The 144,179-nt window shown below is 40.8% G+C and overlaps 1 protein-coding gene across 2 annotated transcripts; it reads right to left on the bottom strand.

Moving 5' to 3' along the window:
• Positions 1-38,646: 38,646 nt before the first annotated feature.
• On the bottom strand, positions 38,647-97,715 carry PPP1R3A (protein phosphatase 1 regulatory subunit 3A). 2 transcript variants are annotated; one of them, XM_073619881.1, is made up of 5 exons: positions 96,873-97,715; positions 64,513-64,565; positions 63,142-63,260; positions 42,276-42,669; positions 38,647-42,185 (listed from the first exon to the last, which is right to left on the bottom strand). In XM_073619881.1, exons 1-5 carry the CDS (start codon positions 97,697-97,699, stop codon positions 40,513-40,515), a joined length of 3,066 nt encoding a protein of 1,021 aa, XP_073475982.1. In that variant the 5' UTR covers positions 97,700-97,715; the 3' UTR covers positions 38,647-40,512. The 2 variants fall into 2 exon arrangements, with proteins under 2 accessions (XP_073475982.1, XP_073475981.1); XM_073619880.1 differs by having other exon boundaries at positions 38,647-42,669.
• Between the last annotated feature and the right edge of the window lie 46,464 nt (positions 97,716-144,179).

Here is a 144,179-nt window from a genome sequence, read left to right as displayed (position 1 = left end):
ACAACATGACAACTAACCCACACTGCTCATTAGAGGGGGATCGTAGGCTTTTTTTTTTGGTCCGTTGGAGCGCGAGAAGAAGAAGAAGACTCCATAGGACAGTTTTATTTTTTGATTTTTTAAATAAAGGACTTGTCCCAAGGCGTGTATTGTGTTTTTTTTACCATTTTCACACATTTTTTGTGAAATGGTAGGGGTACATTTGTTTACTATTTAACAAGGGGGGGCTGGGATCTGGGGGTCCTCTTGTTAAAGGGGGCTTCCAGATTCCAATAAGCCCCTCACCCGCAGACCCCCACAACCACCGGACAAGGGTTGTGGGGATGAGGCCCTTCTCCCTATCAACATGGGGACAAGGTGCTTTGGGGGCTACCCTCCCAATGTTGAGGGCATGTGGCCTGGTATGGTTCAGGAGGGGGGGCGCTCTCTCGTCCCCCCTCTTTTCCTGCAGCCTGCCAGGTTGCATGCTCGGATAAGGGTCTGGTATGGATTTTTGGGGGGACCCCACGCCATTTTTAAAAAAATTTTGGCACGGGGTTCCCCTTAAAATCCATACCAGACCTGAAGGGTCTGGTATGGATTTTGAGGGGGACCCCCACGCCATTTTTTTTTAATTTTGGCACGGGGTTCCTCTTACTATCCATACCAGATCTGAGGGGCCTGGTATTTAATTTGGGGGGACCCCCATGTATTTTTTTTTTTTAATTTTGGTTCATGGTTCCCCTGTGGGGGAATCCCATGCCGTTTTTATCAATGCACTATAGCTGCGAGTACTTTTAAATGACTTTTTTTCCTTTAGAAATGTCATTTTGCTCTCGGACTGCTGTAAACATGGGAAACATGCATCACTTTAGAGGTATACTATAGACACCCCCAGGTACGAAATTTAAAGGAATATTACACTTTTATTGTTTCATACATGTCATGTTTTGATACATGTCCCCTGGGGCAGGACCCAGGTCCCCAAACATGTTTTATGACAATACCATGCATATAAGCCATTAAAATGAGCACTTTTGATTTCTCCCATAGACTTTTAAAGGATTTTCCGCGGCTTTCAAATTTGCCGCGAACATCCCAGATTGTTCGCTATTCTGTGAACAGGCGAACACCCGATGTTCGAGTCACATCGGGACCATCCCTATTCATCGGGACCATCCCTATTACCATCCCTATTCACTTGGTGTTTTTGTTTCTCTAAAGCGGTGCATTTTATTGTTATGTATATGTGGTATCGTTAGGAGCAGGAGAATTTATTTTCAGTTATTTTCAGTTGTTCTTTGGTGGAAAGTTATGGTAGTAGCAAAAAATATAGCAAGAAATATACAGCTAAATTTAAATAAAAATGATTGGGCCAATTTTCCTTTGATAATTAAAAAAATCAGGAGATATCTATTACCATTTACCACCAAATGAAAGCGCAATTTGTCCAGAAAAAAAACCGCAGTATAATCCATCTAGATGCACAAAGTAGTTGTGATGATATGTACAGTTTTACTAACACAGGTCAAAGTTGCAAAAATTGTGCTTAGGCATTAGGATTTGTTTTACCCTTAGGCGTGAAGGGGTTAAGAAGAGATGTATTATGCCAAACAAAAGTCAATATACATTCATTTATTGATGTGGAGAACAAGGTTTGTGCAACGTTCTATATTTTTATTAGAGGTGCCACGAGGGCTATATTTTATATTTTGTGCTTAAAACAAAAGTAATGCCCAATGTCCATTTTTCAGGCAGATCTGAGTGGGCCACCCATTGACTTCTATGGGCAGGCGGATGTTAGCAGAGACGTGCCTGCTGACACCAGACTACCATCCGATCCAACAAGATCCGCTCAAAACAGACGGATGGCAATACGTCGGATGGGATCAAATTGAAAATGGAAAGGTTAAAAACGGATAGGGTAGAGTTGCCACTTCTTCCCTTTAAACCCGAACACATATTAATTACACAGGTCCTGTGGCTAATTGAATGCAGGTAAGGCACTAAGTAAGTTTAATTACCACCTTAATCAGCCACAGAACCAGTGTAATTAATATGTGTTTGGGTTTAAAGGGATGAGGTGGCAACCCCAGGATAGGGTGAACAGCGGAGCCCTGACAGGTCCATCCCTGCTAGGGTTGCCACACCATCCCTTTAATCCAGGACACATATTAATTACAAAGGTTCTGAGGCTGATTTAATGCAGATAAGGCACCAAGTGAGTTTTATTACCACCTTAATCCGTCACAGAACCGGTGTAATTAATGTGTGTCCTGGATTAAAGGGATGATGTGGCAACCCTAATCCCAGTACAGTGAGCAGAGATGGACCTGTCATCTGCCTACTCAGCAGGGATCAACGGAGCGATCCCCTGCTGAGCTAGCGGGGTCCGTCCAACAGATCCGTTCCGTGTGAACCCAGCCTAAAGCCTCATACACACGATCAGGTTTTCGGACAACCGTTTTTTGTTGCTTGCTAGTCTCGTGTCGAAAGTGAAGAGATTACTCACCATACGAAAATTGTCTTACGGCAGAATTCAACTTCAGAAGTGACGTAATGTGTTGAATAGTTTTGTATGTGTTCTTTCGTTTCTGAGCATGTGTAGTCTTGCTTTTACGATTTTTTTCAGACAAAAACCGTACTGGTTAAACGAAAATCAGACGTTGAGTTCACGTACAACAAAAATTTTATAGTCTGCACATCCAGCTTTTGTCTGCCAAAAAAAATCGGAAACGGCTGTCGAAAGCATCGTACTAAGGATCTGAAAATCAGCAGATCGTTCGTCGGATGACATTTTACTTTCAATTTTCGTGCGGGCCTTAATAGTAGGCAGCACCAGGGCAAGGAATTCACAGAGAAAGAGAGAAAGTGCGTGTGTGTGTCTTTTTGCTTCAGCAAAGATCGGGGGCACTTATGGGAATGAAAGCTGTAATGAAAGAGGATTATCTGAAGAGGAGTCACAAGTTTCTATGTATATAGTGTTGATTTGTGCTAAGCTCTGTACATAAAGCAGATTGTGTAACATTTCTAACTAAGTCATCTAATTGCATACCTCCCAACATTTTGAGATGGGAATGAGGGACACCTACTAACAAACGTATGTATTAAACGTAGTAACCAAAAAAGGTTATTTAAATCCACGAGGATTACCACTACTATTCCTTTATATTGGCTTTTAAAATTTACAAATGCAGCAATTTAGAAATTGAATGAAAAGTTTAGCACTGGGAAACACTTTTTGAAGGATAAAAAGTGCATTTTATATATAACTATATAAATCAGCCAAAAATGAGGGACAAATGAGGATGAAAGAGGGACAGAGGGACATTGCTCCAAATCAGGGACAGTCCCTCGAATTCAGGGACAGTTGGGAGCTATGTAATTGTATTTTTCATTCAGTAGTAATCACTTAAAATGGTTGGTAAAAACAGGGGCTGTGACTAATGCCGCGTACACACGGTCGGACTTTTCGTCTACAAAAGTCCAACGGACGCCGACGGACTAAAGCTGGCTGGTAATCCGATCGTGTGTGGGCTTCTCCGGACTTTCAGCAGACTTTTTCAGCCTCAAATCCGACGGACTTTAGATTTGAAACATGCTTCAAATCTTTACGTCGTAACTACGACGGACCCCGAAATCCGCTCGTCTGTGTGCTAGTCCGACGGACAAAAACCCATGCTAGGGCAGCTATTGGCTACTGGCTATGAACTTCCTTATTTTAGTCCGGTGTACGTCATCACGTACGAATCTGTCGGACTTTTGTGTGGTCGTGTGTAGGCAAGTCCGTTCGTTAGAAAGTCTGCTGCAAGTCCGCCGAAAGTCCGCAGGAAGTCTGTCGGACAGGCTGTCGGACTTTTGTAGACGAAAAGTCCGACCGTGTGTACGCGGCATAAGAGAAAGCCTTCATTAGACTCCTGTGTGCAGCCTGTGTGTATAATCAAAAATGTAATAAATGATTAGCTTTAACAAAAAACTTACCTGAGATGACTATATTTGATAAGATTACATTTTTAATTTGATGTGTAAAAGATAAACTAGCAAAAGCAGAATAGCGAAAGTGAAAAGGGTTCAATAATAACACTGAGCATGCTGATTTTGCTCATTATAAAAGAACATGCTGAAAATGATGCAGCACTAGTGCTCTGTTGATAATCAGGGTCTACGTGTATTCTTAAAAATAGCTTGCCTCTTGTGTGGAACAAGAAGCCAAATGTTGATGAGCAGTTCCAGGTGTACAAATGTCTGCCTCATCCAAATGAAAGGTCATGGCAACAGTTGCTAGTATCAGATTCCTGACAGTCTCTGCCATGTGATGTCTGATTGTTTTGGAGTGATATGCTGCTGATCTCATGCTTCCAGTTAGCAATACTGGCAGGACAAATAATGTTTTTCTTATTCCGATTTTATTTTTATTTTTTTAGAATTTATTGCTTCCTAAAGGCTGGTGTATATATAATAATGCAAAATGACAGGCAAGTCAGCTAGCTAAAGATAGGTGAACTTCTGCCACAAGGGTGACGTGTTCCTGCAATTCTATTTGCATAGTTTAAATCCCTTCTTAATTGTATTAAATTTTGTTTTAAAGGGAACCACTCCCCCCCCCCAAAAAAAATAACAAATGTGCAGATCCTCTGCTATGTTGATACTTGTCAATAATGAGGATGCTTCAAGGTCCTAAAAAATAAATGTCCCCTCACTTAAAATGCCAACTCAGTACTTATGAGCATTGGACTCTTCTATACCTTACAGAACAGGAAGCAGAACACTACCATATCTTTATTCTGAGGCTAGAGTCATTAACCACTTGCTTACTGGACACTTAAACCCCCCTACTGCCCAGACCAATTTTCAGCTTTCAGCACTGATGCACTTTGAATGACAATTGCGCGGTCATACAACACTGTACCCAAATTAAATTTTTATCATTTTTTTTCCCCACAAATAGAGCTTTCTTTTGGTGGTATTTTATCACAGCTGGGATTTTATTTCATAGTTTGTTATAAAATTTTGCAAACAGGTAATTTTTCTCCTTCATTGATATGCGCTGATGAGGCGGCACTGATAGGCACAGTTAAGGCGGCACTGATAGGCACAGGTAAGGCGGCACTGATGGGCACAGATAAGATGGCACTGATGGCCACTGATGGGCCCTGATGGGTGGCACTGATGGGTGGCACAAATGGGTGGCACTGATGGGTGGCACGGATGGGTGGCACGGATGGGTGGCACGGATGGGCACTGATAGGTACCACTGATAGGTGGCACTGATGAGTGGCACTGATGGGCACTGGTAGGTGACACTGATGGGCACTGATAGGTGGCACTGATGTGCAGCACTGTTGTTGAGGCACTGATTGCGGGCACTGATAGGTGGCACTGTGGGCACTGATGGGTGGCATTGTGGGCACTGATGGGTGGCACTGGTGAGCACTGGTAGGTGGCACTGCTACCTATTGCTAGGTGGCACTGGCAGGGGGCACAGGTGGGCACTGGTGATCTGGTAGCAGATCTCCGTGATCGGGACTGATGTCCCTCTCACGGCCGCCGGTGATCAGCTTTTTTTTCCTCCTCACACTGTCAGCGCAAGGAGAAAAAATAGCTGATTACCGGCTCTGTTAACATCACATGATCAGCTGTCATTGGGGTTGGGATCGACCACTTACTCCGATCTGTGATCAGGCGAGTCTGATCACAGAGCATGCCGCGCGTGCCCTGCAGGGGGCGTGCAGGCCGCTCATGCAAGGGACAACGTCAATGGACGTAGTCCCAACAAAGCAGGTCCGTGCTGTAGCCGTCATTCGGCTATAGCGCGGAATTCAAGTGGTTAAAAAATCGACTATCAGGCTCAATGCACACTAGCGATTTTTATAAGCTCAAAAAATGCTAGGGAAAAACACTGGATGAAAAATGCTGATAATAGCATTTTTGTGCCAGCTTCTAGTAGCGTTTTAATGGCTTTTAGGAACATTAGCGTTTTTACAGGACATGAGAATAAAAAAAAATAAAATAAAAAAAAGCTGTTAGGAGCATTCTAGTACGGTTTAGAAGCGTTTAGGAGCATTTAGGAGCGTTAAGGAGCATTCAGCATTTATTTTCTGCTTGAAAAACGCTCCAAAGTAATAATAATAACAATAATAGCTTAAAGTAGTGTGCATGGACACATAAGATAACACTATTTAGTTTCTAGGAGCAGAAAAAAAAATGCTCATAATAGCTTCTAGGAGCTTAAAAAAATGCTAGTGTGCATGGAGCCTCAGAGAGGTACTTGGGCATGCAGGATGTAGACATGTGCAGCACAGAAAAATGTGTTTAGTTTCAGATAGATTTGTTATGTTACTAATTTAGTTTTGTTCTGGAATTTGTTTAGTTTAGTTTTGTTTTTGTTAAATTTTGTTTCATTTTCGTTAACATTTGTTTTGTTAATTCATTTTTCTAACAAATTCCAACATTTCAGAAGGATTAGAATTGGTATCGGTCGAAAAACGTTTGACCGATTCAAACTCTGTGTAAAGAATAGCTGGTTGTAAAGCAGCGGGCCGGGAAGCCGGCCACCGCGTTCTTAACAACCATGACTCATCATCTGTCAGCAGGCTTCCCCACTGACAGATGAATGTAAAGAAAAGAATGCAGGCATTGCCCAGTCTATGGGACTGGTGAGGCTGTATCTATGGGACTGGTGAGGCTGTATCTATGGGACTGGTAAGGCTGCATCTATAAGACTGGTGAGGCTGCATTTGTGGGACTGGTGAGGCTGCATTTGTGGGACTGGTAAGGCTGCATTTATGGGACTGGTAAGGCTGCATTTCATTGGCACAGGTCAGGCTGCATTTCATGGGCACTGGTAAATATTTTAGTACATTTGCTTCACAATATTTTTTTTCTTGTTTTCCACCTCTAAAATCTAGGTGCAGCTTATGGACGGAAAAATACGGTAATTGCCTTCAGAAGTTGCCTAATTAGTAAATAGAGTCCACATGTGTGTAATTTAATCTCAGTATAAATACAGCTGTTCTGTGAAGAGGTTTGCTAGAGAACCTTAGTGTACAAACAGCATCATGAAGGCCAAGGAACATACCAGACAGGTCAGGGATAAAGTTGTGGAGAAGTTTATTTTAAAGCAGGGTTAGGGTATAAAAAAATCTAAGCTTTGAACATCTCACAGAGCACTGTTCAATCCATCATTCGAAAATGGAAAGAGTATGGCACAAATGCTAACCTACCAAGACACGGCCCTCCACCTAAAGTGACAGGCCGTGCAAGGAGAGCATTAATCAGAGAAGCAACCAAGAGGCCCATTTTTGGAAGAGCTGCAGATATCCACAGCTCAGGTGAGAGAATCTGTACAGGACAACTATTAGTCGTGCACGCCACAATTCTGGCCTTTTTGGAAGAGTGGCAAGAAAAAAGTCATTGTTGAAAGGAAGCCATAAGACGTCCTATTTGAAGTTTGTGAGAAGCCATGTGGGGGACACAGCAAACATATGGAAGAAGGTGCTCTGATCAGATAAGACCAAAATTTAACTTTTTGGCCTAAATGCAAAACGCTATGTGTGGCAGAAAACTAACACTGCACATAACCCTGAACACACCATCCCCACCATGAAAAATGGTGGTAGTAGCATCATGTTGTGGGAAAACTTTTCTTCAGCATTGACAGGGAAGCTGGTCAGAGTTGATGGGAAGATGGATGGCACCAAATACAGGGCAATCTTAGAAGAAAACCTGTTAGAGACTGCAAAACATTTGAGACTGGGGCGGGGGTTCACCTTCCAGCAGGACAACGACCCTAAACATACAGCCAGAGCTACAATGGAATGGTTTAGATCAAAGCATATTCATGTGTTAGAATGGCCCAGTCAAAGTCCAGACCTAAATCCAATTGAGAATCTGTAGCAAGACTTGAAAATTTGTGTTCACAGATGCTCTCCATCCAATCTGACAGAGCTTGAGCTATTCTGCAAAGAAGAATGGGCAAAAATGTCACTGTCTAGATGTGCAAAGCTGGTAGAGACATCCCCAATAAGACTTGCAGCTGTAATTGCAGTGAAAAGTGGTTCTACAAAGTATTGACTCCGAGGGAGGGACAAATGCACGCGGGAGGGACAAGGGAGTCAGTCAAAGCATAACAGCAGTAAAAACCAAAAAACTGGCCTGGGCAGGAAGTGGGTGAAATTGTTCGGTATTGAAGTGGTTAAACACCGGTGCAGTAGGCATGTGCCTACTATAAACAAAAATCATCACCTCTGTAATATGTTAATAAAATCCATCTTTAATAGAAAATCTTCAAAAGAATATTTCACGGCTATACAAATACACATCATCTTTGAATGAAAGGGGTTATTGAATGATCAGATCAAAATAATCTTCAAAAGCTTGTAATAAATAATCCACATGAGGCACAGCAAATCAGTTTCCATATGTATACACTTTAGCCAGCATGATAAATTCACTGCTCCAAAAACTAGCTGATATATATTCAGCAGAATTCAAAACAGCCCTAATGCATACCTCCCAACTTTTGGATTTGAGAATGTGAGACACATTAGGGAGACAGTCACCCCTGGTGCATGCTTGGCAAGCTGCGGCAAAAGTGGGTTTGGTTAAATTATGCTAAACATTGTCCATGGCTTAATAATTGCCTTTTTATGCTACAAGCCCTCCCTGTACACACTGCCTCCTGCCTGTATACTCTGCCCTCCTCCCTGTACTCCCTTTGGGGGTATGATTTCTGGGGAGAAGTTGCACCCCAACCCCCTTTTTGCTCACAGCTGCACTATCACCCGCTCCCTCCACTAACCTATGCACCTCAACCAGAGGCGTAACTAGAACCTTTAGGGCCCCAGTGCAAGAAACCGTGAAGGGCCCCCCTAACTCCCGGTCGGGGGCCCTTTCTCAGGGGCCTGTGACCCCTCCCCTGAAGCCCGGTGGCGGAGCGTCAGGACTCGGTCGCAAGTGCGACCTTGGTAGTTCTGCCACTGGTGTCAGTATTTATTTTTTTATTATTACTTTTTACCATTTTTTTTTTTTTACAATATTTTTAAAAACATTTTTAGGAGCCCGATTGGGGGGCTTTGGTGAGATATCGGGGGTCTAAACAGACCTCTAATGTTACACCTTTGAGACAGAGAAAGTAGATTGAGGACACAGCCCTCAATCTCCATCTCTGCAGGCTCAGCTGCATAGAATCTTCCCTTTCTTTCACAAACTGAAGCACTGTAAAGTTAGTTTACTATGTCTTAGTTATAAATGAATAGAGTATAGTATATAGTATATAGTATTATAGATCAGTACCTATCACTGACTCTGTCCATTCAGAGAAGGAAGGGGCTGGTAAATTACATATTTACCAGCCCTTTTACTGCTCTCCATTCTGACAAGTAACCTGGCAGTGCTGCAGGGGAAGAGGGGCGGTAGCCAGGAGAGAGCACAGGGGCCCAGTGGGAGCAGAAAGAAGCTGGATAGGAGGAGTGGCAGGGGAGGCGTATAGAGGAATCAATCTGTCAGGATGCTGGGCAGGGGATGGGATCAGTGGCAGATCCTGGGGGGGGGTGGGATCAGTGGCAGATGCTAGGGAGGGGGGATCAGTGGTAGATGCTAGGGGGATGTAGTGGCATATTCTGGGGGGAGGATGCGATCAGTGGCAGACACTAGGGGGGGATCAGTGGTAGATGTTAGGGGGGTATAGTGGCAGATGCTGTGGGGGATGGGATCAGTGGCAGACACTAGGGGGGTCAGTGGTAGATGCTGGGGGGTTTAGTTGCAGATGCTGGGGGGGATAGGATCAGTGGCAGACACTAGGGGGGATCAGTGGCAGACACTAGGGGGGGTCAGTGGTAGATGCTGGGGAGGTATAGTGGCAGATGCTGGGGGGGTGGGATCAGTGGCAGGCACTGGGGGGATCAGTGGTAGATGCTAGGGGGGTATAGTGGCAGATACTGGGGGGTGAGATCAGTGGCAGGCACTAGGGGGGATGAGTGGCAGATACTAGGGGGGTCAGTGGCAGATGCTGGGGGGTATAGTGGCAGATGCTGGGGGGATGGGATCAGTGGCAGATACTAGGGGGGATCAGTAGCAGTGTTGGTGTGTGTGTGGGCGATGGATGTGACTGGTGGTGGGATGGGAGCAGTGCCAGTGCTGTGTGGGGGTGATGGGATCAGTAGCAGTGTTGCTAGGGGTTGGGATCTATGGCAGTCGCTCTCTCACTTTCAGCTTGGGACTCTGTGCTTCATGTTCCGTGTATGCTCTGGCTCCCTCCACGTGTCTCCAGGTCACTATCCGAAGAAAGAATCTCCTCAGACGGCGGATACCTCCTCCAGCTCCTCCCCCTTCACTCCACCTGGTCAACTGACAAGAGTAACCAGCTTCTGCCTCCCGATGGCTATGAAGGTTTGCAGCTGCAAACACAGTGGCTCTGGGTGAGCGGTCCGCTGTGCGGTTACTATGACAGTATACATGAATACACAGTGCATCTGAGAACTCAATGGGCGGAGACGATGAGTGAGCAGTCCGCTCTCCGATCATCGCCTCTGGGTAAATAGCAGAAGATCCTTCAGGCGGTGGGCCCCCCCTTACTGGCAGAATGCCAGGGCCCAGTCACAAGCCCGACTGGTGCGACCCTGGTTGTTCCGCCATTGACCTTAACCCCTCCCTCTCTGCTTACTTCTGTTCCCCAAAACACCCTCTCTACTTGCCTCTGCACCTCCATCTGCTTGCTTTTACACCCAAAATCCCCTTCTCTGCTAAACTCTGTTCCCCAAACCCCTAGTCCTATGCTAAATTCTGTTCCCCAAACCTCCCTTTCTTATAATTTCTGCACGTCTACTCTGTTTACCTCTACACTGACCTATGTACCACAACTCCCCTTTCTGCTCATTTCTGCATGCTACCCCTCTCTTCTCTTCTTTGCACCCCAACGTGTCTCCAGGTCACTATCCGAAGAAAGAATCTCCTCAGACGGCGGATACCTCCTCCAGCTCCTCCCCCTTCACTCCACCTGGTCAACTGACAAGAGTAACCAGCTTCTGCCTCCCGATGGCTATGGAGGTTTGCAGCTGCAAACACAGTGGCTCTGGGTGAGCGGTCCGCTGTGCGGTTACTATGACAGTATACATGAATACACAGTGCATCTGAGAACTCAATGGGCGGAGACGCTGAGTGAGCAGTCCGCTCTCCGATCATCGCCTCTGGGTAAATAGCAGAAGATCCTTCTGGCGGTGGGCCCCCCCTTACTGGCAGAATGCCAGGGCCCAGTCACAAGCCCGACTGGTGCGACCCTGGTTGTTCCGCCATTGACCTTAACCCCTCCCTCTCTGCTTACTTCTGTTCCCCAAACACCCTCTCTACTTGCCTCTGCACCTCCATCTGCTTGCTTTTACACCCAAAATCCCCTTCTCTGCTAAACTCTGTTCCCCAAACCCCTAGTCCTATGCTAAATTCTGTTCCCCAAACCTCCCTTTCTTATAATTTCTGCACGTCTACTCTGTTTACCTCTACACTGACCTATGTACCACAACTCCCCTTTCTGCTCATTTCTGCATGCTACCCCTCTCTTCTCTTCTTTGCACCCCAACCGCCCCTTGCTGACCTGTACATCCCAACTCCCCTCTCTTCTAACCACTGCACCCCAACTCCCCCTCTATGCTAACCTCTGCACCACAACTCATCTCCTTCTCCTAACCCCTGTTTCCCTCTTTGCTCACTGCTGCACCCCACTGTCTCTGCTAAACTCTAGACCCTAATCCTGCCCTGCTCAACATTGCACCTCCCACCCCCTGCTCACCTTTGCACCCCTCTTCTTCTATCCATCTCTGTACCCCAAACTCCCCTCTCTACTCACCTTCACACCCCAAATCCCCTCTTGGCTCACTTTTGCACCCCACTCTCTGTGCTAATCTCTGCATCCCAATCCCTCCTCTGCTTCCCTCATTGCCTTGCTTTCCTCTTTGCTCACCTGAGCCTCACAACAGGACTGTTCTGTGTGTGCAGAATCTATGAGGCTGTGTGTGGTGCTGGCCAAGGTGATCACACTAGCTGCCTGGTGAAGCATTGCTGCGGGGGACAGTGAGTAAGTGTGGAAGACAGAAGGCAGTCTGAACCCAGGGACTTTAGTAGCATATAGGGCACTTGCATGTTTAAGTTTGGAACTTCCCCTGCATCTCCTGCATGGTGCACTGATTCCCTGCCTTTGATTCCCTGCCTTTGATTCCCTGCCGGCTGCCACTGCAGTAGTCGGCATCTCTTTTTTTTCTTTGCTGCCTGCAAATTAAGTTAGGGGGCCAAGAACTTGTTCCTGCTTCTGCTCCAGGAAAGAGCCCGGACCTGCGGGACACTGGGACATGGATGAAGTTCTGGCAAGGTCCCTCAGGATCTGGAACAGTTGAGAAGTATGCTAATGGAACCTTTCTGGTGGTATTTCCTTTAAGAAGTACTATTTCAGGCAAGCATTTGTGCCAGTGTTGGTAACATTACTGATGTTTGGCAAATTCAGGTAGGTATTACTACTGCCACTTTAAGAATCTGTCCTTCTCTCAGGGAAACTGACAGTAATTTTGTCTAACTCTGAACTGGTGTACAGAGGTGGCAGTGCCTTTGCTGAGAAGCTGCATGTATGTGACAGCTTCCCGCACAGTGCTATATCCCAGGCCCCATTCAGCCGCCAGCAGGGAGGTTCCCTGGGTGAAAGCAAAATGTAAACAGTGCATGTCAGTGGGCTAAACAGAGGCTATCCATCTGCCCACTCCCATGCGCTGTCAATCACACATAAAGCTGACCTGGTGAGGAACTAGTCTCTTAGCTCCCCATCAATCTCTGCACACCCCAGTACTAAACTCCTTAGAGATGTACCTGTCAGAGTGAGTGACTGGGGATGGAGAACATTGATGAAGCAGTGCTCAGTTTGGACACTTATTCCTCAATGCAGACATGGGCAGATACATATACCTGTCTGTGACAGGTACATGAATTGGGCACAAGCACCAACACTTTCACCGCCGAGCCCCAGTGCAATTCTTAAGGGTGTCTGCAACACCATATATGAATCCCCCTGACTGTGTTGAGCTAGATAACATGCTATAGATATCCAGGAATTAAAGTTTTTGCTGAAGAACAAATGATCAGCCATGCATAAACTGTGCACAAAGCATAGCAAATTAGTTCCTATGTATGCAAGATTCAGCAAATAAAATGGATACCATTGCTCCAAAACAAAGGCATTCAGACTATGTATCTGAATATAATGCAATAGGCATCTCAAAGTCAAAATTTTGCTGGAAACAGCAATCTATAATGTGTAATTACCTTACCAAACAGCACTATGTTTTGACATAACTGGCCTTTGTCATGTCACAAGGGGAAGAGCAGAGACTGAAGGACTGCCATACACCACACGCAATTAATGCCTGATGTGCTTGATACCAATATGAGTAATGCAGCAAAAATTGTTAGACATACTATATAAATTAAAACATCATCAGCAACATAATAGCACATCCATAGGTATTTTACTGTGGATTAACCCCTTGCTGCTGACAGTACTGTTATGGTGCACTTTGGCACCAATGACAAAGTCAGAGGCAGATGGAATGTCCTAAAGAATGATTTTAGGGACTTAGGCACTAAATTGAGGAAAAGGACCTCCAAGCCACATAAGAAAGTAGTATTGAAATTATAAATTACGTACAAGCGATAGAGGAGGAAAACAATAACTTACGCCTTTCCGTATCTCAACTACAAATACAACAGGAGGACTTGGAGAACAGGGAGAGAAGACAAAACCTATGATTCAGAGGGATACCCGAGACGGTGGGTGATTCTGAGCTCCGAGCCTACCTTCTGAGCCTTTTTAACACCCTGGCTCCCTCGGTGGTGGACATAGATTGGCGCTTGGATAGGGCCCATAGATCTTTGGGCCCAAAACCGCCGGCTGGAGCTAGACCTAGAGATGTTGAAGTACGATTTCATTTTTTTGAAAGTATGGAGGCACTAACTCTGGCGACTCGCAATAAATCCCAAATAATGTACAAGGGCGCTAAACTGCAGATCTTTAGCGATCTCTCTCCCATCACTCTCACTAAACGTAGGAACCTACGTCCCCTTACTTCACACCTGCAACAACATAAGATTCTGTATTACTGGGGATTCCCCTTCCGTTTAGCTGTATCCAAAGAGGGAACCCAATACTCCCTACGTGAATTACAAGAAGCCTAGGCCTTTCTGAAAAATCTGGGTCTCCCCCCTCTCCCGGAAGAGGACATGATCCCTCCTACCACACAAGCCCGTCTACCTCCGACTACACCTACTCGCATCTGGTCCCCTGTTCGGGGTAAATCTAAGAAGCATTTTTCCACTCCTCAACACCTGCGATCTTCTAAACAACCTCCTTGAACATCCCACGGAACATCCTTTTTTGGTTCTATCCTTCACTATTTTTTGCATTTCCGTTTCCTCAAAAATCTTTTGCGACGAAATGATGTTGCTGTTTTGGTTCTCTCAGTTTTTTTAATCTGCCCGCTCCTTTTTCGGGGTAGATCCTTTCTCATCCCATGAGATGCATTCACTAAAGGTTTTGAAACTTTAAGTGTTAAACATGCCTGTTTTATTTGTTAACCTTGCTTTCTCTCTAAGGACTTACAGGTTTTTCTTTTTTCTGCAATGACTTTTATCCTCTTTTGTTCTATCCGCAACCAAATGCATAAGGTGAGCAGCGGACCCATCTCATCTCCTCAGATAGTATCGCCAGATGGGAGTCCGTTCACATCCCTGTCAGGCCCTGGTCTATGCTCAGGGCTTCCTGAGAAATTGCTGTTTCTCAGGTTCACAGAGTTTTGAACTTTTCTTTTCTTTTTTTCTTTTGATTTTTCTTTTTTGTTTTTCTTTTTTCTTTTTCTTAATTGTAACTATTGATGTGTTTCACAGATTGAGACTCCATGGTCTTTCTTACCCCATTTTAAGAGAATTTTGCCTTGGGGTTAATGTTTCAATAGTTAGTGGTGGGAAAATGTTTGCTATTATTACTATCCGTAAAATGCAACATTTATACTTTCTTTTTTCAAGTACCCCCATGTATATAGTGTTGGATGTTTTAATTTTAGCTTGCCTAGATAGACTACAATCATGGCTCTGAAAATGGCGTCCTACAATGTAAAGGGCCTGGGCTCCATTAGTAAGCGCTGGATGGCCCTGAAGGGTTTCAGGGCTTCGGGCGCAGACGTGGTGATGATCCAGGAGACCCAATTTCGGGTAAGCGGATCATTAAAATTTGCCTCCAGGTTTTTCTCCCACTTCCTATCTTGCCTCTGATTCCACGGGCAGGGCAGGAGTGGCAATCTTGATCAGAAAAACATGTCCTATCAAAGTTCGGAGGTCTCATGCGCACCCTCATGGTAGGTTTCTTATCCTAGAATGTGAATACATGTCTACCTCTTTTACGCTGGTTAATTTGTACGCCCCGAACACAGGCCAGATTGACTTCCTCAACAAACTCTTTGAAACTCCCCAATATCACCCACAACCTTTTATGATAGTTGGTGGGGACTTCAATCTGGTCATGTCTCCCACTAGGGACAGACAAACACTTTTTAGTTCTACCCCATCTAAAAGAGTATTGTCCCAAGCTAATGCCTTCCGTAAATGTATCAGGTCATGTAGACTTTTTGACTCATGGAGGATAAAACACCCCCACTTTTTTATCTCGGCCCCACTTATCCCCTATGTAGTCGAATCAGATATTTCCCCCATCACATGGTCGGACCATGCACCCATTATGTTAGATCTTATGTTGTCCCAGACCTACACCAAATCCTGTCATTGGCGTTTTAATGATCACCTCCTGCAGTCTGAAGTATCCCGCTCTACCCTAGCAAATAGCTTGAAAGAGTATTTTTTACTCAACTCTGGATCAGTGTCTCAGGTTTCTACACTGTGGGAGGCACACAAGGCTGTTTTCTGAGGTACATGTATAGCTGAGGGCTCTCGACTGAAGAGCGATAGAAATAGTCTATTACAGTCCCTAATGTCCGCTCTAGTAACTGCTGAGCGGAGGCTCTTGGGTGGTCCCACGGTGCTGAAATTACGTAAAGTTATTCAACTTAGAGAACAAATTAGATCAACAAAACTTGACAAAATGGCTAGGTCCATGCTGTGGATGAAGCAAAAATTTTATGAATTCTCCAATAAACCCCACAGGATGTTAGTTAATAAGTTATGCCCTCGTCCGTTCAATTTCTTGCCTGATTTTCTTTTACAGACAGACGGTTCTAGAACACACTGTCCTCGTGAGATGTCCAAAATTTTTGGCAACTTTTATAATAAACTGTATAATTGCCTGACTCCTGAGAATCACTTTGAATTTACCCAGGGAAATTTTGAGTCCTTCTTTTCCAATATAAAATTACCGAAACTATCTACAACGGATTTGGAGAGTTTAAATACAGCAGTAACAGCTGAAGAACTCTTTGCTATAATTAAAAAACTCAGATTACACAAAGCTCCCGGCCCAGATGGCTTGCCCTACTCATACTACAAATCCTTTAATGACATTCTATCTCCTCACATGCTAGCTTTATATGCTTCCTTTCTCAAGGGTACTCCTCCACATTCACAGTTTTCCCATTCATTTATTTCGGTTATCCCTAAGCCTGGAAAGGATCCCTCTCTCCCAGATAACTACAGACCCATAGCCCTCCTAAACTCAGACTACAAGATATTTACTAAAATTCTCGCCACCCGACTTTCCACGCTCACCCCCAAACTGATACACAGGGATCAGGTGGGTTTCGTTCTTGGTAGGCATGCGGGAGATAACACCCGGCGTACAATAGACCTAATAGACCTCTTGGATAGGACCTCCCGATCAGCATTGATCCTGAGTCTAGACGCACAAAACGCTTTTGACAGGCTAAGTTGGCCCTACATGTTTGCCACCTTAAAGGTTTATGGTTTTGTTGGTCCTTTTTTAAAAGCTTTGGAAGCATTGTATTTAACTGTCTCAGCACAGGTACAAATGTTGTCCTTCCTGTCTCCTGGCTTCCCCATGACGAATGAAACTCGGCAGGGATGTCCCCTTTCGCCACTGCTTTTTATCCTGTGCCTAGAACCCCTAGCCGAGTCTATCCGCGTCCATCCGGATATATGTGGGGTGGTGGTGAGACAGGGGGAATACAAATCATCGTTATTTGCAGACGACATTTTGCTCACTATCACTAATCCGCTGATATCTCTTCCCTCACTACATAAAGTATTGACCTCTTTTAGTGCTATTTCCGGATACAAAGTCAACACCTCTAAAACTGAAGCCCTTCCTTTACACATTCCAACGCCACTACTTTCCCAACTCAAAGAATCTTACCCTTATAAATGGTGTACTACTTCTCTCAAATACTTGGGTGTACTACTTACCCCTTCTTATTCCTCCGTCTATAACACTAACTTCCCTCCTCTGATATTAGATATTAATAAGTCTCTATCGAACTGGACCAAGTATCCCCTGTCTCTTTTAGGCAGAATTAATGTTTTGAAAATGTCTATTCTACCCAGACTGCTTTATTATTTTGAAACTCTCCCAGTAGCTGTTCCTACTTCACAATTAAAAACCCCTCACAGGGCTTTTCTAAAGTTTATATGGAACGGCGGAGCCCACCGTATAGCAGGCTCTGTAATGTTAGCCATTAGATCCAGAGGAGGTTTGGGAGCTCCTGACATCACTAAATATTATTATGCTACACATTTAAGTGCCATCACCTCTTGGACTTCCTTACACGCACCAAACCAATGGTCTGCTATTGAAAAGGGGGTACTTTACCCGTTTCATGTTTGGGATGCCCCCCCTCTTTTAGATCCTATTTACAAACATCAGGGTACTGGCCCAATGACACTAACTTTAACTATTTGGCGTAATTGCCTCAAACGATTTCCCCTTATGTCTCCCTGCTCTCCCCTTGTAAATGTACTATTTAATCCTCTCATTCCGGATAGTATTTCCCTGGGCAGGATTTTTCCATGGGTAAATGTTCATCTCTTTCAGCTTAGGAATCTGGTTCATCCCATAACAAGGAAGCTACATACCTATAACACTTTAAGTGAGAAATTTGATTTCCCACCACAACTTTTGCACTTTTACTTGCAAATTAGACACTTCTTTCATTCTAAATCGCCATCCCTGACTCTAGACAAGCCAACTACTTTTGAATACTTGTGTGCTTAAGGCCCTCATCAATTGCATTTAATTTCCTGTATCTATCGTATCCTCCATGAGTAATTTCTAATCACAGAGACATTGCACCACTACATGCGCAGGTGATCTCAATTAGTGGGCCATCCTGTCACGATACAGATGTGGGATAGGATCTGGTCCCCTACATTTAGATCTTCCAAATGTGTCACTCAGAGGGAGACAACCATTAAGATTCTCATGTTCTGGTATAGAACTCCCGATGTAATTCACAAGTATGACCCCTCAGTTTCGCAGCGTTGTTGGCGATGTGGAACTGATGTAGGTTCACTGTTTCACATCTTTTGGCAGTGCCCCTTGATTCAACCCTTTTGGTATGATTTACATCTTCTTATATAAAAGGTAACTGGGGTGTCCCTTCCGGTGGATCCTTTAAACTATCTACTGGGTTTACCTCCTTCAGAGGTATCTAGAAAGACAAACAAATTGATATCCTATATATTACTAGCCACCAGGAGACTTATCCCATTATTCTGGTTATCCAAAACACCTCCTCCACGGTCTGGATTTCTACGCTTGGTGGCTGAGATACAATGGAGTTTTTGACGGCTTCGGTACACGACTGTGTTCCCCAATTTAATAAAATATGGGAACCATGGGACCTTTCGGAATACGGGACCCCTATGCCATCAGATTTGCCCTAATCCCAATTCAATCCTGTACTGCCTGTGTATATGGTCTGAACTGATCTCAAGGTTCTAGACTCCCTTTAATACTACGCTTATTGTGTACATTATAAGGAATTGATCTACAACACATTTGTGTCTTGTTTTTGTAAACACTTTTTTATCACATATATTTGTTACTATATATTTTGCTTTCCCTTTTTACTATGATTGTTTTATAGTGCACTTATATTGAAAGTGTGATGTTCATTTTGTTACAATTTTGTACTTACTTTTTGAATTCCCAATAAAAATACAATTTAAAAAAAAAGAAAGTAGTATTGGGGGCATTAGGTAGGTTGACTAAAGCACATAAACCCAAGGTAAGTATAGTAACAAGTCCTATTTGCATTCTCAGAAAACACCAATAAGAGGAGATTATGGGACCGGTCTAAACTACGTGGCATGTTCAGCAATGCCAGGAGCCTGGTGTACAAGATGGAAGAACTAGAGATACTGTTGTACGAGGAGAATTTAGATTTTGTGGGAATTTCAGAGACTTGGTTCAACAGCTCTCATGATTGGCTGGCAACCATTCAAGGGCATTCCCTTTATCGCAGGGATAGAGAGGGTAAAAAGGGGGAGGGGTATGCCTATATATCAAGAATAATGTACAAGTGAATGTGAGAGATGACATCACTAAGGGAGCTAGGGAGGAGGTGGAATCCTTATGGGTAGAGTTTCAAAGGGATGAAAAAGGGGAAAATAATGCTGGGAGTATGCTATAGGGCCCCTAACCTGAGGGAGGCGGTGGAGACAGACCTCCTATCACAATTTGGATTAGCAGCAAGGATTCTGCTAATCCAAGTCATCATAATGGGGGATTTTAATTATCCAGACATAGACTAGGCGGAAGGAACCGTGCATTCGTCCAAGGCTCGCCAGTTCCTAAATGTCTTGCAGGACAATTTCATGGGTCAGATGCTAGACACACCAACTAGAAACAAAGCATTACTAGACCTACTGATTACCAACAATACAGACCTGATCACGGATGTGGAAATAAGGGGCAATTTAGGAAACAGCGATCACAGGTCAATTAGCTTCAGTATAAATCACACAGATAGGAAACATAAGGGGAATACAAAGACTGAATTTCAAAAGAGCAAACTTCCCTAAACTACGAACCTTGCTAGAAAATATAAATTGGGATAAAATCTTAGGAACAAAGAACACGGAAGGAGAGATGGGTTTGCTTTAAGAGCATATTAAATAAGGGCATTAGCCAGTGCATTCCATTGGGAAATAAATTTAAAAGAGCAAACAAAAGTCCTGGATGGCTTAACTCCAATGTAAAAATGCATTTAAAAGCAAAGGAGAGGGCCTTCAAAAAAAACAAGGCTGAGGGATCATCATCGGCATTCAAGCTTTACAAAGAATGCAACAAAAAATGTAAGAGTGCAATTAGGGCGGCTAAGATAGAACATGAAAGACACATAGCGGAGGAGAGCAAAAAAAATCCCAAGAAATTCTTTAAGTATATAAACAGTAAAAAAGGGAGGACAGACCATATTGGCCTCATAAAGAATGAGGAAGGAAATCTGGTTACAAAGGATGGGGAGATTGCAAAGGTATTGAATTTATTCTTCTCCTCAGTCTGCACAAGGGAATCGGGGGCTTCAGTAACCAAAACTGCAGTCTTTATCCTCATGACACATCACAGGACACACCATCATGGCTAACAGAGGACAGAATTAGAAATAGACTTGGAAAACTTAACATTAATAAGTCCAGATCACCAGATCACGTGCACCCGAGGGTCCTTAGGGAACTCAGTCAAGTAATTGCCAGACCATTGTTCCTCATTTTTACTGACAGTCTACTTACTGGAATGGTACCAGGTGATTGGAAAAAAGCCAATATAGCACCAATATATAAAAAAGGGCCAAAATACATCCCTGGGAATTACAGACCAGTTAGCCTAACATCAATTGTATGCAAGCTCTTGGAGGGGATGATAAGGGACTATATACAAGATTTTAGTAGTGAAAACTGTATCATTAGCAGTAATTAGCATGGATACATGAAGAATCGTTCTTGCCAAACCAACCTATTAACCTTCTATGAGGAGGTGAGCTGCCATATAGATAAAGGAAGGCCGTAGATGTGGTATATCTGGATTTTGCAAAAGCATTTGACACAGTTCCTCATAAACGTTTGCTGTTCAAATTAAGGTCCATTGGCATGGACCATAGTGTGAGTACATGGATTGAAAACTGGCTACAAGGGCGAGTTCAGAGGGTGGTGATAAATGGGGAGTACTCGGAATGGTCATGGTGGAAAGTGGGGTCCCCCACGGTTCTGTGCTGGGACCAATCCTATTTAATTTTTTCATAAACAACCTGGAGGATGGGGTAAACAGTTCAATCTCTGTATTTGTGGACAATACTAAGCTAAGCAGGGCACTGACTTCTCCACAGGATATGGAAACCTTGCAAGAGGATCTAAACAAATTAATAGGGTGGGCAACTACATGGCAAATGAGGTTTAATGTGGAAAAAATGTAAAATAATGCATTTGGGTGGCAATTTGGGAATCAAGGATGGAAAATGACCTGGGGGTCCTAGTAGATGATAGGCTAGATGCAATGGCATGCAATGCCAAGCTGCTGCTAACAAAGCAAACAAAATATTGGCATGCATTAAAAAGGGGATTAACTCAAGAGGTAAAGTGATAATTCTCCCACTCTACAAGACTCTGTTCCGGCCTCACCTGGAGTATGCTGTCCAGTTCTAGGCACCAGTCCTCAGGAAGGATGTACTGTAAATGGAGCGAGTACAGAGAAGGGCAACAAAGCTAATAAAGGGACTGGAGTTATTATATTAGTTATTAAGAGTGCTGCGAGCTGCGAGCACTAAACTTATTCTCTCTGGAGAAGAGACGCTTAAGAATTTATAAGTACCATACTGGTGACCCCAAAATAGGCATAAAAACTTTTCAGCGGAAGGGAGTTTAATAAAATAAGTGGCCACTCATTAAAATTAGAAGAAAAGAGGTTTAACCGTAAACTGCGTAGAGGGTTCTTTACTGTAAGAATGGCAAGCATGTGAATTTCCCTTCCACAGGCGGTGTTTTCAGTGGGGAGCATTGATAGTTTAAAAAAACTATTATATAAGCACCTGAATGACCACAACATAGAGGGATATACAATGTAATACTGACATATATTCACACACATAGGTTGGACTTGATGGACTTGTGTCTTTTTTCAACCTCACCTACTATTTAACTATGTACATATATATATGCTGCCTCACTGGACTGGGCTTTTTCCTGTGGAGTTGCATATATGCGTATCTTTCATTTCAGATCTTCCCTTCAGATCTACAGTGACTGCACTTCCAAGTGCACTTGTAGTGCAAAGTGGATTTGCCTTTCGTAAATAACCCTAATTATGTTTGCAGAGAGAGAAACAAACAACTGTGTGTGTGTGTGTGTGTGTGTGTAGAAAAAATAAAAATGCCTCGATCAACGTTTGCTCTAGGTCAGTGCCAGGGTTAGTGTTTGGATCAATTAAGGGTCAAAGTTCAGGGTCAGTATATTATGGTCAGGATAAAAAAAAAACAAAAAAAAAATTCTTTAATTAGTGTTTTAGGTAGGATAAAAAACAAAAAACAAAAGCAATGTGTGCACTATTGCTTCTGGTCTGTATTACGGGTAAAATCAACAAATAACATACACATATATGGTTGCACTGCGATCGTCGGGAGCAGGAGAATTCATTTTGGGTTGTTCTTTGGTGGTAGGTTATGGCAGTAACAAGAAATATACAGCTACATTAAAAAAAAAAAAAAAGTTATTTTACTATTTTGGGCCAGTTTTCCTTTAATAATAATAATAATAATAATAATAATAATAATAAAACAAAAAAATCAGGAGACACCTGTTACCATTATCTTATCAAATTAATAAATGCAATACATATAAGTGAAAAAAACAAAATACATAATCAAGTGCTAAAATAACATGATTCCATGTGTGGTAATAATTACTGTCCAGTGAATACTATTAGATTAAAATGTATAGTGAAGTTCAGTCTATTAACTACCCTCCCCAATGGGATATTTCAGTGTTCACTCTATTTCAAATGAAAAAAAGTCCATAAAAAGTGCTATGTTTTCATGAAGAATACTTTTCATCGTTTTCAACCCTTTGTGAATATTGTGTGTTATTCCATATCACCCATGCTCACCCATCAGATGTGCTCTCACCTGATATAATGCGGGATATAAGGTCATACAGCACTATTAGTCCTTAAAGGACTCAGCAGTAGGTATCTTTAAACCCTTGGTCTTCCTCCTTGGCACAGCTGCTTAGATTTCCTTACATCATGAGTCACGGCAGTCATGCAAAAGGAAAAAATGGCAATAGTGCTTATATCATAAAACCAAGTAGCTTAATTTACACTCCATATATTACTCACATTTACAAGGTGCTTGGAGCACACCACACTCTTGCCACATTGGTTTAAAACTTTAAAACCGTGACACCACATCAGCCCAGCCAGGTATACACAAAAGTACTCCTTCAGGATCTGAGTGCCGTGACGTCTGATTGCCCCAGGAGGGGGAGAGGCATATATGTGGACATACAGTGGGGACAGAAAGTATTCAGACCCCCTTACATTTTTCACTCTTTGTTATATTGCAGCCATTTTCTAAAATCATTTAAGTTCATGTTTTTTTCCTCATTAATGTACACACAGCACCCCATATTGACAGAAAAAACACAGAATTGTTGACATTTTTGCAGATTTATTAAAAAAGAAAAACTGAAATATCACATGGTCCTAATTATTCAGACCCTTTGCTCAGTATTTAGTAGAAGCACACTTTTGATCTAATACAGCCATGAGTCTTTTTGGGAAAGATGCAACAAGTTTTTCACACCTGGATTTGGGGATCCTCTGCCATTTCTCCTTGCAGAATCTCTCCAGTTCTGTCAGGTTGGATGGTAAACGTTGGTGGACAGCCATTTTTAGGTCTCTCCAGAGATGCTCAATCGGGTTTAAGTCAAGGCTCTGGCTGGGCCATTCAAGAACAGTCACGGAGTTGTTGTGAAGCCACTCCTTAGTTATTTTAGCTGTGTGCTTAGGGTCATTGTCTTGTTGAAAGGTAAACCTTCAGCCCAGTCTGAGGTCCTGAGCACTCTGGATAAGGTTTTCGTCCAGGATATCCTTGTACTTGGCCACATTCATCTTTCCCTCGATTGCAACCAGTCGTCCTGTCCCTGCAGCTGAAAAACATCTCCACAGCTGCCACCACCATGCTTCACTGTTGGGACTGTATTGGACAGGTGATGAGCAGTGCCTGGTTTTCTCCACACATACCGCTTAGAATTAAGGCCAAAAAGTTCTATCTTGGTCTCATCTGTCAGGGGATGTTATACACAACATCCAATGCAGGTGATCAGATCGCTGGGCTGCACCAAGGAATCAGGAACAAACGAGTAAGTGAATAAAAAAAAGGTATGTTTATTGTTAATGATAAAGACACACGTGAAATCAAGACAGCAAGCCAAAAACAAGTAAATGGTGAAAACACAGCAAACCCCCAAACCCACCTAACTATCTATCTAACTAATATAATACATGAGCAAGGAAACAAACATGAAATAAAAAATAAGGCATGAGCCAAAGCGACAAGGAAACAGAAACCAGGAATAATGAAGCAGACCAAGGAGCAGGGAACAGGAAACAGGGCTCAAGGTCAGGATACACAAACGGGGTTCAGGAACAAACAGGAACAGGCTGGAACAAAAGCAGGTACTGGCAGGGACAAGGGCTTAGCAGAGGAATTCTGAAGCACTGAGGCTAGTTCAGGGCGGGTTTATATAGTCCAGCAAAACCATGACAGGTGTGCTTGATGACAAGTCTGCAGTCCAGGCAGGGAGACCCCCGCTGGTGGCCACTGGAATTACACCCTTTTGGTGCTGAATGTAATAGTGCCACCAGCAGGAGAAACCAGAGATGACACCGTTCCTGATAGTTCCCCATCCTAAAGGAGTGGCCTCCGGACACTCCATTCAGCCCTGGGTACGACAGTCCGGGTGGGTGCAGAAACACCTTAAAATGTTTCTCTACTGAGTCTGTGGACTTCTTCGCACTTCCAAGGCCAGAGTCTTTTAGTTCACTGGGGAACATGCCATCAGAGTCTAAAAATAGGGCACGCACCCCACCACCCGGGTCAGGAAGTTTGGATCCGGAGATGAAAATTAGCGGGGTAACGGGAAAGAAACCATCGGAGGCAGACCACACAGAAGCATTACATTCAGGCCAGGCGACAGACAGGATTGACACAGCGGCAAGATGGCCATCAGTCAGGAACAGTTTTAGCAGGCACCATGTCATCAGGCTGAGCAGAAAGCAGAGGTACATCACGCTGGGCAGTGGCACATCTGCATTGAGCTGGGCAGCAGGGAAAAGCACATTGAGCTGGGCAGCAGGCAAAGGCACCTCGATCTGGGCAGCGGGCTCATCAAGCTGGAGAGCAGGCACTGGTACTTCCGGCTGGAACACTGGCACCTTGGGCTGGAACACTGGCACCGAGACATCAGGCTGGAAGGCAGACACCGAGACATCAGGCTGGAGGGCTGGCACAGAGACATCAGGCTGGAGGGCTGGCACGAGACATCAGGCTGGAGGGCTGGCACCGAGACATCAGGCTGGAGGGCTGGCACAGTTTTAGCAGGCACCATGTCATCAGGCTGAGCAGAAAGCAGAGGTACATCACACTGGGCAGTGGCACATCAGGCAGAACAGCAGGTGCTGGCACAACAAGCTGAACAGCAGGCACCTCGGACTGGATAGCAGGTACTGGAACTTCAAACCGGGCAGCCGGTACTGGAACTTTAGACTGGGCAGCAGGCACTGGCACATCAGGCAAAACAGCAGGTGCTAGCACAACAGGCTGAACAGCAGGTGCCTTGGACTGGATAGCAGGTACTGGAACTTCAAACCGGGCAGCTGGTACTGGAACTTCAGACTGGGCAGCAAGCATAGACACTGGCACATCAAGCAGAACAGCAGGTGCATCGGACTGGATAGTCGGTACTGGAACTTCAGACTGGACAGTGGGCACAGGTGCTGGCACATCAGGCAGAACAGCAGGTACTGGCACAACAGGCAGAACAGCAGGTGCATCAGACTGGATAGCAGGTACTGGAACTTCAAACCGGTCAGCCGGTACTGGAACTTCAGATTGGACAGTGGGCACACGTGCTGGCACATCAGGCAGAACAGCAGGTACATCGGACTGGATAGCAGGTACTGGAACTTCAAACCAGGCAGCTGTTACTGGAACTTCAGACTGGACGGTGGGCACAGGTGCTGGCACATCAGGTAGAACAGCAGGTGCAGTGGACTGAATAGCAGGTACTGGAACTTCAAACCAGGCAGCTGGTACTGGAACTTCAGACTGGACAGTGGGCACATGTGCTGGCACATCAGGCAGAAAAGCAGGTACTGGCACAATAGGCTGAACAGCAGGTACATCGGACTGGATAGCAGGTACTGGAACTTCAAACCGGGCAGCTGGTACTGGAACTTCAGACTGGACAGTGGGCACAGGTGCTGGCACATCAGGCAGAACAGCAGGTACTGGCACAACAGGCTGAACAGCAGGTACATCGGACTGGATAGCAGGTACTGGAACTTCAAACCGAGCAGCTGGTACTGAAACTTCAGACTGGACAGTGGGCACAGGTGCTGGCACATCAGGCAGAACAGCAGGTACTGGCACAATAGGCTGAACAGTAGGTACATCGGACTGGATAGCAGGTACTGGAACTTCAAACTGGTCAGCCGGTACTGGAACTTCAGATTGGACAGTAGGTACAGGTGCTGGCACATCAGGCAGAACAGCAGGTACTGGCACAACAGGCACATCGGACTGGATAGCAGGTACTGGAACTTCAAACCGGACAGCTGGTACTGGAACTTCAGACTGGGAAGCAGGCACAGACACTGGCACATCAGGCAGAACATCGGGTACTGGCACAACAGCAGGCATCAGAACATCAGGATGGGCAGCATACAGGAACACATCAGGCTGGAACAGATCAGCTGGTGGGGAGGCAGGATTGGATACTGGCATGATGGTATGGGTTGGAAAAAACTTCCACTTCTTTTTGGTTTTAGCCACTGGGGATCTATAAGTGGGTACAGGGCTGTAGGTAGTGAATGCAGCTGGTAGAAGCGAAGAGTGAAAGGATGGCAAAACAGAGGGAGTAGGTTTTGAAGGGAGATTTAGTGGAGCTGATGGAGGCAGTTGAGAAGCAGCAGGGGAGTTAAAGGCAGGGTAGGTGCAACAGGAGGAAACAGGGTACTGGTATTTCATTGGTAGAAAGGTATATTCGGAGCTAACAGAAGCTGAATGCAACAGACTTGACCAGGCCTGTATTAATGATTGCACTGAATCAGGTTTGCACTTAGCTTGTCTGACCAGAGACTGCACTGATTCAATGCATTTTGCAAGTACCTGCTGAGAACAAGCTGAATATTGTTAAAAAAAAATGCTGAGTCATCCTCCAACAGCCAAACTAAAGATTCTACCTGAGCTGCACTAAAAGGGGGTGTATAGTCATCACCTCCCTCAGCGACATCAGACAGGGCCAACTCAGTACAGATCTTAATTAATGGTTGCACATCTTCAAACAAAAAACTGCCTTAATCAATAAAAACATGAGCTAGGCGGATGCCTTCTAACAATTGTTCCCTAGTGTATTCAGCCAATGTCTGATAACAAAAGTCTCTGTCATCAGTTGCCAGGAGCGATAAATACAAAATACTTTTAAAATCCATCTTTCAACAATAGCTGGGACTCAGGCCCCAATTCCCAGGTGCAACCGATCTGATTGTATGGCTTCAGAATTCTGTCAGGGGATGTTATACACAACATCCAATGCAGGTGATCAGATCGCTGGGCTGCACCAAGGAATCAGGGACAAACGAGTAAGTGAATAAAAAATGTTAATGATAAAGACACACGTGAAATCAAGACAGCAAGCCAAAAACAAGTAAATGGTGAAAACACAGCAAACCCTCAAACCCACCTAACTATCTATCTAACTAATATAATACACGAGCAAGGAAACAAACATGAAATAAAAAATAAGGCATGAGCCAAAGCGACAAGGAAACAGAAACCAGGAATAATGAAGCAGACCAAGGAGCAGGGAACAGGAAACAGGGCTCAAGGTCAGGATACACAAACGGGGTTCAGGAACAAACAGTAACAGACTGGAACAAGAGCAGGTACTGGCAGGGACAAGGGCTTAGCAGAGGAATTCTGAAGCACTTAGGCTAGTTCAGGGCGGGTTTATATAGTCCAGCAAAACCATGACAGGTGTGCTTGATGACAAGTCTGCACTCCAGGCAGGGAGACCCCCGCTGGTGGCCACTGGAATTACACCCTTTTGGTGCTGAATGTAATAGTGCCACCAGCAGGAGAAACCGGAGATGACACCGTTCCTGACACATCAGACCAGAAAATCTTATTTCTCACTATCTTGGAGTCCTTCAGGGTTTTTTTTTAGCAAACTCCATGGGAGCTTTCATGTGTCTTCCACTGAGGAGAGGCTTCCGTTGGGCCACTCTGCCATAAAGCCCCGACTGGTGGAGGTCTGCAGTGATGGTTGACTTTCTACAACTTTCTCCCATCTCCCGACTGCATCTCTGGAGCTCAGCCACAGTGATCTTTGGGTTCTTCTTTACCTCTCTCACCAAGGCACTTCTCCCCCGATAGCTCAGTTTGGCCGGACGGCCAGCTTTAGGAAGGGTTCTGGTCGGCCCAAATGTCTTCCATTTAAGGTTTATGGATGACACTGTGCTCTTAGGAACCTTAAGTGCAGCAGACATTTTTTTGTAACCTTGGCCAGATCTGTGCCTTGCCATAATTCTGTCTCTGAGCTTTTCAGGCAGTTCTTTTGACCTCATGATTCTCATTTGCTCTGACATGCACTGTGAGCTGTAAGGTCTTATATAGACAGGTGTGTGGCTTTCCTAATCAAGTCCAATCAGTACAATCAAACACAGCTGGACTCAAATGAATGTATAGAACCATCTCAAGGATGATCAGAAGAAATGGACAGCACCTGAGTTAAATATATGAGTGTCACAGCAAAGGATCTGAATACTTAGGACCATGTGATATTTCAGTTTTTCTTTTTTAATAAATCTGCAAAAATGTCAACAATTCTGTGTTTTTCTGTCAATATGGGGTGCTGTGTGTACATTAATGAGGAAAAAAACATGAACTTAAATGATTTTAGAAAATGGCTGCAATATAACAAAGAGTGAAAAATGTAAGGGGGTCTGAATACTTTCTGTCCCCACTGTATATGGAGTATTACAAAAACAATTTTTTAAATTCCATTTAAAACATTTACAAAACATGTTAAAATACTGTCCACTTTTGTTCTTGGAATCTATACATGTTGTGACCTGGTAACTAGACAACCTTGTGACCAATGGCTGAATGTACTTGTCAGCAGAGACTTTGATTCCTGGATGCTTATAGCACTTTATTCAGCTAAGCAGCACATCTATATGCTTGTTTTAGAGCAGTAAAATTCATCATGATGAACGCAGCCTCACCATTGCAATAAATGCAGCCTCACCAGTGTCATGAATGCAGCCTCACCATTGCCATGAATGCAGCCTCACCATTGTCATGAATGCAGCCTCACCAGGGCCATCAGTGCAGCCTGATTGATGCCCATCTGCAGTCTTGGAGGGGACAGGGAGGGGGGCGGAACAAGCACTGACAGATTACATGCAGAAGAATCTCCTATTTACTCGGCAGCCTCTTTAATACAAAGTCCTGCCTTCTATGATAGACAGAACAGTTGTCCAATGGCAGCCCAGGAGACAGAACTTCCTATTAGAGGCTGCCGAGTAAGCAGGTGATTCTCCTCTATCTAATCTGATGGCACTCATCCCGCCCCTCCCTGTCCCCTCCAAGGCACTGATAAATACGGGAATATATATTTTGTGGTCCTCATGGCACTCTGAGATTCGTTGGGGGCCACAAAAGATATATATATCCAAATTATCAGTGGGGCCATTTGAAACTGGAACGCGGGCCGCAATTGGCCCGCAGGTCGGACTTCGGACACCTGACGCCTGACCTAAAGCAATGATATAGGAGAAGTCAAGTCAAGAGATTACCACAGTAGACTCACCTTATTTGTGGGCTCAAACCTCTGTGCTCATCTGTCCTTTACCACATTCCAGTAGTCAGATGCCTTCAGAAAGCATGCAGTTTTCACAAGAATTAGGTATTGACCGAATGCTTTTAGATACCTTCAAAATAAATGCCAAGAGTTCCCCTGGATGTTATCTCTTTTTAAACTCATGGCATAACCTACACCAAAGACAAAAGAACACTCAATGCAACTCCATGAAAAGTTTATTGAAAACCACAAGACAGGAAATACATACAAGAACATTTCCAAGTCATTGAATATCATTTGGATTACAATTTGATCCACCATAAAATGTGAAAAGAGTATGGAACAGCTGTAAACAGGCTGTGCACCAAAATGAGACTAGTTGGGCACCAAAAGGCCATCTCTCTGTGTATCATGCTGTGTTGTTTCTCTGCAACAGGTCCTGGGAAGCTTTTGAGGAGCTTGGATGCGGAAAGAAACTTGAGCATTAAGAAATGGCTTCAAACATTAAGCCAAGACTTCACAGGAATGAGACAGCTGGCCCCCTGATGATGTGAGATGAGAAGATGAAAGATGGTGGCACAGGACCTGGAGTGTTGAGATGGAGTGGTGGCTTACACCAGACAATGATGGATTCACTGGGCATATGTGTATGCTTTTTTGTGAACAACCCAGCAGAGGAATAAATATAAAAGGGAGTGAAGTTTGTATCCAGATGTGAAAATCAAATCTATACAGACTCAAGGCTTTAACCACTTCAGCCCCGGAAGAATTTACCCCCTTCCTGACCAGAGCACTTTTTGCGATACGGCACTACGCCGCTTTAACTGACAATTGCACGGTCATGCGACGTTGCACCCAAACAAAATTGCCATCCTTTTTTTCCAACAAATAGCTTTCTTTTGGTGGTATTTGATCACCTGTGTGTTTTTTATTTTTTGCACCATAAACAAAAAAAGAGGGACAATTTTGAAAAAAGTTTTACATTTTGCTATAATAAATATCTCCAAAAAATATATAAAAAAAAATTTCTTTCTCAGTTTAGGCCAATATTTATTTTTCTACATATTTTTGGTAAAAAAAATCACAATAAGCATATATTGATTGGTTTGCGCAAAAGTTATAGTGTCTATAAAATAGGGGATAGATTTATGCCATTTTTATTATAATTATTTTTTTTTAGTAATGGCAGCGATCTGCGATTTTTATCGTGAATGCGACATTGTGGCGGACACATCGGACACTTTTGACACTATTTTGGGACCAGTGACATTTATACAGAGATCAGTGCTATAAAAATGCACTGATTACTGTGCAAATGAAAAAAAAAATATTGTGTCACTTTTATTCCTATTACAAGGAATGTAAACATCCCTTGTAATAGAAAAAAAAGCTGCTGCCATAATAACGATACTGCTTTTCAAAGTAGCGACATAAAACGATGGAGGGCGGTCTGTAAGTGGTTAATGCACAAAAAGATACATCTGATGTTCAATAAGGATTTATTGGGAACTGTAAAACAGTTATTTAATATTTATGATCTAATTTGAATTGCTCTTCTGAAACAGTTTTTTTTTTATTCTTGTGGCTGGCACAGCACCAATCAGGGGTGTGAAGATACAGACTCACACTGTACAGAGCATACATCAGCAGACTAATAGAAGCCCCTCCCAAGGATCTTTCCCTGTAGATGCCAAAGAACAGGGAAAGATCATGTGACCACCGAACAGCACTGCAGGAATTAGATATTTCGAGAATTAAAAAAATAAAAATAAAATCCAGCAGCATGATCTATATGACTTACGTGAATGAGTTATGGCAATTAACACATCTCTGTTTAATTTCACTTTAATGCAGTCACGTAATTTCATGTTTTTATTGTAATTAATATAAAAACATTTGAAGAGATTTGTTTTCGCTTTGAAATTAAAGATTGTATTTCTGTAGATGGGTGTAAGGCAACTGCGTCTATAAGTACATTTTTTCCTCACTGACTTAATTAAATATGTGTTTGTAAAGCTGCATTCACGCAACTATTTTCACACAATGTCTAGAACACTTAAAGCAGCGAATTTGACATTCAACAAACATTCACTTCAGGTGAATCTTTCTGGTATATGTGTTTAAATAACAGCGACTTATTCAACCACCATGGTGAAAATAATTTTACTGGTTTATAAACATGGCCTTTAATTTGCTCCAGGTAAATCTTCTTTTTTCATAATCTTTCCTATGTGAAAAATTGAAAGCAGAGTATTTTTTGGGTAATACAACCGCATTGAAAATGTCAATCCATTTGTTGGAGAATGTCATATTCCATCAGAAGCTCCTGACACAGGTACTTTGCTTTATGCAATATTCCCTTTAAAATTATATACGTGATATGTGAATACCAAGAAGAAAATTGCTTTGTAAAAGAAAAGTTATAAAAAATTATTCAACTGAATATATTTAAAGTGAACTTCTGGGACAGATATACAGGAGCTGCCATTGCTGACTTGTTTTAAAGGTGCAGGCTTTAAAGCTGTCATCTTGAGTTTGGTTTTACTTTCTAATGAGCCGTTGGGTCTGATTGAGGTTAATGTTACATACAGTACAATGTGGTGAAGTGTGATCATGGGCAAAGTTTACTAAACTGAAGTGAGCTGAAAGGAAAGTGTGTCTACAAGAGATGAGCTTTTGATTTAGCCTTTGGTAACATTTTTGCTAAATACGTTTCCTTTTGACTTGAATGCATTCCACCAAAAAAAGTCTAAAGTGAAATTTCTCATACCTGGTGGGAAGAGCTAAATTGCAATTTCTCTTAGGTGAAGTTTTGAAAAAATGCATTGAAATCAATTGGAGGTGAAATTTTGTAGAAATGTTTAACCTTTTAAAGGGTGAAGAACCTCTATTTTTTTTAAATGGCCTTGCATATGGCTGGATGCTTGAAGTGCACACAGTTTTAATTCATCTAACTTTCCACTTTGACTCAGGATCATTTCACTTGACTTAACCTAATTTCACTGTACTTCATACCTTAGTAAATTAGGCCCAAGCATGCACGGTGAGAGCCTAGAATTTTAGATGTTTCAATTTTTGCAAAGTTTAGATTATCCAGATTTCTGTGGCTGCAGTGACTTGCTAGGTTGGGAAGCCAGGATGATATTTTCAGAGCATGCAGATTTAAGTCAGCCTTAGTAGCTCCCATATTTCTATCATCACAGGTTCACCTTATACTATATCTAAAGCCAAAAGGAACTTTTTTGTTTCAGATAGATTTAGGAATTGTTAAAACTCCTGTATTTTTTAAAAAATGTTTTGCTTTGCTGTCTGTGTCCCAGTGGATACATTTCTCTTCACTTCCACCCTAGGGACACAACAGAAAGTGATGGAAAGTCCCTTCTTAGTTATCTGTCACCAGAGCGGGTGTCCCAGGAGTTACTCTATGATCCTGGTTAGGCATGTGGGAATCTGCCCAGGTTTGATTTGCAGGAGGTTCATCCAATATTGTTGGGAATTTGCAAAACTCAAACTTAGCATTCTATTAAAGTCTATGGTGTGGGGGGGATTAAACCTGTGAGTAGATTCTGGCCACTCCTAGGGCTAATAGGCAAACTACTGGGAACCTGGGTATGGCCATGAGAGTTTGTGCCATAGACAAAAAAGTGAAAAAAAAACATGGAGACAGGGTGCAGATTCAAGCGCGTCTGTGGATATTTTGCTTGCTTGTGTCTGTGTAAAATCGAATTACTGTGTAGCCCTCACCTGCAAAAAACACTTGATTGAGAATCCCATGGATTGTGGATATAGTTTCTTCACAGGTGTGTCAAGTGTCAGGTCTCACAATACAGACACGGGTCATGCTTTAACCAGTGCCATACTGCATGCCTCTTTTTTCAATACAAACTGAAATTGCTGACACAGGAATGTGAATATTTACTTTACTATAAGCTGTGCATGTAGGGCAACAAGTGACACAATAAAACAACTAGATTAATGCACATCTAATGCAGGTGAAACACACAAGGTGTAGGTAGGAATATGTATAATGCCTTTAACTGTTTTATAAACATACTGACATCTTTTATTGACACTTAAAAAAAAATCTGAACAAAAAAACCCCAAAAAAACAGTATTTATGCAATATGGGCAATTTGAGCAACTCACATACTGTCCTGCCTCTGCTTAATTGTGTATCTGAATTTTTATTGTAGAACATAATCCTGCTTTGATTGTGTATGAACAGTGTTGACAATTATAGCTGGATGCATGAACTGCCTCCTGCCTGGTCAGTACACAGATGCAGCCAGGCAGGACAAGAGTTGTTCTAAGTGGAACCACCAGTAAGTCCTCCACTAGCATGATCTGTGACCTAATGATCCACCAAACACAGCAGATTACAGAACAGTGTACTAGGCCAAAGCGATCACATAAAAAGTAGTAAGGTGCTCCTTAGATTTTGAGCCCCTCTATGTTGCTAGGCTGTGAAAAAGTCTCATGCATGTGGTATCGCCATACTTAGGAGGAGTAGCAGAATATGTTTTGGGGTATAATTTTATGTATGCCTATGATGTGTGTTAGAAAAATCATAATTGTTTACATTTTTGTGTAAAAAAAATATTCACTTTCTTTTCTGCATTTTCCAAAAACTTGTGGTAAAAAAATGACATTTTTAAAAGACTCTCTATGCCTTTCAGAAAATACTTAGGAGTGTTTGCTTTCCAAAATAGGGTCATTTTGTGGTTGTTTCCACTGTCCTGGTGCTGCAGGGCCTCCAAAAATGTGATAGGTAGTCAGGAAATTAGATGTGTAATTTATGTGTATTTTATGCTCCTTGAATGCCCAAAGGTGCTCCTTGGATTTAGGGCCCCTCTATGCATCTAGGCTGTCTCACATATTTGGTATCCCCAAACTCAGGAAGTATAGCATAATGTGTTTTTGGTGGTATTATAAATATACCTATGCTGTGTGAGAGAAATAACTTGTTAAAATGCCAACTTTGTAAAAAAAAAACACTTTTTTTTTAATTTCTTGATTTTCCAAAAAATTGTGATTAAAATATCACAACTTCAAAAAACTCACCATGCCTCTTACTAAATACATTGGATTATCTACTTTCCAGAGTAGACAGATTAGATGAGATGGTACATCAGGATTAATCAATTGTTAAACATATATGCTGTATGTGTATACCATAGTTTGTAGACTGTATAACTTTCGCACAGACTAAATAATATACATTAATTTAGGTTACTTTTACCATAGAAATGTAGCAGAATACATTTTGGACTAAATTTATAAAGAATAATTATTTATTTGCAAAATTTTATAACAGAAACTAAAAAAAAATAGTATTTTTAAACATTTCTGTATTTTTCATTTATATAGCAAAAATTAAAAAACCCAGTGGTGATTAAATTCCATCAAAAAAAACCTCAAAAAAATTATAATTTCACTTGGGTACAGTGTTGCATGCCTGAGTAATTGTTATTCAAAGCGTGACAGTACTGAAAACTGAAAAGTGGCCTGGGCAGGAAGGGGGTGAAAGTGTCTGGTCTTGAGGTGGTTAAACTACCACTGCTGGTTTCAGAGGTATTTCTAGAACAGTACGCTTTTATTTTAAGAATAAAGGAGCTACCTAAGTGTCTAAGTTCTGTCTAAGCTCTCTTTCCACTTCAATATGCTCACAAAACTGCCCTGCCAATGGTCATTTTTTTCTGAAGTGTCCCTGAGATGATACACTTGAATTTCACATTTTTCTTTTACAAACCATGCCAGGATATAACTCTGAAATTGTTTAAAAAACTGCATATATGGAGATACAGCAGAGGGTCGCAGTGTACCTGGGATGAGGGTTTGAAGTGTTTTAGGTGGACAGTGTTTTACAATTATTTTTTAAAGGATACAATGAGGTTCTGCAAAAAAACATAATAAAAACATTATATCCCGCAACAATTTAAAAAATCCCCCAAAAATATAGCTAAAGTGTTGACAATCGACTATTGAAGAGCTCGCTATCAATTATGTCATAGTAAAATGTAAAAATAAAGTGAAAAGTGATGGTGCCAAAGAATTGTGAGAAAATTATAAAAAAATGAGTGAAGCTGCCCTTTTAAAAGTGGATAGACCACTCCTAAATATAAATTAAAAAGTATTGTGCTATCTCATATTAAACCTTCATCTTTAAAAATTTGTGGAAACTTCATAAACAACAAACAAGTAAATTATTATTTAAAAATAATTCAGTTGAAATTCCTTCATACAGTGCCTTGAAAAAGTATTCAAGTGCCTTGACATTTTTCACATTTTTTCATGTTGCAACCAAAAATGTAAATGTATTTTATTGGAATTTTATTTGCTAGACCAACACAAAGTGGAACCTAACTGTGAAGTGGAAGGAAAATTATAAATTGTTTTCCAAATGTTTTACAAACAAATATGTGAAAAGTGTGGCGTGCATTTGTATTTCCATGTGGGGGACACGGCAAACATGTGGAAAAAGGTGCTCTAGTCAGATAAGACCAAAATGTAAGTTTTTGGCCTAAAAGCAAAATGCTATGTGTGGAGGAAAACTAACACTGCACATTACTCTGAACACACCATTCCCACCGTGAAACATGGTGGTGGCAGCATCATGTTGTGGGTATGCTTTTCTTCAGCAGGGACAGGGAAGCTGGTCAGAGTTGAAGGGGAGATGGATGGAGCCAAAAACAGGGCAATCTTAGAAGAAAACCTGTTAGAGTCTGCAAAAAACTTGAGACTGGGGTGGAGATTCACCTTACAGCAGGACAACGACCCTAAACATACAGCCAGAGCTACAATGGAATGGTTTAAATCAAAGCATATTCATGTGTTAGAATGGCCCAGTCAAAGTCCAGACCTAAATCCAATTAAGAATCTGTGGAAGACTTGAAAATTGCTGTTCACAGACGCTCTCCATCCAATCTGACAGAGCTTGAGCTATTTTGCAAAGAAGAATGTGCATACATTTCACTCTCTAGATGTGCAAAGCTGGTAGAGACCCCCCCCCCCCTAAAAGACTTGCAGCTGTAATTGCAGGGAAAGTGGTTCTACAAAGTATTGACTCAGGGGGACTGAATAAAAATGCCCCTGACACTTTTCACATATTTATTTGTAAAAAGTTTTGAAAACCATTTATGATTTGTCTTCCATGTCACAATTATGTGCCACTTTGTGTTGGTCTATCACATAAAATCCCAATAAAATACATTTAAGTTTTTGGTTGTAACATGACAAATTGTGCAAAATTTCAAGGGGTATGAATACTTTTTCAAGGCACTGTAAATTTTCACGAAAAGGAAAAAAAGTCCAGTCACCATGAAAAAAAGATACCAAGTAAAAACCTTCAAAAGGTGGTTCACAATGCAAGCTCACCAGAACCTTGAATAAAAAAGTCTTATCAATAGATTGGATTTCTCTCAGTCGGTAGCATGGATGGAAGCGATCCTTATAATTTTAATGAGAATCAAGCAATGTAGCTCAGGAAAAGCATAAGAAAATCATAGCACAAATATGTTTAGTACCAATGAAAACAAGCAGACATATGAAGCAATGCGCACTTACATTAAGATGTGCTATAAGTTAGCACCGACATGTAAACCTTGAGATAGACATGTTCTCTGTTCTATCAGCCGTGGCGTGTGTTTCAAAACAAACGGGTTAGGAACCAACAAATCTGGATATGACCAAATCCATATTTGCTGGTTCCTAACCCGTTTGTTTTGAAACTGATTATTTTTATATAATAATTTACTTGTTTGTTATTTCTTGTTTGTTGTTTACGAATTTGCTACAAATTTTGAAAGATGAAGGTTTAATATGAGATAGCACCATACCTTTTCATTTATATTTATCCACAATTATGTCATAGTTGTTACAGACAGATATTTGTCCCTTAAAATGATTTTTGGGTGTACAGATAGGACACACAAGAGAATGTACTCCAGCATTGTAAGTCGAAGAACTCATGCATAGATTATTAAAGTAGATGTAAACATAATCACAATCATTAAAATCTCATATAAACTATAAATGATTTTTTTTTTAATCACCGGCTTTCATAAAATAACAGCTGTGATATGATAAAAAGTTCCTTATTCTGGCACTTTGAGTTACGTGGCGACAATGCTCTGCCCTTGTCTCCCGGACCCTCCTGCCTGTAAATCACCATGTGACGTAGCCAGCAAGAATTAAGGAATACGCCCTATGAAAAAACACATGCAGCCTGTTATCACTGTAGTGAACCTATTGTAGCGGTGAACCTGAACCACATTCCTAATTCTGGTCGGTGGCAACTGTACTATTTTAGATTTCCCATTGCTTCCTGTCCTAGATAAAATGGACACCAGGACAAATAGAGAGTGCATTTCCCCAGCAGGGACACATACAGTAATTCAAATTTCCACACTCTATCCAAGAGTAAAATAAATATGTTTGGGTAATCACATGATCATGCAATCATGTTTGTATATGAATGTAAAATAAATGAAAGTTCTGTCACAAGGATTTCAGGCAAATTTTATTTTCCCCAAAAAAATTACAGCAATGCATGTTAGTCTTTGCTGCAATATGATTTACCATTTTGTATGTCAAAAAATACCAGAAAGTAAGCCAAACGGCAACAAAAATTGTCAATAACTTCAAACATACCTTGTATTCTACGTCTTCTGATTAAAACGAATAAAGAAAATATTTTGAATAACAAACTGATTCTGATTAGTTAATAATTTTATTATGACACGCATTACAATATTTTTGTACACAAACTTCCTGAACAAATAAGTAACAAGTGTTAAAACATTTAAATGTCACAAAGACTTTGAACATCTTATAGATTGTTAAAATCCTTCAAATTCAACCTGGTTCTTTTTCCATTGAACGACATAGTAATGCAAATGTTGTAACAGTCTAAAATGTAAAACTAGAATATCATTTTGGTGCAATGTAATAAAAAAACAAAAACTGTTAGCTTAGAAATCTATGAGACTTAATTAAAAAAAGTCACTCCCATGGACCCTTGGTTTAAGATTCCAGGTGTGCCCTCTGACCTTTAATACTACCACCATTGGTGAATTACCTTGTTTGTTAAGTTTTATTTATCTCATCTTCTGTAGTGCAATAGTAGTATTTAACTAGTGATAGTCTCTATGAACAGAGACATTGATAGAGCAGAAGCCTGATTCACAGAAAGCACTGAAAGTGGATGGCGTAAGTGTAGCAACAGAGGATCACAGATTGGGTCCCTTGATTTTTGGGATTTGGGAGCAGTTACTGTCACAGTCATGCTTGTTGATGTACCACTGACTAATAATATTGACATTTTAAGTAAGTAGCCATGCCATTTTGAATTAGAAGATTACTTGTTATGCATACAATGTTGTAGAAATCTAGAAGACAATACATTACCTTGATATTATATACTATTAGGCGGAAAAGACAGAAAGCTGATTACTGTTTACAATGTCACAAAACACTTGAAATACAAATAATGCCAACTTTGTACTGAAACATTCATTACAAAACAAATGATTTATTTATTAACATTGGTTCTCATTCCTGCCTTAAAGTAACCCAAAGAAAAAGGTTAAAATGACAGTACATAGGCTTCATAAGATGTGTGTATACTAAACTGGTTGAATAGATATACTAAACTGTTTTAGACAATACAAATAATATTAAAGTGTTACTAAACCCAGAAGTAAAGAATGCTTGTTATACTTGCCGTGGAACCTAAGGAGTTAATCCTCTGCATTGTGTAAAAAGACTGTTTGATACTGTCTTTTCTGCCCCCCCTCGTCTTCTACAATCCCCAACCCGTCTCCTGATAGAACAGAGGCTAGGAGCAAGCTGCACATGCTCAGTTTGGTGTGTATTGCTAGAGAGTTTTTTTTTTCCTTGGAAGAGTTCATGTGAGCAGCACAGTCCAGACAGAGGGCCAGGGGTCCTGCAGCCTTATATGACAGTTATAGCACAATGAAAACTCTTCCTACAAGCTTTAACCAGACACTGATAGATGTCACAAGACTGCTATAACTGCTGATGAGAAGGTATTTAGCCGTTTATATTTACTAAAACGATTATATTTCCATGTTCTGTGTACTGTGGGAAACCGGATATAGTGAATGCAGTGTCCTGGGTTTAGTAACACTTTAATTCAAATTCTTGTGCTCTGGAGAGGACATACAGAAATACAGTTCGTTTACCTTTAAAACAGGAGTGAGACTCCATGTACTAAACAAAGATCTCCTTGAAAACATGAAAATACTTTTGAAACATTTGTATCAGAATTTGACTGATGTGTTCAAACACTCTGCAACTCCTAAAATACCTTTTCATTATGGTCCTTTCTCAAATACTGGTTCATATCTAAAAATTGATAATCTCTTACATTAGGAACCTCTGCCAAGGCCAACTCATTCCTTAGCAATACATACTTGTTGTTAATGTTAGCATTTAGTGCAGCTACTATTACTCCTTTCTTACAATAGTTTTTCCTCTGTCTCCTTCCCAGTACAACCAGTACAGTGAAAAAAGGTAGAGGGCAACACATACCAAGAAATCATAATGATACATCAGACCAGCAAAAACCACAAACATTATAAAACACAAGACCTTGGAACTTGCATGGCTAATATTCAAGTGTTCTGTGGTTTCTGTATCAGTTGTAATTTCTTGGTTAGCATGCATTTCATCAGCAGTAAAAGGATGATAATAATACTGATGTGCCTCCTCTGGTTTCACTTGCTCTTCTGTATCTGTGCACTGACTTTCCCCTTCATCATCAGGCTCACTTATAAGAATAGATGGCCCCATAAAGCTCTGCTCTGAACTATCTTGCTCATCATCCAGATCATCTTCTTCTTTTTCAGTGATTACTTTCAACTGTAGGTCTACATATTCTACAACCTTCTTACCATTAGTTTCCTTAGTGAAGTCTTCCCACAATGTTACCTCTTTTTCCCCCCTCAGTTCTGTAAAGCTCTTGCTTGGCTGAGTAACAGGATTTAGATCTGCACGATATATATCACTTTCATCAAGTGCATCATTTAACCTATTCTCAAAATCGTATTTACCTAGTTCTTTGGGGATATATTCTGTGCTTTCATGAACTAAACCTACTTCAGAAAGTGTTCTCAGATTACTTGTATCTATTCTTTGACCTTCAATATCATCAATCCCTTCTCTGTCACAAGGCACAGGCATTGGTTTACTAGTATGATCTACTTCTTCTCTTTTTACTTTAGGCTTTGCACTACTGTCTGTTACCTGTACTACACCACCACTGTCACACAGATCTATATATGACCTTTTGCTGTCATCTCTACCTTGAGAACATGTTTCACTTTGACCTTTTTCTTCAGTAATCTTTGCAATGATGACCTTGTTTCCCGGTGTCACTTCACTTGGAAATGTTCCCAGAACTTCATTCCACGCATGTAATGTGCCATGGGTCACATTTTCAGCTGTACTGCATGCTATAGTAGGAGGGCACACAGGCAGTGATTCTGATTTTGTTTCTGTACTATCAGAAATTGTTCTGTCTTTTTGATCTGTAACTATTCCTTTATCTTCATATGAGGGATACGTAATATCATATGATTCATCATTATCTGATAAAACCACATTTCTGTTATACATGACATATTTTTTATCAGTTTCCTGATCAGGATGGCTAGAGTTAAGATTCTGTGTTGTAACATAGTATTCTTTGGATATCTTTAAAGGCACACTTTGAAAGCCAAAAAAATCTGTGCCTTCAGGGGTAACATACTTCTTTTCATCTGATAGCTCACTCATGTCATCTGTGGTTTTCAAATCTTTGTGAAAGCCAGTAATGACATTTTTGCTTTGACTTGTTTGTTCACCTATGTCCCCCACCTTGTGTTCTCTAAAGGAGTAAGTATAAGCCGAAGAAGTAAGACTTAAAGCTGACTGGTTTGACTCTACGTGTTCTGTTTCAAGGTCAACACTGCTGGAAGGTTCATATTGACATGACAAATCCTGATAGTCATCCAAATGTGAAAAAGTTGTTGGATATTGTTTTCTTAAAGCTTCAGAGAGGACATCGTTATCTTCTGGTCTGTTTTCCATTTCAGTTTTTATGTTTTCACTATGTTCATACTGCATTTCTTCAGTATTATCTGTTGAAAGATATGTCATGTGAACTGGATTTTCACTATAACTTGGATTTGCATTATGATCTAAAATCTCTGTTACTTCCAGATTCTCACCTTGTAGAAAAGTTGGAGCTTCTGATGATTCCAGGCAAATGTCCCTTGTGGTGTCCTTTATTGGCTCAGCTTGATAAAATGCAGTTTCGTCTATTTTGTATGAATATTCCTGTGATAATGCCTCTGCAGAATGGTGGCTGGTGTTTGGTGTGGCAGGAAAATCCTCAGCTGCCAATGAAGGGGTGGGCTCAGCCACTGGGGAATAGTCCTCTTTGTTTTCATATGATTGGGATTCCTGAGAATAACAGTCTTGTGCTTCAGAATCATCACTGGTATAATATTTAATTTCATCATCTTGTTCCTTCTCTGTTTGTAAATTAAACCTGTCAGAATTCTCAATGCTTTGCTGTTCTTCAGAAGATGTGATTCTAGCTTTCATGAGACGTTGACTTAACTGCAATGAAAACAGTAAAATATTTTAAAACTATGTCATGTTTTTTTAAGATTGTAGCAATTAAGGAGATACAATGTTATATTTTTGTTGTGCATTCAAAAACTGCATTTCCAATAGACAGATGCAATGTTGTTTCTATATTTTCAAGCAGTTAGAGGACATCGTTTTAGGACTAGAAATGCAATGATTATTTCTTCTCAATGCATATCTTTTTGCATATGCAAGTATTCAGTTACCTATGCATAACAAGCATGTTAATTTGTGTCACCCTTCATCATACTTATTAACAACCCGACAATCAAACATTTCAATACATACCAGGCACTTTGATTATTGCCCTTGGAACAAATAAGAAGAGTGCAGCTGCTGAGGGTTGTGCCAATTTCATGAACTTGATAACTGAGGAAATTGAATGCACCTGGCTTATTACTAAGATTATAGCACTATTACAAATGGGTATATATCTAATGCTATGTTTGTGAGTAAGAAAAAGTATGAAGTATGTTACACATGCATGAAAATGACAAAAGCCTTTCAGATGCTTTTATGATTAATGACAGATGTTATACTATTTCCCAGTTTAAGTTAGAAGTGGACCCTTTTTGAAAACTGGACTGGTAAGAACACAGGGAGATTCACATTTCTCATACTGTACATGCGTTCATTCACTGGAACTGGAACTATGGGGTTAATTTACTAAAACTGGAGAATGCAAAATCTGGTGCAGCTCTGCATAGAAACCAATGAGCTTCCAGTTCTTTTTTTGTCAAAGCTTAATCTAACAAACTGAAGTTAGACGCTGATTGGCTATCATGCACAGCTGCACCAGATTTTACACTTTCCAGTTTTAGTAAAACAACCCCAAATGATTTCAGATTTTACCTTTGTAAAGGGCAGCACAGTGGCTAAGTGGTTAGCACTTCCCCTGCAGCACTACCCAACCAGAGCACTACCTGCCTGGAATTTGCATGTTCTCCCTGTGCCTATGAGGGTTTCCTCCCACACTCCAAAGACATGCTGGTAGGTTAGTTGGCTCCTGTCTAAATTGACCCTAGTATGAGTATGTATGAATGTGAGTTAGGGACCTTAGATTGTAAGCTCCTTAAGGGCAGGGGACTGATGTGGATGTACAATGTATATGTAAACTGATGCATTAATTGATGGAGCTATATAGGTACTTGTTATAAAATAAATAGAATGACAGGTCATAACAATATGCTGGGCCCTCATGGGATAGCTCAAAGGGGTCTGCATATCTCTTCTCCCTGTTCTTTATTTACAGGTTGCCATTGGTTGCAGTGGAGAACAGCAACAACAGCCATGGGATTGGTCAGCGGTAGCAAGCGGTGGATTGGACACAATTGGCGGGTGTAAAGCCTGTGTGGAGGGGGCAGATAAAAGGGAGCTGCGGGCCGTTATTCACTGACCGTTTGGACCGGACCGCGACGCCCACCCTCCCTATTGTTCTCAGAATTCATGGGGGAAGAGTCGTCCAGTATTGTCTGAATGTACACCGTGCGGGAAAATGCTTGTTTACATCAACATTTCCCCGTTCTTCCTCTCCGTGAGAGGATCGAGAGTATCTCCGTAGACATCGAGTCTGCAGGACCCGTGATCACACTCACAAAGCTCGCGGTTGGCGCGCGCGCGCCCACAATGTCATGTCTTAAAGGGCAATGTACAGATACGTTAATATGCCTGTACGTGCCCTTCTGCCAATGTATATCGGCGTGAGCCGGTTGGCAAGGGGCTAGAAGTGTTCAATACTTTCTAGTCACTGACCGAGAACAAGTATTAAGTACTCATTTCACTTTGACTTCACTTGCTGCATTTTCATTTGTAGACTTTGGACACTTGGGAAGAGTTATAAAATGAATGCAAAGGTGGAGCAGTTTTTTATAGCAACTAGAATTTTTGTTGCATTCATAGAAATAAAGCTAACTACATTGGGAAGATTTTCCACATTATGCTTAGTTTAGTTTGATAAAGAATTTGTAAATCAATTAGACCCAATCACTTGAACAAACACATTGTGATTTGGGTCCAATATTGTGAATATCTAAAATTACAGTGATTGACTACATTTGCATCTTTTTATTTAGTATTAGTATCAGTACGTTACATACAAAGAAAGGGCATCAGGCATCAGGAGTGAAATTTCTGAACCCTTATACATAGAAGATTTACCTCATGCTAATAACTGTCCATTTGTGTAAGTGTGACTTTCATTATAATTCTGAGAAAATGAAAAACATGGTTATTGGTGTAAGCCAATCACTGCTATGTCAAAGAAAATGCAAATATCCTAGATATGAATATTATCCATCCAGTCAAGCAGAAGTGTTAGTAATGTTGGAACATGTAACCAAAGTCATAATTAGGATTGGGGATCTTTTATTCTGTTCCTCCAGTAGGCACAATATAGTTTATTTGAAATCAGAGTGGAGTTTTCCTTAATGTTACAGAACTTTTCCATACTAGTTTGTTAAGGTGAATTCCCAGGCCAGAAGCGATATGTTGCTACGCACATATAAGTCTCCAAATAGGGTTACAATATAGATATAGTTTTTTTTTTATATATATATATCTTGCAGCAAGTCTCTTTAATTACAGCCAAACGCAGGCCAATTTGGACATGTGCACTGTAAAAATAAATTAACACTAATGAAGTGTGTGCCAAGTGTGAGAAATGCAGGGTTATGTAATTATACTGGGTCACGTGCTCAGGACTTCATCGAATGAATGGAGGAGGTGTGGATAAACATATTAACCCCCCCCCTCCAATCACAGAACATTCTGTGAAAAGAATCAAAGACGGTTTCAATAGATGCCAAGTGAGCGAACTGCTATGCTATGATCAATATACAGTATTCCACCTGGAACTGTGAGTTTCAGAACCAGATATTTAGCACTTACTATACTCTAAAGTAAAAAAATTACAGAACACTGCAACCTACATGTATGGCACACACTTCATTGCAGCTGATTTAGTTTTACAGTGCACAAATACTGTTTTTGACCTTAGTTCAGGTTTAAGTAGGCAGACTTGCTACAAGATATATCAAACTAATTACTATCAATACTGTACCCTTGCTTGAAGATTTATGAGTGCAAGCAACCCAAAGTTGCTTCTTTAGTTTTAAATATAAGAAATAATATGGTGCTGTAAGAAATCTAGAAGATATGTGGGATGTTTACAGTTAAACATTTATTACAAGGTGTACACATGACACTTTGTTTGAAAAGCATGCTTGGCTTTCTAATAAGAAAACCCAGCACTATCTTACCTATGCTTTTTGACATATCATGTTAAGCAATGCTCAAGATGTTGTCATCTTTGTTAACAGAGGAGGAAATGTGTGTCCTACCTGTGACTCTCCTGACTCTTTCAGATCTGTTTAGCATGACAGCTATTGCCTTAGAACTTGCCTAACATCTAAACTTGCTTTAGTTTCATCTGTAGTCTGAAAATGGCAAGTATGAAATGTTTATATGTAATATATTTTAAACACTATAGATCCACTTAAAACTGTGTATATAAAGAATTGGTAAAATTAGCACATGATAACATATTTTAGAAACAGCATAAACAAACATTTTTTTCCCATTATTTTCCACATTACTAAGGCCACATCAAGATTTAATCATTAAATAAGCCTTGATGTTAATTGTACATAGGGAAAACTTAATTAACAATAAATGGTCAAAGTATTGTATAAATAAAAATGAAATTAATCAGGATTCCTGCATTCCAGGATATCTTATTTTTGAAATGATATATCGGTGTGGGATTATTATCACACAGTCTCCACTAAAGCAGTACAGGAAAACATGCAAACCAGTATCTGAGTACACCTCCCAGTAATGTGGTGTTGCTCTAAGCCTTCACCAAAGCCACACTACTTCTCATTTTTATTCATTATCATCTTCAATACATCAGTAGTGTATGGCAGTATTTCCCTACAGCAGCTTTAGTTAAGCATTGTCCTTTTCTCATTCATTTGTGATATAATCAATAATAAGCATTTACTGATTTACAATACTTGTCACTAATTTTATCTCAATTTTTTTTTTTTTTTTAGTGGCTACAGCCTTGGATTGACCCACTGGAGAACTGGATGATCCTCTGGTGGGTTCTCACAACCTTGCTCTGGTAATGAGCACATTGCAGAAAATTGGGCCCCCCAGGTGCAGTATCATCATGACTGGTTGGTTGAGGTGGAATATTGCTGCTCAGAGCTAAAGTCTGACTGTGTATATTTCAGACTGTAAATTGCCAGGGGTTTAATTTAGTAGGATGAATAATGCTGATTGTTGGGAAAGCATATTGATAATGGGGGAATACTGCAGACCTGGGCTGTGTGTATTTGAGACTCTGGCTGGGGCACAGCAATTAAAAAGTATTTTTGTGAGTACGGAATGTGGTATACAGTATGCATGCAATGTATAACACAAGTGCACACAAACTTTATTAAACACAGCCCTTGTAACCATGCCCAATATAGGTAGATCCTTGCAGATCCTTGCAACATGAGGCCGTGTATTATCAGACTGTAATATGAGGTGATGATCGTGGATGAATGGCACAACGATGGTCCTCAGGATATCATCATGGTATCTCTGTGCATTCAAAATGTCATCAATAAAATGCACCTGTGTTCGTTGTCCATAGCATACGCCTGCCCATACCATAACCCCACTGCCACCATGGGGTACTCGATCCACAACGTTGACATCAGCAAACCGCCCACACACACAACACCATACACACTGTCTGCCATCTGCCCTGTACAGTGCAAACCGGAATTCATCTGTGAAGAGAACACCTCTCCAAAGTGCCAGACACCATTGAATGTGAGCATTTTCCTACTCAAGTCGGTTACGACGATGAACTGCAGTTGAGACGGTTTCTGACAGTTTGTGCAGAAATTCTTTGGTTATGCAAACCGATTGTTGCAGCAACTGTCCGGGTGGCTGGTCTCAGAAGATCTTGGAGGTGAACATGCTGGATGTGGAGGTCCTGGGCTTGTGTGATTACACGTGGTCTGCGGTTGTGAGGCCGGTTGGATGTACTGCCAAATTCTTTTAAACGCTTTTGGAGACGGCTTATGGTAGAGAATTAACATTCCATTCAAGGGCAACAGCTCTGGTGGACATTCCTGCAGTCAGCATGTCAATTGCACTCTCCCTCAAAACTTGCGACATCTGTGGCATTGTGCTGTGTGATAAAACTGCACATTTTACAGTGGCCTTTCATTGTGGCCAGCCTAAGGCACACCTGTGCAATAATCATGTTATCTAATCAGTATCTTGATATGTCACACCTGTGAGGTGGATGGATTATCTCGGCAAAGGAGCAGTGCTCACTAACACAGATTTGGACAGATTTTGTGAACAATATTTGAGAGAAATAGGCCTTTTGTGTACATAGAAAAAGTCATAGATCTTTAAGTTCAGCTCAGTTCCGTCAGTAATACCGCTTCCTCCAGTCTGGCCATCAGAGAGATATATTATTATAGCTGCATTGAATACAAGTCTAGCCAAAAATAGCTTGTAGAATCTTGAATGATTTATTCAGCAAAATACAGCCGTTTTATACACTTTTAACACAAGGGGTTAGATAATGAGGTAGGGCTGGCTCATGGATACCTCCCCCTCCCCTCTAGCAACAACTTAGCAGACAATTATATAATTAACATGTTAATTAACACAGCACTTTAGGCAGCCTAGGTGACCAGACAGTCAGTTTCCGCAGGTCAATGTGATCAGCTCTTTCAAGGATCATGTATTGTTCAGAATTAACAACCAAGAATAGTCTTTGGGCAAGTCCAAGAAAACAGTCTCTCAAAAATGTAACAAAAGAAAGATTAATATAGCAATACCAAATTACAGGGTGAATGTGGACAGAAAAAGTCCCTGCAGCCAGTGTCAGAGACAGTGCCCCCCCCCGTCCCATAGTCCGGCAGACCCAACTAGATCGACCACGGGTCAGCTTGGGGCTGTCAGGGAGAGTTTTATTGTTCAGTTTGCCAGGAAAGTCCATCAGCGTTCCCATTCTGCTTTCCTGACCGATACTGGATGGTAAAATTGTAAGGCTGCAGGGCCAATCGTAACAAACGTCCATTATTCTCGGAGAACCGATTAAGTCAGGCTAATGGATTGCGGTCGGAGAGCACCATAAAAGATCGTCTGTAGAGAAAAGGTTGGAATTTCTTGAGAGCCCACACCAGCACCAAACACTCCTTCTCCACGGCTGCATAACCGACTTCCCTTGGTAGCAGCTTCTGACTGATATAGGCCACTGGGTGCTCACTGCCATCAGGTCCTACTTGGCTCAGTACTGCCCCCAGCCCGAATGTAGAGGCATCTGTGTGGACACAAAAACATTTGGTTGGGTCAGGGGCAGCTAGAACAGGAGCTGAAGTTAGTGCATTCTTTAATCATTGGAAGGCAGCTTCACACTCTGGGGACCACAGTACCTGTCAGGGAAGGTGCTTCTTAGTCAGGTCTGTCAGGGGCTTAGCGATAGAACTATATTACGGGACAAAGTTCCTATAGTACCCAGCTGTGCCAAGGAACGCCAGGACCTGGGTTTTAGTACGGGGGGTCAGCCACTTGACAACTGCCTCAATCTTAGCAGGCTCAGATCACTGTTGTCCACTGCCTACTTGATGTCCAAGGTACCGTACCTCTGACATCCCTATGCTGCATTTTTCTGGCTTAATGGTTAGTCCTTCAGCCTTGATGCGGTCTAACACGGCACCCAAGTGAACCAGATGGTCCTCCCAGGTATCACTGTAGATCGCAATGTCATCCAGATATGCACAAGCATAGTCCTGGAGGCCATCGAGGAGTTGGTCTACCATCCTCTGGAAAGTTGCCGGTGCATTCTTCATCCCAAATGGCATTACTTTAGACTGGTATAGGCCAAATGGGGGTAATGAACGCTGATTTCAGAATAGATTCTGCATCCAGAGGAATTTGCCAGTACCCTTTGCATAGGTCGAGGGTTATCAGGAATTTTCCCTGAGCAATGCGATTGAACAGATCATCCACCTTACCATAGGGTAAGGGTCAGTGGTGCACTCATTTAATCTGCGGTAGTCTACGCAGAAGCGAGCTGTGCCATCCCGCTTCGGTACAAGGACCACCGGGGAAGCCCAGGGGCTGCTGGATGGCTTAATGACTCCCAACTCAAGCATCTCCTTAATCTCATGACGCATTCCCTCTCTCACTGTGTATCCGGTAAGCCGCCTGTCTTAGTGGCAGTTGTCCCGGGGTCTCCACTCCGTGCACTGCCATAGTAGTGTACTCAGGGACTGTGGAGAACATTTCCCTTCTCTGACTAAGGATCTGTCTAGCTTGTTCTCTCTGCGTCGTCCCTAGCTAGTCGCCAAGCTTTATCACCTCTATCCCTGCAGTAATTCTATTTAGCTCCGGGAGCACCAGCAGGGGAAAGTTCTCAGAATTTTCCACAGCTGGAGCACATATACCTCTCCTGATCTTTCCCAGTATGCTTTCAACATGTTCACATGAAAGGTCCATCCGACTCTTTCATCCGAACATTTAGCCACTAGGTAGGTTGTGTCACAGAGCTTTGCCACAACCCGGTAAGGTCCCTGCCAAGTGGCCTGTAATTTATCCTGCTTGGTTGGCCTGAGGGCAAGAACCTTCTGCCCAACCTCCAGAGTGCGGTTCCGAGCAGTATGATTGTACCATCGTTTCTGCCGCCTTTGGGCAGCCCGAAGGTTCTCTTGGACAGTGTCCGTGAGCTCCTTCAGTCTGTCCCTAAACTCAAGAACGTATGCTACGATAGAGGACCCTTGGAGATCAATTCCCCCTTCCCAGTGGGCTCTGACTAAATCTAGGGGCCCCCTCACCCGCCTCCCATACAGTAACTCAAACTGGGAGAACCCAGTAGATTCCTTCGGCACCTCCCGATAAGCAAAGAGAAGGTGCGGCAGATATCTCTCCCAATCCCTGTGAGAGGTTGCGAATGTTGTAAGCAGCTGTTTCAGAGTTCTATTGAACCTCTCACACAGTCCGTTGGTCTGGGGGATGATAAGGAGAGCTCTGTAGGGGCTTTATCCCACAGAGCCTCCATAACTGCTGAGTGAGCTCAGCAGGTGAACTGGGTCCCCTGGTCGGAGATGATTTCCCAAGGGAAACCCACCCTGGCAAAGATCTGGAGCAAGGCATCAGCCACAGTTTCTGCGTGGATATTTGCCAGGGGAATGGCCTCTGGGAACCGGGTGGCATAATCCACCACAGTAAGGATATATCTCTTCCCAGAAGGACTAGGTCGGGGCAATGGTCCAACCAGGTCTATGGCAACGCTGCTAAAGGGTTCATCAATGATCGGTAAAGGGTGTAGGGGAGCTTTCAGTGGGCCCCTATGCTTACCCATCCACTGGCATGTGTAACAGGTCCAGCAATACTGTGGGACATCCCCTGTAATCCCTGGCCAAAAAAACAACTGAGTCAGATGGTGTAGGGTCCGGGACATCCCCAGGTGTCTGGCTAAGGGTATGTCATGCCCAATGCACAGCAGGTCATGCTGATATTTCTGTGGTACAACCAGCTGGCGCTTGGGTGGATGGGAGGCTGTCTTTCCCTCAGTAACCCGATAGAGTAATCCCTGGACCCACTCTACCCGCTCTCCCTTCAACCCCCCCGGGTCCAATCCTGCTCTTTCCCTATAGCTAGCTAGGGAAGAGTGGCTGAGTGTTGCCTGTGCAAAGTCTTCGGGAGAAGCCCAAGTCGGGGTAGGAATAGCTGGGGTAGTCTAGGTCAGGGGTGACAGGTCTTACCTGGGTCCCTTTATGGCAGGTGGTAACAGGGCAGGCTTCCGCGGATACATCCAGGGAGAAAGCTGAATTTAAACGTCTCAAATCGTTGCCCAACAAAACCTCTGCAGGTAAGTTCTGCATTATTCCAACTTCCACTTCTTTGGCCCCCGAACCCTGGCAGTGGGGACCCGCATAACATTTCCCCCGGCCACCCGCACAACCACAGACCATCCTGTCTGCTCTGCTGGGATTATCATCCTGGACTGTATCAGGGTAATAGTAGCTCCTGTGTCCCGCAGTCCCTGGGCAGCCCGACCATTAATCCACATGGATTGTCGATGGTGCAAACGATTATCCATAGTGGCAGCTTGCACAGGGTTTGCCTCATGTAGAATTCCAATATTCTCCTCACTTGGGTAAGTCACATCATCTCTCTCCAGACAGTGTGCAGCAGCCTGGGCAGGTCCAAGGGGCCTGTTGTTCTGTGCATCCTGGGAAATATTCTGCGGACAATACCCCCTAACATGCCCTGCTTGGTTGCATCTGTAGCAGAGGTCCCCTTTCCCTCATGAAGATGGTATCTGAGTGGGACCGGAGATCGACGGCTGGTTTGGAGGGGCAACGTTCCGTGGACTGTTGGGGACAGACCGGGCTGGGGTCTTAGGCTCTGGTTGTACAGTCCGCCTTGAATCCACGTATTGGTCAGCTAGGGTGGCAGCTTTATCTACTGTGACTGGCCACCAATCCTTTACCCAGTGTCTAACTTCATGTGGGGTATGATCGTAGAATTGTTCCAGGAGGATTAGCTGGAACGCATCTGCCATGGTAACAGCTTGGCGCTTGGTCATCCAACTCTCCGCTGCTCGGGTCATTTGATGTAAGGCTCTCTCTCCTTTCGGTGGAGGTTGCAAAACCTTGGGCTTCCAAGAGATCCTTCAAGGTGCTGCGCTTTAGTCTGGCATAATGATGTTCCATCTGCTGTTAGGAGCAGGGGGTCCCGGTAGTGGTTTGGGTGTGCCTAGGCAAGAGGAAGCATCCCACAGCTTGACACCAATTGTGACGGATCCTATCCCACACTCCGCTGAGTGCTTCCATCAGTAATACCGCTTCCTCCAGTCTGACCATCAGAGAGATATATTATTATAGCTGCATTGAATACAGGTCTAGCCGAAAATAGCTTGTAGAATCTTGAATAATTTATTGGGCAGTATACAGCCTTTTTAACACAAGGGTTTAGATAATGAGGTAGGGCTGGCTCATGGATACTTCCCCCTCCCCTCTAGCAACAACTTAGCAGACAGTTATATAATTAACATGTTAATTGACACAGCACTTAAGGCAGCCTAGGTGACCAGACAGTCTGTCTCCGCAGGTCAATGTGATCAGCTCTTTCAAGGATCATGTATTGTTCAGAATTAACAACCAAGAATAGTCTTTGGGCAAGTCTAAGAAAACAGTCTCTCAAAAATGTAACAAAAGAATGATTAATATAGATTAATAAAGGAATACCAAATAACAGGGTGAATGTGGACAGAAAAGGTCCCTGCAGCCAGTGTCCGCGACAGGGGCAAACACAAAAGTGTTGCATTTATAATTTTGCTCAGTGTAAACATCTTCTATCAAAAATATTTTCAATTCCTGCTCTGATGCTAATATGGTAATGAACATCCACAAATACCTACTTGCATGGGCAGAAGAGCTCATTCATTTGAATGGGCTGCCATGCCCTGTGACACGCAGAAAAGAAGTTCCTGCACACGAGTACAGCGCAGTTCCCAGTGCAGGTGCGATTTCCAGTGTGGGCGGCATGTCATTAGGATTAATGGCACCCCACCTGTGGGTACCGCATTTCACTGTGTGGGTGGTTGCAGCTGTGGGAATTTGTGAGGGTCCTGCAGTGGCACCACCTGCACAGGTGCAAACCTAGCCCTAATAAAGCACTTTATCTATCCCATGAAAAAAGAACAATCCCTTTTCTTGCCCATAAAAAAAAACAATTTTTTTTTTCAAAATGTGTAGGTCTCTCACCTGGGCTCCTTTGCCCCAGTTGCGTTATACCTTCTAATAAAATTTTTGGGAAAAAATATATATACAGTCATGTGTAGAGGTAAACCCCAATATCACTTCAAACTCATTAAATTATAATCATGTGTTCCACAGGTGCCAATAATTAGAACATCTTCAGGGAATATGTAGGTGGAACTTTTATTTAAATCTCAGATATCTACGGTCTGGTATTTGCTAGTGACATGTGTTGTCATGCCAAGACCAAAAGAGCTCTCTAAGGCCCTCAGAAAGAAGCTTGTGGATGCCTACAAATCTAGAATGGGAATTGAATAGATAAACAAATTTTAAGTCATTCATTTCATTGCAAGGAAAATAATCTGCAAGTGGCATAGATTTTAAACTACTCCCAATTTGTCCAGGTCTGGTTGGCTCAGCAAATGCTACATTTTTACTACATGTGTTGTGAATCGTGAAATATAATTTTCTCTACTATGCATATATATACACAGAGATGGGCATGGCTTGATTTAAAATGTTTTTACTGCTTGTTCAAAATATTTAAATAATTTAGTGTTCATGATCTGGCAGAGGGTTTTGATTTTTTTCTCACTTCCAGTTAGTGTTCATGCATAGTTAATGCATGAACAATACATGGTAAAAACATAAAATGCACATCTAAAACGTATTGCAAATGCCTTCTAACCCCAGCAAATACGTTTTTTCATCTGGATGTGTTCTAGTTGTATGTTCAGATCCAATGGGGAGGCATATGTAAGAACTTAGTAGGGTTAATTTATTAAAGGAGTAGAGTCAGGTAAATTTGCAAAGTGTATGGTAGTAAATAAGGTAAATTTGTGCTCACTGTGAATATCTATAGAATGTATGGGGGGGGGGGGTGAAATTAAGTACATAATTGGGTAACTGGAGTGAACTTAGCTTCATCTTATTTCAATTTTGTCTACGGGGTCGTAAGACGAATTTAGTAAAGGAGTTGAGAATCTTCACTCTATAAATTTGCATCTGCGTTCACCTACACAATACACTTACACAATATCAAATCATTTGCAGATTAAATAAATAAAAGGGAATTTGCTTTTTACACAATTTGATAAGTTATGTGGCTCTACAGTCAGTTTAGTAAAGATTCTCAACTCTATTAGTAAATCAGGGTCAATGTGTGAATTACAGGAATATTTTTTTTTAACTCAAACTGATTTGGCAAGCTGGCAATAGAGAACATTTAATTAAGTTTAATTAACTAAGTTTTTAAGTTTGCATTTCTCTAGCAATGTATAAAAACATAACATTTTTACAGATGATAAAAAAAACTTACTAGTAACTACTTCAATATCACTATACTCCTAAGCCTGCTCCAATGGCAATATATATATTATATATACACTGCTCAAAAAAAATAAAGGAACACTTTGAAAAAACATCATATCTCAATGGGAAAAAATATCATGCTGGATATCTACACTTATATGGACTGGGTAATGTGTTAGGAACGAAAGGATGCCACATCGTTTGATGGAAATGAAAATTATCAACCTACAGAGGGCTGACTTCAAAGACTCCCCGAAAATCAAAGTAAAAAAATGATGTAGCAGGCTAGTCCATTTTGCTGAAATTTCATTGCAGCAACTCAAAATGATACTATGGCCCCCAAGTGCTTGTATGCAATGTCGGGGGATACTCCTAATGAGACAATGGATGGTGTCCTGGGGTATTTCCTTCCATATCGGGACCAGGGTATCACTGAGCTCCTGAACAAAGTGAGATGTAACCTGGCAGCATCAGAAGGACCAAAACATAATGTCCCAGAGGTGTTCAATTGGATTTAGGTCAGGTGAGCATGGGGGCCATTCAATGGTATCAATTCCTTTATCCTCCAGGAACTGGCTGCATACTCTTGCCTTATGAAGCCAGGCATTGTCATGCACCAGGAGGAACCCAGGACCCACGGCACCAGCGTAGGGTCTGACAATGGGTCCAAAGATTTCATCCCAATACCTAATGGCAGTCAGGATGCAATTGTCTAGCCTATAGTGGTCTGTGCATCCCTTCATGGATATGCCTCCCCAGACCATCACTGACGCACCACCAAACCGGTCATGCTGAATGATGTTACAGCATAACGTTCTCCACACTTCTCTAGACCCTTTCATGTCTGTCACATGTGGTCAGGGTGAACCTGCACTCATCTGTGAAAAGCACAGGGCGCAAGTGGTGTTCCTGCCAATTCTGGTGTTCAATGGCAATTGGCAATCGAGTTCCACTGTGCAGGGCAGTGAGCACAGGGCCCAGTAGAGGAAGTCGGGCCCTCAGGCCACACTCATAAAGTTTGTTTCAGAGGTCAGAGGCATTCACATCAGTGGCCTGCTGGAGGTCCTTTTGTAGGGCTCTGGCGGTGCTCATCCTGTTCCTCCTTGCACAAAGGAGCAGATACCAGTCCTGCTGATAGGTTAAGGACCTTCTACGACCATGTCCAGCTCTTCTAGATTAACTACCTGTCTCCTGGAATCTCCTCCATGCTCTTGAGCCTGTGCTGGGAGACACAGCAAACCTTCTGGCAATAGCATGTATTGATGTGCCATCCTGGAGGAGTTGGACTGCTTGTGCAACCTCTATAGGGCCCAGGTATCGACTCATGCTACCAGTAGTGACACTGACTATAGCCAAATGCAAAACTAGTCAAAAACAGTCAGAAAAGAAGAGTAGGAAAAAAATGTCAGTGACCTCCACCTGTAAAACCTATCCTGTTTTGGAGGTTGTCTCATTGTTGCAGATCTAGTGAACCTGTTGTTAATTTCATTACCACAGCGGAAACTGATTAAAAACCCCCTCTGTTACTTAACTGACCAGATCAATATCCCAGGAGTTTAATTTACATATATATAATTTTTTTTATATATAATGTATTTATTTTTTTATTTATTATTATTATACTAATGCTACATAAATTTCTTTTACTTATATTTATTGTGTTTTTACTTTACATTTCAATGAAGATAATTATTTTAAGTAATGACTTGCAGAGTCATTACTGACTGCTGATTTTTGGAGACTTAACTCTTCTAACTTAATTGTTGTTGAATTCTTAAAAAAAGTGACTTTTTATTAAAGTGGATATAAACACAAACACTCAATTATTTCAGAATGGGGTCACTCTGGATCTGACTGGTCGACGATTTAATCTCTTTTCTTGAGGGATAAAATTGTTACTTTTAATGTGGCCACAGTAACTGTAAATTTACATAAATACAAAAATACCAAAAATACATTTTTGACTTTAGGTTTACTTTATTAAAGTTGTATTTGGATAGATTTTTAAACAAAGATTTTTGGTCCCCAGGGGACCAAAAATACATTTTTGACTTTAGGTTTACTTTATTAAAGTCGTATTTGGATAGATTTTTAAACAAAGATTTTAATTTATAAGCTAGGACATAATGAGACCATTTATACACTGTACTTCTTACATAGAAATAGGAGCCATCTTTATATTTATTACAGGATTTTATGATCTAGATATGTGTCATGCATAATATTTCCCCTTGTATCCCTAGCCCCTAGTAGATGTTTCGCTCATTTATGACATTTCTGTGAATGTATTTAGTTTGGACTCATTCCAAAATTCTTCTTTTTGCTCTTTCATCATCTAAATAAATCTGTTTTTCTGGAGCACCTCCAATATATATTTTCCGAACACATACTGTACATCATAAATTTACTGTCTTCACCGATATAGGTCATAATGTGTGCAAATTCACAGTTCCAGTGCATTGATACCTACTCAGGATTAGGTTCCACCTGAGAGCCTTAACATTTTAGTCACTAATAAGTACCATTCCAAAATAAAATGCTGACCAAATTATTTTCTGCCTTTGTAAGCTTGTAATTAGCTGTGGAGTGTGTTCTTAATTTTGCTATATGGAATATGCCAAATTAACTATGCAACAATATGTCAATACACATTCAGATTCAAACACATTGCAAAACAGTATTATATAAAGTGGTTTTCAAGATTTTTTAAGTAATGACAATATTACATAGATTTCATATTCCCAGCAAATGCTCAATAGCATGCAATATAATGGTATCATCCTTCAGTATGTGAAATTGTTAGTGAAAGCTCAGAACTATGTCATGTGTTCAGAAATGATCCCGCAAAACATTGGCTTTCAAGTGGCATTTAAAATATCCATAATTTGACAAGCAGGATTCTTGTTCAAATCCTTGCCACTTCCTCTATGTTTAGGTCTTCATTCCCCCAGCTGTTGCCTGCTATTGTAGAACGTGTTGTGAAATATGCCTATTTTCCCACATGCTGTTTTTAAACACAGATTATGATAGAACTCATGTCATGGCCTTGAGACCCTTCTAACCCAGTGACTGTGCTATTACTTGACAGCTCCTGCATTCTAGGGTAGAATTAAAAGAAATGCTTAATTTTCTTTTTTGTTCTTTATTTCCTTTAAGAGCTTGAAACACAACATTATATATTCAACATAATGCTGGAAGAAGGCCCTTTTTGATATTAGCTGGAGTTTGAAAAAAATATATGCCAACACAGCATGCAGAAAATGAAAAGTCTTCTGAACAATAAGATACAACATACTGGTGTTTCATTCCTAATATATCATTTAAAAGTGTACACGCCTGACCCTACCCCTTAGGAATTTCAAATATATGATTTCTCTAGACAGGCACATGTAAGAGCATCATTAAATGTAAGTACATATAATGTAATGGCAGATATTGTTGTCTGTGTTGTTTCAAGTGGAAACATACTGGATAATGGAAAGTATTTTCTCACAAATAGAACATGTATGGCTATTTTTAACTATTGTAAGGTTGGAGATGTTTAGAAACTCTAATTTAAAATATTTTCAAATTGTTCTCTACAGCAATCCATGTTGGAATTTGTTTCAAACTGCTAAAGTAAATGTATGTGTGTAGCGATTTATTATATTTACACTAACAATATGTTTTAAATAGCTAACAGTAAAAAATTGTCCACATAATTTGGGTTATGTTGTGACTGTGATTACACTTTATACAATATATTGAAACTTTATGCCCCGATATGTACTGTATCTTTACTATTTATACTGTTGTTCTCTAAAGCTTAAAAGAACATTGTTTAGAAATATATTCTGTAGATAAAATATAACCAATTTATGTTTTATTTTTTGAGCAGAAGGAGCATTGAAAATAGTCATCCAGTTCATTTTAATTTTCTGTATGGAAGTAGCTCATTTTGACATGCCAGTGGAAATTCTACAGTCATTTCTGTCTTTTCCTCATATGTCAGAACCATCATTTTCTATCTCAACTTTATGCATATGTAGGAATTTCAGCTTTAGACTTCTCAATATATGTTGACTGTTTTATTTTATGAGTTTATGGAGCAATGGAAATTGTTATTTCCCCAGTTAATGTTAATTTTCGGTATGGAGGTAGTTCATTTTGTCATTCCAATGGAAATTCTACAGTCATTTCTGTCTTTTCCTCATATGTCAGACAGAACCATCATTTCTATCTCAACTTTATGCATATGTAGTGTATATTGATAGCTTCTATCAAATCAATTAAAAAAGGCACAATGTCCCCATACTTCAGTATGCAATTTTTATGTGGAAGCCCACTACAACTTATCCAGCTAGCGTGTTTTCTGGAACTCTCAGCGAACTATAAATAGCAAACTATCACTCAAAGAAAAGTGAGAGTGTTAATGTATCTGCAAATTCTGTTTTAATGACCTTCTGCCAACTAGTACTCAAATGCATTGAGCTTTTCAGGGATGCCAACTGTCAGGATTTAACAGTGAAATGCCTGTGTTTTTTTATATTCATAACTGACATTTGCATGATCTCAGTAATTATATGCAAATCTTACAATTTCTTCTTTTTCTAACATAAGGTTCATGCTACTTGTCAACTGCTCAGCTGTCTTGTGAGCTAATGCCTGTGGGTTTCAACCATGCCGGATGGCTGTATTTCAAGGTCTTATACCGCTCCATTGTTTAAGTCATTAAAGTGTTGGAAATACAAATCTAAGTTACAAATATCTAAAGAATCTACCTTTGGAAAATCAACCAAGATGGTCAAATTGTATTTTATCTGAACCATTTACTATGTTCTGTTAGGTACTGATAACTTTTTTCATAGTGATCTGATAGATGTGTTTGCCATTCATATTAACTGTAATGTTTGCATTCTATAAGTTTTACAGTGTAATTTTATGACAATATTACATTTCACATTTTTTACTGTCCCAAAATAACCACCAGATATTGTGTATGTAGTACAGTTAACAGTCAGTATTCCTAAAGGGGTACAATCTATACAGTACAATATAAAGCAAAACAAACTTTGGACTAACCAAAAAAAAATAGACTTTGTTGTTTGATTTGAAACAAGATACTGTATGATTAAAATAGTAATTATTTATGTCTATTTTTAAATCTTACTTTCATGTTTAGAAGTCCTTCAAAGTGCATTAAATCAAGGGCCAATACCCTTTGGCATATACCGGTAATTATTATTTAAATTTTTTACTTAAACTTAAAAAGTTACAATTTAGCTTGCTAACTTGAAAATATTAACATGATTAATTTTGTGGGGCTTTTCGCTGTAACTCAGTGCCCTTTCTTCAACTCGATCCATATAGGGTCTTGTCCCCCTCCCCTCCATCACAAAACTCCAGAAAACACCCCTATTTACTCAAGCTCAAACCAGTCAGATAACATACAGAATCAAGACATAGCGTGGGCCTCTAATGGACCACACTTACCACTGTAAAAAGCTCCAATTTTACGTACTATTTCTGCAGTTTGTTTTTGTATGGAAATTACTCAATAAGCTACTATGTGAAAAGTTTCATCTCAAAATTATGCAACACATGGCATTATGTATAGTAATCAAGTGGCATCTGCTACAATGAAAATCTTCTCTCTTGTTCCCCATCTCAAGTACTGCCCAGTTCTCTGTAAGTCTGCCTATTTGCACATATTTAAAATGTTTACATTGATTTTATTTGTTCTTCAGATGCCACTGCCAGACATAACAAGAGTTTAAAACAGTCAACTGTTGTCTCAATGCAGCCCTTTGCAATGATTACCTGTTTAATTATTATAGCTTACAAAACTGAAAATAAAATATCTTAATATCCAATGTCCTATGGAAATTTGGAAATAAAGCTTCTCCTTTGCAGGACTGAATGTTTGATTTGGACATTGATTCATTACAGATTGTAATGTGCTTTATATGTGACCCTATCTGCAGTCTAAAAACAATTAGGTAAGTGGCAAAGTGTAAAATAAGAGGTTTACATTTCCATGGCGGAGGGTGGGCAGTGTGTTGAACATTTGCTCTCTTTTATCACTTTTGTGTGTTCTGGATAGTGCATCCCCTGCTAGGTACTGTGGTTCCTCCCATGGCTGCATTGTCACTGCACTGAACATCAGTATTGTAGTGCCCTGGCTCAAAAGTTTTGGATAGCTCTATATAAAAATAAAATTTAGCACACCCCCCACTGGAATGGTAAGTGTTAAAGTTCCTCTTTTACAGGGTACCACTGACTTTATTTTTTAGACTGAAGGGCACTGCAAGTAAATCTGCCCCACTTAATAAAGCCAGTTAATTTTATATTGAAGAAAGGATATTTTGGTCCCACTTGTCAGTATTTCTGGCAGTTAATAATAAACTCATCCAATGGTACATCTTTCACCAAGCATATGTAATGCTGACCCATCTGCACAAAATAGATCAGTCATCCTATAAAAAATGTCTGCAATGTCATCCACCCGAGGCAGACTTCGTGCACTTGGTATGGCTATGCCCTCTAACTTGCAACTTTTGGACTCAGGTGACAACCATATTATCAGCCCTGATTTCCTTGCCCCTACCTTACAAATCTGTTTGGCATTTAGATGAGGAATTTGTAATCCACTATACATGGTTATTTTGGAGGGAGCCTATTAATGACTTGCTAGGCAATCGCTTTAAGGTGGATGTAATCGACCCCTCTACTTTACAGCAATGGATAAACTTGGTTAACTAACTACGTCCTTAAGAAAAAATATATATATTACCAGAAATTGTCAAGAAAAATTCTGTAGAAACTCAGTCTTAACTTGCTGACAATGATACCACTTCACATATTTGCAAGATACTTCAGCATGTAAATGATAAAAGGCGTGTTAATGGTTAGGTTATTGTTCTGCCTTTTATTGTTTTATTGCTGCACAGACACTGTATGTGCATATATTTATGATCCAATATGTACATATGTATTTCTACTGTGCTGTTATTTTGTCTTGAATAAACATATATTAGAAGAATAACTCTTTTTCCCTCACGCCTAGATGCATCTCAGATGCCTTTGCCTTTTAAACTTTTACGAGTTGCGTTTACGGGTTTATTGAAAAGGAATTATCTTTAAGCTTTAAAACCTAGAGATATTGCTTTACCTAATAATTCCAGACATTGGAAGGTGATAAAAAATATGTATTATTTAAATATGTCTCTTCACGTTACAGTATGTAGTAAATCCCATACCAGTTCACAGTGGTACATGGGTGTAAGGGCAAGGATGGAAGAAAGAAGGGGAAGGGATGGAAGAAAGAAGAATACATTGTTCGGTAAGGATCCCACCAAAACATTTTAGGTGACACATTCTTTTCATTTTTTGTATCTTCTTTTTTTTTTCCTCCATATGACTTAGGAACTTTTTAAAGACATTTTTAATATTGATAGCTGTCTCTTATTTCGTAAGACTTGTTATGATTGTCCTTTAAATTCTGCTCCTAGTTGATATTTCCTTTCAGCTCCAAGTTCCTGCCTTGTGACTTACTCCTGCTACCTCTTCATAGATGCACATTTTGTTATGCACAAAAGATATTGTCTTAGATTTACACACAGTATTGTCTCAGATAAAAACTTGAACTAAGTGGATGTATGATTCAGTGTTGGGATACCATTACTGTAGCCCCTTTCTGGCTGCAAATACAGGGGCTCCTAGATCAATTTTCTATGAACCTTGCAGAGAGCAGCAATTTAAGCCATGATTACATTGTGCTGGTTACTCTTTGCTGCATGACTGTAGGAGTAGGAGGACATAACCTGAACTATAATCACCCTGTATATGCTCTGTTATTTAAACCTGTGATAAAAGCTCTTTCTAGTGTGCTTCTTTCAGCTACCAGAATAGGCTAATTTTATTATATGTTAGTTTCCCTTTAACATTTGCAGAGATACAGAAACATAGCAAAATAGAGTGAAAATAAATGGTAATTTAGAGAGATGAACAAAAATATGAACTGAACCAAAAAAAAAAACAACCCACAATTATTCCCAATGTGAATAAAAATATAAAGCGAACAATAGAGTAATTTCCTATTAGGCAGGAAAAATAGCAAGAATATATTTTAAAATTGCGTATTGTAGCCCACACAACAAAACCAATGCTTTGTGAAGATAAAAAAAGAGTGTATAAAATGAAATAACAATTGAATATCTTTCTAAAGAAGAATGGAATGAAATAAAAAGCACAGTATCTTTACCATTTTAAAATCATGTGTATATGAAAGAAAAGTTAATCACTCTAATTTGTTGCAATTAAAACATGAACATTTATATGTCCAATATTATCCCCCTAAAAAAAGACTTACAAACACTTCTAGATCACTATCTTCCTCATTCTTTTCTTCTCTTTTATCTTCCTTTTCCTCATCATGGTTGCCTTCAGTAAATTCATCATGGGGACAAATTATTCTGGGGATATATTGTTCTGAAAAAAATATGCACATTAGTAAGTGTTTAACCACTTAAGGACCAGGCCTCTTTTTTAGATGTGTTGTTTACAAGTTAAAAACAGTTTTTTTTGCTATAAAATTACTTAGAACCCCAAACATTATACATTTTTTTTCCTAACACCCTAGAGAATAAAATGGCGGTCGTTGCAATATTTTCTGTCACACCGTATTTGCGCAGCGGTCTTACAAGCGCACTTTTTTTTGGAAAAAATACACTTTTTTGAATAAAAAAATAAGACAGCAGTAAAGTTAGCCCAATTTTTTTTTATATTGTGAAATATAATGTTATGCCGAGTAAATTGATACCCAACATGTTACACTTCAAAATTGCACTCGCTTGTGGAATGGCGTCAAACTTTTACCCTTAAAAATCTCCATAGGCGACGATTAAAAAAATTCTACAGGTTGCATGTTTTGAGTTACAGAAGAGGTCTAGGGCTAGAATTATTGCTCTCGCTCTACTGATCGCGGCGATACCTCACATGTGTGGTTTGAACACTGTTTTCATATGCGGGTGCTACTCGCGTATGCTTTCGCTTCTGCACAAGAGCTCGGCGGGACGGGGCACGTTTACTTTTTTTTCTTATTTATTTTACCTTTTATTTTTTATTTTTACACTGTTTAAAAAAAAAAAATGTGTCACTTTTATTCCTATTACAAGGAATTTAAACATCCCTTGTAATAGAAAAAAGCATGACAGGACCTCTTAAATATGAGATCTGGGGTCAAAAAGACATCAGATATCATATTTACACTAAAATGCAATAAAAAAAATTGTCATTTAAAAAAAATGGCCCTTTAAGAGCTATGGGCGGAAGTGACGTTTTGTCGTCGCTTCCGCCCTGCAGTGTCATGGAGACGGGTGGGGGCCATCTTCCCCTCTCTCATCTCCATGCACAGCCAGTGAGTGGACCGGATCGCCTCCGCCACTGCCGAAGGCTCCGGTTAAGCGGCAGAGGGCACCAGAGCGCGGTGGGAGGGGGTGGCCCTCTCCCGACATCGATAAAAGTGATCTTGCAGTGAATCCGCCGCAGAGACCACTTTTATCTTGTAGCTGACCGAACACGGGGATACCGGGGTTATGGAAGCTAGCTGCTGCCATAACAACGATATCCGTCCTCAAAGTGAGGACGTATATCGGCTTTCGGCGGTCGGCAAGTGGTTTTAAAGTTAGAAAATACACAATTGTGAACATATAATGGAAGCTTAGAATGATATATACTATACCTGTTAACACAGGCTGTTCTGTTGCAAATTCATCTATATCCTCATCTTCTTTACTAAAATAAAAAGAATTAAAACATCGTAAGTAAAGTAAAATGTAAAGTAAATGTTGGCAACACTATATATATATATATATATATATATATATATATATATATATATATATATATATATTGATAGATAGATAGATAGATAGATAGATAGATAGATAGATAGATAGATAGATAGATAGATAGATAGATAGATAGATAGATAGATAGATATAGATATAGATATAGCTAGAGAGAGAGAGAGAGCACAAATGAATCATGAATCAACTGACCTATTATGCCCCGTACACACGGTCAGACATTGATCGGATATTCCGACAACAAAATCCATGGATTTTTTCCGACGGATGTTGGCTCAAACTTGTCTTGCATACACACGGTCACACAAAGTTGTCGGAAAATCTGATTGCTCTGAACGTGGTGACGTAAAACATGTCAGGACTATAAACGGGGCAGTAGCCAATAGCTTTCGTTCCTTAATTTATTCTGAGCATGCGTGGCACTTTGTGCGTCGGATTTGTGTACACACGATCGGAATTTCCGACAACGGATTTTGTTGTCGGAAAATTTTATAGCAAGCTCTCAAACTTTGTGTGTCGGAAAATCCGATGGGAAATGTGTGATGGAGCCTACACACGGTCGGAATTTCTGACAACTAGGTCCTATCACACATTTTCCATCGGAAAATTCTATCGTGTGTACAGGGCATTAGTGTTTATTTTGATATACAGTAGAACATAATGGATATATATATACACGCAGCCTGGTTACCAGCATATTAGAGCTAAATTGGATATTAGATCTAAACTCACACAAGCTTTAAGACTGTATCCTGGGTATAGAAGGCCTAGGCTTCTACAAGTATTAATCTGTATTGGCACTGCTCATTGCAAATTGCATCTACAGTGCAATAACTTTTTTTTTCTGTGTACCAGATATTATTAGTCTGCTTGGGCCACTTTACACCTAATTTATCAACAAGAACTCTATGAAAGGACAATGCAAATGTTAAAACTCTACAAAATGCATTTGAATTTTTGCTTAGCTAAGTGAATAAGATGAAGCTGAGTTTGCTTTAAATATCCAATCATGTATTAGCTGCTTGTCCAGCTGCCCTCCTATGTTAACAGAAATCCTTAATCAATAAGGTAATGCTAACAGTAGGTGTATAGTGCAGTAATTCATAGCTACTACTAGTCCAAACTAACCAATCAGATTTCAGTTTACTTAATCATATAAGTAAAATATGTAAATAGTTATATCAATAAATATGATTGGATATTCAAAGCTTTGCAAAGTGAACATTCTCTATTCCTTTAGCAGAATAACTCCAATGATTTCAGTAGATTTTCCATGATTTGTCTAGTATTCATATTTAATATTCAGTATAGCCAGTGTTGTATCCAAGGTGTTTAATATCCTCACAAAACTGAAATACATTTTCCACAAATGTTGGGTCTACTTAGAGTACCACAAAAAATAAGACAATGGAGCTATAAATTCTTGTAATACCAGCAATTAAGAACATGAGATACCATCATATGATTGAGCGTCTGAGAGATAAGATCTTACTGGGGTATCAGATTGTAGTCGTCTAACTCGACATTTCAGCCATGTCATGGTAGCGTCTGATACTATTGATCATCTAAAAGTTGCTTTTCAAGTCCCTCAGTCCCTCTAGTGGACATAAATGTGAAATACCCACACAAAATTTGTATTTGAAGTACATATTTTTTAAAATGATAATCAAATGATTACCTGCATTATTGTATGCATAGACTTTACACCTACCTAGTTAGAAAAAAGATACAAGTAAGTCTATCTAGTTCAATCAATTGAACTTTGATGACCTTGAATGGATGTTTTTGGACAGACTGAGAGACAATACAGTGGAATTGATTTACTAAAACTGGGGCACACAGAATCTAGTGCAGCTGTGCATGGTAGCCAATCAGCTTCTAACTCCAGCTTGTTCAATTAGGCTTTGGCAATAATACCTGGAAGGTTGCACCAGATTTTGCACTCTCCAGTTTTAGTAAATAACCCCCAATGCCTATGAGTGATCAGCAAGCACTCTTAACTGAGTCTTTTCAGGTAACAGAAACAATCAGGTAAGGAGAAACAATATGACATGTTGGAATTTTATTTTACATTTTAGATTTTTTTTTTACATGTTTAATTATTTATGCAATGTATTGTACAAATACACATTTACAGTGTGTTTTCTTCCTGTTACCTCTGCTAACTGTGGCAAAGCACTAGGTATGTGTGACTTCAAGGCTCTGATTAGCTACCTTTGTGTTAACAGAGAGAATGTCACATTAATCCAGTCCTGTACTGTGGCTAATAGTGTTAACAGGACAATCTGCTGGGACCTTGAGATATTTTGCTCTGAGAGAGAGATTAGTATTTGCAGATTTAGAGACCTTTTTTTTCAATGGCACTCTTCAGAAAACCAGTAGATCTAAAGTCAATTTTTAACTTTAGGTTTTCTTTAACCACTTGTATAATGGGGCAGCTTTTTCATGATTTGCTCATATATTAAAATCAGCAATTTTGCTAGAAAATACTGTAACCCCCCCTAAAAAGTATATATTTTCTAAAAGCAGAGCCCCTGGAGAATGAAATGGAGGTAGTTACAATTTATTTTTGTTGCATGATATTTGTGCATTTATTGAAACGCATACTTTGAGGAAAAATACACTAAAATGATTGTAGTACAAACATAATATTATACCCAGTTTAAGATAACATATACAAGATGGGGTTTTGTCAAGTAAATACATACCAAACAATTCAAGTTGCAAAAAACAAAAATTCTCCATAGGCAGTGCTTTAAACACCTTTACTGGTCAGCAGTTTAGAGTTACCCATGTGGCACTATAATTGTTTCTCTGATGTTCATGATGATTCCTCACACATATGGCACGATTAATGTTGACATACACGTGCTCTGCATGCTGCGCTTTTTATATGGGGTGTGTGCATGGGGTGATGGGGGTGAGGGGATGCTTTGAATGTTATTAAATTTGTTTTATTTATTTTATACAAATTTTTTTCTTTTTACATTTTTTATGTGACAGCATGGGCAGGTGACAGTTCTTTATTATAGTGACATTGGGGTCTAGGAGTCTCCCCTGCCCTCCAATGAAATATTCCTGCACAGATCGTGCTGGAATAATTGAATCCTCGGCTACATTAGCCAAGGAATAACAGCTGTGAAAGCGACGTAATACATGTTGTTTCTGGGGTCAGAAGTCACAGGAGGGAACAGGGAATGGATGTTCCCTGGGTTCCTCCTGCCTTCTAAACAAAATAAAAAATTATCAAAATTATATATATATATATATATATATATATATATATATATATATATATATATATATATATAAAATAACTATAGCTTTTCTTTAAGTCATTTAAGGCAGAGGTCATTGAAGCATAGATGCCTAGGCTAAATTTGAAAGCATAAGCATGCAAATGTAAAATGACTAGAACTCTATAACTAGAACTCTATAACTAGAACTATTTAATTAATTTGTATACCTAACTAATTTCTATATGTTATATTAGTGTAACCTTTTCTCTAAGTAATTCTACATTTGACTTTCATATTTTCATTTTTGTACTAAATATACAAATTTGTATATTAGCAAAAGAGGAAGTTTTGTAGTTTAGTGAAATCCTTGATCAGCAAATGTTGAGAAAACTACTTGCCATATGGAAGGTGACTACTTTTAGTGAGTCAAGCCCGACTGAGATTTGCATTGAGAGAGAGGAACCATATATAAATATTGCTTTCTGCATGTGTGTAGTGCATATTGTAAATTATACAGTACATAACATTTTTGTTAAAAACATTAACTGAAATGAACATGATTACATATACTGAGTTGATCACATTCACTTGTAAAAAATTAAAGTAATTCTGTTGCTTTTTTTTTTTCCCAATGAAAAATATATATAATGCAAGTAATGAAAACGTACCTGTTCTGCTGCCTGCGTCACCAAACTGCTTTGCGGTGAAGAGGGAAGCTTACTGAAAAATCCTCAGCATCCATAGCACTTGTCGGATGCCTGGTCCCTCAGAAAATGCATTGGGGAGCGCTGGTCCCTGACATTTCTGAAAGTGCTGATTGCAGAAAAATTTCCAGCATGATTTTCTCTTCACTGCAGAGGAGGTGAGTGATGCAGAATGTATTTACTGCTTACTTTACAGGGGGCTCTTTTATTTTTAAAAAGCAACAGTTTTGCTTTAAAAAAAAAAAAAAAAGATACATTTTCTCTTTTAGCATTTTATTTTTTTAACCTTTTTTTCACCCCTTGCAATGGCAGCTACCCTTTAAAAAAATGACAGACTGGCAGCTTTTTATAACCCATGAGATTCCTCCTTCTCATTTTACTATCCACTTTCTATCGTGCCCTTTTTATGACTCCAATGCCAAATTCCTTGCTTGATGCTACCCAAAAAAGTAGTGAATACAAAAATTGAAAATGGAAAAAATATAAACATTAATGGTAAAAAAAAGAAAGAAAAATAGCTAAGGGATTGAAGGAGCGAATTGGAGCTGGAAAGGGGTTAAACAGAAATCTATTTTATTAAATTTTTGTATTTTACTTGTTTCTTTTTAGGTCAAACCTTTGATCTACATTTGAATTAAATAGTATGTACAATGTAACAATACATTGGGGAATATTTACCAAAACTGGTGCACACAGAATCTGCTGCAGCTTTGCATAGCAACCAATCAGCTTCTAGGATTTGTTATCAAAGCTTAATTGAACAAGCTGAAGTTAGAAGCTAATTGGTAACTATGTACAGCTACACCAGATTCTGTATGTATCAGCTTTAGTAAATCTCCCCCATAGTCACATGGGGTTGATTTACTAAAATTGGAAAGTGCAAAATCTGGTGCAGCTGTGTATGGTAGCCCATCAGCTTCTAATTTCTACTTGTGCAAGTAAGCTTTGACAAAAAACTGGAAGCTGATTGGTTTCTCTGCAGAGCTGCACCAAATTTTGCACGCTCCAGTTTTAGTGAATCAGCCCCACTGTATTAAGCCTGGTACACACAGACCAAAAAAATCAGCCTTTCAGCAGGAAATGGGCAACTTTCGGTCCATGTGTACAGCTATTCATCTAACATCAGGCTTCTGTCGAGCAGTTTTGTTGGAAATCCAGTACAAACATTTGATGCTTGTCAATCAAAACCAGTTTTGTTTTGACGTGCTTCGCCCTTCCATGTGCTCCTTGCTGCAAGGGCCAGTTATAGGTGAGGGCAGTTTGTTTGCACTGTTGGAATACTAGTGAAGGTATGTACCGGACACCTTTGCTGCCATTGTGCTATATGCTGGGTGTCCAGTGTGCCTTTAAAGAGGGGTGGGCTCCCTCCAGGTTTACCTGCCCCCCTTTATCTATCCATTATTATGCATGTACTTCTACTATGGAGGCTCTCAAAAATGTATAGAGTTAGGACTGCAGATAATATTGTTGCTTTGTCATGGCCTGTGCAGCTTACGCATGTACTGTTGCAAATGTGTGCAAACGAAACCCCTGTTTTTAACACATACTGTTAGACAGGATAATTCAGTTGTTAGCAGATGGTCGGTAAGTTAAGCTGGGAATTTTTTTTTGTTTTAAAAACCAGCAGTTGATTAGCTCTTGCAGCCAATGGCTGCATGCAATGATTGGTGTATTCTGGTGGGGGGGGGGGGGGGTCCCCATTGTCAAAATACAATGTCTTAGCAAAAAAGATCCCTGCATCAACATTGTCTGTATAGATGTGAGGATCTGTCAGTTTGTGTGTGTACCCAGCTTTACTCAGAGACATATGAAGACTATCCAGTTACCAGTAATACAACCTGGCCAGGAAATTGTCAGATGATACACCTTAAAACATTGTTGCGGTTTTTTAAGCTGCATCTCCTACATTTAAAAACCTTAAGTGGTTAAAATACTGTATATTCCAAAAATACACAGCTATTTTATATATGGTTGAACCTCTCGAATATAAGAAGTGTAACATCATAGACCATTTTATTTTTTTTTAATTGGTTCTAAAGGCAGAATTTTTTTTACCTTCTATGCATTAAGTTAAAAAAAAACCTTCTGCATGCAGCTCTATCCCCCCCCCCCCCCCACCGCCCCAAATACTTATGTGAGCCTGATCTCGATCCAGCAATGTGCTTGAGAGCAGTAGCTCTCTCTCTCCTCATTGGTCCCCATTGCTGTCAATCACAGCCAGTGGGGAGGGAGCAGGGGCAGGGCTGAGCCACACTCTGTGTGTCCTATGAACACACAGAGGTGGCTTGGGAACAAATATGCATGAGTGCACCCCATAGCATGTGGCTTTTTTTTATTTCAACATTTTTTTTTATTGAGTATTTCAGAAATAAACAGAGTACAAAGAAAATAAGGTATTTTGATATACACAATATACATCCGTGGAAGCACTTTTGCGTGGTTACTAATTAATCAACAGAGTGAGACTTAAGTATTAGAAAATCAACGAGTCAAGGAAACCTTGCTTATTGTTATTGTTTTTTGGGCCATATAGACCAACGTTTGTCAAAGAGATTACATAGCATAGAATTGATTGCTATGAGACGTTCGAATGTATAGTTTCTGTGGACTGCTTTCGTAACATAAGATTTATAGACGGTTTATAAATGTGGTGTTTTTCCAGTTACGCAGGATCAGTATGCGTGTCTCCAATAGGATGTGAGTAACGACTGGTCTGAAGTTGGGCGGGAGTTTTTCTACGTTTAAGTGGAGGATTGGTAGCATGTGGCTTTCTGTGGGGGTACTCTAGGGGGAGGAGCCAGGAGTGCCAGTGAGGGACCCGAGAACAGCAGGATTGGGGCTGCTCGGTGCAAAACCATTGCACAGAGCAGGTAAGTATGACATGTTTGTTATTTAAAAAAACTTAAAAAGGTAGAATAAACCAAAAGTTGGACCAAAAGTATAAAATAATATCAGCTTAAACATGCAGCTGTAATTTTAATAGTCATTGTTAATATTTAAAAGCTGCAGCCTTCAATAAAAATACCCGTTGTATTATTTAGTGGGCTCTTAATTTAGGTCATTGATGTAGGTCCTTGTTCAGTCACTTCCTTCTATAGGGGGACAATGCTAAATCCCTGTGTCCCAATTGTGTTCCATCATTATCAATCAGAGAACTGCTTGTATTTAGTGAAAAAAAACCACAACAAACACCACAAAACATTTTATGAATGGGGGAAGTATCGATCAAGCGTCTCCTTGTGGTCAGAGTCCAGAGGGGGAGTCACTTGCACAGAACCCAGAAGATCATGGCTCTGATTTAAAGCATCCCCAGCAGCCCCCAGATATGCATACTTATATTAAGCTTAGCTGACCCATTGTGGGCATGCAAAAAATATAATTCCTGAAGTTCAGCTTTAGATAGCAAAATTAGGAGGATTGCAAATACAACCTTTACATTTTTATTTTCTTTCATCTGAAAGTTATACTCTAGGTTTCAGCCAGTAACAGTTTGTGCTTTATGCTTTCTTCCAAATATGAGGACACTCTGGCACGAAACATAGGTGTGTGCAGCCTATTGCACTATGGTGTGTGCCTGAAAGCTCAAACATACATTCCTTTCTCTGCACCCTCAGCTGCACGGGACAGTGAATGAATGGAAAGCACTGAGCAGTGAGTGAGTGTGTTCACTGTGTTCATTTAGAAAATAAAGGGGCTGGTGAAACATCCCCTGCAGCAGCCGGGGAAGAGGAGGGAAGCCAGCAGCACTGCAGTGGGGGGCTGCAACACGGGGGGAAGTCCGGGCGGTAGGGGAATCGGCATTGCACTGAGTGAATAGGGTGTGCCCAGGCACACCTTGCACACCCTCTCCACATGGCTTTGGCATGGAATCAGATAAAATAATATCAGGATACCTTCAGGAATGCTTGGTTCTTAATGCTTGCTTACAACCACCTGGTGTAGGTTATATAGGATTTCTTAGTGAAAGGAGCAGGTAGCTTCCAAAGGTAGGCAAAGAGACATATAAGTTGATAGGTAAGTATTTTAATGGAGCAAGGGAGGACAGGCCCATGAAGCACCAGTCCTGAAATCTGTATTTAATGTGGCTGATTTCTCCTTTTGATAATACTAGATACATGGCTGTTATGTTGATTCAAAAGCTCTAAATCTAAAATGTTTCCTTTAATTTTGGATAAAGTAGAAATTAGAACCTCAGGATTTATTGCAGTCTGAGCACTGCTGGGAAGAATCACCTTCTCCTTTTGTCCTTGTTAGCGAGGGACATTACCTTTCACGTTTGCTGTTTTGGCATTAGATACATTTTTTTTTACTTTCTGATCCTGAACGTGTACCAGAAGTTCTAACCTCTTTCTGATTTTACTATCTGCAAACTTGTTCCAGGGCATTGGTTTAGAAATAATTGGGAACAGAGATGGCTAAATAGCTAGACTTTTTAAAAATGCGTTAAAAAATTAAAGACCATTTTACCCTTGTTACAGGTTTCCTTTAAACTTGGACGTGGTCCAAAAAGAAAGAGAATGGCTGACATAGCTGCAGACTGCTTATATCAGGCACCACTAGAGATGGTCCAAGTAGATTAAATAGATTAAGATTCAACTCAAATTAATGAATCTCTTGCTTATGGATTGGATTTTGAATATCTTAAACCATTGATGAAAACTGGAAATAAATATTGGACAGTCATTAGTCATGACACAGCAGGGAGATTTGTGGTCAAGCAAATCAGGGCCTAAAATGGCAACATTCATATTTATTCCTGCATTATGCAATTTTCCTAAATATGTGGTCACATGATTTAAATAACATTACAGATATATATTTATATGAACTACTTCAATACCAGGCACTTTCACCCCCTTCCTGCCCAGGCCAATTTTCAGCTTTCATCACTGTCACACTTTGAATGACAACTGCACGGTTATGCAACAGTGTACCCATATAACATTTTTATATTTTTTTTTCACCCAAATAGAGCTTTTGATGATATTTAATCACCACTGTTTTTTTTTTTTTTTTTTGCTAAATTACAATAATATTTTTTGGGGGAAAAAAACAAGTTTTCTTTCTTCATAAATTTCGCCCAAAATTTATTCTGCTACATTTCTTTGGTGAAAATAACCCAAATCAGTGTATATTATTTAGTCTGTAAGAAAGTTATCGATTCCACAAACTATGGTATATATATCTGAAAAGCGATCAAACCTGAGGTACTGATGGCCTATCTCATTTCATGAGGCCCAAAAACGTCAGGACAGGACAAATACCCCCCAAATGACCTTTTTGGAAAGTAGACAGTCTCGGGTATTTAGTAAGAGGCATGACACATTTTTTGAAGTTGTAATTTTTTGAAAAAAAAAAAAAAAAAAAAGTTTCACTTTTTTTTTTTACATACTGTCACCAGTGCAGTACAGCATCATCATATAACTGGTGTGGCAGGGACCTGGTGGGTGACAGTATGTTAAAAAAAAAATAATAATATTAATAATAATACATTTTCAATTTTTGTTAAATATTTTTTTTTTTCTTTTCTTCTTTCTTTTCTTACACTGTACCACTCCGGGGAGTTGATCAGGATTTTTTTTTACATACTATGATTGCTTATAGCAGTGAATTTCATTGCTATAAGTACATCTTTTTATTGAATCACAGTGTGTAGACACTGTGTATTCATGTGATTAGCTGTGATTGGTCTTAGCTAATCACATGGTACGAATGGGCTATGATTGGCCCTGTCTGCACCATGTGATCACTATGACCAATCACAGCTGGCAACACAATTATATACAATGAATGGGATCAAAGGAAGCCATTCAATGTTTACAATTGTAATTTGGTCTGCTGTGATAGGTCACAGTGATCACATGTTACCAGCAGCGGGCAGCTACAGTGATCAGTCATCTGCTGTGTCCAGTGGATACATCAGGTGACAGATCACGCTGGAGCGTGGCTCGGGGTGGCCGCGCGAAGCGCATTCTCGGGAAGACATCATATCCCAGAACAATAGGGTTCCTGCCCTTCGGTGCAGGAAGCGGTTAAAAAATCAAAATATAAATAAAATGGATACAAGCATACTGCTTTCTGCAATATCAGTTTGTTTGCAAGAAACACTTGTATAATGAGGTTCTATGCCTGTCTGAACACTGCCAAAAAAAATAAAAACAAAATTGTATTAATATTGTATTAGGCTTGATTTTAATGACTTGTATATGCATGTTTTTTTAACTACAGAGGTGATGACTAATTTTATTATCAAGATGTTTTGTAGAAACAAAACATAAATGAATGACTACATTATGTTCAACTGTTTCATTTGTTCTAGAAATGGCACAAACAAGGGCATTATAAGGTTAGAACTACAACTGTTAAAATGAAAAACAAAAGCATTTTAACAACAAAGAAATAGTGATTTTTAAATAAAGGAGTCTGTGACACATTTATGTCTATACAGAACAAATGAAATTGTTGTATTCATCAAAAAGGAAGTTATTGAGGCAGAATTATCAGTATATCTGTAATCCTTTTCATCTTAGAGGAATCAGTTTTTAGTGACAAAGAAACTTGTGATGGGTTTCACTGCTTAAAGGGTGTGAAATATATTTTTTGCTTCCTATATTATTGCAGTGTCAGCGATTGTATTTCCTATGTCATGAAAATCTAATTATGCTTAAGATGAAGTAGGAACATCTCTTAGCCTTCATTTAAAAGTAATGATAAAAAAGCAGATGCTTAAAAACATAATGCTTTTATGTCAGTGTGACAATAAATTGTTAAAGAGTCAATTACAATAGAGTGTGATAGCATTAGAAAGGTAAGAAAGCAGGTATCTAGAAATACAGAAGAGAAAACAAAAAAGAAAACATCTTATCAAATCAATATGTTGCTAATTATATACCAGTACATACGGGGTGGCATATCTGTATACACATATTCGGGTATTTACTCCTATATTTGTGTTCTCGTATTCATTGATATCCACATGATATCCTCATGATAGATCCTCCACAGATTCATGTATGCTATGCTTATAAATGTTTTTAATTTTTAGTTTGCTCATGTACTGGTTCATGTTTTTAGAATGATGCTTCTTAAAATTGCATCGTTCATCTGATATCAAATGTCGTTTAAATTTGATTGTGCATGATGGGAACTTCAAACAGGAAATGTGAGTGTGGAATTGGACACACATGAGTTTAATTTTGAAATCTATTCACATGCACCTCATGGTTGCATCATGCTTTGGGGTTTATGGTCGGTACATATCACCAGGGAGCAGCGGCCTTTTTGTAATTACATACCAGCTCACAATTTGAGGGTTTATATAGCTGTTTGCCACCTAAATGCATTATAACCTAAATGCAATATATATATATATATATATATATATATATATATATATATATATATATATATACATATACACACACATTATATATATAAAATTTTACTATATCTTTTCATGTGACAACACTGAAGAAATTACACTTTGCTACAATGTAAAGTAGTAGTAGTATAACGGTGAAAATTTGCTGTCCCCTCAAAATAACTCAACACACAGCCATTAATGTCTAAATCGCTGGCAACTAAAGTGAGTACATCCTTGAAAATGTCCAAATTGGGCCCAATTAGCCATTTTCCCTCCCCGGTGTCATGTGACTCATTAGTGCTACAAGGTCTCAGGTGTGAATGGGGAGCAGGTGTGTTAAATTTGGTGTTATCACTCTCACTCTCTCATACTGGTCACTGGAAGTTCAAAATGGCACCTCATGGCAAAGAACTCTCTGAGGATCTCAAAAAAAGAATTATTGCTCTACATAAAGATGGCCTAGGCTATAAGAAGATTGCCAAGACCTTGAAACTGAGCTGCAGCACAGTGGCCAAGACCATACAGCAGTTTAACTGCACAAGTTCCACTCAGAACAGGCATGACCATGGTCGACCAAAGAAGTTGAGTGCAAATGCTCAGTGTCATATGCAGAGGTTGTCTTTGGGAAATAGACGTATGAGTGCTGCCAGCATTGCTGCAGAGGTTGAAGGGGTGGGGGGTCAGTCTGTCAGTGCTCAGACCATACGTAGCACACTTTGGTCTGCATGGCTGTCATCCCAGAAGGAAGCCTCTTCTAAAAATGAAGAAAGCCCTCAAAAAGTTTGCTGAAGACAAGCAGACTAAGGACATGGATTACTGGAAACATGTCCTATGGTCTGATGAGACCAAGATAAACCTATTTGGTTCAGATGGAGTCAAGCGTGTGTGGTGGCAACCAGGTGAGGAGTACAAAGACAAGTTTGTCTTGCCCACAGTCAAGCATGGTGGTAGGAGTGTCATGGTCTGGGGCTGCATGAGTGCTGCTGGCCCTGGGGAGCTACAGTTCATTGAGGAAGCCATGAATGCCAACATTTACTGTGACATACTGAAGCAGAGTATGATCCCCTCCCTTCAGAGACTGGGCCGCAGGGCACTATTCCAGCATGTTAACAACCCCAAACACACCTCCAAAACGACCACTGACTTGCTAAAGAAGATGAGGGTAAAGGTGATGGACTGGCCAAACATGTGTCCAGACCTAAACCCTATTGAGCATCTGTGGGGCATCCTCAAAAGGAGGGTGGAGGAGCGCAAGGTCTGTAATATCCACCAGCTCAGTGATGTCATGGAGGGGTGGAAGAGGACTCCAGTGGCAACCTGTGAAGCTCTGGTGAACTCCATGCCCAAGAGTGTTAAGGCAGTGTTGGAAAGTAATGGTGGCCACACAAAATATTGACACTTTGGGCCCAATTTGGACATTTTCACTTAGAGGTGTACACATTTTTGTTGCCAGAGGTTTAGACATCAATGGCTGTGTGTTGAGTTATTTTGAGGGACAGTAAATTTACACTGTTATATACACTCACTACTTTACATTGTAGCAAAGTGTCATTTTTTCAGTGTTGTCACATGAAAAGATAGAATAAAATATGTTCAAAAATGTGAGGGGTGTACTCACTTTTGTGAGATACTGTATATACTGTACATGTGTGTTTTTATATACAATCTGCCAAGGGGTGGTTTACAGTTACATCATTTTGCTTGATGTTCAACGTTAGTGAACTGTGCAGCAAACCCCAATGAAGATTATGTGTTTATTATTCAATTGTATACATTTGTAGGGCTAAGATTGCCATTTTGTCCAACAAAAGGCATGGGAATCCTGAAACTGCCATGGCGATCATAAACCAATGCCAAAATGTAAGAATATACTGTATCATATGAGGAGAGCATTTTGATGCAGCTTCAAGGGCTTTGTTACACTAATATAATATATAATATACACTAATCCTTTAATTACATGCTTCAGGGATTCTTTAAAGTTGTAAAATTATGGGGTTGCTTTACTAAAGGCCAGTAGACTGTGCACTTTGCAAGTGCAGGTTGCTCCAAAGCTTAGTAAATGAGGTACAAAGCTTCACTTTACAAAAAAAAAGCATTTTTGCTTGCACATGATTGAATGATGGAAATTTGCAGAGTTTCCCCTCATTTACTAAGCTCTGGAGCAGCTGCACAAAAAAGTGCATAGTCTAATATGCCATTAGTAAATCAACACCAATGTCTCCTTAAAAAAGCTTTTATTTATACTGTTGTGATAAATGGGTTATGTGTGGTACTTTGGTGCACAAAAGTTACCGCACATTATTGTGGCGCTGTGCTGGTAACAAAAGGCAACTCCAAGAGCACATTTGTGTTTCGAGCATCTCAATATAAAATAATAGCCAATGTGCTATAAAAAGAAAGAGGAAACCCAAAATACCACACCTCTGAAACAATTGTACGCTTTTTTAACCTCCTCAAGACTGGACACTTTCTAACCATTCCTGCCCTCCTAATTGTGTGTGTGTGTGTTTATGTCAATATAATTTCCCATATCTCTGTATACTGTTTTCACTAAGATGCCCATCTAAGAGTTTTTTCTAAACTATCAACACTTCCTGCTGACATCACTGCTTGTGGGAGAGAGTTCCACATCCTTAAAAGCTCCCTGAAACTGAAGTTTTTTCTGTATGCTAAAATCACCATTGAGGTATTTGTATATCACTTTCTCCTCTCAAGCATCTCTTCTCCAGGGAGAATAAGTTTAGTGTTTGTAGTCAATTCCTCTGTAGTCCCCTTATGAGCTTTGTTGCCCTTCTTTGGACTCAGTTCACTTCCAGCACATCCTTTCTGAGGACTGGTGACCAGAACTAAATGGCATACTCAACATGTTGACGGACCAGAATTTTGTAGGGTGGTAGAATTATAGTCTTATCTCTTGAGTAAGTCCCCATTTTAATGCATGCTAATATTCTGCTTGCTTTGCTTGCTGCAGCTTGACATTGCCTGCCATTGCTGAGCATGTGATCTACTAGGACCCCCAGATCTTTTTCCATTCTGGAATCCTCCAATGGTTCTTCTCCTAGTGAATAACTTGCATTCATATTTTTGGTCACTAAGTGCATTACTTTACATTTTTCAACATTAAACCTCATTTGCTATGTAGTTGCCCACCCCTTTATTTTCTTGAGGTCCTCCTGTAACGTTTCAATATCCTACTGTGAAGTTATTGCCCTGCTTAGCTTTGTATTATCAGCAAACCAACAGAATTGGTCCCTGGACAGAACCTTGGGGTACTCTGCTCATCACTCCAGTCTATTCTTAGTATACACCACCCTTTGGATGCACCCCTGTAGCTAGTTTTCTATCCAGGTATATAAACTATGGTCTAAGCCAACATACCTCAATTTGTAAATTAAGCATTTATGGGGAACTGTTTCAAATGCTTTTGCTAAATCCAGATATACTAAATCCACAGGCATTCCCTTATTTAAATGGCAGCTCACTTCCTCGTAGAATGTTAGCACAGTAGTCTGGCAAGAACGATCCTTCATAATTCCATGCTAATTACTACTAATGATACTGTTTTCATGTGAAAATTCTTGAATAGTATTTTATTATCCTCTCCAATAGTTTACAAACTGCTGATGTTAGACTGACCGGCCTGTAGTTTCCAGGTATATATCTTTGTCCTTTTTTAAATACTGGCACACATTTGCCTTTTGCAAATCAGCTGGTACCATTCCAGTCCTTAAGCTATCCATAACAATTAGGAATAATGGTCTGGATATTACCTGGCTAAGTTCTTTAGGTCCTTAGGTCCTAGAGATTTGTTAAAGTTACGTTTTTCAAGTCTGTTTCGGGCACTGGCTTCTGCTACAAGGGTACATTCCGTGCTTCCGTACTAACAATACAGTCATGGTTGTCAATTTAAAGATATTTCTCACATGCAGCATTGGCATACTTAGAATTGCACCCATAAACATTTTTCTACTCCTCCAGTATGGCAATACCACATGTGCGAGATTTTTTCACTGTCTGGTCTGGTTTTATATTGGGATTGTATCTTGTGTATCCCAAAAATCAACTGATTGTGTAAAAACCAATGTACTGTAATGGTCTCCTCTATACAAGTAATCAGGAATTCTAGCTAGTGTACCATCACCTGTAGCAGTCTCCATTCTTATAAGCCAAGAAAGCCGAGCATACTGGTACATGGCTGCCCCAGGAATGCTATATTCACTGGCCAGGAAGTACAGGAGACTGAAGAATAAAAGAACAAAGGAGTCCTTGTGGTTCCAGGAGTGCAGTTGTCTACAGGGAATGACTGCCCAGGAACTGGTGTCTCACAGGAGCATAGTCAATCAGATGCACAGATGAGTCGGTTCAGAAATTATTGTTTATATAACCATAATAATGCAAAAAAAAATCCAAATCACCACCCTAGAGTAATGCAGTGTCAACTATGGTAATACTGTCCTGCTCTGATAACAGGATATAAAAATCACACCACTCACGGTGTCCCTGATAACTGCTACACCAGGTATTAGTTAATTTAGCAAAAAACAAAACCCAGTGGTGATTAAATACCACCATATGAAAGCTCTATTTGTATGAAAAAATGATAACAGTTTCAAATGGGTATAGTATTGCATGACCGCGCAATTGTCATTCAAAGTGTGAAAGCTGAAAATTGGTCTGGGCAGGAAGGGGTGAAATTGCCCGGTATTGAAGTGGTTAATAAACACATGCAGGTAAATTGTTGTTTCCACATTGAAGAGGGAAGTTGGGAACTAAAAAAGAGAAGCACTTATCTAATTATCTCTTTTAACCACAGATAGAAATATTTATTAAATTTATTAATATTGTATGAAGGGAAGCATCTATTATGCATCATGGTCTGGTGGCATCATCACTATTCTGTCCAATACAGAGACCACCTCCCCATCTTCCTGATGGAAATGGAGCAAGTGTGGGTGATATCTACAGGAGCTATATCATATAATCAAGTAGCATGAAGCAGACACCTATTTATGAAAGACTGCTTACAAAGTTAATGCATTATTTTTAAATAATTGCAAAAATTCTTTAAGGCCTAAGTTTATGCAAAAATTTATTAAGAAAAAATCAGCACAAGGGATTTTACTTACAGTCGCGAGAATTGTCCCTTGTGCGAAAGTCTGAGGTTTTAGTTGAAATCTTCAATACTCTGATCCCCCCTACTCCTGCAGCTGCAATCTTCGGGTGCCATGGGGGTCAGTTTGACCGCAATATGTCAAATGCACTTATTAAGAGTACCAACTATGCCTGCCCTTTCTGCCCCCCTCCTCCAGTCTTAAAAAATGTACTATAGTTTCCATTAATGAAATGAGATCTATGAATGGAGGAGGAGGCTCTTTCATTCATCCACCCATCCTCCATTCGTAGATTGCGCTTCATTAATGGAAGCTGTAGTACAGTGTCTGTGAATGGAAGAGTGGGATGAAAAGCACTCTTGATAAGTGCATTTGACGGGTTCCTTGGCTCTGTTAACCCAACTACTGGCACCAGAAGGGGTATAGGGGATCATAGGACTTTAGATTTCGACTACAACCTTAGTTAGCAGCACAAGGAACACTTCTCATTGAATGTAAGTAACGTCTCTTGTGCTGGTTTTTTACTTTTTGGTTTAAACTTAGGCTTAATATATTTTCCTTGTCAAAAGAAGTTTATTGAGTATACAATGTTATAAAGATACATAAAGTAAGTTTACAAGGATCTATAAAGTAAGCTTAATATATTTTCAAGCTTGTAACATTAACAAAAGTGCAGTACATGTGTCATATACTAGCATTGCCAACTATTACTTTTATTTAGTTACACACATTATTCACAGTTTCTGTGCTTGGACAAATCCAAGTGAAGAGAACTGAACTGAAATGTAAACTGACGTAAACTGAACTAAATTGAAGATGGGTGTGCAAATCTGTATTTATCAGATTTTTCTTAGCAAATAACGTGACTAAACTGATGTTGCCCATAATACATATCCCAAAAAAATATTAAAAAAGACACATTTATTCATCAGTTTAGACCGATATATATTCTTCTACATATTTTTGGTAAAAAGGAAAAAAAAAAAAAAAAACGCAATAGGCGTATATTGATTGGTTTGCGCAAAAAGTTATCGCATCTACAAACTATGAGATAGATTTAGGGACTTTAATTTTTTAAAATTGTTTTTACTAGTAATGGCGGCGATCTGCGATTTTTAGCGGGACTGCGACATTGCAGCGGACAAATATCACTTTTTGGGGACCAGTGACATTGTTACATTGATCAGTGCTAAAAAAAAAGGCACCGATCAATGTATGAATCACACTGGCAGGGTAAAGGTTAACACTAGGGGGCGATCAAGGGGTTAAGTGTGTTTCCTGGGTGTATTCTAACTGTAGGGAGGATGGGCTCTCTGGGACATGACAGAGATCACTGTTCCCGATGACTGGGAACAGAAGATCTCTGACATGTCCCCTGTCAGAATGGGGATCCGGTTGTATACACTGGCAGATCCCCGTTCTGCCTCTGTACTAGGCGATCGCGGGTCACGGTGGACATCGAGTCCGCCCGACCCACAGGCATGCTCCTGCAGCATGCAGGTACGGAGATTCACGCAGGAGAGCCGACCTGCAGCTGTATAATGACAGCGGCTGGTCAGCAAGTGGTTAATGCATTCTATGCATTAACCTCCCTGGCAGTATGATTATTTCAGATTTTTACGTCTCAAAGCGGTACAATTATTTTGCATAGAAATTTGGCGTTTTATATTGTAGGCTTATAATTCTTAGCAATAACACACTTAAATCTGTCCACCAAGAGTCTAGTAGATATCCCGGGTATGATGAAGTTTGAAACACAAAATCATAACTTATAATATTTTATAAAATTATAATATAATAAATAAATGATAAAAAATAATAATATAATAATAATAATAAAATAAATCTCCCCACGATTCACTATTGCTCAATTCTGCAAGTGTTCTAATTTACTATCGCTGTTTTCTAGCTGGTCTAAAACCACTTTTGACGTAAAGGCACACTTTTTGGTTGCTATGGACAATCTCCAGTTTCCAGGCAGAAAGAACAGTATATATAATATAAAACTGCATGCAGGGCATTGGACAAAGCACTGGGGACAAAAGGGATGTGAAATGATTTGATACAGTAATGTAATCTGTAAGATTACAGTGCACTGTATGTTTTATGAATTTTCACTTTTTTGAATTTGCCACCAGGCTCCATCCCCGTGCGTCATGACACTCGCAGGGAACGGAGCCTGGCACACAGGACATCGGGGCAGAGGACAGAGCCTGCGGGCACAGCGGGGGGACATCGCAGCATCCTGGGGACAAGGTAAGTATACCACCCCAGGATCCTGAGATGTAATCCTGAGTGTGGCTCGGGGTTATTGCTAATGGAGCTGAAATTTAACCCCGAGCCACACTCGGGAAAACCGCTACGATAAAACCCCTCCCCCAATTACTTATCCGGACCCCATCTCTCTCCAGCGATGTCCACGAATGTCTAAGCCGTCTGGGACACTCTTCCTGATTGGCTGAGACAGCAGCGAGACGCAGCTGTCATTCAAAGTCAGTCAGCCAATCAGGGGACAAAGGGAGCTGGGCCTGTCGGGGCTCCATGTCTGAATGGACACATAGAGCTATGACTCGGCTCCAGTACCCCCATAGGATGCTTCTGACTGTAGGGGCACTTGATAGGAGGGAGGGGCCAGGAACAGCAAAGAGGGACCCGAGAAGAGGAGGATCTGGACTGCTCTGTGCAAAACCAACTGCACAGAGGAGGTAAGTATAACATGTTTGTTATTTTAACCGCTTCAGCCCCGGAAGATTTTACCCCCTTCCCTGACAATTGCGCGGTCGTGCGACGTTGCACCCAAACAAAATTGACGTCCTTTTTTCCCAGAAAAAGACCTTTCTTTTGGTGGTATTTGATCACCTCTGCGATTCACTAAAAAAAAGCAAAACTTTTGAAAAAAAACACAATACTTTTTACTTTTTGCTATAATAATTATTCCCCAAAAATATATAAAAAAACTATTTTTTTCCTCAGTTTAGGCCAATATGTATTGTTCTACATATTTTTGGTTAAAAAAAAAAAATCGCAATACGTATATTGATTGGTTTGCGCAAAAGTTATAGCGTCTACAAAATAGGGGATAGTTTTATGGCATTTTTATTATTATTATTTTTTATTAGTAATGGCGGCAATCTGTGATTTTTATCATGACTGCGACATTATGGCGGACACATCGGACACTTTTGACACATTTTTGGGACCATTGTCATTTATACAGCGATCAGTGCTATAAAAATGCACTGATCATTGTGTATATGACACTGGCGGGGAAGGGGTTAACCACTAGGGGGCGATGAAGGGGTTAAATGTGTCCTAGCGAGTGATTCTAACTGTGGGGGGTGGGCTACAACTCACATGACAGTGATCACTGCTCCCGATGACAGGGAGCAGTGATCTCTGGCATGCCACAAGGCAGAACAGGGAAATGCCTTGTTTACATAGGCACCTCCCTGTTCTGCGGTACTTTTGCCCACCGCTGCCATTGTGCCGACGTATATCGGCGTGCAGAGGTCGGCAAGTGGTTAAACAAATCACTTTAATAGGGCTTCACACTGAGGAATTGGAAGAGAAGGGTGTTAAACACTGAGTGGTTGGTAAGCTAGATGAATCTGGCAGCAACATTCACCCAAATTGCCCATACATGGATCGAAATTCGGCCAGTCAGTGCTGAACTAGCCTAATTTCAATTCACATATTAAGACCTTTTCCAGACATAGCTGCTGTTAGAGACACCCCTGTAGGAAAGGTCAGAGAGAAGAGCCAGAAGACAGATTCACTCTGTCCTTGCAGTTTAGGGCTAGGTGTAAGACCTACAACCCCACTTCAAAGAAAGAGATTACAATACAAACCTCAAGCAGCAATTAAATAGATTTACCCTAAAAAAACCTGAAATTAATTATTTGATTTTAGATTTATGGAATAAAAAAGTTTGTGCATTGTCGCAGAAGCTTTAAATTAAGTTAATTTAGTATCAGAAAACAAGTTGGACAGGTAGCTTCAGATTTAAAGGGTAACTCCACTTTTTGTGGGAAACATTTAAAAACAATAACATATACAATCACTACACATGCCATATTGTAACTTAAAGGGGTGGTAAAAGCAGAAGGTTTTTTATCTTAATGCATTCTATGCATTAAGATAAAACCCTTTCTGTGTGCAGCAGCCCCCCTCAGCCCCCCTAATAATTACCTGAGCCCCATCTCTGTCCAGCGATGTCCACAAATGCCTCTCTTACCTGATTGGCTGAAACACAGCAACTGCACCATTGGCTCTCGCTGCTGTCAATCAAACTCAGTTAGCAAATCAGGAGAGAGGGGCGGGGCCGAATGGCAGCTCCATATCTAAATAGATACACAGAGCCGCAGCTCAGCTTGGGTGCCCCATAACAAGCAGCTTGCTGGGGGGCACTCAACAGGAGGGAGGGGCCAGGAGCTCCAGCCAGGGATCCAAGAAGAGGAGGATCTGGGATGCTCTGTTCAAAACCACTGCACAGAGCAGGTAAGCATAACATGTTTGTTATTTTAATAGAAAAAAAAATAGACTTTACAATCACTTTAATTAAAAATTACCTTTCCTTTTCAATCTTCAGCGCTGTAATGTTCTGTAAAATGCAATGCAATATGTCAACCTGGATGCGTTCTGTGCACATATGGTGTATGAAACGCCCACCAGAAAAATACTTAACTGCTTGTATGACTGGCTTATTGATTTTCCAGGAAGTCTGCATTAATATACAAGATAGATTTTAGGCATCCTCTGCAACAAAATTGGCATTTTTCCTCACTAGAACTCTGCAAGTTCAGCAGCTGATTGATAGGTATACAATCATTCCCATTCACATTCATTTTGCACATGAACACAGGCAAACAAACAGCTATTTCTTCAAAATAACATTTGCAGCAAAAAGCAACTCCACTTTTTTTTTTTTTATAGAAAAAGCATTCCCCTCTGGGTGATCAATGTACATTACAAACTTTGCTGCAGATTCCTACCTTGTGATATTCTGAAGAAATAGCTGTTTGCCTGTATCCATGTGCAAAGGGAATGTAAGTTCATACAGTGTTTCATACTGGAAGAAAAGATGTTGGTAAGCATGGGTTTGGAGCAGCATTCATGGTAAATTTTCAAAGATAATATCACCAATAAAAGTGCAAAATCTGTTAAAGGTAAAAAACTGGACTCCTAAAGAGACACCGTCAATTTGCCTATTCAGGGCAAAGTGACAGTGTTTGACTAGAGCCCCACCCCCAATCCATGTTATATCCACCTCCCTAGCAATCCCCTGCCATTCCTTCCTTTATCACCGCAACCTCCAAATTTCAGGGTATTGACTAGTGTTGAAACCTTCAGGGAGTGTTAAAGTGTTGTGACAGTGCTTGGGCCTAACAAATGGCCATTTGGCCCGAGCACTGCTCCCCCAAACCTGAAGGCATGGGGTATTTTGTGATGGCAGCACCAAAGAAAAGAGTGGATGCACTAGAGAGGTAAGTATCCGTGGGTCATGGGGCCGCCTCACACAAGCATTGACATTTTGCCCTGAATGAGCAAGGTGACATTGTCTCTTTAACATTTCTTTAATCAAGGTTCATGCAGATATGGGATAAGCGCACAAACACAATGGGAACAACGATAATGACTTACATGTAATCGAAATTCAAAATATGGCTATATCACCTACACTGTTTTATGGAAAAATGTTCAGATGACACAACCAAACAAGCTACATCTTAAATGACAAAATAAGAATATCCATGGTTATTAATGTTGGAAGTTAGTGATGTCAATCTATCTATCATATTTGCAGAATGTGAAAACTATGCCTCATAAGTAAAAATATACACAAATAACTTAGAGTAGAACTAAAAGCAGAGCTTTTTTTCATTTTGGATAGGGTAAGGGAGGGTTATAACCCCTGTCAGGTTTTTTGCCACCTGTGTCCTATTGGAGAGATTTCACTTCACTTGCTGTCCCAAAGTGAGGGAATTCCTGGTTATTACCAGATCTAGTGTTCCCATTGGAGTATTTCCCCCTCTATTCCTGTTTTGGTGACAACCCAAAATTTGAGATTTTCCTTTTCTTTCACGCTCTATGATAAATCGGGCAAATAAAGAGGGTGAATCCCCCTAACAGGGGCACACACAGCAATAAATAACCGACAGGTGTTTTAATCCATCTCCGCTCCATCCAAAAGTAAAAAAAAAAAAAGGAGTATTTGGCTCACGGCTATACTGTAACAAAATGAGATCCCTAAGGGACAGCCACCAATGTTTTCCTCATAGATAAAAGCAGACAATCTCAATTACATGCAGAAAACAATAGTTTTCTGTGTGTGATGTTCACATCAGAATGCAGTGTTTCTCTGCGTTCCACCATTGTGCAATATTATGCAACATGTTTGCATAATATTGCACCACTTTGGATGGCCCTGCATGTCATAATGGGGAAGTGACAAAAACATGGATGAAGAATTCCAGAATGCTCATAAGAGAGACAATAGGGCACAAGTCAGTAAAATGACTGGATCAGTAGTGCATGGATCTCAGGGAAAGCCTGGGAGGTCATTTTTAAAGTCTGTGTGCTGTTGGGGAGATTTATGATGAGTTTCCGTTCTGTCTGACATACGTTAAACAGACAAGGATAAGGAGAAGTCGTTCCAGCCAGGAGATAGAAATAAACTTGACAGTGCATTTCACACACAAGAAACTGTTTTGCTTGGAGTTGGGCTTTTAAGGAAAGCATCCCTGGGAAGCTTACAAGAACATCAGTGTCTTCAAAAAGTGATTCAACCTACACAATATGCCATGTTGTGAAAGGCTAAAATGGAGAAATTTAAGCAAAAAATGAAAATGTGCTAGATAGATATAAAAAAAAATAAAAGTTGGGTTGATTTACTAAAGACAAATAGACTGTGCACGTTTCATGTACAGTTGCTCCAAAGTTTACTAAATGAGGGAAAGCTCTGCTGACTTCCATCATCCTATCACATGGAAGCAAAAAAATGCTGTTTTTTTCCACTTGCATATGGTTAGGTATGGTTAGGTATTCTTTGTAAAGTCAAGTTTCACCTACCTTACTAAGCTCTGGAACAAGTCTGCTTGCAAAGAGCACAGTCTATTTGCCTTTAGTAAATGATCCCCAATATTTCACTGTGTAAAGGTAATTTTAAGACTTATGTCTCATAAGCAAAAAATATGATGTTGTTTCACAGATCCTCCTATGTTAGGAGACAATTATAAAGCTAAAATAATTATAAAGCTAAAGCTAAAACACGGAGAATCTGGAATAGTTGGTATACCTGTTAAATAGGAACCTTCAACAACTGCAATACTTCTAGAAAAAGGACATTGTTCAAGACATCTCATTGCACCTCAAAGTTTGCATATACAATTTCACCAGCTCTATTAAAAATATATTGTAGGCATTGAAAAAAATATATTTAGGTATCTAATGTCATGCCGAACATATATGTCATCACTTTTTCTGGGGAAATCATGGGTGCAGAAGAGCTAGGTGTTCTTTTAACACCAACTGTTTTATGAATGTTCCTAAGATGGTCATTTTTTTAGAGGATGTCCTGTATGGTTCTTTCAATGAGCAGTTGTATTTTTAGATTTCCTTCTCATTCCTTCCTAGTCAAGTACCCGTGTTATTCTTTTTATTTCAGAAAATTATTATTATTATTTATTTTTTTGGTAATAAATAACTGTTTAAAAATACTAAAAAATATCAAACCATTGCCCCATACCCCAGCTAGAGTATATTGTCAGTGGGCAACATGTTGTCAGCCAACTAGTAACATTATTTAAAGCCCAGTTGAACTTTAAGTGCAAAGTTGTACATTTTGTTTTCTTAGAAAATAGCCAAAGCTGCTGTAGAAAAGTATGTTCCCTGCCAGCATGCTGCAATAAATGACTCTTACTCTATGTATGGAATTAATGTTCTCTCAAAAGAGGTACAACATGCACCTGCTAAGTAAGACCTATGTCTCTGCAATCAGTAAAGCTTATATTCCCCACTAATTGGAGACCTCTAGCTTTGGCTCAGTAAGGGATGAAACAAAAATTTAAATTGAAGCGCCAAACCACTGCAAAAAGGTCCAGATATGACTTTATTCCACTAAAAGTCAGAGGGACAACCCATAAAGCCAAACAAGCCAAACCAGCTGCTGGAAAGACCCATGCTTATAATCACACTGGAAAAAATACCATTAAAGGTCTGTTCACTTCTAAACCATTCACATTGTTTCCTATCAAGCCCTGATGAAGGGACTTCTTTGGACCCACTTTTTGGTTTGCCCCCCTTGACTTTTATTGGAATAAAGTCATATCTGGATCTTTTGGCAGTGGTGTCGCAATTTACATTTTTGTAAATTTCACTACAAATCAGTAAGACTGTGGAGATACTCTGGGGTATAGAGGTCACCTCTCCAGGAACCAGATTAGTTACATCAATAGTTTAAGATAGCAATACCAACAAGATAACCAACAAGACAACCTACAATTTAACCATGTGATCCAGTGCTATTTTTACACTTTCCTTACCTATCAGTAGGTGATGTGTCCCTCTGTGCAGGAGGTTTGAGGGGACAGACTTTTCTGCACAGGCTGTAGTTACTTACATAATTGTAGGACTTTTGTTCACCATTTATTTTCATACACATGGAACATATTTAACAGATTTCATCTGAAAGTTCAGTTGAGTTTAGTTGAGACCACATGCCTATCTTTGATGGGATTATTTATTTATTTGAATGTACAGTTGAGCTGCAAATTTTAGGTATTAAAATCTAGAAGAAAGTAAGCTGTAACATTAAGATTAAACTCCAGCAGAAAAAGGGATTTTTAATCTGCCGTGTAATTGTTTCTTTGTGATAACTACTCACTCTGACATATGTGAACCCCCCCAATGACGAGGGCAGATAAAAAAAAGAAAGAAATAAAACAGTTTGCTTCTTGAGTAAAAAAAAAAAAAATTGATCTCAGAAGAACACCATAAGAAGCTGCACATAAATGTATACTTATGTTGGATAGGGATTTGTTAAAGGGCATTTCAAGTTAAATTGAAATCAATATTTGCTTGTGACCATTTTATAGTAACTCTGGGAATTTGCCCTTTCTAGCTCCAAGTATTTGTCAGGCTTTATTGCCATGTATACATTTCACCTGTAGAGCTATTTTCTGGCATAAAATATTAAGGTGATGATACTGTATAAAGATTCAATGGCAAATCATCATATTTAGTTGAATTTGTAAGGGGTGTGGAACCTTACACAGAGGGGCCCCATGCAAAAATAGAATTAAAATTTAAACTGGTGCTTTGGATTTTTTTCAATGTGATTTATTTAGACACTCTTTCTATTCAGTTCAAAACTGCAAGGATACTTTTAAATCCATCTGCATTAATCTTGGAACAGCTGACATATTCCACAAGTCGTGACAACTGGAAGACTCAGTATATGAAGTGCTTAAAATACAGCTAGTTAACAATGACAACACAGACTTTTATGCTCTAAAATAGTGTTTTTTTTTTAAATATTGCTATTATAATTAATTTTAGCAAACATTATGGATCTGATATAAGTAGTGTCCTGCCTTATGAATGTTTCCTACAGTATGAGAGATGTTTTTTTAATAGAGGCATTCTAAAATTGAAGTGTATCTAAACTGAAAAAAATTAAATTGTAAATAGCTTAACAAATATATATTGCTAATGAATATTGTTTAAATCATTAGATGTGGTGATGGTATTAGTTTTCTTTTTTAGGCTTATCCCTTTATTTTCACATGATTATCCTTCCTGTAATATGACTCTTGCCCTAGGTTGAAAAAACTCACTCACTCCACTATATGCACCTATGGAGGAGTGTCATTGTCACCCTAGGACAGAAAGTGTGTTAGGACACAGAACATCTACCCCTCCATTACATGGGGGATGCTCCTGTAGTCCACAACACACTTCTTGCTAGCATTATATGAGATAAGACTACAGAGTGCACACAGAACAAGATAGCGCTAGATTCCTCAAATGACCAGTAGGTATTTTTTTGCACTTATGAACCAATGAAACAAAATGCTTTCACAGGTAAATTTAACAGACCAAAAGGGGAAAAATAAGGGAAGTTCCCAATTACAATAGAAACTTTAAGATCATGGGATAAGCTACTTAAAAGTATATCATGACAACATAATAGTCCTTTGATGCCTCTCTCAAGTACTAACTATTTCCCGCCAGGGAAAGAGAATAAGCTGTATTTAAAATGGACCCTCTCGGATTGTCTGAGACTAAAAGATGTTCTGAAAGGAAATGCTCTTTTTCATTACTGGAATTGCAAGAAAGATATTGTACAACACCATGGGATGTTTGGAGATATAGACAGCTCCAACATATTGTGGAGTCCCTCCCAAAACCCCCCTGCCCGGTCAGCAGGTTAAGCCCATGGGAAAGACGTGTTGACCAAGGGGAATAAACAGACAGGGGATTTCTAGTATATACAAGATGTTGATAGACCCCCCCAGATTCTGGGTTCATGTGTCTTTTGGAGAGTTGGGAAATGGAATGGAATCAGCTGTTGCCAGAAATACTGAAACGTAAAGTTATCAATTATATACATTCCACTTTAACTGACACAAGGACAAAAGAAATTAATTGTAAACTATTAACTAAGTGGTATTATGTTCCAGCAAAATTGCATAAAATCCTGATATTTCACCTCTGTGCTGGAGGGAATGCGGGGATGTGGGAACCCATGCTCATATATGGTGGCAATGCCCTTTGATCCAGCCATATTGGGAGGAAGTATTATACATAATTAAGAAGATCAGTGGGGCTGAAATTGGGCAAGACCCTTGGCAATGTCTGCTACATTAGATGGGTGACTGAAGGAAAAACTATAGAGCAGTAATTACTCCATTCCTGTCAAATGCAGCGAAGGCATTAATCCCGAAGCAATGGAAATAAAATAAAATACAGATGATAAAGGATTGGTTTAGGGAAGTGGATAAAACTAGGCTAATGGAAGAACAAATATACTTCCAAAATGACTCTGAAATAAGATTCTATAGGACCTGGAAGAGTTGGTTAGAATTCAAACAATCCTTGATTTACTTGAGTTACATGGTTAGTGAGAGCGTTATTTAGAGGCCCTCCCTCTGTTGTTTTGGAGTTTGGTTTTAAGTTGGAATCTAGTGGGGAGCTCTAAGATAAGTTGTTATCCTACCCTGGATCCACCCTCTTAAAATGAAATAAATTAAATTATATTCACACTATTGATACAGTAATTCACGGTTTAGTAAGGCAGATTGGGAATAGAAAATTTGGTAGGGGTATTTGATAATTTGGGAAGGAATACGGGGAAATGGGGGTAGAGGGTTGAGACCCCCCCTTAAATAAAAGGGAAGGGGAAAGATAAAGATTCACTTTACACAATAGAACATTTGGCAGGGGTATTCAAAAACCTGGGAGGGAATAAGGGGAATGATTCACTATACACAATAATACAAAATAAAAATTCTTCTCACATTATGTAATAGGGAGTGAGGATTTTGTATAAGGGATGTGGGGGGGGGGTGAGTTAATGCAAAATGGGCCCTTTTTTAATTTTTACTTTTTCTAACAACTTTGAAATGTTTGAGGATGATATATTCTAGGAGAGATCCATTCTTGTGTTTTTGAATGATTTGTATATATGTTTTTGGAATGATATGTAAGGTTTTATAGTTGTATAATAATTTAATAAAAATAATTGAAACACAAAGTTGTAGTTGCACAAAATGGGGGGTCCTCTCCTCACTGCGTATTAACCTTAGAAAATGCCCAGAATTAATTTTCAAGATTTGCAATTTTCAAGTTATCAATTTTCAGACTTTATCGTATTTTATAAAATACAGTGACAAAATGTGCAGTTTGAAACCAAATTTAAGGGTATACATATGTTTGTGCAAAAGGTTGCACAAACTAAACCCTTTGATGTTGGCTGGTCTAAGTGTGAATTTGAGTGTTAATAGTTTTACTTTTTCTAACAACTTTGAAATGCTTGAGGATGATATATTCTAGGAGAGATCCATTCTTGTGTTTTTGAATGATTTGTATATATGTTTTTGGAATGATATGTAAGGTTTTATATTTGTATAATTTAATAAAAATAATTGAAACACAAAGTTGTAGTTGCACAAAATGGGGGGGGGGGGGGTCCTCTCCTCACTGCGTATTAGCCTTAGAAAATGCCCAGAATTAATTTTCAAGATTTGCAATTTTCAAGTTCTCAATTTTCAGACTTTATCGTATCTCATAAAATACAGTGACAAAATGAGCAGTTTGAAACCAAATTTAAGGGTATACATATGTTTATGCAATAGATTGCACAAACTGAACCCTTTGATGTTGGCTGGTCTAAGTGTGAATTTGAATGTTAATAGTTTTATTGATAACAATTTGATTGAAATTCACTTGAAAATGGGACAGGGCTCCATTTTTGTATGTAAAGATGGCTGAGTAGGATAGTAACTAGTTTGGACTAAGTGCAACAGTTCAGGCCACTGAAAAATCTCAAATGGACTAAATGCACATCTGTGACATCATATGTCATTCTCTGGTGGTATTCTTCGAGTCTCTTTTTTCTGTGAGGTACTGGGAACTTATGGTAGAGGACTGACTAACTTTCCAGTGAAGAATCTGTAGGTGTGATTAATCATATACACATATAGACCTCTTTCTTCAGTGGTCTTTCATAATGGTGAGTTACTGTCCAGTTTGTAGTGGTCATTACAAGGATTGTATATAAATGTAGCTGCTTAGTTCACCTTTATGCACAGAGTTCCACATGAACCTTGCTTAAAAAGACTCTCCGAACCACTGTTACTCACCTAGCTAACACTCCCTCGCAGCCCCTGCCTTTGTTGCAGCCAGCACTAGAATTGCTAGTGTCAACTGGTGTAAAACACAATAGGGGAGTGATGAAGTCACTGCCTTTGTTGAGTGACAGACCTTGGGCCTAGCAATTGGCTGCTATGCTTGAGCAATAATACATAGGAGAATGTCACATGCTCCCCCATACCTGGAAGCACCAGGTCCTGTCATCAGCTATGACAGAGGAAGGAGCAGCAGGGCAACTTGGTATGGTGAGTATCAGTGGGTAGGGTGACCACGTTGCAAAGACACTGCCACTTTGTCCTGAATTGGCAAGGTGACAATTGTACTTGTAGTACAGTTATTCTTTATAGGGACAACTTCATCAAGCCCCAACAAACCTCCCAAATACATACATGTCCTTGCTCTTCTGAGATTTTTCTTGTGAGACCCAACCTATGTCTCCTGACTGGATTCTCCTTTTTTTTCCCAGCATGCATGCAAATTATTCCTATGGAAAGCCATCTATGTTGTGTTCCTACATTAAAAAGCTTTCCACAGGTTTTTTTATTCTCCCCTTTATTTTTTTTTTTGCTTTCTCTCTTTTCTGTACTAACCTCTTTCTATAATATACTGAACAATTTGTTGGATGTGCAGGGATCCAGGCAGGCTAGGATATGTTTGACTTTTGTACACTCGTGCTTACTATGCTCTGAGGTTCTCTGGGCATAGGTTCCTTTCCTGCAACCACTCTCAGAATCCAAGAAGTCTTTCTTTACCCATTGTACCAAGTCCTTTCTCTTTATTTAGATGGACTTTTGACATCTCCACACACGGATTCTGGTTGTTCAATGTGGATTTTGTATGTCATACTGTACACCTCTGTGGATATTTTTATACTTTTGTAAATGTACTTTTGCAGTGAACTGGAATATATGTTAGACTCATGTATGGGGTCAATATTTTTCTTGTTATCTGCTGCCATCCTCTAAATAAAATAAATAAATAAAAAAAGCTTTCCACAGGAATGAATGGAGAATTGTGGTGCACATGAACAGACATGAAAAAGCTCAGCTGGGAGACTTTAAGGGAAGAGACAGTGGATCAACCAACAGATCGAACAGCAATATGGAAAAAGCAGTTTTAAACAGTTATCTGAACAAAGAGAAAGTTCTAGGGCTGCTATCTTATAAGTCACAGAAAAAGAAGCCTGGCTTTTCTGTTCACCTTCTTAGCTTAAAAGTGTTCAGTCACTAATGCAGACAGATAAGGACCTCTGACCTTACTTTGACTTTCCAAATAGGCATATGTGTTCTAGGTCTGTGACATACTTATGCCAGAAGGTCAGCCCAACAGCACGTTTATTAACATTATTAAAAATAGATCATTGTGGGAGCCCCCATATTTTTCTATACTAAAGGTTTACATTCAAGGTCCTTTTTTTCTGCACATCTAGCACTTAGTATAACTAGATGATTGGAAAGTTTTATTGTAATGTTTACAGTTCAATAATTAGTGAAGCATCAGCCATACCATACCACTCTGGCAAATAGCATACAAAAGAGATAAAGTGACACACACATATGCTTGAAAATAACAGTATAATGTTCCGCCCCAGGTGTATTGGGTACATAGAAGAAGGACCACTTATGCTACAACAGTCATCATATTTGTTGATGAATATACATGTCTTATTGGTGATGTATACACCTTTTATATTTTGTATTATTAAAATCTGTCATTTTACATTTACCGGTGTTTTCATTAGTTCCCCTCAAAGTCCCACTAGTACCGGGGGGGTACTTTTCTTTTTTGCCCCAGGTGTATTTGTTTATTTGTTTCAGAAAGTAATGATAACTAATTCCTATTCTGCGTTATCCCACTACTTTTATATAAATGCATTCTCTATCTACTATAATGACAATTACCTATTTTATTAGCATTCTTTACTAGCATTGCTATTTAATCTCTGCTGTATTTATTGAGAGTATGGATGCACTGGCAGTCGTTTTTTTCTTTTTTACTGCCCCTAAACGCTTATGCCTCCAAACTCCTCTGAAAGTTTATGTGTGCATGGACACATAGGGGTTGATTTACTAAAGGCAAAAAGACTGTGCACTTTGGAAAGTGCAGTTGCACACGGCAAGAGCAGTTGCACCAGAGTTTAGTAAATGAGCAGAGGCTCAGCTGACTTTCGTCAACCAATCATGTGCAAGCAAAAATGCTGATTTTTTTATTTTCCTTGCATGTGATTGGGTATTCTTTGCAAAGTGAAGCTGTACCTCATTTACTAAGCTCTGGAGCAACTGCACTTGCAGAGTGCAATTGCACTTTCCAAGGTGCACAGTCTATTGGCCTTTAGTAAATCAACCCCATAGGTGAATACGGAGGAGAGTTCAGAGGCAGGAAACAAAAAAAAACACCAGACGCCCCTAAAAGCAGCTGTAATAACGTCCTATCTGCATGAGCCCTCACACAGTATACAAAAACTTGTTTGTACAAGATTGATATTATTTTATATTTTATGCTAAACTTATCTGTATTGATTTAAACTTTAATGGCCAGAAGAAATTCCGTTATACCTTTTATTTTATATATCTTTTCATTTTTTTTTTTTTTTGACATTGCAGCGATTGAATGTTTTGTAAACATTGCTTAGTCATTTAATCCACTGTTACTGATCAGCAGCTGGAAGACAGTGTTATCTGACCCCAGACTCTTCAAGGTGACCACAGCTAAAACAGACACACTGGTCACAGAAGTGTACATGATCTAGCAAACTTATGTTTATAAAGAATTGCTCATCCAGAGATATATACACATGTGAAGATGTTACGTTGTACATAACAGGATTCCTGGTCAGTGTAGAGCACAAAAAGCACTATATATTTCTATGTGGTCTGGAAGGTTAAAGGGATGTGTTCACTATAATGCCAGTTACATATTTTGTATTACACATAACCCACCTACCTTACTGCTCCTTTAAGACAGCTTTTCTTATTCTTGTCTGTTACATCCTCTGAAGGTTTAACAACTTCCAAAAACTTTTTCTGGCATGTTAGCACATAATTACATCCATCATTGTTATCCCAAAATGTACCAACTGAAGTGTCATAGCAAATACAGAACTCCACCCGTGCACCCTCTTTTTGATAGGGGCTCACTAATGAAATAGTGAAACCAAACTGATCAGTTCTCCCATTAGAAGAATCAGGAATATATTCTGCTAGCAGATCATAAAAGCTGTGCCAGTCATCAAGAGACATTCTTACATAGACCTGTTTCTCATAAGACAAATTAAGCACTCTAATAATCCCCTTCATAGCTGATGTGCCTGGTATAAAATCCACCGATTCTAGTGTCACTTTTTTTGTATTCAGTCTTTCCATTAGGCCACCAATTGGAGGTAATATGAAGCTTGAAGTTAAATAAAATTCCTCAACTTTGATGTTTTCCATTTCAAAATTTGGTGATACAATTGGTACATCCCATGTATCAAACTCTTTGACAGACACTAAATCAAAGCCAAATGCATCTGCAAAAGACACCTTTCTTGTAACTGTAGGTGGTGGTTCCAGGTCTCCATCGTCCGAAGATACAGATGATGCTCGTCTTCTGGGAAGTGGGGATAAGCGAGGCTTAATTGTAGCTTTCACATCATCTTCCTCTGTGCACAAATCAGTTGCACCTGGTAATTCCAATAGTTTATGCTTATCTCCAATATTTTCTTCAAAACTCTCCATCTTGCTCTTAGATGTGTGCAGTAGAAGAGCAGAACAGCTTGTGACAGTTGACATTTGAGACTCTGTGACTTAGTATGAGGATTAACATTACACATGACATTGCAAAGAGGAGTCAGGCCTATTAATACGCGTGGTGGCTTGTAAACTATTTTGGCCTTCTAAAAGGTTTTAATTCTGATACCCTAAGTGTTACATGATTAAAAATCAAAGCATTTTTTAATAAACTTGTTTTATAACAGTTCCCTGTTAGTCTTTTTCAGTGAGATAAATACAGTTATACATTTTATTTATTTTTAATCATATATTAATTGATGGGACTCACAAATATTTACCTATTTAACTATTTTCATTGATAAATCTTTTTATTAAAGAGATAAACAACATTATGGCTTCCCTATTTTATTTTTTATTTTTTATTATTTACTCTGATAAAGTTTGCTTGCAGAACTAGTTAATGCATATTTGCATATTTGGCATTTAACTTACTTTTTCCTAGGGTCTGCATCAATAGCTAAAAATGTGTATGTGTATGTCGTTTCTAGGGTTGTGTTAATGATACTAAAAGCAGGGTCATATTGTAAATAAGCTTTTTTCTTGCTGCAAGGCCAAAACAAAATGCACTACTAAATAGCTACTTACATTACACATTTATTAATATATATATTTTTTTTTCTGTGGAATAATTTTTTCATTTCACATACTTTCTCTTTGACCACTTCAGCCCTGGAAGATTTTACCCCTTCCTGACCAGAGCACTTTTTGCGATTCGGCACTGCGCCGCTTTAACTGACAATTGCATGGTCATGCGCCGTTGCACCCAAACAAAATTGATGTCCTTTTTTTCCCACAAATAGAGCTTTCTTTTGGTGGTATTTGATCACCTCTGCAGTTTTTATTTTTTGTGACAATTTTGAAGAAAAAGCAATATTTTTTACATCTGCTATAATAAATATATAAAAAAAATATTTTTTTCCTCAGTTTAGGCCGATATGTAATCTTCTACATATTTTTGGTAAAAAAAAAAAAAAAATCACAATAAGCATATATTGATTGGTTTGTGCAAAAGTTATCTACAAAATAAGGGATAGTTATATGGTATTTTTATTATTCTTTTTCTTTTACTTGTACTGGCAGCGATCTGCAATTTTTATCGGGACTGCGACATTATGGCAGACACTCTATTCAATATTCCAATCTCACACGTTACTGGTAAAATGGCACATAAATAGTGGGTGCTGCAGCAATTACCAGTTGGGGCCTGGAAGCATCAGACAAACGTACATCTTCGCCAGCACACCATGGATCAGCAAAAAGTTGTCCAAGAAGGTTTTTAATGAAAAGAAGTTACATCACAGAGAGGGTGCAACGTTTCGGGGCCGCGCAGGACCCCTCGTCAGGCATGTGATAGGGTGCATAGTGTCAGACACAATATATATATATACAGTGGTCACCAATCAAAAAAAACATGTGCAGAATGAAAAGAAGTACACTCCCCCTCCCTCTGACATCAGAATGACTTCAGAATCCCGCCATAAAGTATTAAAAACTATTGTTTGTAAAAGTAACATAATTGGTTAAGGGTACTAGCATTTAAAAAATCGTGGAGTGCGGATCACCTCTCTAGTAAAAGCCTAATGGTACCCGATCGGCTGTATAAGTCAAATGCGCCCGCTCGAGGCATAATGTTATTTAGGACCCAGCGACTGCTTGTCAGCTGGAAGCCCTGTGAGCCTATCACGTAGCGCCATGTGTGCCATGCATGCGCCCACCTCCGTGGCAACAGATAGACGGGGAGGACGCCTGACAGCGGGGCCGTCGTCATCACGGAAACCAGTGACGTGTGGCCAGCGCTGTGTCAAGTATCCAAGGAGGGGTGTGCGCGTGTGAGAGAGCAAGGAAATGAAGAGTGATAGAGCGAAGGAGCAAAAGTGCCAAAAATCACATGTACATCACAGCGGGAGCCCAGGGGTTGCATAAGGCAAACCATCTATTGAAAAAGGAAGAGCAACACATGGCGTTTAACATAAAGAACTATAAATAATAAAAAAAAATAGTTCTAATTAATGCGCCCGCTACATGGGTATCACAGATAGGTACCAAACGTGGGAAAAGGACAGAAAAGAATGAAGGCCCATAAAGGGAAAGAAGAACAATGAGTATAAGATATGTCTTATATCCGATGAGGCATCACCTAGATGAGGCGTAAACAATAATCAAAAATATATGTTGTACATCATGACGATAACCAAGCCATAGACGAAAAAAACAAGAATAAAGATGTATGTATCCAGTAGGCCTCACGGCGGAGAAGTAACCGATCATGATCACCACCCCTATGAGGTGGCTTGACATGTTCAATCACTATCCTCCGTCCCCGATACACATGGGACATGGTTGTCACCAATTTATCCGATTGAGAAACTTGCCTAGATACTGATGGCATCCGATGAGGCAGGATCCTCCCAGTTCAACAGAGCCCCTGGCTGCATCTACAGCCATGAAGAGATAGACGCCATCCTGTTTCCTCCTGATGAGAACAATGCGTTTGGAACTGACGCTGCCACAGATATCCACCGCGAAATCAAGCAATTAAAGAAAAGACAAGTTGATCTTGAATTACATGGACAGACGCTCTCTGAATATTATAGGACAAAGAAGATCCCGAGGGGTTTTCGCATCAAAAACCAACTTACCATTGGACGCCACAAACGTGAGTTCTGTGAAAAGTGATGTGAGGTCTCCACGCAAAATTTGCTCAACTATATGCTAATCATGATAGAAGAAGTCAAAGTTCAACTGTGTCAAGTTAACAGAGAACTATCAACACTTAGGCTCGGTTCACACTGGGGCAACACGACTTCAGCGCGACTTTGCACGGCGACTTCGACGCGACTTCGACGCGACTTTAGCAAATTACAAGGCGACTTGAAGTCGCCTGCATGACAGGCGACTTCGCCTGTGGCCAATCAGCTCTCTGGGAGGGAGGGGGGGGAAAGGAAGGGGTTTTCCCTGCAAAGTCGCTTGACTTTACAGAGAGATCCGACTTGGAGGCGACTTCCATTGATTTCTATGGTACAGGTCGTCTACCAAGTCGGATCCAAGTAGTACAGGGAGTACGCTCTGAAGTCGGAGGGACTTCAGTAGTGTCATTTAAGACGCTCCCATTCACTCTCATGTGAATCTCTTTCTGGGGCGACTTGGGGCGACTTGAGGGGCGACAAGTCGGATCCCAAGTCGTCCCAGTGTGAACCGAGCCTTATAGTGCCTATCCAGGATAACGACACACTAGCAGGTGCATTACGCAACATTGACAGTGAGATACTAGCATACTCTGAAAGACAGAAACAGGTCAAACGAGACAAGCTAAGATTTGTCAATCAGGACTACCAGGAAGGCCGAGTTTATCCTTGGGTCACAGGGGCTACACGCCCTAGGAGAAGACTCCGCCCATGCGCAGGAACAACACGGAGACACAGCCGACCTCCAACGTCAGAAAGTGGTCGCCCTACTGAAAATCCCTCGTCTGACAGTGAAGCCGGGACATCAACAGGCGTCACTGCCTCTGGAAGCATAACTCACCAGACCCTTTATCCGGTGGCCAGTGGAAGCGCAGATCCAGGAGGGGCAGCAAGAGATCAGGCTGCCCCACCACTTCGCAGCAGCGGACGGCGGGGATCCAGGTGCGCCTCATTATGAGCCATCACCAATGGTGAGTCCAGTCTTTTATCTAAAGGCCTGTCATTTTGCCCTACCAATAGACTGAATCTGTTTGACTTAGAGATTGAAATGTTTAAATTCGAGCGTACATTAAAAATAAAACAATTTTTTCACACACAACCTGGGACACCCGCTATGACTACACCCGAGAGGACTACACCAGTCCCATTCAGGTTGAGAAGCAAGTTCATACCCCCTGGACAATTTCACTGTATTGAAAACTACACCAGAACAATTAAACATGATGTGTCCCGTAAAGCTTCAAAGAGAACGTATACCAATTTGAGCCCCGAGGATTTTGCTGCACTTAGATCACTCAAAAATGATAAGAACATCTTCATTAAACCCGCCGACAAAGGTGGGGGCATTGTGATTATGGACTATAGCGAGTACAGGGAGGGTATGCTCTTCTTGCTGGCCGACTCTACCAGCGACATGGCACTAAATAGGGATCCATCACAAGGCACCAAGAATATTTTATCTGACCTAATTAATATGGGGCGATCAAACGGTTGGCTGACCGATGAAGTTGACAATTTTCTACACAATGACCATCCTCGCATGCCAGTCATCTATGGATTACCGAAAATCCATAAGGGTACCACACCACTTAAGTTTCGACCCATAGTCTCTGGTACAGGTGCCATCACTCAACCGTTGGCCCAGGTTATTGATTTCTATTTACAGCCCCTCGTAAAGGATCTACCTGCCTATACACGGGACACAAGTGATTTTTTTAGAGAAACTAAGGCCCTTCCAGATACTTCAGAATGACTGGAAATTTGCCACAATGGACATATCATCCTTATACACTTGCATACCAAACTCGGCCGTTGAACATTTTTTTGCCAAACGAGACACTTCCGGGGTACCATATGGGTATATACTTGAATGTCTTCAGTTCATCCTCACTAACAACCATTTTATGTTTGAGGGAAAGACATATACACAAATATGTGGTACAGCCATGGGGAGCTCAGCAGCACCCTTATTTGTTGGTTATCTTGAAGACCAACATATTTACCCATCCCCTTTGTTCCACAAGTGTGTAGTGAAGTGGATGAGGTACATTGATGACATTTTCCTCATTTGGTCAGGTAGTGAGGATGATTTCAGTATGTTTGTTCGCTTTCTGAATAGTATTTTTCCAGGAATAGTGTTCAATCCTGAATTTTCTTGTGATCGTATTTCATTCCTCGACGTGCTCATCACCAATAACCAAGGTACCGTCACTACATCCCTATACACTAAACCCACCGACAGGAACACCTTGCTCCATTTTCAGAGTGCACATCCTGCGCATCTACGCAGAAACCTGCCCATCTAACAATTTGCTAGGGTACTACGCATCTGTTCTGACGAAAATGATAAAAAGAAGCAATTAGAAATTATGTACAACAAATTCTACAGTGGTACTTGACCAAGCTCTTGACAAAGCCCTAAGTAGACATACCAGAACCCCCAACCCCATCACTTGCCCATTGTTTGTACACACGTTCAATCAGGAATCGGGTGCGATTAGACATGCTATTGAACGGAACCGGAATATTTTACAATCTGATAGATCCTTAGGACCTACCACCAGGGCCAGACCCATGATAGCATACAAACGGGGGAGGACGCTGCGTGACCATTTAATACAAGCAGATCCTAGACACAAGTACACCAAAACGGTACCTAAAATATCACAGAAAACAGGTTGCTACAAATGTTATAATTGTAATGTATGTAACTCACTTATTTGTGGTACGCATTTTGCACACCAACGCATGGGTAATCGTTACCCGATACGTGAATATTTCACTTGTAACACTGATTACTGTGTGTACTTGTTGAAATGCCCCTGTACATTAACGTATGTGGGTAAAACTGTCGGCCCGTTCAAAAAACAATTCCAAAAGCACAGAAGTGACAATAGGGTTGCCCTGGCCAAGACCGAGAAGGGTGAACAGGCTGACCCCAACAAACCTGTAACAATGCACTTTGTGACAGCCAAACACCAAACCCATGAACTCCGTGGGATGGTGATTGAACATGTCAAGCCACCTCATAGGGGTGGTGATGGTGATCGGCTACTTCTCCGCCGTGAGGCCTACTGGAAACATATTCTAGGCACAGTACACCCCGGTGGGCTCAATACTAATTTATCTTTCACGTTTCATTGATGACAGATGATAACTTCCTCTTTATTCTTGTTTTTTTTTCATCTATGGCTTTGTTATCGTCATGATGTACAACATATATTTTTAATTCTTGTTTATGCCTCATCTAGGTGATGCCTCATTGGATATAAGACATATCTTATACTCATTATTCTTCTTTCCCTTTATGGGCCTTTATTCTTTTCTGTCCTTTTCCCACGTTTGGTACCTATCTGTGATACCCATGTAGCGGGCGCATTAATTAGAACTATATTTTTTTTATTATTTATAGTTCTTTATGTTTAATGCCATGTGTTGCTCTTCCTTTTTCAATAGATGGTTTGCCTTATGCAACCCCTGGGCTCCCCCTGTGATGTACATGGTGTGTTCTCAAAATTTTTTTGCACTTGAATCCTTATTCCCATGATACCATATTTATTTTTTCAGTTTAGGGTTCCTTATATTCTTTTTTCATTCTTTTTTCCTTTTTTTCTCTTTAATCCTTGTCTGTTTCTTTTTCTTCTTCTTGTTTCCCATTCCTCTCTCCTCCCCCTCTTTCCCTTCTCCCCTTTCCCCCCCGACCATTTCTTTCCCCTACCCCTTCCCCACCTTCTCCCTCCTAGCCTTCCTCCCTTCCTCTTCTTCTCCCCCCCCCCTTTACCTTTCTCTTTTGGTTCACACATACTTTTCCCCTTTGACATTTTTTCACTGATTTTCACCTTTTCCCTTTTCTTTTTTTCCTTCTGCTGCTACATGTGTTTTTTTAACCTCCATTTTTGTTCTCCTCCTTTGCCTCATCTCTATTCTCCCCCTTTCTTTTCCTTCTTCTGTTGTTCCTCCTTTCACATTTTTCCTTTTTCTCTTTTCCCTTTTGCATCACTGTTTTCTCCACCCTCTTTTTTCACTTTTCCTTCGCTCTATCGCTCTTCATTTCCTTGCTCTTTCACACGCGCACACCCCTCCTTGGATACCCGACACGGCACCGGCCACATGTCACTGGTTTCTGTGACGACGGCGGCCCCACTGTCAGGCATCCTTCCCGTCTATCTGTTGCCACGGAGGTGGGCGCATGCGCGGCACACGTGGCGCCAAGTGATAGGCTCAACAGGGCTTCCAGCTGACAAGCAGTCACTGGATCCTAAATAACATTATGCCCCGAGCGGGCGCATTTGGCTTATACAGCCGATCAGGTATCATTAGGCTTTTACTAGAGAGGCTATCTGCTCTCCACGACTTTTAAATGCTAGTACCCTTAACCATTTATGTTACTTTTACACACAATAGTTTTAAATACTTTATGGCGGGATTCTGACGTCATTCTGACATCAGAGGGGGGGGGGAGTGTACTTCTTGCACGGCCCCGAAATGTTGCACCCTCTTTGTGATGTAACTTCTTTTCATTAAAAACATTCTTGGACAACTTTTTGCTGATCCATGGTGTGCTGGCAAAGATGTACATTTGATTATGGCGGACACATCGCACAATTTTGACCTTTGGGACCTTTGGCATTAATACAGCGATCAATGCTATAAAAATGCATTGATATCTGTAAAACTGTCACTGGCAGTGAAGGTGTTAACACTAGGGGGCGATCAAGGGGTTAATGTGTTCCCTATGCGTGTGTTCTAACTAGGGAACTGTGGGAGGGGACTGTGCAGGGGAGATGACAGATCGCTGTTCATACTCTGTATGAACAGACGATCTGTCTGTTCTCCCCTCAGAGAACCGGAAACTGTGTTTACACACACAGATCCTGGTTCTCCGTGTGACAGCGGCGATCGCGGAAGCCCGACGGTGATCGTGACCGCCGGGCACTCGCATTGGTTCGGGGGCACGTGCGCCCCCTAGTGGCCATAGGGTGAAGCGACGTTACATAACGTCGTTTTGCCCAGCCGTGCCATTCTGCAGCAGTACAACTGCGGCGGCTGGTCGGCAAGTGGTTAAAGATATTTCTATAATAATAATAATAATAAAAATAATAATAATAAATGTATGTATTTTTATTTATTACAGGTACTTGTAAAGTGTCGACAATTTACGCAATGCTTTACATACAGTATGTATTTAACAAAATAGTACAAAGGAAAAATAGAAAACTATGTTTGTAAAATAAAACACACACGCACATTGGGGTTGAGTGGATGAGAGAGCTTCATAAATAAGATGGAGCTGTGCTTATTTCAATCATTCAATTATGTGGTAACAAAATCTAATTTACTTTTATTATTTTCTTGATTATTTATTCTTGATGGGTATTCAAAGTGAACACTGGCTCACCCGATTTATTATCATTCAGTTTGTAGTAAATAGTCTTAATCGTGCTGACTTTTTTCTCTTCTATATTTTTGCTTATCAGCACCACAATTTTCCTGGTTCAGGAGCTCACTGTGTCTGTGGAAATCTCATTCATAGCTTAGCAGTGTCCCTTCAGATAACACTGATCTGTAACCTCCAACTGTGCAGCTTTCCCTGGAAATATCACTTTTCTTGTCTGCCTGAATTCTCCTGAAGTTTCTTATGGAAAAATCCTTCCCAATCTCTTTCCTGCTGGAATGAGAAGGTGGATTTGAGGCCACTTTTTGTAGGTGTACCTGTTTAATTGCTTAGTAACAAAAATTGCTAATCAGCCAATCACATGGCAGCAACTCAATGCATTTAGGCATCTAGACATGGTGAAGACGACTTCCTGAAGTTCAAACTGAGCATCAGAATGGGGTAGAAAGTGGATTTAAGCGACTTTGAATGTGGCATGGTTATTGGTGCCAGACGGGCTGGTCTGAGTATTTCAAAAACTGCTGATCTACTGGGATTTTCATGCACAACCATCTCTAGGGTTTCCAGAGAATGGTCCGAATAAGAGAAAATATCCAGTGAGCGGTAGTTGTATGGATGAAAATGCCTTGTTGATGTCAGAGGTCAGAAGAGAATGGGCAGACTGGTTCGAGATGATAGAAAGGCAACAGTAACTCAAATAAACACTTGTTACAACCAAGGTATGCAGAATACAATCTCTGAACACACAACACATCGACCCTAAAGCACATGGGCTACAGTAGCGTAAGACCAAACCGGGTGCCACTCCTGTCAGCTAAGAACAGGAAACTGAAGCTACAATTCGCACAAGCTCACCAAAATTGGACAATAGAAGATTGGAAAATGTTGCTGGTCTGATAATTCTCGATTTCAGCTGCGACATTCAGATAGTAGAGTCAGAATTTAGTGTAAACAACGTTAAAGCATGGATCCATCCTGCCTTATATCAACTGTTCAGGCTGGTGGTGGTGTAATGGTGTTGGAGGTATTTTCTTGAGACACTTTGGGCCCCTTGGTACCAATTGAGCATTGTTTAAATGCCATGGCCTACCTGAGCATTGTTGCTGACCGTGGCCATTCTTTTATGACTACAGTACACTTATCTTCTGATGGCTACCTCCAGCAGGATAATGCACGATGTCACAAAGCTCAAATCATCCTAAATTGGTTTCTAGAACATGACAATGACAATGAGATCACTGTACTCCAATGACCTCCACAGTCACCAGATCTCAATTCAATAGAGCACCTTTGGGATGGAGTGGAACAGGGGATTTGCAACAAATCTACAGCAAATGCATGGTGCTATCATGTCAATATGAACCAAAATCTCTGAGAAATGTTCCCAACACCTTGTTGAATCTATGCCACGAAGAACTAAGGCGGTTCTGAAGGTAAAAGGGTCCAACCTGGTACTAGCAAGGTGTACCTAATAAAGTGCATAATATATATGTGTTATATATGTACACATATACACATATACATACATATATAAAAACATATGGGGGATGTCTAACTCAGTGGTAGATGCGTTTTCAGTGAGTTCACATCCAACAGAAACTTCAGGTTTAAGGGCGTGGTAGCTCACTTATGGAAAGTAAAAAAATTAAAGTTGATACATGCACGGGTTGCCCACACAGGGGTTCTTCTCCTAAAAATTACAACACAAACAAAAATGCCAAGTCACCTGGCTTTCAAGGCTCACTCAGCCTTGGTCGCAGTGCCAAGCTGCGCAGGCCCACTCTTGCCTCTAGGAAGGCCTCTAGGAAGGGGTTCTCCTGACACTTTAACACTCCTCCAAGACTCCCTGTCCACTCTGGTCCCCAGGACTCTCTCTTCCAGTTGTCTCAGCTATGGTCTCCCTGACTCTCTCAGCTGGCACAACTCTTAGTCTACTGACCTGGAACCTCTCCCACATGGAGTGCTCTCTCAAGGATATTACTTGGGTTCTTAAACGGTAACACACCTCCCTCTTGGCTGCAGCAACTGCTCCAACACCAACTCCCCTGAGCTATGCTCAGATCTGCCTTATAATGAGTGTGTGCACTTGGACACCTGGACTGCAAAACTTCTGGAAAGCCCGGACACAAGACTGAAGACTCCATCCCTTCCAATGCTCTTTGAAGTCTAAGTTTCCAGCCCCAATCCAGACTTACAAAATCCAGAGAAAACATAAAGCATAGCTTTCTCTGCTCACAAGTCTTCTGCTGGAACTTCTCAAACTGCCTGTTTGAGAGTCCTGTGACCATTTTACTCTCATTTTCACAGAGACCTCTCTCACTATATATATATATATATATATATATATATATATATATATATATATATATATATATATATATATACTGTAGATAGATAGATAGATAGATAGATAGATAGATAGATAGATAGATAGATAGATAGATAGATAGATAGATAGATAGATAGATAGATAGATAGATAGTTTATGTGTTTCATATATTAACTATAAAGATTATTAATAATTTGTAGATTTATACCCGCTTCTGCTTTGTAGGAATAGAAAGGCCATCCCAATACCTTCCTCAAAATCAAATAAAGAGGGAATGCAAAGATAACGGGTCTGCTTGTTTTAACTGATAATTTCCAATGCTGTACTAAAAAAAAACTACTGGGAAAATCAGCAAGTCTATAATATGAACAGGAAGTAACCTTTTCAGAGATGTTCTCTATGCAAACATTGTAGAAACATACATCATAGTTATCATGGTTACATGGAAGTACATTTTAATACTTGTCAAGTTTTGAAAATTAGAACTGGCTAGAGACTGATATGGAATAGTAATTTTAGTAAGGTTATTAAAGTACACATAGGTTCATACAGCAATTATACGTTTTATACTATTTGATTTTAAGCCAGAATTTGCCTTTAACATGCAAAAACATAATGGTATGGACACCAGTTATATGGATAGGTGAAAGTAAACTTGTTTAAAGTGTATGTAAACCCCAAATCTATTCTTTAGTATATTTGGGTTCATATGAATCTGTTGCAAAGTGTCCTACTTGAACATTCTGCCAGTAACAGTACATGTTACAGGCTCACAATGGTAAGCCACTGCCTTGCAATTGGTAGCAGCCTTGTCAGCCTGGCCTGTGCACCGCTTCAGATGGCCACTGACTGCCTACCAGGTCTACTAGAGGTATGCACAGGCTTGATAGTACTATAAATAGTAGCCAAATGTAGTATAAATCACAAAGGCCTTCATCGGTGAAAATCCCTTGTTCATTCAGAAAAGATATACACAAACTCTTGGATGCTGGAGTTAATGGCTGTACTATTATAATGGCTTCTGGGCCAGGAAGTATTTTATTGTACAGTATTTACCTGTATGCAGTATTAAAATGGCTCGATGGAAAATCACTGAATTCAGAGAAGGCTTCCAAAAACGTCTCCATACTAGAGAGGCAAAGGCTTGCACAGTTCAATCATTACATTCATTAAAATATCAATCATTACATTAATAGAATAAAGCTTTTGGGGAAGGCTATAGGTTTTGCATTTGGAGATTGAGTGCTGCTTTAATCTATACACTACAAGTTTAGACCAAGAGTAGTTTTCTGTTTTATAGCTTTATCAAAATAGTTTTTGGCCAAATAATCAGACAGAGAGTAACTAAATCTTGCGGTTTACTATAGAGGTCTAAAGTTAAAAGCAAAAATGCAAAACAGGTCCAGGAAAGCATACATACACTGCAGAATAGTGAAGGCTGTACAAACATATGAAAGCTGCACAAACATGGACACACCAATTTCTCTTTGACCCAATCAGGGTAACGTGTGGATGCAAAGAATAGTCGTAATGAAGAATCAGCAGAAAGTCTAGCAAAGTTCAAAAATCAGCTACTTGTAATTATCCTTATAAACAGTGGTCTCACAGTGATGTCCAGGGTAGCTTTGGTAAGACAGTCGATCAGATGGAGGGATCCAAAGCCCAAGAACAAAGAGCCAACCCCACTGGAATTGGATTGATACTCTTTTATCAATTGAGGAGTGGCATCCCACAGTAGCTGGGCCTTCTGGAGAGGCTGAATGCTTTCACACTCTACAAACCCCTTGTTTTTAACGTGAACTGTTAGACAGGGTCTATTCAGCTTGTTGCAGGCTGGCTGGTAAGTGGGCTGGGAACTTTTGTTTGTATTTTACATGCTTTTACACTCTGACCTGGCTGCCCACACACTGGTTTTGACAGTGGAGGGCCTCTTACTCGGTTGATGATCATTTGTCTAGCTATTTCTGCCCCATCAGATGTGGCTTCTTTGTGCTGCCAAGGGAGAGATGCTGAGAAAATTATACTCATTGGGTGTGTCCAGGAACCCAGGCAGTTATGGTAAATTGAGCTATTGAGTTATTATTATCTTATATTTACATTCCATTTAATGGATCATCCTTTTATGTGTAGGAAAGCTCAATAATAGTAATGTTTGCTTTCTTCTTGCAGTGTTTCTAAAACCTATATTACAAGAGCTAGGTTTAACAGATTTGTCATCTGATCTTGCTGTGTCTGTACTTCAACTCCTTGTTATATTTGACACATTGGTCAACATCACCTTGCATGAGGAGTGGTAGGTTATAAATAGTGTGCAAAAGGGCAGCTCTGCTAGTAGGGTTACAAAGAGAATCATGCCATTCTAGTAACATTCTTCACACTGTGGTAAATGTTTAAAGATGTAAAAATGTTTGCATGCATATGTGAAGTCACTGTATACCATTTTTTACATAAAATAGATCTATATATCTATCTAACCAAGATTAGACAAATATATATTTATTGAATGATTATCAATAGATAATGAAAGATCAACTAAAATATTACACCATGTCACCATAGAAGAATAATCAAATTACAGATTGTGTACAGAGTTTCTCAGTACAGAGTAACAAACATGTATTGGAAAAAGAAAGTTACAAGATGTATAGGTGGATATTATCCAATTATCCGGGAGAGGGAATGGACATGGATGTACCAAGTCTTTCTGCTTATACAAATAACTACCATTCTGGGTGATAAGGCCTTAAATATGACTACACAAAAGGAAAGGGAATAAAGGTAGAGAAAAACAAGGTGCAAGAATAGGGGGGGATAATAGATGGGATAACCAGAATGGTAGTGAGTCTTGCACAGTGTGAGGGGTGGCAGAAGGAAATCCCCAGGAGATGGCAACTAGTTCTGAAAAGCAGTAGGGATAATATGGACAAAGGAGAAAGTGACTATAGTATTGGACATCAGCTAAGGTCAACCAGGAAGGCTTAGAACTGGGGATATTCCTCTGAATTTCTCATAAATATCAAGTTTTTAGCTACCAATTCCTGCATGTGCATAATGTCATTGAGAGTCTCAAGCCATTCAGGGAACGAGGGCATAATAGAAGTTTTCCAGTGTCTAGGTATCGATTGTCTAACTGCAAAGATGAAGAAACAGAGAAGAGATTTTTTGGCGCAAGGCAACAATTGGGGTAAAAAAAGTTAGGAGTTCCATCAAGAATTGGAATGGGATGGAAAAATATGGTGAACCTTTGAGGAGGAAAGATACCATCTGGTGAATAACTTGTAATTGCGTTCCTTAGTGGCACAAGCCATGTTTATGGGTAGTAACTAAAAAACCGTCCCCACACATCTTCAGGAAATGGAGTGTCCAAGCTCTAGTGTCCATTTAGATACATGATACATTTAGATACATGGCTGGGGAGACCAGAGGATACATTGCTAGATAAGGTACTTTATATATCCTAGGTACTTTATATATATCCTAAAAATGGTGTGGGTTGGGGGCGAAGAAGAGCTAGACAACTGCTTAAATGGATTGAGAGAGCGATGCAAGGCAGATTTTGTTAAAAGGGATCGCTAGAAGCACTGCAGAACATGAACCAAAGGCCCTATCTAATCAAGTTTAATGGGAAATGCGTGAATTATAGGTATTCATGCAGACATGCATACTAATAAAAACATAAAAGAAGTAGTAAATGTGTCTGTGTTTGGTTCACAGGAAATGCGTTCATCCCATAATAAAGTAAAAAATATTCAAACATACATTAAATACAAAACAAAAAAACAAACACAAGAGGGCGCTTCAATCTAGGTGTAGCAATTTAATGTAAAAGGCATAAAAAGTCAATCAAAATGCACTCACTAGATAAAAGTAGATCGAGGCTTGTTATAGACCCATACAGACCTTCATAGCAGAGCTCAGCAGGCATGTAGCTGGTTGAAGCAGAGTTCTTGAAGGAAGTGCAGCTGTCAGGCTTCAAGCTGGAACATAAGTTTCAGCAGCTTCCAGAAGTGGCAAGATAGCTGCGGCTCCAAAACAGCACCTCTCTCGGCTGAGTGAAGACAGGATGTGGCTACATGTTTCAGGACAGAACTATTAAACCATAGGTCATACAGTAAATTCAAACTCTACTGAAGTTAAAAGGGTCCATATCTTTAAAACCAGTTCTGCTTTTTCAATCTATTATGCAAGGGATTGTATGAAAAAGGGAATGGAGGGCTGACCACTACCATGGGAAACATGTACCAATGCAAAAGATAAAAAAAAAAATAACTGTACAATGAGAGGTTCAATATATTAATGTGACTTTGAAGGCAACACCTCAATGAAACACGTTAGCAGCAAAAGACACACACTTTCCTTCTCAAAGACACATAGCAACCATTTTCTGTGAGAGTGCTGCTAAACCACCCATTTCCTCCTTCTTCTCAAGAGTGCATTTTTGTTGGGCCTGCAAATGTACCCTTTACTTCCTACTCTTCCCTACCCAAGGGCACATAGCACCTATGTTTTTATTTGGGCAAGTTCTTTACATTAAAAAACAACTTATATAATCTAAGAGAAAGTTCTTGGTCTCTTTTCTCTGTGTCCTCCTACTTTAGGGGCAATTTTTGGGCCTGCTATTGTGCCTTTTTCCTCTCTAAGGATGCACAGCAGCCATTCTTTGGGCCTACTAATGAGCCGTTTTTCTCCTCCTCCTCATCAAGGGCACAAAGCAGTCACTTGCCTTTGGAGTGCTCCCTATGCACCATTTTCCTTATCATCACCTGCCAAAGCCCAACAAACTGGCTGGATTTTTTTGCTGCTATCCCCAGGGTCAGTATATAGACCTATGCAGTGCTGCTGCTGGAGCAAAAGATAAAATTTCAACAAACCACCACCAAAGTCAGAGGGTCCTGCACACAATATAGTGTTTTTTTTAGTTCACAATAGTATGCACATATTTGCATTTTCTTATATTTATAATGTTTTTCGTATTTTAGTTTTCCTAGTCCTAGGCTTGACACTAGGCTCGTCACTATGCAAAAAAAAGGCTGCCCATCCTTTCACAACACAGGAGGAAAAGCGGGCAGAAGCAAATGGAGGGGGGAAATCTTTTGGCCAATAGGTTGCCTGTGCTTCCCCAAATCTTTTTTATTTTTTGTTACACATATCAAAGAGAAAGTGTGGAGAGGCTCTGGGGAACAGTTTCACCCTGCTAGTGGTGAATGTTGCAAATGGCTGTGAAGTGGCTACATGTTGGAGTGGGTGTCAAAGCACACACACTAGATCTTCACCAGCACACATGGCAAGGAATAATGGACTTTACTGTTAGGTCCATGAGTCTGCACCTCTCAGATGCAGATAGTAGTTGACCAGGAGTAAGAATAGTGCATGATACACATTCAACAGGAAATATAAGAAACAATGACAGGTAAAGAGTTAAGGCAGGTAGCAAAAAAGTATAGTCTTATACAAGCTCAACTCAGTAAACGGAGAACTAAGAATGCAGGAAATATTATGGACTGTAGGCTGGGGCTAGGAAATGAACCTAATGTAATATTTATTATTGAAAGGAGTGAGCGGTCTTTTAAACAAGGGCAGAAACCAGAGCTCTGATAGTTCTGAGAGTCAAACACTGCTCCAGACCAGTCATTGTCCTACCTGTCAATACTTTTTAACTGAACTCAAATGCTTGCACATGATCACATCTCCTGAATTAAAAGCAGGGCAGAGTTTTCTTGCTACCACAGATGTCTATACCTATGAAATAACCTTTCTATGGCTATCACTAAAACCAAATAAAACCTCTGATCCAAAGAGGATTAATGTGGATGCCAGGCAAAAGGTCTTTTATCCAGCTTACTTGAGGCATTTTGCCCAGTCAGCGATTTTCACCCATGCAGGGTGAGGGGTTCTGGGATAGTCCAGTTGGAGAGAAGAGGACTGGTTTTCAGTTCTCTCAGGATTGGTTAATCCTCATTTGGGTCACAGAATTGAGAATCAGAGACTCTTTGGGGGGGAAAGAACCTCTAAACCCTGATTACCAGGTGTTATGGTCCTGAAAGGGTTAAACTACCAGCAAGAGTGTCTTGAGAAGCAGCAGGAAAACAGCTAGCAGGTGCCTGTGAAATGGGATGTGATGCAGAACACACTTAGTGGCAAGAGAGGTATACTGCTTGTAACTGAGACAAGGCTAAGCTGCTGGTGACTTGGCATTTGGGACCCCCGAGGCAGGTGAGGAGGTACAGGTTCTTTTTCTTTGCTGAGCAAAGAAGTTTGATTTTTATCAGTAGTATGGACTGTTGTGTTTATTTTGTGTTGCAAGCAAGCTGTTTGTTTTACTTTTGAGCAATAAAAGATTGATTTGATTTTCTAACATGCTTAGCTGAGGATCTCAAGCTCCTCAAGGCTACAGGTGTAGTGTGAATGGAGTTGTGCAGCCTCAAAATAAAATCATAAAATAGCTTCTATAAAACAACACAACATACAGATACGTTTGCACAAAATACTCATAAAGTGTTAAAGTCCACAACCCAAACACAACTGTGCTGGATAAGCAAAGTGATATAGTCCAATATAAACATTATGAAATAAGTGCCAAGCAAAATCTTCAATTGTGATTTATTTCATAATCTGCTTCCTTGATGTAAATAAATCCTCATGCATGAGTGCAGAACCTTATAATATGCTTCCACCTTCGTGCGACACCTCGGAGCTCACAGAACTCCTAAATTAGTACATGATCAAATAAGCCTTATAATATAACTGGGTAGATGTTGTGGTCATCCTTAACCCACAGATGTTCTCTTTATTAACCTTAGTACATGAGTTCAGAATTGGAGTCCTGGTCATTTTAAGGAACCAATATTTCCACTCATCAGCATGTTAGGATAAAGCAGAGATTGCCGCACATAGTGTAGTATTAAGTAACACCAATTTATTGGATTAAAATAACATTTAGCAAGTGTTAAAACAGCATTTGAAACAATCTGTATACTCAGCAAGTAACAATCGTTCACATCACTCTATGCATCACATCACATCACTTCATCAGGCAAACCGGATTGGTTATAGTGAATGCCATTTATATATTAGTAACAGGAAATGTGTCGGCAGCCATCTTGTTGGAGCAGCCATAGGTAATGTGTGTCAGCCATGTTTAATGTGACCAGAAGCTGGAGTCCCTCTACTACTCACATCTACTCACGTGCCAGTGAGTGATGTTCTCCTTCATGCTACAGTGGCTCAAATGTACAGCACATGCGGCTTCGGCCCTACTAGATCTAGTCTCTTTATCTCTGCACCTGCCCTCTGAAGGGAGAGGGTTCAGTGTCCACATGCGAAGCACTGGCACTATCTACCCTCCCTCCCACTCATCAACTGGTAAGCTCTCCTGATTATTGGCTAATAAACCCAGCAGTTGTTATTTTGGATCTCCCTTCATTTTGGCCTGTGGGCAGATTAGGAACTGATAACCTGCCCTAAAGCTTGCCACAACAGGTGAGCACTCTAGCTGAGGTGCAACAGTGAGGGGCATGGGCGTCCACAGGTAGGGGCTATGGGGGTCAAGTGCCCCCCCTGGAATCAGGGATAGGATCTTAAATTCAGCACAGTTGCATCGCTATCGGGGTGTGGGCAGCCTGCACCCGGGTGCTACCTGCTAGTGGGGTGACACCATCCAGGTGATGTCAAGCTCCCCATCAGTGTAATAAGATGTCGGGCTCTATTCCCTGCTCAATTCAGCAGAGAACTCAGTGGCACTGTGACAGGAGAAAGGCAAGCAGTGGGCTATCAGGTTTCCCCCGCTCGCCCCCCCTTTCTCCTGTCAGGGAGAAGAGATGGCGGCTCTCACCAGGTTCCCTGCCCAGCTTCCTGCCCGCTCCGTTCCTTCCCTATTGGCCATAACTGAGGGCCAATCAAAGGAGACTAGGAGAGGAGAGCATCATGGCACATGTAGTCCCAAAGATTGGTGGTCCCATTTTCCACAGGGAGGAGGCTACAGCTCGATCAAGAGAGAGATTGAGAGACTGCAGCCTGGAAAAAAGCTGAGGCAGAGAGCTCTACAGGGCAAAGAACGAGGAGTGTGCTGGGTGGAAGCCAGAGAGAGAGCCACGCTGCCCAGCACCACCAGAGAGAGCCACGCTGCCCAGCACCACCAGAGAGAGAAAGACTGAGCCACTACCAGGGTACAGACATGCTACACTACTGACTGTTGTAATATGTTGTAATGTTCACCGATTTATGTGGGACATTGTTGTGTGTATGTACACATGCAGTCAATATTGACCAGGCCAGAATTCAATTGACTGGTTGATTTGTCCAACTGAATTTTAACATATCAAGGGGACAGCTGAAGACTCTTTGATGTGTTGATTTTATGCAAGTCTACCTAGGTGTGTGAGGTGAGGTATGGTCTGGAAACCTAATTGAACATTTCAAAGGGTACATTGTTTAAAGGACCATAGAAGAAATATTTATTGATGGTAATTAGACCTGAGGGGGTAACAATGGGATCAGGAAGTGTTTTGGGTTGGCCTAGCGGAGGCTCCCTCCTGTGGGGTTAATATATCAGGGGGGCTTGTTGATATGCAGGAATGTAGGTATTCCAAGGGCTCAAAAGGGTGTTCTGTTTATCTAATTAATATATCTAAAGGGGACTTGTTGATGTTGATATGCGGGAGTGCAAATTGGGGTGGTTCACGGCTGTTCAAGTCCTAAATTGGAACGGCCAATCAAATTGCTCAGCCATTCAATATTTAGTGAATATAACATGGCATTCAGTCTATAGGTTTGGGGAAGTTAGGCTTGTCTGTGTGTAGGGGAGGCTTGTCTGTGCATGGCTGGGAAGACTGAATAATATGGGTCTCTGAATTATATTTCCTCTGTCGGATTTCTTTGTCATCTGTGGACTTTGGACTTTGTTCTGTGTTGGAAGTCAATAAAGTGCATCTCTCTGGAAGAATTGGGTTGCTGCGGAAGAGTACTTATATCATAATTATCTATAATAACCCAATATAATATTAATATACAATATCACTACACTCTTCCGCAGCAACCCAATTCTTCCAGAGAGATGCACTTTATTGACTTCCAACACAGAACAAAGTCCAAAGTCCACAGATGACAAAGAAATCCGACAGAGGAAATATAATTCAGAGACCCATATTATTCAGTCTTCCCAGCCATGCACAGACAAGCCTCCCCTACACACAGACAAGCCTAACTTCCCCAAACCTATAGACTGAATGCCGTGTTATATTCACTAAATATTGAATGGCTGAGCAATTTGATTGGCCGTTCCAATTTAGGACTTGAACAGCCGTGAACCACCCCAATTTGCACTCCCGCATATCAACATCAACAAGTCCCCTTTAGATATATTAATTAGATAAACAGAACACCCTTTTGAGCCCTTGGAATACCTACATTCCTGCATATCAACAAGCCCCCCTGATATATTAACCCCACAGGAGGGAGCCTCCGCTAGGCCAACCCAAAACACTTCCTGATCCCATTGTTACCCCCTCAGGTCTAATTACCATCAATAAATATTTCTTCTATGGTCCTTTAAACAATGTACCCTTTGAAATGTTCAATTAGGTTTCCAGACCATACCTCACCTCACACACCTAGGTAGACTTGCATAAAATCAACACATCAAAGAGTCTTCAGCTGTCCCCTTGATATGTTAAAATTCAGTTGGACAAATCAACCAGTCAATTGAATTCTGGCCTGGTCAATATTGACTGCATGTGTACATACACACAACAATGTCCCACATAAATCGGTGAACATTACAACATATTACAACACTGACCAGTTGCCCCTGGGCAACCCAGAGTGAGCGATCGTCCAGCCGGAGGGATCACTGCTGTAGTTTCGCTGGGTCTGGTAAGAGGGCCTGTTGGCCATTATCCATTATTTATCCTAGGGACTGTACTACGTCTGCAGTCTCTGACCATGATAATGTGATAATGACATTGACGAAAAGTGGTGGTGTATGGGTGACACTAAAATGATGCCCCCCCTGTAAAAAAGTTCTGCGGATGCCCATGGTGGGGGGGGGGGGGGCAAGGGAGATGCCACGGTAAGCACTGGTGAGTGGGGGAGGGGGGTGCAGAAGTAAGCATTGGTGAAAAAGGTACAGGGCATATTGCACTTTAGTATAAGTACAGAAATGAGCTGTGGGCAGGGTAAAGAGGGTAGCTGTGGGCAAGGTACAGAAGTGAGCTGTGGGAAAGGTAAAGGGGTTAGCTGTGGGAAAGGAACAGAGGTGAGCTGTGGGCAGGGTACAGGGGTGAGCTGTAGGCAAGGTACAGAGGTGAGCTGTGTTCAGGATACAGGGGTGAGCTGTGGGCAAGACACAAAAGTGAGCTGTGGGCAGGGATACGGGCAGGGCTGGCCCAAGACACAGTGGTGCCTGGGTCCAAGAATGAAATGCTGCCCCCAAAAGGCTCTCACATCCATTATTTTCTATCATGATAATTATATACTCATCAGTGCCTACCAGTGCAGACTATCAGTGTCCATCAGTGCCACCTCATCAGTGCCCACCAGTGCAGCCTATCAGTGCCCATCAGTGCCAGCTCATCAGTGCCCACCAGTGCAGCCTATCAGTGCCCATCAGTGCAGCCTATCCATATCTATCAGTGCCCATCAGTGCAGCTTATCAGTGCCCACCAGTGCAGCCTATCAGTGCCACCTCATCAGTGTCCATCAGTGCAGCCTATCATTGTCCATCAGTGCCAGCTCATCAGTGCCCACCAGTGCAGCCTATCAGTGCCCACCAGTGCAGCCTATCTGTATCCATCAGTGCAGCCTATCAGTGCCCACCAGTGCAGACTATCAGTGCCCACCAGTGCAGCCTATCCATATCCATCAGTGCCCATCAGTGCAGCTTATCAGTGCCCACCAGTGCAGCCTATCAATGTCTATCAGTGCAGCCTATCAGTGCCCATCAGTTTCCATCAGTGCCACCTTCTCAGTGCCAAGCAGTGCAGCCCATCAGTATCCATTAGTGCAGCCTATCCATGCCCATCAGTTTCCATCAGTGCCACCTCATTAGTGCCCAGCAGTGCAGCCTACCAGTGTCAATCAGTGCAGCCTATCCGTGCCCATCAGTTTCCATCAGTGCCACCTCAACAGTGCCCAGCAGTGCCTCCTATCAGTGTCCATCAGTGCAGTCTATCCATGCCCATCTGTTTCCATCAGTGCCACCTCATTAGTGCCCACCAGTGCAGCCTACCAGTGCCCATCAGTACCACCTCATCAGTGCCCACCAGTGCCACCTCATCTGTGCCCATCAGTGCAGCCTATCAATGCCCATCAGTGTAGCATATAAGTGCCACCTCATCAGTGCAGCCTATCAGTGCCACCTCATAAGTGCCCATCAGTGCAGCCTATCAGTGCCCATCAGTGCAGCCTATCGGTGTCCATCAGTGCAGCCTATCGGTGTCCATCAGGACAGCTTATTAGTGCAGCCTATCAGTGCACATCAGTGCAGTGTCATCTCATCAGTGCCCACCAGTGCAGCCTATCAGTGTCCATCAGTGAATAAGTGTAAAACAATATCCACGCTTAGTAAAAATTAAACAAAAATAGCAGCTGGACACTATAACCCAGATATTGGGCACTAAGTCAAAATGTGAAGATATAAAGTAAAGTGCTAAAAATACAATTCAAAATAAGGCAAATGTGAATTTAGAATATAATAACTATAAAGTGCAGATGTGCAAAAGTAGCTATGACTACTATACAATAATGATTTCATATGTGACCAACACTATACATAGATACACGCATTATATTATAAAGTGCAGTAACATATAAAGTGCCAATTTATTAATCAATCAACAGTGCGAATGTGAAAAAGTTCATTAATGGCTGGAAGTTAATAAGAAAGACCACTTGTGAGATATGAAGCCTGGATCAAATACTTGACCATGTGATACCTATCACCACAGTGAGGTAAAAGGCTTACCAGAAAGCCAGCGACCACCCTTATTCAGGGGGGTCACAAAGCGCTTGTTGGATCAGGGATCCCATGAAAGGATGTCCAGATGTCCTAAGCGTCTCCCACCAGAAGCGTCCACAGACACCAGACAATGATCAGACCAGATCAGATATCCTCAATACCAGGAAGTGCAGATATGCAAAGAAACAAAGACTCCAATGGTGCAGTATTGTCTCTTTAATGTATTTTTAATAGTAAGTATTACAGTGCTGCATACAAATATTCTGACTCAAAAGTGAGTCTCCAGGACAAAATGGATAAAAAGGAACTTCTTGCAAGTAAAAAGTCAAACAAACGTGTGTAAGCAATCGCGCATGCGCAGAGCATGTGAGCTTAGCGCTACGACGATCGTTTTGTCAGATATGACATCATCAGGGGTACGCCCACACGTCTATATAGTTCATTGGCAAGACAAAACAGCGCTGCCATTGGTTAAGCTAAATAGCCCAAAAGCGCTCATTGGATAAACAAACCAGGCATATCATGGATGAGGAAAAAATGTTCCATGCAACCATTGGCAGCAATATGCGTCCATCATCCCAGGAGGGCGCAGACTAAATTAGACAACACGTGCTGCCATCTTGTGGTCAAAAATAGGGAAGATGATTGTCTACACAAATGGTTATAAAGGCTTGCTTCCATGTGTTGCCAACAAGCCTTCGCCGTTCAACAATATATATGTCATTAAAACTGCTTCAAACTTTATTACAGAAGTCAAAAACACATATGCATTACCGATCTAGATATGCAAAACTCTATCAGTAATAAAATAAAATTGAAATAAAAGATTATTATAAATGACAAGTTGAAAAAAATTAAAATAAAATAAGATACAAGGAAGAAAAAAGGGGCTAGAGCAGGACAAATATGCAACAGCAATCTATGAATATAGGAGGGGGACATCAACTATTATTAATAAAACTGTTGATGTCCCACTCCACATTCAAGCCCCTGGGCACATGGGACCCCAATTTATATATCCAATTGGTCTCAGCCCTAGAGATGCTTCACTTGCCATTGCTCCCACGCCATTGGGGTACATATTTTTCAAGGGCAACGAAGGTAGTACCCCTAGGGTCCCGATTATGTTTAAAATAGTAATGCTTTGAAACATTATGCTTATCAAAGCCCTTATGGATGTTAGTTATGTGCTCCCCTAGTCTGATATGCAGCATTCGGATGGTGCATCCCACATATTCAAGGCCACGGCGATACCTGAGGAGGTAAACTACACATTTTGTCGTACATGTAATAAACGATTTTATAGGGTAAGTGGCTCCTGTTCCTGCTAAGGTGAATTCAGTAATCCTCTTACTTTGATGGATATTAATTTTGCAGGCCTGACACTTCCTGCATAAGTAATACCCCTTTAGGTCACCAAAGAAAGTGGGTCTAGCGGGTGGGTCAGGAACAGGTGCTATTGTGTTCCTTAAATTAGAAGTCCCTAAAGATGACATGGGGTCGATCAGACAATAAAGAGCCTAAAACCCGATCAGTGCCACCTCATCAGTGCCCACCAGTGCAGCCTATCAGTGTCCACCAGTGCCCACCAGTGCAGCCTATCAGTGTCATCAGTGCAGCATATCAGTGCTAATCAATGCCACCTTATCAGTGCACATCAGTGCAGCTTATCAGTGCCTATCAGTGCCCACCAGTGCAGCCTATCAGTGCCCATCAGTTTCCATCAGTGCCATATCCTCAGTGCCCAGCAGTGCAGCCTATCAGTGTCCATCAGTGCAGCCTATCCATGCCCATCAGTTTCCATCAGTGCCACCTCATTAGTCCCCACCAATGCAGCCCATTAGTGCCCACCAGTGCCACCTCATCAGTGCCCACCAGTGCCACCTCATCAGTGCCCATTAGTGCAGCCTATCAGTGCCCATCGGTGCAGCCTATAAGTGCCACCTCATCAGTGCCCATCAGTGCAGCCTATCAGTGCCCATCAGTGCCACCTCATCAGTGCTCATCAGTGCAGCTTATCAGTGCAGCCTATCAGTGCCCATCAGTTTCCATCAGTGCCACCTTATCAGTGCCCACCAGTGCAGCCTATCAGTGTCCATCAGTGCAGCCTATCGGTGTCCATCAGGACAACTTATTAGTGCAGCCTATCAGTGCCCATCAGCGTCCATCAGTGCCATCTCATCAGTGCCCATCAGTGTCCATCAGTGAATAAGTGTAAAATAATATCCGTGCTTAGTAAAAATTAAACAAAAACAGCAGCTGAACACTATAATCCAGATATTGGGCACTATGCCTATCTGTACTAATCAGTGCCACCTCAAAAGTGCCCACCAGTGCAGCCTATTAGTGTCCCTCAGTGCTATCTCATCAACGCCCATCAGTGCAGCCTATCAGTGTCCATCAGTGCAGCCTATCAGTGTCCAGGCTAATCAGACAATCCACACAGGCATCGCATTGGGGAGAAGCCAAAGGATCTACCTGCCAGCCAGATCGCTGCACATACAATCAGTGCTCCGGGGATCTCAGCACTGCCGCTCCCACTCCGAACCCCTATACCTGCAGCCTCGGCCTTCTCCCGACCATACATCAGGCTGGGGTCTGAATCAGCAGCACTCCCGGCCCCGTCGCCTCCCCTGCTCCCTGTGGACTACTACAGCTGGCTGACTCAATGCTAGTGGCATCCAGTTGCATCACTAGGGTTGGTGTCACCCAGTTCGGAAAAAATTGGTGTCACCCCCCCTTTCACCAACTATAGTCCCCCCTCAGTACAGACCCCCTACCTCAGTACAGACCCCCCTCTCTCAGTATAGACCCCCCCCTAAATACTGACCCCCTCCCTCAGTACAGACCCCCCTCCATCAGTATAGACCCCCTCAGTGCAGACCCCCCAGTATAGACACCCCTTCAATCAGTACAGACCCCTCTCCCTCAGTACAGACTCAGTATAGACACCCCCCTCAGTGCAGACTCCCCATCAGTGCAGACCCCTCCCCATCAGTATAGACACCCCCTCAATCAGTACAAACCCCCCTCCCTCAGTACAGACCCCCTCCCTCAGTATAAACACCCCTCAGTGCAGACCCCTTCATCAGTATAGACACCCCCCTCAGTGTAGACCCCTTCCCATCAGTATAGACACCCCCTCAGTGCAGACCCCCCATCAGTCATATACCCCCCTCAGTGTAGACCCCCCATCAGTATAGACCCCCATCAGTATAGACACCCCCATCAGTGCAAACCCCCATAAGTGTAGACCCCTCTCAGTGCAGACCCCCATCAGTATAGACACCCCCTCAGTGCAGACCCCTCCCCCTCAGTATAGACCCACTCAGTGCAGACAACTATCAGTCCTAGACCCCCCTCAGTGCAGATCCCCCATTAGTATAGACACCCCCCTCAGTGCAGACCCCCCATCAGTGCAGACCCCCTCCCCATCATTATGGACACCCTCTTCAGTGCAGACCCCCCATCAGTCATAGACCCCACCTCAGTGCAGACCCCCATTAGTATAGACACCCCCCTCAGTGCAGACCCCCCATCAGTATAGACCCCCCTCAGTATAGACACCCCATCAGTATAGACCCCCTCATCAGTATACAGTATAGACCCCCCATCAGTGCCGACCCCCTCAGTGCAGACCACCCCCATCAGTATAGACACCCCCCTCAGTATAGACACCCCCTTCATCAATTTCAGTGCAGATGCCCTCTGACCCCCCTCTCCCCTCCCATAGTGCCCCCTCACATGTCCATCTAGCAAAGTGTACAGACCTCAGAACAGCATGGACGGATATACATAGCGGTGTGTCTCTCTGGCTCCTCCTGTGTGGATGTAAACAGAGGAGGGGGAGGCGGCGTTCGGTCCTCTCTGCTGAGGGCCACAGCCGCGAGAGGTGCAGATCAGAGGAGGGCAGTGGGCGGTGTTTGCGGTGCCACTAACCAGAGATGTCACCCGGGTGCGGCCCGCACCCTCCGCCCCCCACTGTGGCATTGTGGAGTGAGTGGCGGCCCCCAATGTGCAGGCAGCGCAAGCAGCATGACACTGCACGCTGCAGGGAGGGAGCCTCGGGTCCTCGGGCAGTTCGCCCGTTTGCCACCCCTCTTAAATGGCCGCCTGGGTCCCATGGTCCCAGGCGGACCCATGGTGGGGCCAGCCCTGGGTACAGGGGTGAGCTGTGGGCAAGGTACAGGGGTGGGCAGGATAAAGAGGTGAGCTGTGGGCAGGGTACAGGGGTGAGCTGTGGGCAGAGGTACAAGGGTGAGCTGTAGGCAAGGTACTGTGGGCAGGGTACTGAGGTAAGCTATGGGCAAGGTACAGGGGTGAGCTGTGGACAAAGTACAGAGGTGAGCAGTGGACAAGGTAGAGGGGTGAGCTGTGGACAAAGTACAGGGGTGAGCAGCTGTGGGCAGAGTACAGAGGTGAGCTGTGGGCAGGGTACAGAGGTGAACTGTGGGCAAGGGTAGAGAGGTGAGCTGTGGGCAGGAGTACAGAGGTTGGCTGTGAACAGGGGTACAGGGGTGAGTTGTGGGCAGGGGTACAGGGGTGAGCTGTGGGCAGGGGTACTGGGGTAAGCTGTGGGCAGGGGTACTGGGGTAAGCTGTGGGCAAGGGTACAGAGGTGAGCTGTAGGAAGGGGTACAGAGGTGAGCTGTGGGAAGGAGTACAGAGGTGAGCTGTGGGCAAGGTACAGAGGTGAGCTTTGGATAGTGGAGTGCAGAGGTGAGCTTTGGACAAGCTTTGGGGAAGAAGTGAGAGGTGGAGAGGAGGTGCAAAAGTGACTGATGGGTGTTGCTTTTTTAGGGTTGTAAAGTTTTGACTGGATAAGATTTTTACTTGGTGGGGAGGGATAGCACAGCATTCATACAGCACAGCATACAGAGATCAGTGATTTACCAATGCCCCCTTAACTCCCAATGTGGAATTAGGCCACACACACTCTATGATGCACACCATATTACTATACCCCCCCCCCCCCCAATCCCCAGGGTTTGAGTTCCCTACACCTACACCTAATTCACTTTTTAGTAGTGGCATAAAGAGTTTGTAAATTCAAAAAAATATAAACACTGCAAAGGATACAGCAGCATAAAATTTGTCAATAGCAGGACAGTGTTATTCAAAGATCATGCATATGGGCTAACCGGTATATGCTTTAACTTTTGGTTTATTTATGGGGATGAGGGAGCAGTAAATGTGAGTGATGTACAGTTATGTGAGATGGTTAACACATTTCTTGCACTCATTTTTTTCCTTCAAACGATGCAAAAGAAAAAAAAAGCTCTTGGGTGGACTGTCAACAACAACTGCCTGCTGTGCTCTAATCACCCCAAGCTTAAAATTCTAATTTAAAAAAATAAAGGTAAAAGGCACCCATTTAACCACCTCAAGTCCAGACACTTTCATGCCCTTCCAGTCCTGGTCAATTTTCAATCACTTTGAATCAAATACTCAGGCATGCAACACTGTACCCAACACTGTACCCAAATAAAATTGTTATAATTTTTTTTTTTTTTTTTGGAGACAGATAGAGCTTTCTTTTGGTGGTATTTAATCACCACTGGGTTTTTTAAATTTTTTGGCTATAGAAACATGCCATAGTCCAGTACTTAGCAGGGTGAATTTTTGCAACCCTTCTTTTTTTCCTTTGTATATAAACAAAAAAAAATCACGAAAACCCCATGTTTTTGTTAATTTTTGTTAAAAAATGTAGCAAATAAATAACCTTTATAAATTTAGGCCAAAACATATTCTGCTACGTTTCTTTGGTAAACAATAATCCAAATGAGTATGTATTATTTAGTCTGTGTAAATGTTATAGAGTCTACAATCTATGGTATATATATATTTCAAATTCGTTAGGGACAGTTAGTTATTTCAAATTCGTTAGAGACCGGGACAGTACAAATACCCCTCAAATGACCCCTGTTTGGAAAGTAGAAAATCCAATGTATTTAAGTAAGAGGCATGGTGAGATTTTTAAAGTGCTAATTTCTTGTCACAATTTTTTTGAAAATTAAAAATGACAGTATTGTTTACTACTGTTAACCACTTCAGCCCCGGAAGGATTTACCCCCTTCCTGACCAGAGCACTTTTTACAATTTGGCACTGCGTCGCTTTAACTGCTAATTGCGCAGTCATGCAATGCTGTACCCAAAAAAAATTTGCGTCCTTTTCTTCCCACAAATAGAGCTTTCTTTTGATGGTATTTGATCACCTCTGCCATTTTTATTTTTTGCGCTATAAACGGAAAAAGACCGAAAATTTTGAAAAAAAATGATATTTTCTACTTTTTGTTATATAAAAATCCAATAAACTCAATTTTAGTCATACATTTAGGCCAAAATGTATTCAGCCACATGTCTTTGGTAAAAAAAATGTCAATAAGTGTATATTTATTGGTTTGCGCAAAAGTTATAGCGTCTACAAACTAGGGTACATTTTCTGGAATTTACACAGCTTTTAGTTTATGACTGCCTATGTCATTTCTTGAGGTGCTAAAATGGCAGGGCAGTACAAAACCCCCCCAAATTACCCCATTTTGGAAAGTAGACATCCCAAGGAAATTGCTGAGAGGCATGTTGAGCCCATTGAATATTAATTTTTTCTGTCCCAAGTGATTGAATAATGACAAAAAAAAAACTAATTTACAAAAAGTTGTTACTAAATGATATATTGCTCACACAGGCCATGGGCATATGTGGAATTGCACCCCAAAAAACATTTAGCTGCTTCTCCTGAGTATGGGGATACCACATGTGTGGGACTTTTTGGGAGCTTAGCCGCGTACGGGGCCCCGAAAACCAAGCACCTGCCTTCAGGATTTCTAAGGGCGTAAATTTTTGATTTCACTCCTCACTACCTATCACGGTTTTGAAGGCCATAAAATGCCAAGATGGCACAAAACTCCCCCAAATGACCCCATTTTGGAAAGTAGACACCCCAAGCTATTTGCTGAGAGGCATGTTGAGTCCATGGAATATTTTATATTTTGACACAAGTTGTGGGAAAGTGACAATTTTTTTTTTTTTTTTTTTTACAAAGTTGTCACTAAATGATATATTGCTCAAACATGCAATGGGCGTATGTGGAATTGCACCCCAAAATACATTCTGCTGCTTCTCCTGAGTACGAGGATATCACATGTGTGGGACTTTTTGGGAGCCTAGCCGCGTACGGGGCCCCGAAACCAAGCACAACCTTCAGGATTTCTAAGGGCGTAAATTTTTTATTTCACTCCTCACTACCTATCACAGTTTTGAAGGCCATAAAATGCCAAGATGGCACAAACCCACCCCCCCAAATGACCCCATTTTGGAAAGTAGACATCCCAAGCTATTTGCTGAGAGGCATGTTGAGTCCATGGAATATTTTATATTTTGACACAAGTTGCGGGAATGTGACAATTTTTTTTTTTTTGCACAAAGTTGTCACTAAATGATATATTGCTCAACCATGCCGTGGGCATATGTGGAATTACACCCCAAAATACATTCTGCTGCTTCTCCTGAGTACAGGGATACCACATGTGTGGGACTTTTTGGGAGCCTAGCTGCATACGGGGTCCCGAAAACCAATCACCACCTTCAGGGTTTCTAAGGGCGCACATTTTTGATTCACTCCTCACTACCTATCACAGTTTCGAAGGCCATAAAATGCCAAGATAGCACAAACCCCCCCAAATGACCCAATTTTGGAAAGTAGACACCCCAAGCTATTTGCTGAGAGGCATGGTGAGTATTTTGCAGCTCTCATTTGTTTTTGGAAATGAAGAAAGACAATTTTTTTTCAATTTTCAAAACTTTGTGACAAAAAGCGAGGTCTGCAAAATACTCACTATATCTCTCAGCAAATAGCTTGGGGTGTCTACTTTCCAAAATAGGGTCATTTGGGGGGGTTTTGTGCCACCTGGGCATTCCATGGCCTCCGAAACTGTGATAGGCAGTGAAGAGTGAAATCAAAAATCTACGCCCTTAGAAAGCCTTAAGGCGGTGCTTGGATTTCGGGGTCCCGTATGCGGCTAGGCTCCCAAAAAGTTTCACACATGTGGTATCCCCGTACTCAGGAGAAGCAACAGAATGTATTTTGGGGTGTAATTTCACATATTCCCATGGCATGGTTGAGCAATATATCATTTGGTGACAACTTTGTGCAAAAAAAAAAAAAAATTGTCTTTTTCCCGCAACTTGTGTCACAATATAAAATATTCCATGGACTCTACATACCTCTCAGCAAATAGCTTGGAGTGTCTACTTTCCAAAATGGGGTCATTTGGGGGGGGGGGGGTTGAACTGTCCAGGCATTTTATGCACAACATTTAGAAGCTTGTGTCACACATCACCCACTCTTCTAACCACTTGAAGACAAAGCCCTTTCTGACACTTTTTGTTTACATGAAAAAATAATTTTTTTTTTTTGCAAGAAAATTACTTTGAACCCCCAAACATTATATATTTTTTTTTAAGCAAATGCCCTACAGATTAAAATGGTGGGTGTTTCATTTTTTTTTTTTTCACACAGTAGTTGCGCAGCGATATTTCAAAGACAGGGGTTGTTGGTCGGCTAATTATCTATGAGTGCCACATCCTAAAATGAAAATTAGAATAGAGACAGTTCCCCTAGTGGACTTTAAAGGCACATATGAGAGAACGTATAGGAGAATGTATGATAAGTAGACAAAAATTTATTCATTACAAAAAATATCATAAAAGCATCAAACATATAACACAAGTTGAAAGGAATGCGATTCATGCATTTATATGTATCGCATTCCTTTCAACTTGTGTTATATGTTTGATGCTTTTATGATATTTTTTGTAATGAATAAACTTTTGTCTACTTATTATACATTCTCCTATACGTTCTCTCATATGTGCCTTTAAAGTCCACTAGGGGAACTGTCTCTATTCTATGCGATATTTCAAACACATTTTTTTGGGAAAAAACACACTTTTTTAAATTTTAATGCACTAAAACACACTATATTGCCCAAATGTTTGATGTAATAAAAAAAATGATCTTAGGCCGAGTACATGGATACCAAACATGACATGCTTTAAAACAGCTGGCTGAATCAACGGCTGCATTCTCAGGTTCCCTGTTGGGACAGGAGAGCCAGAGAAAAACATGGAAGACGGTGGGGGGGGGGGGACTGCTTGTAAAAGCAGTCTAGAGGCTAATTAGCCACTAGGATTGCTTTTACATGAAAGCCGACCGCTGGCTGAAAAGAATGATACCAAGATGATACCTAAACCTGCAGGCATCATTCTGGTATAACCACTCAAAGTCCAGCAACATACCAGTACGTTGCTGGTCCTTGTTGGGCATATATTGTAAACTTTTTTTTCATGCAGCCTGTGGGCTGAACGAAAAAAAGAGATTGATCGGTGGGTATGCCCACCATTAGAATACCTCCCTTCATCCACCCACTTCTAATGATGGGCATACATGCACTGTATATATATGCCGAAGCATGGGGGCATCCTCCCGCAAAAGTTAGGAGCAAATCACTCCTCCGCCCTCTGCTGCCCCCACGTTTCGGCATATATGATGAAGTATGTAACTGTGGTGGTGAAATCACCTCCGACAGCGCTGGAGTCACGGCTTTATGTATCGTGGGAGCAAACGCTGTTGCTGTCAAGATAAGTAAATCTGCGCTGCAACTGAATGGTGTACCTGCTAAGCACATGATGGTTAACAATAAAACAAAGTAACATTACAGTATAACAGTAAGACTTACCATACCTGCAAAGCAAATACAAAAAAAACATAGTAAAAATAAAACATTTAACGCAACCTGTGCCTAAAATATATATATGCTGAAGCATGGGGGCATCCTCCCACAAAAGGCAGGAGCAAATCGCTCCTCCACCCACTGCTGTCCCCACGCTTCGGCATAAATGCTGAAGTATGTAACTGTGGTGGTGAAATCACCTCTGACAGCGCTGGAGTGACGGCTTTATGTATCGTGGGAGCAAACGCTGTTGCTGTCAAGATAAATAAATCCGCTCTGCAGCTGAATGGCATACCTGAAAACAAAAAAATGGTTACCAACAAAACACAGTAAACAGTAAAGTATAAAAAAAATTGCATATCTGAAAAGCAAACATGGTAAAACATAATAACAATAAAACATTGCAGAATAGAATACAGTAAAAAAGAGCAGAACAATAGAGAGAGAATAGAGAGAGAGAGAACAATAAAACAACAACTATTTTTGTTTTTTTTATTTTATATTTTTTTTTGTGTTTTTATCTTTTTTATTTATTTTTTTTTTTACACTTTTTTTTAGTAACTTTAACTTTTGTAACTGGTACCAGGTTTGGGTCTTTTAAAATGCGATGGCATCTTGGGAGACCCTGTGAAAGTGTGTCCTAGTCTGTGCAATGCTGTACCCTACGCTAAAACTCAGCTAGTGTATGGTAGCGTTCAAAACATTCACCAATGCATAGACCAGGATTGTCAGGACAGGAGGGACAATAATACTGGGTGTCACGCCTATATCTGCGCTTGCTGCAGACACGACATCTTCTTTGGGGGGCTCGTTGGGTAGGGGTACTCGGGAGTACATAAGGAAAACGCCTCTCATGCAGCCGGCTTACTGCATTTGGTTGGGGAAGGTGAGGTGGAGCACCGTCTGGATACAGAAGGGCTCTGATGATCTCTTCCTGGAATTTAAGGAAGGATCCAGTCCGTCCTGAAGCTCTGTATAGCACATGAGCGTTCAGCAAAGCCAATTGAAATAAATAAACAGACACTTTTTTGTACCTGCGTCTGGCCTTACGGGCAACTAGGTACGGCGCCAACAACTGGTTGCTGAGGTCCACCCCTCCCATATTTTGGTTATATTCGTGGACATAGAGGGGTTTCTCCACAACACCAGTCGCCGTTGGACCGTCGTGTCTGCATGAAGGGAGGTAAGAACGAAAACATTCTTATTATCCCTCCACTTCATAGCGAGCAAGTTATTACACTGCAAGCAGGCTCTCTCCCCCAGCCTAAGACGGGAATCTACAAGCCGCTGGGGAAAGCCCCGGCGATTAGGTCGAGCGGTGCCACATGCTCCAATCTGTTGATCAAAAAGGTGACTAAAAAGTGGCACACTTGTGTAATAATTGTCCACGCACAAGTGGTACCCCTTTCCGAATAAGGGTGACACCAGGTCCCACACAATCTTGCCAGCGCTTTCTATGTAGTCAGGGCAATTTGTCGGCTCTACGTGACTATCTTTGCCCTTGTAAACCATAAAACTACATGTATAGCCTGTGGCCCTGTCACAGAGCTTATACATCTTGACCCCGTATCTGGCACGCTTGCTGGGAAGGTACTGTTTGAATGACAAGCGGCCGGAAAATTTAATCAGGGACTCATCAACGCAGACAACTTGATGGGGAGTAAACAAGTCTGCAAAACGTTGGTTGAAGTGGTTTACGAGGGGCCGAATTTTGTAGAGCTGATCGTATTCAGGGTCTCCACGAGGACGTTCATTGTTGTTGAAGTGCATGAACCGCAAACTCTGCTTGTATCGTGCCCTGGTCATGGAGGCAGAGAACAAGGGCATATGGTGAATTGGGTCAGTGGACCAATATGACCGCAACTCACTCTTTTTGGTTATGCCCATGTTGAGGGAAAGGCCCAGAAAGATCTTAAATTCGGAGACCGTAATTGGTCTCCAATCTCTGGCAAGGGAGGACTGGGGAATAGTGGCGATGTGTTGACCAGCGTATAAATTGCTTTGGTCCACAATAGAGCTATAGAGATCTTCAGTGAAAAACAGCAAATAAAAATCCAGTGGCGTAAAATCAACTGTTTCCACCTGAATTCCGGGTTGGCCAGTGAATGGGGGAAGTACGGGTGCTGCAGAAGTGGTGGGTTCCCAATTCGGATTGGCGAATGCAATAGGAAGGGCACTATGGGCACGACGGGCCTGTGTTTGTCTTCTTGGTGGCAGCGGGACACTACTAGTGCTTGCCACCTCGCCAGCTTGAACTGCACTTATGGGACTCGCCACGTCACCAAGTGTTACTGCAGTGCTGGATATACGACCAGGGTGTATTAGGGTGTACTAGCCCGCTGGTGCTTGCCAGTTCACCAGAAGGAATAGCGGCGCTAGTACTGCTCTGCTACATATGAGGGACCTGCGGTTCTTGCACATCAAGGACAGAAGAAGAAGTTTGGGGTCTGGTACGCCTGACCTTGGTAGGGACCACAACTCCGTCGTCAGAGCTATCTGTCATGGAGCCGCTGTCCTCTACAGGATCGTATTCTGAGCCTGAATCTGACAGATGAGTCATGCTCAGAAACGTGTAGGCCTCTTCACTAGTGTACCTTCAATTTGCCATTTTGGGCTCTAAATTTAGGGGTACACTAGTGAGACTCACAGGCAAAAAAGCTCCTGACTGTTAGCGACTGATTCAAAACGCTACCAAAAAACTGTTAGTGATCACAGGGATCAGGCCAGTTATGTGTGCTTAGTGTTTTGTAAGTGTCAGTGATCGATCAATACTGCACTTGGGTGGGCTGGGCAGGGCTGGGCCGAGGGGCAAAACGCAGGTGCTAGCAGGTATCTGGGATAATCCTGCTAACACTGTGTTTATGGGAACCCTAAACTGCTGGGGATGCTAGTATAGATCTGATCGGATCAGATATTGATCCGTTCAGATACTATAGCACTAAGGGAGGTGTCTGCTGTGTGCGTGGGTGTTAGCGGTACTGGCGCTAACCTGATGCTGCCTGGGGCGACGCAGACCTTATCTGACCCTAAAAACGTAACTTATATCACCGCCGGGCAATTAGGGGGTTAAACCTTTATAAGGTAATAAACGGCGGGTGCCCTAAAACTATGATAAACTATAAAAAACAAACTAACTAACCAGCGTCACCCATAACAGTTATATGGTGATCACTGGTGAAAGGGTTAACTACGGGGCAATCAGGGGGTTAAAACCTTTAGTAGGTATAAAACACTGACGGCGAACCTATATACTTACCTCCCTAACTAGCGTCACCTGTGTCACTAATACAGCGATCAGAAAAACGATCGCTTAGTGAAACTGGCGACGGGGGGTGATCAAGGGGTTAATCTTTATTAGGGAGTTTGTGGTGCGGTTGGTGTTCTTGAACACATTAGTGTATGCATATCGTGCCATTCATATTCAGTGATATTACATAAAACATAGGGAATGCAAATGAATATAATGGGAAAATATAAATTATACAGCATGCACACTCATAGAAAAAGGGTTGCTTTGTTTATTTACGATGAAGTGATTTGTTGATTGTTCATGCTGCTTATTGTTAGACAGGGAAAAGCAATTTTGTCTTATCTAACAGAGCAGCAAATTAGCTACTTATTCTACACTGTTAAAAAAATGTTTCACACATTGGAAATTGGAAATTGGCTCAGTAGTCAAGAAATTGATGCAATGCTTTGTAGTGCTAATGTAGTTTAACTTTAAGTAATGTATATTTTATTTACGGAAAATTTACTTAATTAAATTACTTTTAATGGAAAATTCATAAACTTGCATGTATACCGATAGAAGCATGGAAGTGTGCGATGGTGGGAAAAGGGTTCTCGCACACATTAGTGTATGCATTTAATGTGGTCCCTTTTCTGTGCATCAAAATTAGGGAAAAAATAAAAAAATAGTATACTGAATATACACTCCAAAATAATTGGTAGTTTTTATATTGATAAGAGGGATTTTGCTTATTGTTTGTGCCTTCACTTTGTCTTGTCTAAAGTACCAACAAATTAGTCCCTTTTTCTGCAGTTCTAATGTTATTTAGTTATATTTTAGAGAATGTAATTTAAGTAAGTAAATAGATTATCAAAATGTTTAGTTATTTATAACTATAAATTCAATTTGCACTTTGACTCCTTTAGCAGATGTATTTTAGAATAAGACGTTTAACCACTTACAGACCGGATGGATTTATCCACTTAATGACTAGGCCATTTTTTGCGATACATCACTGCGTCGTTATAACTGACAATAGTGTGGTCATGCAACCATGTACCCAAACAAATTATTTTCCCCACAAATAGAGCTTTCTTTTGGTGGTATTTGATCACCTCTGCGGTGACAATTTTGAAAAGAAAGCAATATTTTTTACTTTTTGCTATAAAAAATATCCCCAAAAATATATAAAAAAAACTATTTTTTCCTCAGTTTAGGCCAATATGTATTCTTCTACATATTTTTGGTAAAAAAAAATTGCAATAATCGAAAATTGATTGGTTTACGCAAAAGTTATAGCGTCTACAAAATAGGGGATAGATTTATGGCATTTTTATTATTTATTTTTTTAATAGTAATGGCGGTGATCAATGATTTTTTAGTGGGACTGCTACATTGAGATCAGACACTTTTGACACTTTTTTGGGACCAGTGACATTTATACAGCGATCAGTGCTATAAAAATGCACTGATTACAGTATAAATGACACTGGCAGTGAAGGGGTTAACAGTAGTGGTGATCCAGGGGTTAAATGTGTTCCCTGGGAGGTATTTCTAACTGTAGGGGGGGTGTACTCACTGGAAGAGGAGAGAGATCGCTGTTCCTGATCACTAGGAACAGACAATCTCTCTCTATTCCCATCAGAACGGGAATCTGTTTTTTTACATTGACAGATCCCCATTCTGGCTCTCTGTGGGAAAAATTGGTCTGCATGGCTGTCGTCCCAGAAGGGAGCCTCTTCTAAAGATGATGCACAAGAAAGCCCGCAAACAGTTTGCTGAAGACAAGCAGACTAAGGACATGGATTACTGGAATCATGTCCTGTGGTCTGATGAGACCAAGATAAACTTATTTGGTTCAGATGGTGTCAAGAGTGTTTGGCGGCCACCAGGTGAGGTGTAAAAAGACAAGTGTGCTTTGCCTAGAGTCAAGCATGCTGGTGGGAGTCTCACGGTCTGGGGCTGCATGAGTGCTGCCGACACTGGGGAGTTACAGTTCATTGAGGGAACCATGAATGCCAACATGTACTGTGACTTCCTGAAGAGGAGCATGATCCCCTCCTTTCGAAGAATGGCCCGCAGGGCAGTATTCCAACATGATAACGACCCCAAAAACACCACCAAGACGACCACTCCCTTGCTAAAGAAGCTGAGGGTAAAGGTGATGCAGTGGCCAAGCATGTCTCCAGACCTAAACCCTATTGAGCATCTGTGGGGCATCCTCAAATGGAAGGTGGAGGAGTGCAAGGTCTCTAACATCCACCAGTTCCGTGATGTCATCATGGAGGAGTGGAGAAGGACTCCAGTGGCAACCTGTGAAGGACTGATGAACTCCATGCCCAAGAGGGTTAAGGCAGTGCTGGAAAATAACAGTGGCCACACAAAATATTGACACTTTGGGCCCAATTTGAACATTTTCACTTAGGAGTGTACTCGCTTTCGTTGCTGGCAGTTTAGACATGAATGGGTGTGTGTTGAGTTATTTGCAGGGGCAACAAATTTACACTGTTATACAAGCTGTACATTCACTATTTTACATTGTAGCAAAGAGTAATTTTTTCAGTGTTGTCACATGAAAAGACATAATAAAATATTTACACAAATGTGAGGGGTCTACTCACTTTTGTGACATACTGTATGTCATCTGTTGAAGGGGTGGTTATTAAGGCAGCTGTCACGCTATATGTAATATTTGATTTTGGGCTTTTTTTACTATTTAGTGTGGAAAGGGGGTTTGTATTAAAGGAGAAGTCCAGCCTGAACTTTTCAGGCTGGGCTTCTCCTCTGGGTCACAAGAGTGCAATTCATTTTGCACTCTTGTTACCCGTTTTCAGCGGAGAGCAGTCTGAAGTTCTCGCTGACGTCACTGCCATCAGTCGAGGCAGCGCGTCATCCCAACTTCCCAAGTCTTCATCACTAGAGAGATCACCAGCAGAAGGAAGGAGGTCCTGATTCCCCAATATAGATTTTTAGTGAGACCTCATTTAGAATACTGTGTCCAGTTCTGAAGACCTCTCTTACAAAAAAGATATGGATGAGATAGAACGAGTCCAGAGATGGGTAACAAAAATGGTGAAAGGTCTGAGGGATAAAACACGTGAAGAGCGACTTCAGGAACTTAATACTGTATGTATAGTTTGGAGGAAAGAAGAGAAAGGGGATACTTGATTGAAACCTTTAAATACATCAAGGGGGTGAATAGGGTTCAGGAGGGCAGTTTTTAATTTGAAAACCAAAATCAAGAACATGGGGACATGACCTCAAACTAACTGGAGGAAAGTTCCAAACTAATCTTAGAAGGTATTATTTTACTGAAAGGGTAGTTGATACTTGGAATAAACTTCCAACAGAGGTAATGAGCAAGGCAACAGTAAATGGCTTCAAACATGCTTGGGACAAACATAAATCTATACTCAGACAACAAAGTTAACGACAAGACAAAAAAACTAAAACAAAAAATACAAATCATGTATTAAAAAAAAAAAAAAACAGGCAGGCTCGATGGACTATTTGACCTTTTTTCTGCCATCACTCTTCTATATTTCTATGTCTATGGACACACAGAGCCTGGCTCAGGAGCAAGCCTGCATGTCTGCCACTTGCTATAGGGGCAGACACAGAAGCAGAGTGTCAGTGGGGGACCCCAGAAGAGGAGGTTTGGGGTCACTCTACGCAACATCATCATACAGAGCAGGTAATTATATTTAAAACAAAAAAACAAAACAAAACAAAAACAAGACTAATAATATAGCAATAATCTTGGTGATGAGTGATCCTACTAACAGCTAAGGACATAATTCTATTTTACTGCAGTTGAAAGCTGGATCTTTATTATCAGTGACATTTCCCTTTTTCCCTACCCAAGAGGTTGTCAAAGCCATTGGCAGATTGTAAGTGCAAAATCCAGAGGCATTCCATTATGATGCTAAAAAAGTTGGGCACTTCAGAGCTCTTTATACTAAGTCAATTTAAACTTTGAAAATCTTTCAGACATTTTTTGAAAAGGTGATCAGGAATGGGACCTGTTGTATTCTTTTCAGTAAAGGTTTTCTTTAACCACTTTCCGACCGCTGCATGCCGATATACGTCGGCACAATGGCAGCGGTGGGCAAATGGGTGTACCTGTATGTCCCCTTTATTTGGCAGGGCTAGTGGGCGCGCGTGCCTGCCACGTACAGTGTGACCATGCCCATGAGTCCTGCGGACTCGATGTCCGCCGGTGTCCCGTAATCGTGTCGCGGAGCCGCAGAACGGGGAGATGTAAACAAGGCATTTCCTTGTTCTGCCTAGTGAAATGACAGGGATCTACTGCTCCCTGTCATTGGGAGCAGTGATCGCTGTCATGTCAGTAGTAGCCCATCCCTCCCCACAGTTAGATCACTCCCTAGGACACACTTAACCCCTTGATCGCCCCCTAGTGTTTAACCCCTTCCCTGCCAGTGTCATTTACACAGTAATCAGTGCATTTTTATAGCACTGATCGCTGTATAAATGACAATGGTCCCATAATAGTGTCAAAAGTGTCCGATGTGTCCGCCATAATGTCGCAGTCACGATAAAAATCGCAGATCGCCGCCATTACTAATAATAATAAAAATAATAATAAAAATGCCATAAATCTATCCCCTATTTTGTAGACGCTATAACTTTTGTGGCAGGTGGGACAGTAGTCACATGGATGTGCACATTCTTACAGGGTAACTGAAACAAGTCTCAATAAAAAAGCTTGATTAGTATGTTTGGCTATGCCTACCTTAACTCTTACGCAACTCACTGTCTCAAAGTCACTTCAATTGCCACAGTTAAAACTGTCAAACGGTTTTGTCATGTTATACTCAAGATCTCTGATAATCACCCACAAGGCACACAGTGTCCAGTATGGTGATGTTAATATCACTGCAAATCCCATATACACTGGAGAATTTACCCACTGGTCTTTTGTCAATGCCTACATTATACACTCCTCAATATCAAACATTTTTATGGTACATTACACAGGAGCCTTCTTTTGCTATCTTACCTGTGACCTACTATTAGTTATAATAAAGCGATATAAAGTAGAAATTCACATGCATATTCTATTTAGATTGCCCTTCATTTACCAAAGTCCTGCACTCTCCCCTAACTAATTATCAGTGCAATGAATAAAATGTAAGTACAGTCACAGATTAATTTCCCCAACCAGTTTCCCATTTCCTAAACCAATCCTGGGTCCAAGTAAAACACAATCAAAGATGTATTCTACAAGTACAGATTATCTGTCCATTTGATCAATTTTCTTTTGCATTAGACCACCATAACACTTGTATCCTAAAGTGTCATTAAACCCAAAACCTTTCTCTCGGAAGTTATATTTATAATGGTGTGCTTTATCTATATTGTGCACCTTTTCTTTGCCCATCTTATATATTTAGATAAATACCTGGTTGACATTTCTAATGTCCTCCTCTTCCTAGCGTCAACAAAACAGCAACTGATTATGTTGGTGCTGCGTTGTCACACCTGCTGCACATTCTCCACAATGTCTTTTTGATGCCCTCACTTTCTTCTGTTTGGGCTGCCCCATGTGACATTTTGTGTCAGATGGGTTGGCTCCGAAGTTAGAACTGCTGGGTGGCACCAGCAGTAGTCATGTTTGATAGGAAATTTCTCTCCCAGGTTTACTGGTCCCATGTTTCACACAAACAAATCTGCTGATAAAGGAAATCCATGAACCATCCTTAAAGCCTATGCTTTGTGTGAAACATGAGATTGGAAAACCAGACAGAGAAATCTTTTATCAACACAGGGAACACACAGGGAACCTGGCTGCTATTCTATTGAAGTGCACTGCAGTGACATTGCAGTTTGCATCCAAGGTCTTTAGTTTGCTATGACCACTGATCGTACATTGTGGTGTGGAGCTAGTCACATGACTATGGTGTACAAAGCATTGGAAAGGTACCTGTATTTAGAATTTTTTTTAAACTGTGAGGCAGGAATCCAGGTATAACATTATATAAATATGATATAAAGCAAAAATTGTGGCAGTGGGTCCATAATGTTACAAATGGCATGTGTTTTCATGTTTATGCCAGCAGGTCATTATTCAATGTAAAACCTGTAAAATAGACATGAATGGCTTCTGGTTGTTATTTTCCTATACATTTGTTTAACCACTTTGTAATAAAGATATCTCTGGCATAATGGAATTTGAACAAGAGTTGAGCACTTGAGATGTAATGAAGTTCAAGTGAAGTTTAAATAAAGCCAGACTTGCATATGTATATTGCTCTAGATTGTTTTATTACTGGTTTACAACCACCATTTATGACCAGGCTGCATTAAGAGGTTTTGGAAATTCTGGCTAGGGTGTTCCAGTGTTCTGTCAAAAGAGCCAACTTGTCAAAATCTCCAATTAGGTCACTTCCGGTGACTCTCCATCAACAGTATTTGCAGATTTTGATGACTTGGCTGTTTTGACAGAACACCGGCAGCGTATACAGTATGGTAGACGATATAATGAGTAAACATTGTTAGTCCGCCCGTGCTAATAACCAACAAGGCGGCAACAACTTTTTTCCTCCTTACCCGGTGTTATGTGAAAACAGCCAATTAATCGAAATCCCCAATTACCGCTGGTGGAAAGTCACCGGAAGTGACATGGTTGGAGATTTTGACGAGTTGGCTCTTTTGACAGAACAACAGCAGTCCTTTCCAGCTCATTTACTTTGTGTCAATATGTCTTGATCTGACTGTTTTCTTTTGTCAAACATATTACCTCACAAAAATGCCTAGCATAGACATTGCTAGGCAATCTGATAACCGATTCTGTTTGCTCTTCCTCAACCTGTAGCACCAGGTCCAAAGTTCTTATATACAGTAATAAAGCAAAATCATTGTTAAAATGGTGTGTAATATTTTTCTCCTATAAATACTATTTAAGCATTGCATAAACTATATTTGCATGTAAAAACTTGCCAAGTTTATAGTCTACATTAATTTTGTAATAACTGCTCCCTGAGCCCACCCAGTTGTAATATTAATATTAATATTCGCTATTGTCTTCCTGATTCTCCTCCAAGACCCGATTGGCCAAGAGGAGAAGCAGTCGTATTGGCCACCGAGGGAAGGAGTAGGGAAGCTGCCGAGGACGAAGCCACCATGAAGCAGGAGATGCAGGGTGAAGCCCCCGAGGAGGAAGCTACCACAGAGGAGGAGAAGCAGGAAGCAGCCTCAAGTGATCTAGCAGAAATTAATTTTCTGACTACAGTTCCACTTTAAATCTCAGACTTGAAGGCAGAAGGCTGCAAAGGTGCTAAAAAGAAACTGAATTTGATTTGATTTGAAAATATATATTTAACCATGAGCCAGAGTTATAAGCCTAGCACATCAGTAGCATATAGGTAAGAGGGGCATTTTCCATACATAAATATGTCAGGTACACAATAAATAATTGTTTATATTTAAAAAAAAAATATTTAAAAAAATGCTTATATTTTAGCTAGCTAGCTAGCTGTGAGAAAAATTAAGAAAATTACCTGTCTTTCATACAGCCTAACGAGGTATACAGATTATGTTCTGTGAAATGTTACTGAAATTCCTTTGTTGCTATAATAACAGCAAACACTGTATCTAGGTAGATTTAAAATGTTATTTAAACTGCTGTGTGACTTGTCATGAGTTCTTCAGCTGCTGCCATTTGATCAGATTGTAGCTCACTTAAGCCAGCTCTTAACTTCAGATAGAGATCCTGATTATTCTCAGTACCAAAGTTATGACTACAGATAAAATTCATTTTTTAGCACTAGGTCACTGGACAACACTTTATTAAGATGTTTTAAGGAAACGCAACATTCTTATCAAAGGCTTGCCTTTATCTCAGTAAAAGTAAAACATACCTAATGTATTACCTTTAAAGTTTTACGTATAAATCAACAGAAGCTTAAGATCAGCATACACCAAAAAATAAATAAATGTTAAAAATTGTATAAAATCAATAAAATTGTTCTGCTGAATAAGAAACTGACTCAAAAGGGGACATAATATCAGATATATTTTTTCATGTTAAGTGCAGGCTAGGTAATGCTTTGCTCCCAACTGTGCCTGATTTGTCCCTCTTTCCTCCTCATGTGTACCTCATTTTGGTCTGATCTATATAGTTACAATTGCATAGTATATATACAATAATAATATAGTATATAAAATGCACTATTTATCTTTCCAAAAGTGTCTCACAGTGCTAAACCTTTCATCCAATTTCTAAAAGTGCTGCATTTGTAAATCTCGGAAACCAGTATAAAAGATACGTAGTAGTTAAAAAAAAGCACTTGTGGGTTTAACTAGTAATTTATATATATATATATAAATATATATATATATATATATATATATATATATATATATATATATATAATTCTAATTTGAGGGTGTGTGGCAGGGGGTGCCCTATGCCTGCATACTCTTGCTAATGTTTCCCTCATTCCCATCTCAAAAAGTTGGGAGGTAAGGTAATGTGTAAATTTAATACTTACAAGTATTTACTACCACTTACAGTGATCAAAGTACCCATTCTGCACCTTCCCAAAGGGATTGAGATCATAAAGAAAAGATACTTATACTAGACACTCTGCAGGGACAAGTGACATAAAGCTGACATTTAGCTAAAAACTAAAATCCAGTAGAGTTTTATCCTGCAGAAATCTTCACTGCAGGGTTGCCTGTCCTCTTCCTATCTCTGAACTTCTGGCAATGGTTAACAACTTTGGGTCTTCAGGCAAAGCAACAGTACAGATGATCCAAGGGGGACACATCCCTTCCTTCCTCCTCCTCCATTGAGCAAAATTCTTTCATGCTTGTAGCATGATCTGTAAATGAGAGAGAGAGAATCATGTGACTCATCAGATTCCCCCTTCATGTACTCTGTTACAGGCAGTGTAATTAATGAAAGAACTTTTCTCGGTAGTGGAAGGTTGGGGGCAGGCCCCATCAGATCATCTATACTGCTGCTGTGCCTGATGACCCAAAGTTGTTAACTATTGCATCTCCAGAAGTTCAACAGGAAGAGAATACAACATCACTTTGATGAAGATTTCTCCAGAATCCAGCTGCCTGCACAATGTAGGATATTCTTCATTACAGATAAGTGATGTAACTAAAGCTCTAAAACTGTAGAGGTTTTTTATTAAGTTAAACTTCAGCTTTAACCACTTCCGGACCGCCTTCCGCACATTTAATGCGGCAAGGTGGCCCAGCTGCGTGAAACGACGTACCTGTATGACGCTTCATGCAGTAGCCTCTGGGGACTGATTGGACAGACGGGGAGCCAATCAGCGGGTCCGGTGGATGCGATGTCCGCTGGCCACACACGATCGTTCCCCAGAGAGGCAGATCGCCATTCTGACAGGGGAGAACATAGAGATCTTGTGTTCCTGCTAAGCAGGAACATGGATCTCTGGGTTCTCCCAGTCAGAGAAATCCCCAATTAGTAAGCATCCCCTAGGGCCACACTTAACCCTTTGATCGCCCCTGGTGTTAACCCCTTCTCTGCTAGTGTCATTAGTACAGTAACAGTGCATATTTTTAGCACTGATCACTGTATTGGTGTCATTGGTCCCCAAAAAAGTGTCAGGTGTCCGTTTTGTCCGCCGCAATGTCAAAGTCCCGCTAAAAATCGCTGATCGCCACCATTATTAGTAAAAAAGAAAAAAAAATACATAAAAATATCCCATCATTTGTAGACGCTATAACATTTGCGGAAACCAATCAATATACACTTTTTGGGATTTTTTTACAAAAAAATATGTAGCAGAATACATGTTGGCCTAAATTGATGAAGAAATTAGATTTATGAATTTTTTTTATTGGATATGTTTTATAGCAGAATGTGAAAAATATTGTTTTTTTTTCAAAAGTGTCACTCTTTTTTTGTTTATAGCGCAAAAAATAAAATCCGCAGAGGTGATCAATCACCACCAAAAGAAAGCTCTATTTTTGGGAAAAAGAAGACATCATTTTTTTTTTTGGGTACAGCATTGCACGACCCCGCAATTGTCAGTTAAAGCAAAGCAGTGTCGTATTGCAAAAAAAGGCCTGGTCTTGAAGGGGGTAAAACCTTCCGGGGCTAAAGTTGTTAATTTATTCGGGCTGCAACTCCATCTGTGGCCTTTTGTACTTCCTAATAATATGATCAGTTAATTTTTTTTTAATTTCTAAATAAAAAAACTAATTAAACATAATTTGCCATGGAAAAATGTGGGAAAAACCATTGCATTCCAAAAAAAAAACCTCCTATTTTTTATGTTATTGATGTCATCATCCTTCCCCTGCTGCATTTTCCATAGGAAGAGATGGATAAACAAGTGTGGTCTTTCACTGAGTTTTTATGTAAATAGATGTTAAGGCACGCCCAAAGATTTCCACTAATACTCCAACCTGATTGTCAATGCACCAAGATCAAGTTGTCAGATGTTTACTTGCTTAAAGGCTAAGTTTGTCTTTGTTTAAAAAATAATACATGCACAGGTTTTTGCAAGAAAAAAAATGCGAATTTATTATTTTATATCTGAGAAGCCTGCAGAGCATTGCGCCTGTGATCAGTGGATAGTGGGTGCAATCTTTTACCCTGTACACATGACCGGTTTTGCCGTCGGAATAAACTCCGAAGATTTCTCCGAACTCTGACAGAATTCCATTCAAGCGGTCTTGCCTATACACGGTCAAACCAAAGTCCAACCGTCCAGTACGACGGGACTAGAAAAAGGAAGTTCAATAGCCAGTAGCCAATAGCTTCCGTCTTGTACTTGCTTCAGAGCATGCGTCATTTTTGGTCCGTCGGAACAGCATACAGACGAGTGGTTTTCCCGATAGGAATTGGTTCCATTGGAAATATTTAGAACATGTTCTATTTCTAGGTCCGGCAGAATTTTCGAAAAAAGAAAGTCCAATGAGGCACACACACGATCGGAATATACGTCTGACTTTTTCTGTCGGACATTCCGCTCGTGTGTACGCGGCTTGAGGCTCCTGCAGATATTTGCTACAGCTCTCTTCCCATACTTCTGTATGAGCTACAGGAAGTGTCAACAGACTACAGGGGAGCTGATCAGCATGCTCCTAATCCATTGAGAACTACAAGTCTGTTTGTTGTAGTAGTTTATTCATTTACAGATGGAGGCCTGC

The sequence above is a fragment of the Aquarana catesbeiana genome, linkage group LG03 (assembly GCF_042186555.1).
Source record: "Aquarana catesbeiana isolate 2022-GZ linkage group LG03, ASM4218655v1, whole genome shotgun sequence".
NCBI lineage: Eukaryota > Metazoa > Chordata > Amphibia > Anura > Ranidae > Aquarana > Aquarana catesbeiana.
The sequence above is the reverse complement of the archived record's forward strand: the minus strand, read 5'-3'. Positions and strand labels throughout refer to the sequence as shown.

What these genes read in the sequence shown, in the direction of transcription:
- PPP1R3A (XM_073619880.1), bottom strand. Translation starts at nt 97,699, where the DNA reads ATGTCAACTGTCACAAGCTGTTCTGCTCTTCTACTGCACACATCTAAG. An exon ending in TGTCTTAAAGGAGCAGTAAG is followed by an intron (nt 64,566 to 96,872) that starts GTAGGTGGGTTA and finishes TTTTTATTTTAG; the next exon opens with TAAAGAAGATGAGGATATAG. An exon ending in ATAGTGATCTAGAAGTGTTT is followed by an intron (nt 42,670 to 63,141) that starts GTAAGTCTTTTT and finishes TTTTCATTGCAG; the next exon opens with TTAAGTCAACGTCTCATGAA.